A 144,179-nucleotide genomic window follows, 5' to 3' on the forward strand; every position below is an offset into this window, starting at 1 on the left:
GTTGCGTAAAACGAATCGTTAGGGGCAGATGAACATCTATGATGTTGATCTTTCCAGTGGCTCATAGAATGTGCGATGGAAAACTCAGTTACGTATATCCTTAATATTTCGTAGGCGAACGAAGATACTGAGGTAGATTTCTCGTACAGTCTAAATATTCACTAGTAATTTTGATCATTACTTAGATCCATGTACGGCGTTTTCGTCTGACATCAACAGAAAACATACTGCAGTACAAGAAAACATTTGGATATGAAAGATGCAAAGTATCAAGTTCCCTAGGAAACCGTTTCTAGACAATTTTGCGAATACGTAAGTATACGAACAATATAAGTCGCGCTGACACTCATCTCGAAACACAAGGGGCATTTGGCTCGCTGTCAAAAGCACAAAATATTTGAACAAGTTTCAAGCAGGCCACATATTACAAAGCTAAGCTAGAACAGACTGAAATAAACAATACTGGAAGAAGAATGTCACGTACGTGAAAACAACTTACGATAATTGATTGATAATCAAAATTTCGTAGGAAGTAACTGAGTTTCAGATTTCTTACAGATTATAACTATGGGTGAGTTTAGAATTAGAAGCGGAATTTTATCAACTCGTGACGTAACTGTCTGCAACTGAGTCAATCGAAGTAGTTCCATTCTCAGATCTAAAAGTCAGCCCATCGGTAACTTCATTTTACATTCTACGGTTGTTGTTCTGAGAATGACTCTCTACTATTACTCATGGGGAAAAGTACAGGATGGATAACAGCTTTTCATACACAAAGGTTAATTACGGAAAAAAAAGAAAAGAAAACGTAACGCATATATTCTGAAATAAAGTATCTGTACCTTTCAAATGGTTCAAATGGCTCTGAGCACTATGGGACTCAACTGCTGTGGTCATAAGTCCCCTAGAACTTAGAACTACTTAAACCTAACTAACCTAAGGACAGCACACAACACCCAGCCATCACGAGGCAGAGAAAATCCCTGACCCCGCCGGGAATCGAACCCGGGAACCCGGGCGTGGGAAGCGAGAACGCTACCGCACGACCACGAGATGCGGGCATCTGTACCTTTGACTCGCTCAGTTATTGATAATGTAGTTACTGCATCCTTGATTATGTAGTACCACATACAACTTAGTACAATTCACAGTTGACTAACATAATTCTAGGACAAACAGCGTCCCTGATACACATTACTTTAAGGGAATTTGAACCTGATAACACATTCATTAGAGTACTAAAAAGGTCTATTATCTACGACAACAACACTTCTGCCCAAGCAATTACTTTCTTTCTGCATTTTCCTTAGCATATACTGCAAACAAGGGAACCACTTTATTTTATTTTTGGCTTGATGGACGAAAGCCCTTTCTGACACCGTAGTCGTCAATTTAACGTAACGGAGGGAAGTCAGGTATGCCATGTGTCTGTAAATCGTGTAAATGCGGCTCTGTTTTCGTAGTTTTGCTGTTCGTTTATCCTTTCTGTGAGGCAAAATGTGAGGTCAGCATAGCATTTACTTAAACAGGCATAAGGAATAGCCTAAAAATCACAGTCAGGCTTCTTTGTGTGCCAGCCTACAGTCGTTAATCCGCTGCGAGGATTCGGCAACGGACTAGCTCACTCTCATGTCTCGAAAGCTAGCACGCTATGCGTATGCGGTGTGAGCAGGTAACTGTCTATGCATTGATTGCTTAACTCACTATACGAGAGTATAGCGTTTATTACAATTGTTTGATGCAAATCACATGTATCCTAGATAACCGTATAGGTGACTCGCACCAGTGGGCTACGGTGATATATGAAAGTTGTAACTATTCTTCGATCACGAAACTGAGGTATTAGAAAAGAAATCGTACGTAATATATCTGTACGAGTATTTCGTTGATATTTAATATCCAATAAGCATATGGGATGTAATGGGTATAAGCGCAGGTACTTCTATTGACGACGAAGGAAAAGTGTGTCGAAGAATATTACATCACTATTTACATCATTTGCTGACTAATAACTGTACCTATTACATCTCCTATGTTTTTAGGTTGGGTAGTACATCTCAATACATGTGACAAGAGAAATAAATAAATGTTTGTTTGCCCCTGGTAAGTGTTGAAGTGTGGACGCATGGACAGTATATGGTTAGTATATACCGACATGCATAGCCAGTGCAGTAAACATTAGGTCGTAAAGTTTGTGACGTTTTGTCGGAAGACTGTTCTACGCAGGGAAGAGCAACCAACAAACAGATGTGTGTACATGTTAAGGTACTACAAATAAAAATATCTACACTAATATGCGTTACACCTTGTATAATGTATTCGAACTCTTATCACTAGCGGTTGACGCGGTGTCAGTATATGTAGTGCCAGTAAACCTAATGTATGAACAACGTTATTTGGAATTTACACACAGTCAACGACACCCAAACCTTAGCGAAGACGGCTGGAACATTGTTACTTTTCAAAAAATTTTCCAAAACATTCCGGTGTTGGGCCAAATAAACACATGTGCGGGAAGCTGTGTTGTTACTCTGCCCATCACTGCAACTGGTGAACATATGGCTTGCTGCGTCCAGCGGTGCGACCGAGCCATCGCTGTGCCTGCGGCCTATTACTTCGTTAGTCGGACATTCGTTTGTCTTATGAACCAATGTAACAGGTAATATCTTTATTTCCAAACCATGCATTGAGGATTTTCTACAGAAATAAAAAACGTTTAATATCGACCTGCAAGGAATTATGGTGAATGTTTGAGCAACATAAATAAGTTAGTAATTCTATCTGGTAATTTTGTGTGTACTAAGGGAGCGTGGGACATTTCGGTATTCCCAGAACGGACAATGGCGTTCGAGGCAATCCCTGAAATGTGCTCAGTCACGAACGTAAATAGCCCGCATTAGTCATAGCTACTAAATTCCGTCAGTGATTACCTTCTTGATTTTGAAAAAACGACCAGAAAGTGTCAGCGTTCCGTGAGAACCTTCAGGGAATGATACAATATTTGCATATCGGGAAACGGGGCCCAAGTACAATTTCTAGGTGTCTGTGATGGCAACTCATTTAGCTTACAGATCATGATAGAACTGGAAATGTTTGGGTTAAAGCCTTCACAATCCACTATCCGTTCGTCACAGCTTACAGATATGAAAGAGAATTAGGACAACAGTATATTTGAAAAGAAAGTGAGGAAACAGATGAACTTCGGGTATGGTATGCATTGTTAGACGACGATCCAGATACAAGAAAACATAAGAAATAAGCAGTATGAAGACTAGCTGTGTTTAATTATCTCTTGGTTCTAAATTATGTGAATGTTTTGTTGAGCTAAATACGGTACAACGTTTGTGTTATCAAAAATGATCGAAACATTCATTTCTTTACAGATCTCTGATGCAATTTGATTCTTAACCTTATACAAGGTACTGTCTATGATCTGACTTTGCATATGTTTGGAAAAGTGATACACACTGTCTTTGTTTCATCTAACTGGGGAGACACCGATTGGAGCTTAGGCTATCAAATCGGAAAATGATCTAGGTGATAGCGAACGTCCCGTCTCTGAAAAATTGTAAGATTTCGGTATTCTTTGAGTATTCAGCAGAGTTGTTGATTCCGTCAGGAGCTGCCACATGAGTTAGTAATGCACCTGCTGCCAGGACTTGAACCAGACAAGAGTACCGGCAGCGACTACGCATAATGACATGACTTGCAGCACCTGAAGAAAACGACTGGGTCAGTAGTCGAAATAATTTGCGCAAAAGAAAGGAATCAACAACAAAGCACACTGAAAATCAATAACGCGGAAACAATCTTAGAGATTACAAAAGTGCACAAGTCTTCCATCAGAGATCCGTTTGAAAACCGCATTCAGATGTTTAAATATAGGGTGTTGTAGTATCTGAATTTACGAGGGCTGTACTTAAAGTAAGAAACGATAGGTCGCGAACTGAAAACCACAGTGTAGAGTGGTATACCCGTAGATAGCGTCACGTCGCTCTTCACAGTTCTGAGGACACAATAAGCACGTAAAGATGCGTAGGAAATGATGTCTCGCGCCAAGTACAGGTTACCGCCAGGAGACGTCGCCTGATTTCACGCAACCCCACAAAACGTAACTGTGATGCATGTCCTTCTTCAAGGCAGTTCTCGGCTTCCCACTGCAGAGGCAATGAGAACGCTCCTGCAGCGTTTCCGATTAGAAGTGTCTCATCAACCGCCTTACAGCTCGGACTTAGCACCCTCTGAGTTTCATTTCTGCTCAAATTAACCGCTATGTGGACAACATTTTGGCACAGACAACGAGCTTCAGTCCAGCATAGAAAATTGTCCTAAAGCGCAGGAGGTTGCCTTGTAAGACAAGGCTATTGGAAAGTTGGTATAATGCTACGACAGATGTGTAAGTCGGAGCGGCGACTTTGTGGATACACAGCTGTAAGATGTATCTAACTGTTGAAAATAAAAATGTTTTGATTCTCACTGTGGTTTCCATTTCACGATGATCGTTCCTTACTTTTCAAATAGCACTCGTAGATCTTATCGAGACAACCGAGACAGTACATTAATATTGCGTGTGGGTCCAATTATTCTTTTGGCAAATTAATCTGCACATATCGCCACTACGTTGAGTGCCTGGCGCCAACGTAGCAGCCAGCTGCAAGCGGCAGCAATTCGAATGTTGCACAAGGAGTAAAACAAGCTTATACGACGTTTCCATTAAAGTATTTTATTACAAATTAGGGAAAATATTGGATACACGAACAGGACCACAACACTAACGTATTATGGGATCACCACGAAAATTTACTGAAGTATTTGATATAATTTCGTAGACCACCGTGGCCAGAGTCCTTTTGAATAAAACACTACAGCAACTAAATTGCCAACGGTTCGATCGATTTCGCAACTGATTCTTTTTGACAGTTAACCACCCTGAAGAGAACCGCTGCAAAGCCGGTCTAAACGTCTTGCATTTAATTGCTTTATATTTTATAGTAACGTGGCCTAATACCGAAAATTATTTTACTGAAAACAATGCTGAACAATCTGTTACGGAAAAATGTACCTCTTCCCATATCTGGTAGGACTCTCTTTAGATCAGTAGTAGTTCCATCAAAGAGATAGTAATAAATTACCTAAAAAAAGTTACACACATGTTCGCTATAAGAAATGTACGTTTGTACAGAGATAAAATGTATCACCAATGAATGGAAATTTATAATTGAAGTGGTTATGATACGTTAGCAATAATTTGTTCACTGTTTTAGCACTTGAATGCACAGATTCGTCGTTATTACAAGAATTGTTCAATATCTTAGTTGATATTGATGCTCTTAGTGTGTACCTGATGGAGATGTCTACAAGGAAGATGGTCGTATGCCGAAAACACCGAAATCCAGTATAAAACGTATAGTAACAAATTACCTCTCTGATGACACAGTTCGGCATATTACATGTTTCCTGAGTCGTAAACTGTCGCAAGACACACAATCTATGCCAAGAAAAACGATAACCTACCTTCTGAGAACATGCATCCATAAAACCACCAATAGCCCTACTACCCATCCAGACATATTATTTTTTACCATGGTGTTTGCCTTAAACCTCCCCCCCCCCCCCCCCCCCGCCCTCTGCTGTGAAACTGCTATTCTTCAACCACTTTATGTCCACCATCTCTCACATGAGACCGTGTTAGTGGCTCATAAGGAAAAGAAAGAAACGCTGTTACTCTACTTATTTATATTTCTCAGGTTATTATAACATCTGGACATCTGGTTACGGATTTGCCGAGAATGTTTTTGTCAAAACTCACCAGACCCTGACGGTGATGCACTCTGGCATAGAGTTGAAGGAGTATGCAATGACCAACCGACCTGATGTCCAACTGGTATAGTGCAGTTTCTGACAAAAATGACAGATGTGAGTACTGAAGCCCAGTTCCTGAATGGCCATAAATGTCCGAAATCTAATCATATATTCTACCGAATATCTGGCATTTGTACCAGAAATAAAAGCATCATTCTTCACTATAATTAAATAACAGTCAATGTAACTTACGTGCCACTATAAACGAGACCACATGGCAATCGAAAATTTCTAATTTCTTATGTTTATAGTACGTGAAATCTAGAACTGAAATTCCACTCTCCCAATGCAGTTCGATGCAACTCTCAAATTGATTTTTTGTAGACTGTATGACTGACATGTGTAGGACCAGCGTACCATTTCCAACCAGCGATAATATCTGAATAAACATGTACGATCTATGAGTATATCTATGTAGTGACATCCAACGGCCTTTCTGCAATGGTAATATTACTTTCCGCCAAATCACCAAAGTTGAGCTATGTCGGCCATAACTACCACCTTCGATGGGTCACCGTCCGGGTCTGCCGATTACTGTTGGCAAGCGGGCTGCACTCAGCCCTTGTGCGGTTAATTGATGAGCTACTTGACTGTCAAGTATCGAGACCGGTCCCGAAAAGTGACAACAACTGGGTGAGCGGTGTGCTGTTCACATGGCCCTCCGCATCCCCATCCGGTGACGCCTAACGGCTGAGGATGACGCGGTGGCCGATCGGTACCACTGGGCCTTCAAGGCCTGTCCGGAGAGTATTTGTTAGATTTTGTAAAATAGATGAATTTGAAAAACCATTTGTAACACTTGAGCTTGGTAACAGCTGAATTATTGGTTCCAGTTTAGTTTCACTCATTTTTAAGGTCCCGTATATCAGACAGTAACAACGGAACACTTATAGTATCACTTTGCTGGCCGTCTGTCTATATGTCTGTCTGTCCCACTGTTCTAAATCCATTTCTTCAGCAACAGGTAGACGTATCAAATTGATCTAAGATTTACGATACCTTGGCGATGTAAAATGTTGAATCTTCTAAGTCAACGCAATAAAAGGCCATTTATGTCACATAGTTTGAAGCTCGCAAACTGATTCACCAAAACCCATAGGGTATTTCCGTTAACCCGGAATCATAAAATCTGGTAAAAAGCTAGATTGCACACTACATGCACAGAAAGTATCCGAAAACTGTTCATTTTTAATTACTCCACACGAAAAAGAAATTGGTCATTTGTTATCCGACTTCCTGTGTGTCACTCCATCTGTTAACAAACTTTTTAAACGGAGAAAGATCAGAAAATTGCACTGAAGAGCCAAACAAACTGGTAGATATTCCTAATATCGTGTAGGGCCCCCGCAGGCACCGAGAAGTGCCACAACACGACGTCGCATGGAGTCGAATAATGTCTGAAGTAGTGCTGGATGGAATTGACACCGTGAATCCTGCATGGCTGTCCATAAATCCGTAGGAGTACGAGGGAATGGAGATCTCTTCTGCACAGCATGTTGCAAGGCATCCCAGACATGCTCAACGATGTTCATGTCTGGGCAATTTGGTGGCCAGTGGAAGTGTTTAAACTCAGAAAGGTGTTCCCAGAGCCACTTTGTAGCTATTCGGGACGTGGGAGATATCCTATTGTCCTGCTGGAATTGAGCACGTCCGTCGAAATGCACAATCGATTTTAATGGATGCAAGTGGTCGGGCAGAATGCTTACAAACGGGTCATCTGTCAGAATTGTACCTAGACGTAACAGGGGTCCCACATCACTCCAACTGCACACGACGTATACCATTACAGAGTCTCCACCAGCTTGAACATTCCCCTGCCAATGTGTAGGGTCTATGGATTCATGTGGTTGTCTCCATATCTGTACACGTCCATCCACCTGATACATTCTGAAACGAGACTCATCTGACAAAGCAAAATGTTTCTAATCAACAGTCCAATGTCGGTGTTGACGGGCCCAGGCGAGACACGGTGCTTTGTATCTTGTGTTCATTAAGGGTACACGACTGGGCCTTCTGCTCTGAAAGCCCATATTGAAGGTGTTTCGTTGAATGGTTCACATTTGTTGATGGCCCACTATTGGAATCTGCAACAGTTTTCGGAGGGTTGTGCTTCTGCACATTGAACGATTCTCTTCAGTCGTCGATGGTTCTGTTCTTGCAGGATCTTTTTCCGACCGCAACGATGTCGGACATTTGATGTCTAACCGGATTTCTGATATTCACTGTTCACTCGTGGAATAGTCGTACGGGAAAATCCCCACTTCAGCGCCACCTCGGAGATGCTGTGTGCTATCGCCCGCACGCAGACTGTAACACTACGGTCAAACTCACTTAAATCTTGCAACCTGCCATTGTAGCAGCAGTAACGGAACTAACAACTCCGCCAGACACTTGTTTTCTTTTATAGGCGTTGCCGACCGCAGCGCCGTATTCTGCATGTTTGAATACGCATGGCCAGGCAAGATTCTTTGGCGCTTAGGTGTATTAGCTTATAATTATATCGAACAAAAAGTGTATTTCTTTCCTCATTTCTTATCCAACTCGATGTCGTTCGGGGATTAGATTTTAACATCTGATAACTGTTATTCCAGTTACGCAAATGTATAACTGAGATTGTTTTTGGATACGAATGATCTTATACTCGACCAAAATCGATCGTCTCCAATAGAATTCACTGATAAAATTGTGTACTGCATAGTGTAATTCTTACCAGTCTCGACCATCTTGAAATTCCCATAAACGATATCTTGCTAGTTTAATGTCGACAACAGGCAGAAGTTGTCCAGATTTCTGATTCCAGGGATATACGAGTACTAACCGGCTACATACATAACCAGGTTTGTACGGAACCCTCAGAATACGAATCAATGTCGCACCTGGACAAATTTTATTCCGTTCAATTCGAACAGCTAAATCACTTAAATATAAAATTCTTCAAATATATGCAAATTAACACATTCCTAACTGTCATTTTTATGAAAACTGCACATGTTCCTAATTCTAATTACATACTTCACGCAAAAATTCATTTGTCACTGCAAATATGAGGCCTTAATTACAATATATTACGAAACATTATTAACAACGTTTGCTTGAACTAAAAACATTAAAAATTAAGTCCTTTTTCACCTTTATGCGTTTTGCGCCTCATGGTAATGGTCGTAGAATATGCACATTAGTTTAAAAAATTGCATCAGCCAGACACCGAGACAAGACCACTCATATGGCTGGCGAATATTTTACTGAAGACCAACATTCTCTGTCGGAAAATTTACGTTATTTTGGGATATTAAAGACTCTCGGGATACTGTACAATCTTTTTTTCTTTTTTTTTTCGAGAATTCTTGAGCTGCATCGAAATGCTTTGAGGGGATTGATATTTGTGCTCTTCTGAACTTCAAGTACCATAAATTCGAGATGGTGATAAACAGTCTGAAACATTTATGAGGATGTTGCAGGGCAAATTTAACTGAGAAATAATTGTCAAGAAAAATATTATATAGGGATACGGGGAGGTGTTTCCGAGTTAATTAGCATTAACGTTAGTCTGCTCCGGGCGCAAATCAAGTAACCTTCCAGAGACGATGACGCCAAAAGTGTCGTTCGTGCGGAAGGCGAACCCAAGACTGCGATTTATTGGCAGGATGCTTAGAAATGCAACTGATGTACTATTGCTCCGCGGTGTGGGACCCTTACCAAGTAGAATTAACGGGGCACATCGAGAAAGTTCAAAGAATAGCAGCAGGTTTCATACTATCCAGTAACATGGGAGAGTATGTCACGGGTATGATACAGCATTTGGGATGGACAACATTAAAACAAAGGCGTTTGTTGTTGCGGCGGAGTATTCTCACGAAATTTCAGTCATCAGCTATCTCCGCCAAATACGAAAAGGTCTTGTTGACACCGATCTACGTAGGGAGAAAAGATCATAAAGAACAACGGAAATCAGAGCTCGCACAGAAAGATACAGGTGTTCGATTTTTCCGCTCGCTATTCGAAATTGGAATTACTGAGAATTAAGGTGGGGCTGGCTCGACTTGCAGATTATCCATTTATTTATTTATTTCCACGTCTAGTTCCGCAGGACTAAATCCAGGAGGAAATCTCCAAGTCCTGGGAAGCGTCATTACATGAAATTACGACAAAAAGTAGTAACAATTAAAAATAAAATGTTTATGAATCCAAAAAATAAAACCATCAGTTTAAGTAAATGGAATCAAGATTATAACATAGGAATCAGCGCCTCGACAAAATAGAAGGAGTGACCCATGAGGAAACTCTACAGTTTCGATTTGAAAGCGCGTGGATTACTTTTAAGATTTATTAATTCTTGTGAAAGCTCATTGAAAATAGATGCAGGAGTATGCTGAACACCTTCCTGCACAGATGTTAAGGAAGTGCGATCCAAATGCAGATTGGATTTCAGCCTAGTATTATCTGAGTGAAACCTGCTAATTCATAGGAATAAGCTGATATTGTTAACAAGAAATGACAGTAAAGAGCATTTATATCGACAGGCCAGTGTCAGAATACCCAGACCAGCGAACGGGGGTCGAAAAGAGGTTCGTGAACTTATTGCCCGAACAGCCCGTATCTGAGCCATAAATATCCTTTGAGAATGGTAAGAGTTACCCCAGAATGTAATACCATATGATATAAACGAATGAAAATAAGAGAAGTAGACTACTTTTCGTGTCGAACTTCAGATACCCCGAATAGTAAAGTAACAGCATTAAGTATTTGAACAAGATCCTCAGTATGGGATTCCCACGACAATTTATTATCTATTTGAACACCTAGAAATTTTAACTGTTCAGTTTCACTAATCTTATGCCCATTCTGTGAAATTAAAACGTGGAGATTTGTTGAATTGTGTGTTAAAAACTGTAAAAACAGATTCTTACTATGATTTAGCGTTAGTTTACTTTCTAAAAGCCATGAACCTATGTCATGAACTGCACTATTGGAAACAGAGCCAATGTTGCACACAATATCCGTTGCTACCAGGCTAGTGTCATTGGGAAACAGAAATATTTTAGAATTACCAGTAATACTAGAGGTCATATCATTTATATCAATAAGGAACAGGAGTGGACCCAATACTGATCCATCTGGCACACCCTATTTGACTGTGACCCGCTCAGACACCACATCACAGCCATTATCGACACTGAATGATGACCTTTTGCTGTCTGTTGTTAAAGTAATAGGTGTAAAGAGGTGAACTAATTGCGAGCTACACCCCGTATTCCATAATGGTCGAACTTCTGGACTAATGTTTTGTGGTCAACAAAATCAAACGCCTTTATTCAATCAAAAAATATGCCTACCGTTCGAAACCTTTTCCTTAATCCATTCAGTAACTAGCAGAGAAAAGAAAATATAGCATTTTCAGTTGTTAAATTGCTTTTAAAGCCGTACTGTACATCTGATAGCAAATTATGTGATATAAAATGCTCAAATATCATTACATAAGCAGCCTTTTCAATAACCTTAGCAAACACTGATGGCATATAAATAGGTCTAAAATTGTCTAAGTTATGCCTTTCTCCCTTTTTATAAAGCGGCCTTACTACTGAGTAATTTAATCGTTCGGGTAACTGACCATTCTTAAAAGAAGACCTACAAATATGGCTAAGTGCAGGGCTAACATGTACAGCACACGTTCAGGACTAACATGTACAGCACAGTATTTTGATATCCTGCTAGACACTCCATTATATCCGTTAGTGTCCTTAGTCTTCAGTGATTTAATTATTGACTCAATCTCCCTCTTGTCACTATGACAGAGGAGTATTTCAGACATCATTCTCGGAAAAAAATTTTCCAAGAGTTATATGATTCTTTGTAGATAAAAAGTTTCTATTTAATTCGCCAGCAATGCTCAGAAACTGATTTTTAAACACTGTACATACATCTAACTTATTAGTAACAGAAATATTTTTATTACGAACAGACTTTATTTTGTCAACATCGTGCTGTTAAACAGACACATCCTTCACAACTCTCCATATAGTTTTAGTTTTATCCTGTGAATTAGCAATCGTATTTGAGTACAACATTCTCTTTGCCTTCGTAATAACATTTTTAAACACATTACAATACCGTTGGTAACTGGCCACTGTAGCCTGATTGTGACTACTTCTAACACTTCGATATAATTACCGCTTTGTTCTAAATGATATCCTTATCCTACTAGTCAACGACACAGGCTGGCTTTCACTGCTAGTAACCGTTTAGAATGTTCTAAAGGAAAGAAACTCTCAAAGAGAATGGGAAATATGTTAAGGAAAGCATTAAACTTATCATCTAAACCAGTGGCCATTAAAATTGCTACACCACGAAGATGACGCGCTACTGACGCGAAATTTAACCGACAGGAAGAATATGCTGTGATATGCAAATGATTAGCTTTTCAGAGCATTCACACAAGGTTGGCGCCGGTGTTGACACCTACAACGTGCTGACATGAGGAAAGTTTCCAACCGATTTCTCATACACAAACAGCAGTTGGCAAGCGTTGCCTGGTGAAACGTTGTTGTGATGCTTCGTGTAAGGAGGAGAAACGCGTACCATCACGTTTCCGACTTTGATAAGTGTCGGATTGTAGCCTATCGCGATTGCGGTTTATAGTATCGCGACATTGCCGCACGCGTTAGTCGAAATCAAATGACTGTTAGCAGAATATGGTATCGGTGGGTTCAGGAGGGTAATACGGAACACCGTGCTGGATCCCAACGGCCTCGTATCACTAGCAGTCGAGATGACAGGCATCTTATCTCCATAGCTGTAACGGATCGTGCAGCCACGTCTCGATCCCTGAGTCAACAGATTGGGAAGTTTGCAAGACAACAACCATCTGCACGAACAGTTCGACGACGTTCGCAGCAGCATGGACTATCACCTCGGAGACCATGGCTGCGGTTACCCTTGACGCTGCATCACAGACAGGAGCGCCTGCGATGGTGTACTCAACGACGAACCTGGGTGCACGATTGGCAAAACATCATTTTTTCGGATGAATCCAGCTTATGTTTACAGCATCATAATGGTCGCATCCGTGTTTGGCGACATCGCGGTGAACGCATATTGGAAGCGTGTATTCGTCATCGCCATACTGGCGTATCACCGGGCGTGATGGTATGGGGTGCCATTGGTTACACGTCTCAGTCACCTCCTGTTCGCATTGACGGCACTTTGAACAGTGGACGTTACATTTCATATGTGTTACGACCCGTGGCTCTACCCTTCATTCGATCCCTGCGACACCCTACATTTCAGCAGGATAATGCACGACCGCATGTTGCAGGTCCTGTACGAGCCTTCCTGGATACAGGAAATGTTCGTCTGCTGCCCTGGCCAGCACATTCTCCAGATCCCTCACCAACGTCTGGTGAATGGTGGCCGAGCAACTGGCTCGTCACAATACGCCAGTCACTACTCTTCATGAAGTGTGGTATCGTGTTGAAGCTGTATGGGCAGGTGTACCTGTACACGCCATCCAAGCTCTGTTTAACTCAATGCCCAGGCGTATCAAGACCGTTATTACGGCCAGAGGTGGTTGTTCCGGGTACTGATTTCTGAGGATCTATGCACCCAAATTGCGTGAAAATGTAATCACATGTCAATTCTAGTACAATATATTTGTCAAATGAATACCCGTTTACCATTTGCATTTTTTCTTGGTGTAGCAATTTTAATGGCCAGTAATGTATGTTATCGGAACTATAAACAATCTGCCACTTTGTTCCTTAACGAGGTTTAAAGGCCTCTATTGCCATTGGATCAGCTTTCGTACATAGTTTATAATTAAATGTAACATTTGTCCGAGTACAAAAGCCTTTTAGTGTTGAAATTTGTACATTGTGGTCTGAAAGGCCATTCACCCTTTTACTAACAGAATTTCTATCTAGTAATAAAGAATAAAAATGTAGTCTATGGCTCTACTAATGTTCCCCTGGACCCTGGCTCGAAAAATCACAGACTGCATCGGATGATACGTGTTTAGGAGATCTACCAGCATCATCTCTCTTGGACACTCATCAACAAAATTAATATTGAAGTCACAACATATAATTAATTTTCGATACTTCCTATAAAGTGAACAAAGAACCTTCTCCAGCTTGAGCGGAAATGTTCTGAAGTCAGAGTTAGAGGAGCTACAAACAACAACAATTAGAAGTATAGTACGAAAAATGGCTCTGAGCACTATGGGACTTAACATCTGAGGTCATCAGTCCCCTAGAACTTAGAACTACTTAAACCTAACTAACCTACGGACATCACACTCATCCATGCCCGAGGCGGGATTCGAACCTGCAACCGTAGAGGTCGCTCGGTTCCAGATTGAAGCGCCTAGAACCGCTCGGCCAGACAGGCCGGCGTTTAGTTTGAGTAAACCCAACTGCCCCTGTATAACATTTAAATACTCGTTCAGTGCAGTGCCGTGATACATCTGAGGACTCAAATGAAATGCTATCTTTTACGTAAACGTCCTCTCCCACAGTCCACAATGAACTCCTTGGAAAACAGCCAGAGGATCTATATCCCGGTGAAGAAAGACTCTGAATTGTCGAATTACTTTAGTGGTGCTCCGATATACTAATAATGTCATCGTTAAGCAATTCACTAATTTTATCTCTAGTACCCCTTATATTTTGATGAAATATGCTAATTCCTTCTCTACCTGGATACCTGACCACCTCTGAAGATGATTCCTTTGCTAGAGTGACTTTCTTAAAGTACAAATAACTATCATCGGACTTCAGTTTTAAAAAAAAGTGCAACTGTAACACCAACTACTACTGGAGTTTTTCCATGAGGGATACCACCACCGCTCTCTACGCTGTCACCTATAAGCTTTGCCTGCCTCCCCTATTGAGATGCAGGCCATGCCTAGTGAAACCCGATCTACAGATAGACTTTAACTGGTATCACTGCAATGTGAGCCATGCCCCCTGCCATCAGTAGATGTAGATGAAGATGCAGATGCAGATGTATATATAGTACGCCTAGTACCCTAGACAAAGTCAGAGCACTCTCATGCGCTTTCATCTACGATATGAGGAAAGCTGCCACAAATTGTCTCTGGAGGGCACGCAACGGTCCGGCTGTTTAATTTCAATTCGAATTATCTCGGAAACGGCGCAAAATGGAGGAACGTCCTGAATGTTTTTCTTAACAAATATTTCTCAGTGCAACCAATTCTGCCAAACCCTTACAAGTTTTTCAGATTGTTTCTCACCAACCTGTATATAAAAATACAAAAATCCGATAGCGGGAAGTCTCCTGGTGTTGACTGTCCTTCCTCCGATGTTCGTTCCAGGCAGTCGTATAGCAGTAGGACCAGCGCCGCTGTCTCACTGTTTGTGACGGAGCCGGTGCGCGCCCGAGTGGGCACGACCGTAAATGTTAAGCGACGCGTCGCGACGCTGCGGAACCGCGTGTTCCCACCGGCGGCGCCCGCTGGCGGGGTACCGGGCCTCCCGCACCCCCACAGAAGAGAAGAGCCTCCGCTGCAAAAACCAATAAGGCTGCCGCCGCTGTTCTAATGAATACCATTTGCATATCTTGCGCGTTACTTTGTCAACCCCTTGGCGTCGTCTGGCGCCCAAGTGGCTGTGGCGTCGCGACGCGCGTGCACGCAGGGACGCCCGCCAAGTTCACGCGCAGTTGCCTCCCGGGGCCGTTCTCTGTGCGTTACCGCTGTCGCTTCGGAATGTTTACGGCGTGGGTGAAAACTCTCTACACGGCTATAACTAACTGTACTGACTGAAATGGAAGTTACATCGTGAAGTTCCAGTCCGATGTCTGCCGATGGCATGAACACATAATCTGAAGACTAAATTAAGAGATTGCAGAAGGAATTGTTAAAGCGTAAATAGAACAAAAGTCGGTAGCAGATTAATTACGGTAATGAGAAAACGAAAGGCTACCTACATCTCTACTGAATGTGTAGGAACGATATATAGTTATCAATGCCCGTTGCATTGTTAAATTGATTACAGTTTCACGTTCCACGTAGAGCCATAAAACACAGAGTTATAGTCAAGCCTTCTTTTCAAAGGAAATCGCTGTACCAACAAACCAAACATAACGAAAGAGGTTGATATTTGCATTGTAAATACTAAAAAGTAGAGAAAGGTTTGAGCACAAATTTCAGAGGCATGATTTCAGAGCAAACTACTGCAGAATAGGAGAGTAATTGCAATTTATGTAGGCAAAGTTGCACCAAACTCCACCGACGGGCCGAAGTGGCCGAGCGGTTCTAGGCGCTACAGTCTGGAACCATGTGACCGCTACGGTCGCAGGTTCGAATCCTGCCTCGGGCTTGCGTGTGTTTGATGTCCTTAGGTTAGTTAGATTTAAGTAGTTGTAAGTTCTAGGGGACTGATGACCTCAGCAGTTAAGTCACATACTACTCAGAGCCATTTTTTTTTCCACCGACGGTAAACATGCAACACAATTATAAAATGTATGAATAATGTTGTTCTTGTTACAGCTACTATTATTTATACTATTTCTGCCATATGTTGTAAGTGCTAGATATCATACTAGACACACGAACTCGTTCACCGTATGTGTCATTCTGAATATGATGTAAATATGAAGAAAATTTGATTAGACATAAGAGAGAACATTAAGTCTCTAATCTCAACAAGATAATAAAACAACAAACATGTTGAAAGAAAAATACATTTTCGATATGAGTTTTCATGTTACGGTAACGTCAATATTAATAACTATATTTCTGACTTTCGCAGTAATGTGTACGTTTTGTCGTAGTTGTCCTTTGTGGAGCTACCCACACTGAGGACTTACATTACATGCTCTACTTCTGTCAGAGGAAGTTCTCTGCTTGCAAGTTACACCACGGATTCAATATGACCTGAAATTCTGTGGCTAATACAGTTCGTTCTGTACAGCAGTTCCTACACTTGAGTCGCCTTTGTCATCCGTTGTTCGAACTCCATTGCTACGTAAAGAAATCCTTTGCACTATGCAGTTTCAGCTATGTAGCCGCTGTCAAGTGTAAAATATATCCACTTAAACACACATAGCCGGCCGGAGTGGCCGTGCGGTTATAGGCGCTACAGTCTGGAACCGCGTGACCGCTACGGTCGCAGGTTCGAACACTGCCTCGGGCATGGATGTGTGTGATGTCCTTAGGTTAGTTAGGTTTAGGTAGTTCTAAGTTCTAGGGAACTGATGACCACAGTAGTTAAGTCCCATAGTACTCAGAGCCATTTGAACCATTAAACACACATACTTGACTTACAACAACCTACTAATACATTTAATGAGCTGTACTTTACAAATTAGTATGGCCAAACAGTAGGAACCACTTACATTTTTTCTTTGGTGTCTACTGCGTCTTAGATGCAGCTTTATCTGTACTCCAGTTTGGCAGTTTTCATTTTATTGAACTCTGTGGCCGTATGCTCGTCTTGTAGTGGCAGTTATCAGTTACCTAAGGGGAATAAGTCAAATGCTGTGTAGTTTTTATTATGTATGTGGTCGCATTTTAACTCTTTGTGTAACGTGTTGTCCGAGGTGGAAAGTGGGTAGCAGACTAGCATTTGCCTAATCGAGCGTGGGAAGCGACCTAAAAACCCCACCCAGGTTAGCCTCTCCACCGGCCATGGTCGTCAGTCCGTGGCGCGTTTGTCATCTGGGCGTGTCTTACCTTCCTGTCCCGCAATCTAGCCTTCTATGTACAATGGTGTACTGGCATTGCTGATCTACTTAAGAGTTAACTAGAAATTACAGCCAGTACGACAAGTTAATGATATTAAAGTAATTTATCATGTCTGTAGATCCCATTAAAAATAATATTTGATGAAATAAATTTGTGTATTTACGGTGTAGAGTTCCGACAAAAGGGCTAATAGGTTCAGTTTACTGGCTATTTATCTGTCTTGTGACATTTATTTTTGATTACATTACCCTTTCATAGGTTTACTTTTCCGTTTCTTCCCCCTTCTTATTTTTGTTTTCACTAGTTGTATGGCGGTATTGTGGGCACCGAAGACTTCATTGCAGCCAGACTGAGTATATGAGACCGTACTAGCACACATTCCCATTTGACAATGGCCGAGGGGTGCTTAGTCGAAGGAGCCTGATCTTTTAACTACATGACTTAGCAGTAAGACAGAAAGAATTTTATTCCCTCGAAGATGTTATCTGAAATATTAAGTGTAGAAGCTATGAAGTCTTGAGGAGAAATAGAATAGACGGAGGAAAACATTCGGTCATTTGAAATAAGGATGTTTATAGCAGAATATCCCTACCTGTAATAATTCTTTTGTAGCAGTATTTCATCAAACGTGAGCTTTTCTAACCTTATAATCAATGCAGTAGAAACAATACTATGCATCGTGGCTCTGACAACTAGAAATACTGATGACACGTAATCAGTATCAGTTTGGAACCGGACTCCAAATGACGTAAGGAAAGGCTGTGCACCTAGCACAGTGGTTCCCAACCTGAAAGTAATTACCACCTGAGCTGTAAAACAAAATTTTCTGAGTGGTAAAAATAAGGGTTTAAATATTTTGTGCCGCCCTAAGGCATCGGCTGCACACTGACCAGCGCAGAGCCATGAAACGGCATCAAGAAGACGCTGACCCGCCCGTCAATGGAAAGAGCGGACAGCGCCACACCTCCAGAAAGACAAGTTCAGCACCACCTGCCAACGGTGGTTTAGCCTGTAACAGTTGTGACACTAAATGTAACACTTCTGCTACTAAATGTAACTGGGTTTTTCTCTTTTGATGCTGTCAATTGTCAGGATGAGCATTCTAAAGCATTCTGTCAGGGTGAAAATATTAAATAAATAAACTTTTCTCTCTTAACAACATGTGGGCAGGGTGGATTGTTCCTTGGCTCGGGTATGAGGTCGAATGAAACATCATTTTTACATAAGATAACTTTTATTGAAGATTTGTACAACTGTATCTTACGGAATGTTCTGGTTTGGAGAGCGGCAGCTGTGTCGTTTGTGAAGTCTTCTGTTGCGACAGCGGCGGCGGCGGCGGCGTCTGATTACGCGTAGCGGTGTGTATCTCCTGTCGCCGTCTCACCCAGCTGACTGGAGACGCGCAGCGCGAGGTGGCCGGTTTAATTATTGCGAGCAAAGTCGTGCATCGGATGGTGATACCTTGAATGTGGCGTCCCAGTGTTTCTCTTCTCTAAGCGGCCGCGTGTGTTGTGCGTCGGCCAGCGGAGCGGCGCGGCGTGGGAAGGCCAGTGTGCCGGACTCGAACCACGGAGTCCCGCTTGCCAGTCTTCGGCTGTCAGATCTTCATCCCAGCTCACAGGTGACTGCTGATTTGAGGCCGTCTCCTTCCCGTCCTCACGAGTCACCCGGGTACGTAAAAATCAGACTTCAAATACCTTTTAACTTCTGTCTTCTGGCGCCGAGGCTGCTGCTTGCTATTCCATTACAGCAGCGGACTTGGTGCGTCTATGCATGATGCAGTCTCTTCTTGCATGACGGTCTTCAGCAGCGAAACTGACTGAAAACTACTGCTACTCTTCTCTTCTTCCTTCTTTGTCTCTCGTCTCGTCTCCGTCTCCGTCCCCGTCTCCATCTCCGTCTCCGTCCCCGTCTGTCGGGCCCATTGCGTCTCGCGTATTTATTCACTTCAGTTCACTGGAGGTGAACGACTTCACGGCCACTTCCTCTTCTGTCACGTTGAAAAGCTTCTCGAAGAATCTTCTTAACGTCGGTCATTGGCTCTTGGGATGTAGGCGAGGGCCTTTGCTCACATGCGACAACTGAGAAACACGTGAGTCGGCCGGGCGATGCCCTGACGGCTGAATCGACAGCGCCCGCTTATGTGGAACTTGCTGACTTCACGGTCATTGTCTCTTCTGTTCTGCTGTTTTGCCCGCTGTTTGCCAGTATGTAACTCTCTAAACTAAACCAAGTTTTTCATTTATATTCTAATTTCTAGTTCACTTTGATTTCACTAATTTATTTACTTAAGTACCACTCAACAAACCAGCTGCTCAGCGCTGGTGGGCCCAATTAGGTCACAGACTTCGAGAGCATCGGTACTGAGTAATAGGAAGACGTTACTTAGCCTGCGTTCTACGAGTAGTAATAGAGAGTAAAGAGCTTGTGTGTAGGAGGAATAGAAAACACAGAAATTAAGAATTTAAGTTTCTTTACTTCTTAGAAATAAAGTTTTCTATTAATTGGAAAGTTTTGTGTACAGATGATTTCGGATTCCTGCCACAGCAGGTGCTGATTTCCATAGTAGCTAACGCAACATATAAAAATGCCTTCTCTCAGTTGTAGGCAGATCTCGCTGTGGACCAGAAATTACTTCAATATTCACTTCGCTACTGATAGACGAAGAAATTGGCAGCACACTAAAACACTAACTATGTAATGGATACTACGTTTTTGTTGGGCCTACACATTATTATTATTATTGGCTTCAAATGGCTCTGAGCACTATGTGACTTAACGTCTGAGGTCATCAGTCGCCTAGAACTTAGAACTAATTAAACCTAACTAGCCTAAGGACATCACACACATCTATGCCCGAGGCAGGATTCGAACCTGCGACCGTAGTGGTCGCTCGGCTCCAGACTGTAGCGCCTAGAACCGCATGACCACTCTGGCCGGCATTATTATTGTTATTATTATTATTATTATTATGACTGTTAGCAGAAGTAGTAGTAGTAGTAGTAGTAGTAGTAGTAGTGGTGGTAGTTAGACAATGCATTGGCAGTTTGAATTAGTCACGTTTCAGCCAGTTGAGAAATAACAACTCCCGCAGTCAACAGATTTGCAACCTGGAAGCGTAGCGTACTTATTCTAACTTGGTTGATTTTAAATAGGAGGAGGAGCGTGTGGGTGAAGTAAGTGTTGCTAGGAAGAGGATTGAGCAGAGATAGTTAGTTTTGTAACAATTTTCTCCCCTCAATGAGGCTACTTAACATGCTTTTCTGAGAAGTACTTGCAGGCAGCAATGAGAATTACTTCATCATTCTATAAAAGAAATGTTTCTTAGGAGTACCAATAGTCTCATTTATTAAGAATCTGCAGAAACTAAATCCCATTTATCTTTAGTATTTTTAAAAATTCAGGTGAACAAAGGAACTCTTTTTCATTCCCAAATTTTTTTTTGATTTTCGTGTTGATTGTGGTGAGAAACGCGTGGGGGCATGGTGGCCGGTATTTACTAATATCTAGTTGCTCTCAGGGGTACCTGTCAAAAGCGGGCGACCACCTCTCATCTAGAACTTGAGAGGAAGGTGTTTATGAGGAAGTGGCTGCTAGGATGGTTCAAATGGCTCTGAGCACTATGGGACTCAACTGCTGTGGTCATCAGTCCCCTAGAACTTAGAACTACTTAAACCTAACTAACCTAAGGACATCACATACACCCATGCCCGAGGCAGGATTCGAACCTGCGACCGTAGCAACAGCGCGACTCCGGACCGGAGCGCCTAGAACCGCACGGCCACCGCGGCCGGCGCTGCTAGGAAGGAAACTGGTTAAATAGAAATACGTGGAAAATGAGAAGGGAGAAGAAGCGACAGCCGTAAATAACTCCCGTGACTCTTCTTATTGGAGACAACTACGTCGGTCATCGAAATGTGGCGCATAAAATAGAGAGAGCAACTACACTGAAAGAACTCCGTTCTTCAATCACGTCAGCCGGCCGCGGTGGTCTAGCGGTTCTGGCGCTGCAGTCCGGAACCGCGGGACTGCTACGGTCGCAGGTTCGAATCCTGCCTCGGGCATGGGTGTGTGTGACGTCCTTAGGTTAGTTAGGTTTAAGTAGTTCTAAGTTCTAGGGGACTTATGACCTAAGATGTTGAGTCCCATAGTGCTCAGAGCCATTTGAACCATTTTTTCAATCACGTCAAGCAAGTCTGAGAAATAGCACTCTGGATATACCGGTAAGGGTAACCACGAAGTTTATTCACGGTGCTAATACAATATAGTAGGAGGAAAATATGATTTTATTTATAGATATTTTTGGAGTATACAGTGTAAACAATTTAGTACACTCCGCTTCCAGTCCAGCCAGTATGCTAATGATGGCTCTGACACGGCTGGACATGGATTTAAACTGAACTGCGGGTACGTAACTCCACACCGATGCAACTCTACGTGATGGTTCATCAATCGTATGAGCTGGCGTCAGTCCATAGGCAACCAACGACTAAATGTTTTTAACTGGTGAGGATTTGGAAAACGCACTGTCGAGAGAAACAATCGATTCCCTTCGTTTATTATCACGCTAAAATTCACTTAAGTCTTGATAACCTGCCATTGTAGCAGCAGTAAGCGGTCTAACAACTGCGTGAGACACTTGTTGTCTTATAGAGACGTTGCCGACCAGTGTGCCGTATTCTGCTTGTTTACATATTTCTGTATTTGAATACGCATCCCTGCGCCAGTGTTTTTGGCGCTTCAGTTTAGTATGCAAACGTCTTACCGTTCAACAAATTGACTACGACGCAATTGTTATGAGATGTTCTCTAGCACAGATGAATAATTGCAAGGGAAAGTGTAAGTACGACCGCAGCATTAGGATCTGGTGAAGTTGTGATTGCCAAAAAGGGATTTGAACCGTGCGCCTCATGGATTCGTGTTCAGCATCATAGACTGCTTGCTATTTTACTCGCACAAGCTCACCTCAGTAGTGCTGACCAGTAATACTGGAGTTATAGAGATGTGTTGAGTCAGCCAATATGTCAACCCCCCCCCCCCCCCCCCCCCCCAACCCAAAGCGCCACCGGGCGCCGGATTTAAACGCAATCGAGAATCAGTGGGACCAACTCGATCGGGCTGTTCGCGCCGTACGTCCTCAACCGAGTGTAGTTGACCTAGGCACTGGAGTCGTCATGGCTCCATAACCCTGTAGATACCTTCCAGAGCTTCGTTGTGTATCTTCCTAGACGTCTGCGCTTCAAAACGTGGTTATTCAGCCTTTTGACATGTGGTCAAACCAACGTGACAGGACGGTGTAGTTTGAGCACAGTACTGATAATATATGGTCTTTCGTTATTATGTCGAAAATCACTTACGCTCGCTGACACGTCCATCTTATTTGGGACTCGTCTGAAACGATGACAAGGCACCACTTCTGAGTCCAGCGTTGTCGGTGGGCACCCCACTGTTGGTTCGCCTCTCCGAGCTGCCCCGTGAAGATAAACTGGAGCAATGGTCGCAGTCGTGGCAGACGACAGTTCTGTCCGCGTGAATGTTTGTCTTGTTGCAAGGATGTCAATTACCTGTCAAAATGTACGAGCTGTGGCTATGAGGCCCTGAATGACCGAGCGAACAAGAGGTCTGCCCCTCGGGTGCTAGTCGCATGGGACCTTTGACATCCTGCATGGCAGTGAGTACGGACCCCACTGACCCTATCGATTTCATAATGTAATAGCAGTTGTTGTTTCGCGATTAACACGAGCTGCAATATCACGGAACGATACACCTTATTAGCCGTAAGAGACGATCAAGCTGCAGTCGAATCACGACACGAGCTGGTAAACATTTTTCGTTCTTCTACAATCCGTAACACGATATTCTGACTACCAACAGATACTGTAAATCGCTCTTCAACTAGCTTACATCTTTCTTTCACCATCGTCGATCAACTGCTATACAGTCCCACTTGACCCTGTCTGATCTTCATTTGTTTCCAAGACTTAAATCGCACATACGACATGTTTATTTTTGTGGTGTCACCGCCAGACACCACACTTGCTAGGTGGTAGCCTTTAAATCGGCCGCGGTCCGTTAGTATACGTCGGACCCGCGTGTCGCCACTGTCAGTGATTGCAGACCGAGCGCCGCCACACGGCAGGTCTAGAGACACGTTCTAGCTCTCGCCCCAGTTGTACAGCCGACTTAGCCAGAGATGGATCACTGACAACGACGCTCTCGTTTGCCGAGACGATAGTTAGCATAGCCTTCAGCTACGTCATTTGCTACGACCTAGCAATGCGCCATAGCATTTGATATTATTTTATGAAGCATGTACAATCATAAGCGATGTTCTACAATTATGGATCAAAGTTAAGTATTACATCAACTGCGTACTTTACTTGCTACTAAAAATTCCCTTAACTGTTCCAGACCTCACGCCAGCCTGCGTGAGCTTAAGCGCGTGCCTTTCGGCTTCCTCTCATAGTGACTTGGCTGTCTTGCCAAGTCACAACAATTTTGATAGCAACTAAGTGATGCAAGCAGAAGTGAGGTTGTGCCTCCGTTAAAAAAGTAAAACAATCAGAAGTCACGTTATCATCAAACAGGACTCTCGTCGGGAGAAATGTGTTCGTCTTCAGGGTGACTATTGAGAAATTAATAAATACAGACATGAAGAATAAATATGTAAAATGTTAGCAAAGTTTGATTTAAAAAGGGTTTTCACATAAATTCCGTGGCATTACTTCAAAGTATGCCCTCGTATCTACGTGTAACGTTGCAGAGGATGTGAAATGCCGCGAGTACATTGGGCTGGTACTAGGGAATGCGAAAGGTCGACTTCGTTCTGTTGGGGGAATTTTGGGGAAGTGTAGCTCATCTACAAATGAGACGGCGTGTAAAGAGCTGGGACGACACGTTCATGAAAAAAGCTCTAGTATTTTGCCATTCTCTCTATGTCGGATTAAAGGAAGACATCGAAACAATTCAGAGGCGTGCTGCTAGATTTGTTACGGATAGATTCAACCTGCGTGGAAGTATTACAGAGATGCTTCGTGAACTAAACTTTGATTCCTGGAGCATAGAGGACGCATTTCTCGCGAGGTATTATTGCGAAAATACTACAGAACCGGCATTTGAGGCCGACTGTGGAACGATTCTACTTCTGCCATCGTACATTTCGCGTTAGGTCCTGAAAATGAGAGAAATTAGTAAATGTAACTCCATCCTGATTTCAGGAGCGAAATTAGGCTTCCTACGGAGTCTTTTAGATAGTCATTTGTCCCTCGCTCTATAGGCGAGTGCTACAGAAAGGAAATGACTAGTAGCGATATATAATACCTCAACCATGCACAGTGCTGTGACTTGCTGAGTATGCATCTAGATGCAGGTAAATATGTATTACACTTCATACTACTTCGTTCGTTGCGTGTAGCTACTTCGCGTCATAACTTTAATGGCTAGCAGTGGATTTCACTGTGGGAATAACGTTCTCTCTGATATGTGACGTGTCTAGTATGGTCTCGTTAATCCATTAGGTATGCTCCTTTACGATTGAAAACAGTGGTTCGGCCCGCAGTAGGGAACGAGAGGGGAAGCGGACAGAGGTCAATACCCCCAGCGGCTTCTGCCGGCCATCGGGGCCAATCATATCACCTGTAATTAAACGCACCGCTGCCACGCCCAGCCATCGCAACAACATTACGGCCTAACCGTGTTGCCGGCATAATTACCTCAACCCACGTCCAGCACCGATTCGCCATTGTCCCCGGTCGCAGTAGCCGCTGCGATCGCAGCAAGCGCGTACTTCCACGCCAGGCGAGCGCCTAACTCAAACTACACCGTCCTGTCACGTTGGTTTGACCACATGTCAAAAGGCTGAATAACCACGTTTTGAAGCGCAGACGTCTAGGAAGATACACAACGAAGCTCTGGAAGGTATCGACAGGGTTATGGAGCCACGACGACTCCAGTGCCTAGGTCAACTACACTCGGTTGAGGACGTACGGCGCGAACAGCCCGATCGAGTTGGTCCCACGGATTCTCGATTGCGTTTAAATCCGGCGCCGGGAGCGCTTTGGGTTGGAGGGGGGGGGGGGGGGGGGGGTGACATATTGGCTGACTCAACACATCTCTATAACTCCAGTATTACTGGTCAGCACTACTGAGGGGAGCTTGTGCGAGTAAAATAGCACGCAGTCTATGATGCTGAACACGAATCCATGAGGCGCACGGTTCAAATCCCTTTCTGGCAATCACAACTTCACCAGATCCGAATGCTGCGGTCGTACTTACACTTTCCCTTGCAATTATTCATCTGTGCTAGAGAACATCTCATAACAATTGCGTCGTAGTCAATTTGTTGAACGGTAAGACGTTTGCATACTAAACTGAAGCGCCAAAAAAATTGGCGCAGGGATGCGTATCCAAATACAGAAATATGTAAACAAGCAGAATACGGCACAATGGTCGGCAACGTCTCTATAAGACAACAAGTGTCTCGCGCAGTTGTTAGACCGCTTACTGCTGCTACAATGGCAGGTTATCAAGACTTAAGTGAATTTTAGCGTGATAATAAACGAAAGGATAACGTTCTACGAGTCGGGGCGTGGAATGTCAGAAGCTTGAACGTGGTAGGGAAACTAGAAAATCTGAAAAGGGAATTGCAAAGGCTCAATCTAGATATAGTAGGGGTCAGTAAAGTGAAGTGGAAGGAAGACAAGGATTTCTGGTCACATGAGTATCGGGTAATGTCAACAGCAGCAGAAAATGGTATAACAGGTGTAGGACTCGTTATGAATAGGAAGGTAGGGCAAAGGGTGTGTTACTGTGAACAGTTCAACGACCAGGTTGTTCTAATCAGAATCGACAGCAGACCAACACCGACAACGATAGTTCAGGTATACATGCCGACGTCGCAAGCTGAAGATGAACAGATAGAGAAAGTGTATGAGCATATTGAAAGGGCACTGCAGTATGTAAAGGGAGACGAAAATCTAATAGTCATGGGCGACTGGAATGCCGTTGTAGGGGAAGGAGTAGAAGAAAAGGTTACAGGAGAATATGGGCTTGGGACAAGGAACGAAAGAGGAGAAAGACTAACTGAGTTCTGTAACGAGTTTCAGCTAGTAATAGCGAATACCCTGTTCAAGAATCACAACAGGAGGAGGTATACTTGGAAAAGGCCGGGAGATACAGGAAGATTTCAATTAGATTACATCATGGTCAGACAGAGATTCAGAAATCAGATACTGGATTGTAAGGCGTACCCAGGAGCACATATAGACTCAGATCACAATATAGTAGTGATGAAGAGTAGGCTGAAGTTCAAGACATTAGTCAGGAAGAATCAATACGAAAAGAAGTGGGATACGGAAGTACTAAGGAATGACGAGATACGTTTGAAGTTCTCTAACGCTATAGATACAGCAATAAGGAATAGCGCAGTAGGCAGTACAGTTGAAGAGGGATGGACATCTCTAAAAAGGGCCATCACAGAAGTTGGGAAGGAAAACATAGATACAAAGAAGGCAGCTGCGAAGAAACCATGGGTAACAGGAGAAATACTTCAGTTGATTGATGAAAGGAGGAAGTACAAACATGTTCCGGGAAAATCAGGAATACAGAAATACAAGTCATTGAGGATTGAAATAAACAGGAAGTGCAGGGAAGCTAAGACGAAATGGCTGCAGGAAAAATGCGAAGACAACGTAAAATGTATGATTGTCGGAAGAACAGACTCAGCATACAGGAAAGTCAAAACAACCTTTGGTGACATTAAAAGCAACGGTGGTAACATTAAGAGTGCAACGGGAATTCCACTGTTAAATGCAGAGGAGAGAGCAGACAGGTGGAAAGAATACATTGAAAGTCTCTATGACGGTGAAGATTTGATGTGATAGAAGAAGAAACAGGAGTCGATTTAGAAGAGATAGGGGATCCAGTATTAGAATCGGAATTTAAAAGAGCTTTGGAGGACTTACGGTCAAATAAGGCAGAAGGGATAGATAACATTCCATCAGAATTTCTAAAATCATTGGGGGAAGTGGCAACAAAACGACTATTCACGTTGGTGTGTAGAATATATGAGTCTGGCGACGTACCATCTGACTTTCGGAAAAGCATCATCCACACAATTCCGAAGACGGCAAGAGCTAACAAGAGCGAGAATTATCGCACAATCAGCTTAACAACTCATGCATCGAAGCTGCTTACAAAAATAATATACAGAAGAATGGAAAAGAAAATTGAGAATGCGCTAGGTGACGACGATCAGTTTGGCTTTAGGAAAAGTAAAGGGACGAGAGAGGCAATTCTGACGTTACGGATAATAATGGAAGCAAGGCTAAAGAAAAATCAAGACACTTTCGTAGGATTTGTCGACCTGGAAAAAGCTTTCGACAATATAAAATGGTGCAAGCTGTTCGAGATTCTGAAAAAAGTGTAGGTAAGCTATAGGGAGAGACGTATCATATACAATATGTACAACAACCAAGAGGGAATAATAAGAGTGGACGATCAAGAACGAAGTGCTCGTATTAAGAAGGGTGTAAGACAAGGCTGTAGCCTTTCGCCCCTACTCTTCAATCTGTACATCGAGGAAGCAACGATGGAAATAAAAGAAAGGCTCACGAGTGGAATTAAAATACAATGTGAAAGGATATCAATGATACGATTCGCTGATGACATTGCTATCCTGAGTGAAAGTGAAGAAGAATGAAATGATCTGCTGAACGGAATGAACAGTCTAATGAGTACACAGTATGGTTTGAGAGTAAATCGGAGAAAGACGAAGGTAATGAGAAGTAGTAGAAATGAGAACAGCGAGAAACTTAACATCAGGATTGATGGTCACGAAGTCAATGAAGTTTAGGAATTCTGCTACCTAGGCAGTAAAATAACCAATGACGGACGGAGCAAGGAGGACATCAAAAGCAGACGCGCTGTGGCAAAAAAGGCATTTCTCGCCAAGAGAAGTCTACTAATATCAAACACCGGCCTTAATTTGAGGACGAAATTTCTGAGGATGTACGTCTGGAGTACAGCATTGTATGGTAGTGAAACATGGACTGTGGGAAAACCGGAACAGAAGAGAATCGAAGCATTTGAGATGTGGTGCTATAGACGTATGTTGAAAATTAGATGGACTGATAAAGTAAGGAGTGAGGAGGTTCTAAGCAGAATCGGAGAGGAAAGGAATATGTGGAAAACACTGATAAGGAGCCTGACAGGTTGATAGGACATCTGCTAAGACATGAGGGAATGACTTCCATGGTACTAGAGGGAGCTGTAGAGGGCAAAAACTGTATAGGAAGACAGAGATTGGAATACGTCAAGCAAATAATTGAGGACGTAGGTTGCAAGTGCTTCTCTGAGATGAAGAGGTTAGCAAAGGAAAGGAATTCGTGGCGGGCCGCATCAAACCAGTCAGTAGACTGATGACAAAAATAGCGTGATGTTAACAGTCGGCGCACGAAAGATGGCACACAGCATCCCCAAGGTAGCGATGAAGAGGGGATTTTCCCGTACGACCATTTCACAAATGTACAGTGAATATCAGGAATCCAGTAAAACATCAGATCTCCAACACTGCTGCGGCCGGAAAAAGATCCTTCACAAACGAGAGTAACGACGTCTGAAAAGAATCGTTCAACGTGACGGAAATGCAACCCTTCGGCAAATTTCTGCAGATTTCAATGTCGGGCTATCAATTGCCAGCGTGCGAACCATTCAACGAAACATCATCGATATGGGCTTTCGCAGTCGAAGGCTTACTCATGCGTTCTTGATGATAGGACGAAATAAAGCTTTACACCTCGCCTGGGCCCGTCAACGTCGACATTGGGCTGTTGGTGACTGGAAACATGTTGTCTGGTCGGACGAGTCTCGTTTCAAATTGTATCGAGCGTATGGGCGTGTACCGGTACGGAGAAAACCTCTTGAATCCATGTATCCTGCATGTCAGCAAGAGACTGTTCAAGCTAGTGGATTCTCTAAAATGGTGTGGTCATGTGCAGTTGGAGTGATTTGAGATCCCTGATACGTCTAGATACGACTCTGACAGTCGTACGTAAGCATCCTGTCTGATCAGTAGCATTCCGACGGTTCCGACGGACATGGGCAATTCCAGCAGGACAAGGCGACACTACACACTTCCAGAATTACTACAGAGTGGCTCCAGGAACGCTCTTCCTGAGTATAATCACTACCCCTGGCCATCAAACTCCCCAGACACGAACATTATTGAGCATGTCTGGAATGGCTTTCAACGTAGTATTCAGAAGAGATCTCCACCTCTACTTCAGACATTAGTCGATTCCATGTCACGTCGTCTTGCGACACTTCAGAGTGCTCCCGGGAGCTCTATGCAATACTAACAAGGGAACCTCCCCATCGCACCCCCCTCAGATTTAGTTATAAGTTGGCACAGTGGATAGCCCTTGAAATTCTGAACACAGATCAATCGAGAAAACAGGAAGAAGTTGTGTGGAACTATGAAAAAAACAAGCAAAATATACAAACTGAGTAGTCCATGTGCAAGATAAGCAACACGCAGGAGAATATAAGCTCAGGAGCGCCGTGGTACCGTGGTTAGCGTGAGCAACAGCGGAAGGAGAGGTCCTTGGTTCAAGTCTTCCCTCGAGTGAAAAGTTTACTTTCTTTATTTTCACAAAGTTATGATCTGTCCGTTCGTACATTGACGTCTCTGTTCACTGTTATAAGTTTAGTGGCTGTGTTTTGCGACCGCACCGCAAAACCGTGCGATTGTTATTGAAGTCGCGAGCTATATTTGGTGAATTGATGTTGCCCACGGAATACATCTCACGTATTTAATGCACTCTCGTCCGAAGTAGCGACCAGTCAACTGCCAGCCAGGGAGCCTCGTTAGCAGGAATACTCTCTCCTCCGTGCGCTGTAGTCGACTGACGTCGTGTGTTTCGATGTTTGTTTGGGTGTAGCGTCCCAATACTACGGCGCAATTACCTCGCATCGGACGGACGGACAGATAATAGATGTCTGAAAATAAAAAAATTAAACTTTTCACTGGAGGGTGCGATGGGGAGGTTCCCTTGTAAGCAGCTGTACCAGCTTCCCTTGCTCTTTAGTGTAATAAAATCGATTCCCCATAATAAACACGCTGAACTTGAAACACAGCTAAATGGAATATCTTCCGTTTTCCTGAGACGTTTCTGTAAGCAGATTATTGCCTTTTACCATTTTGGAATTCAATTTCGAGCATCACTTACCTAGTTTACCTAAGAATTACTTCATAATCAATGTTTTCACTATTTTCAGTACTGATAAAGTAATTTAGGTCTTGTAAATTCCTGTAGTGGATTTAGTTTCTATGATGAACTTTTATTTTAAAAAAGATATACAAATTTCGTAGTAGTATGTGCCCTAAAATTTCTTCTCCGCTGTTAGAGTTTTGTTGGAAAACTAATGTGTACTGATTATATTTAATTTAAAAATTTCATTGCTTATACGATAACGGGGAGGTGTATTGCCTGAATCCCGCACCTTAGCAAGACATCTTAATAAATATTAATGTGGGGAAACATGAATTACTGAGTGGTACAGTGGAATGAGTATTAATTATGTTACAGTAGCGAAAACAATAGTAACTGCTGTAAATAATATCAGAAATATATCACATATAGAACTAGAAACAAGGCAGGACAGGCTTACTATACAAAGTTGTTAGAAGTGTAACGGAATGTTCGGTTCGTATGTATTTCACGTTCTGGTCTACCTAGTGAAGCACAAATGATCAAGCCATTTTTAAGCATTTATGGGGTCCCTGAAGAGAATTCTGCATAAGATCCACGTAAGAGAAAATTAATATTTTTGTAAAACCTAAGACTGTATAATTGTGTTTCTCTTTACAATACCTTCTATCACAAACTGAGAAATTTTCACAAACATTCCATTCCAGTTGTTTTTAAGAAACTGAACTTCAGACTAATAATGTTCCGCAGAACTATTTGGTAAGATATGTGTCTATTACATAATTGATAGGATTATAACACAAAAACCGGAGTGCTAAGATAGTCTATATAGCAGAAAATTTTTGCGTTTACTAGCTCGCATACATGTACGCGACAATAATCACAATATTGTCTACCAGAAGTCAAGATACTTACTACTTAATGTTACTGAAGTAGCTGTTGTGGTCTCCAGATAGAACGCTTGTTTGAAGCAGGTCTCCACGCTTCTCTATCCTGTGGAATCCTCCTTATACATTAAAGAGTCAAAGAAACTGGTAGACCTACATAATATAGTGTAGGGGGCCCGCGGCCACGCAGAAGTGACGAAACACGATGTGCCATGGACTCGACTAATGCCTGAAGTTGTTCTGGAGGCAACTGGCTGTCCATAAAACCTTAATAGTACGAAGGGGTGAAGATCCTTTCTGAACAGCACGTTGCAAGCCATCCTAGATATGCTCAATAATGACCCTGTCTGGGGAATTCGGTGGCCAGCGGATATGTTTAAACTCAGAAGGGTGTTCCTGGAGCCACTCTGATGCAATTCTGGACGTGTAGAGTGTCGCATTGTCCTGTTGGAATTGCCCATGTCCGTCGGGATGCAGGTGATAAGACAGGATGCTTAGTACGTATCACCTGTCAGAGTCGTATCTAGACGTGTCGAGGGTCTCATATCACTACAATTGCACACGTCCATCCTCTCAGCGCAATTCGAAACGCTTCTGATCCAACCAGGCAACATGTTTCCGCTCATTATCAGTTCAATGTCGGTGCTGACGGGCCCAGGTGAAGTGTAAAGCTTGGTGTCGAGCAGTCACCAGGGTCACACGAGTTGGCCTTCAGCTCCGAAAGCCCATATCGATGATGTTTCGTTGAATGTTTCGTTGAAATCTGCAGCAATCTGCGGCAGCGTTGTGCATCTGCCACGTTGAACGATTCTCTTCAGCCGTCGTTGGTCCTCTTCCTACAGGAGCTTTTTCCGGACGCAGCGATATCGGAGATTTGATGTTTTACCGGATTCCTGATATTCACGGTACACTCCTGAGATGGTTGTACGGGAAAATCATCATTTCATCGCTACCTCGGAGATGCTGTGTCCCATCGCTCATGCGCTAACTATAGCACCACGTTCAAATTTACTTTTGATAACCGCCCACGTAGCAGCAGTAAGCCATCTAACAACTGCGCCGGACACTTGTTGTCTTACATAGGCGTCGCCGACAGCAGCGTCGAATTCTGCCTGTTTACATATATCTGTATTTGAAAACGTATGCCTATAACAGTATCTTTGACGCTTTAGTGTATTTGCATAACCGTTGCAGCTGACATCCAGCTGAACCTGCTTATCGTAGTGGGGCGGTGGCTCGCTTGTTAAAACTTCTTTTCCTCACACTTCCCTCTCTTGCCAAGTTGATAAATCCGTAATGATTTAGGAAGGATACTATCAATCTGGCCGTACATTTAATGTCTCCCATATTCGAATCAATTCTTTTTCGGTAACTTTGACACGCAGACGGAAGGAACGATTGAGAATTTATAACTCGGTCTGGACTCGAACTTGGGTCTCCTGCCCACTAGGCAGATGCGCCACACCTGTCTCAGTAGCTTTCAATAGCTGCACGGACTAAGCCGGCACATCTCCCTCATCTGGCCAGATTCCCATTCATGTCTCGGCCACTTCCTATTAACCCTAAATTCAAACAGCACTGTAGAGGTTTCCGACACACATTAGAATAGCACCTCCCTATCGAATGAAATGACGGATCCTGCCTGTATCCTTGGCATATATGTTTTCATGTGGAACTATATGATTTCAGGGGCCATTTCAAGCCTTTAACACCTACGATGTGTGTAGACAGTCTAGAGCGACGAATGAATATTTGTACCTAGGCTAGGATTCGAGGCGGGTCTACTGCTCCTAGACATAATCCCTCGTTACATTCGATGCTGAGGCCTCTGGAACCATACAGTTTCATTTGACCTCTTCAGCTGTTATCCGATTCAACATTAAAAGCTTCAGTATTTTCTGTAGCACAACCTCTCAAAATTCTCTGTATGTCCATCTTTTTAGCGATGGTTGTGGGACTCGACCTTCGATAGGGGATGTCAGATTAAAAACCTTTCAGCAGTCATTTGTCAGCCTCATTTTATTGGGCAACTACCTCGATTGTGATCAAAACAGGGACCAGTAACATTGGTATTAGTAAGCACTTGTTGCAGTGACCACTTCAGGTATCGGTAGGTGATAGTTGAAGTTGACACTGTAGCAAATATCTACTAATGCCAGTGTTGCTGGCCCCTGTTTTGATCACAAGCGAGGGAGATTATCCGGTCAGGGGCCTGAAGATGGCGTAGTGAAACGCTGAAACTGGTTGTCAAATTAAATTAAAGTTGACAGTTGACGGCTGAAAGGTGTTTAATTTGACATCCTCACCTTCCAAAATGTTCTACTCACTTCCTGTCTATAGTGTTTTTTGCCCAAGTTCAACTTCTATACAAGGCTACATGCCACAAAAGTATTTTGGAAAATGTCTGTCTGGTACATTTAAATATGTTGCCTAATAAATTTAAATCTGATGTCTGCTCTGTTTCACAGACATATAGTATGATACTTCCAGAACTTTAACACTTTTTTTAGATGTTATGAAACATTTATTCCGAATAAATAACACTTTCGCGTGTTACGATCTGTAGACTGCCTCTCAACTTCAGTCCCCTCGCGTAAAAATAAATGTTTACTGTGGGGTTTAAACAGCAGGGCGTGCTCCTATTGCCCGTATACTGGTGAAACGCCCGTGGACCTTCTCCTATAAAGCCGTCTCATGTGCGGACTGCTGTTGCTCCTCCACCCCCTCCTCCGCCTCCTCCTCCGCTCTTTAGCTGAGTTTCACAGCCGCACAGTTTCCACGCAGTCTCGAATTCCTCTGTTTGCGTGGAGACTTAACAAGTCTCTTTTGCAGAGCAGGCGCCCTGCGGCGGATGGGCGTGGGGAGGAAGGGGGGAGTTTTCATCCGCGGGACGCATAACCCCTGGGACTAAAATAACACGGGCGCTGCCGCCATCTTTAGAGACGCAAATGGCTTTTCCACGTGGCTTGTGTGTGTTGATATATGCCCTTTAGTGTTTAGATATCGTCTTGGCTTCCCGGGTCCCCATAAAGGGACGCCATTATGCATATTAGCATTAACCGATCCGCAGAGTGTGACGTCACACTGCACTAGCGCTGCAGCGGCTGCGAAGAGAATTGCTCTCCACTAAGTCGCGACGAAACCAGATGTGGCCCTTATGAAGACTAGAAACTTTTAAATGTATACGACGCTCTTTCATATCTGCGATATTCTGCAGCAGAAATACACCTGACCTACTATTCCTGTTCCGTCTGCGAAGTCGTGCGGCGCATTGCATGAAACGTAAGACTATCTTTAATACCTGACCACTGACGATTCCTTACTTCAATAAAACGAAATGCGTTCGGTGAGATGAACACACATTTTCTTGTAGTTGTAAAGACCAATCAAAAACACCCGCAGGAACCGTGAAGTAACTACGCACAATATGGCCCGTTAGGGACATGGCAGCAAGAGAGGGGAAGAAAACCAATGTGCACTCCGTGTGCATACCGGGGTGAGTCATTCCACATGTGGAAAGGGTCCTTCCGGATGCCATGAAAGGTACAGGGTGCACACATCTGCAGGTGGTCGCTCATGTCGGCACCAATGATGTGTGTCGCTATGGATCGGAGGAAATCCTCTCTGGCTTCCGGCGGCTATCTGATTTGGTGAAGACTGCCAGTCTTGCTAGCGGGATGAAAGCAGAGCTCACCATCTGCAGCATCGTCGACAGGACTGACTGCGGACCTTTGGTACAGAGCCGAGTGGAGGGTCTGAATCAGAGGCTGAGACGGTTCTGCGACCGTGTGGGCTGCAGATTCCTCGACTTGCGCCATAGGGTGGTGGGGTTTCGGGTTCCGCTGGATAGGTCAGGAGTCCAATACACGGAACAAGCGGCTACACGGGTAGCAGGGGTTGTGTGGCATGGGCTGGGCTGTTTTTTAGGTTAGATGGCCTTGGACAAGTACAGAAAGGGCAACAGCCTCAACGGGTGCGGGGCAAAGTCAGGACATGCGGGGACCAAGCAGCAATCGGTATTGTAATTGTAAACTGTGGAAGCTGCGTTGGTAAAGTACCGGAACTTCAAGCACTGATAGAAAGCACCGAAGCTGAAATCGTTTTAGGTACAGAAAGCTGGCTGAAGCCAGAGATAAATTCTGCCGAAATTTTTACAAAGGTACAGACGGTGTTTAGAAAGGATAGATTGCATGCAACCGGTGGTGGAGTGTTCGTCGCTGTTAGTAGTAGTTTATCCTGTAGTGAAGTAGAAGTGGATAGTTCCTGTGAATTATTATGGGTGGAGGTTACACTCAACAACCGAGCAAGGTTAATAATTGGCTCATTTTACCGACCTCCCGACTCAGCAGAATTAGTGGCAGAACAACTGAGAGAAAATTTGGGATACATTTCACATAAATTTTCTCAGCATGTTATAGTCTTAGGTGGAGATTTCAATTTACCATCTATAGACTGGGACACTCAGATGTTTAGGACGGGTGGTAGGGACAGAGCATCGAGTGACATTATACTGAGTGCACTATCCGAAAATTACCTCGAGCAATTAAACAGAGAACCGACTCGTGGAGATAACATCTTGGACCTACTGATAACAAACAGACCCGAACTTTTCGACTCTGTATGTACAGAACAGGGAATCAGTGATCATAAGGCCGTTGCAGCATCCCTGAATATGGAAATTAATAGGAATATAAAAAAAGGGAGGAAGGTTTATCTGTTTAGCAAGAGTAATAGAAGCCAGATTTCAGACTACCTAACAGATCAAAATGAAAATTTCTGTTCCGACACTGACAATGTTGAGTGTTTATGGAAAAGTTCAAGGCAATCGTAAAATGCGTTTTAGACAGGTACGTGCCGAGTAAAACTGTGAGGGACGGGAAAAACCCACCGTGGTACAACAACAAAGTTAGGAATCTACTGCGAAAGCAAAGAGAGCTTCATTCCAAGTTTAAACGCAGCCAAAACCTCTCAGACAAACAGAAGCTAAACGATGTCAAAGTTAGTGTACGGAGGGCTATGCGTGAAGCGTTCAGTGAATTCGAAAGAAAAATTCTATGTACCGACTTGACAGAAAATCCTCGGATGTTCTGGTCTTACGTTAAATCAGTAAGTGGCTTGAAACAGCATATCCAGACACTCCGTGATGATGATGGTATTGAAACAGAGGATGACACGCGTAAAGCTGAAATACTAAACACCTTTTTCCAAAGTTGTTTCACAGAGGAAGACCGCACTACAGTTCCTTCTCTAAATCCTCGCACAAACGAAAAAATGGCTGACATCGAAATAAGTGTCCAAGGAATAGAAAAGCAACTGGAATCACACAACAGAGGAAAGTCCACTGGACCTAACGGGATACCAATTCGATTCTACACACAGTACGCGAAAGAACTTGCCCTCCTTCTAACAGCCGTGTACCGCAAATCTCTAGAGGAACGGAAGGTTCCAAATGATTGGAAAAGAGCACAGGTAGTCCCAGTCTTCAAGAAGGGTCGTCGAGCAGATGCGCAAAACTATAGACCTATATCGCTGACGTCGATCAGTTGTAGAATTTTAGAACATGTTTTTTGCTCGAGTATCATGTCGTTTTTGGAAACCCAGAATCTACTCTGTAGGAATCAACATGGATTCCGGAAACAGCGATCGTGTGAGGCCCAACTCGCTTTATTTGTTCATGAGACCCAGAAAATATTAGATACAGGCTCCCAGGTAGATGCTATTTTTCTTGACTTCCGGAAGGCGTGCGATACAGTTCCGCACTGTCGCCTGATAAACAAAGTAAGAGCCTACGGAATATCAGACCAGCTGTGTGGTTGGGTTGAAGAGTTTTTAGCAAAGAGAACACAGCATGTTGTTATCAATGGAGAGACGTCTCCAGACGTTAAAGTAACTTCTGGCGTACCACAGGGGAGTGTTATGGGACCATTGCTTTTCACAATATATATAAATGACCTAGTAGATAGTGTCGGAAGTTCCATGCGGCTTTTCGCTGATGATGCTGTAGTATACAGAGAAGTTGCAGCATTAGAAAATTGTAGCGAAATGCAGGAAGATCTGCAGCGGATAGGCACTTGGTGCAGCGAGTGGCAACTGACCCTTAACATAGACAAATGTAATGTATTGCGAATACATAGAAAGAAGGATCCTTTATTGTATGATTATATGATAGCGGAACAAACACTGGTAGAAGTTACTTCTGTAAAATATCTGGGAGTATGCGTGCGGAACGATTTGAAGTGAAATGATCATATAAAATTAATTGTTGGTAAGGCGGGTACCAGGTTGAGATTCATTGGGAGAGTCCTTAGAAAATGTAGTCCATCAACAAAAGAGGTGGCTTACAAAACACTCGTTCGACCTATACTTGAGTATTGCTCATCAGTGTGGGATCCGTACCAGATCGGGCTGATGGAGGAGATAGAGAAGATCCAAAGAAGAGCGGCGCGTTTCGTCACAGGGTTATTTGGTAACCGTGATAGCGTTACGGAGATGTTTAACAAACTCAAGTGGCAGACTCTGCAAGAGAAGCACTCTGCATCGCGGTGTAGCCTGCTCGCCAGGTTTCGAGAGGGTGCGTTTCTGGATGAAGTATCGAATATATTGCTTTCCCCTACTTATACCTCCCGAGGAGATCACGAATGTAAAATTAGAGAGATTAGAGCGCGCACGGAGGCTTTCAGACAGTCGTTCTTCCCGCGAACCATACGCGACTGGAACAGGAAAGGGAGGTAATGACAATGGCACGTAAAGTGCCCTCCGCCACGCACCGTTGGGTGGCTTGCGGAGTATAAATGTAGATGTAGATGTAGAAATTAAGTCAGGAAATGTAGTTTATTCATTTTACTGGCTGTTGAGCTCCGTAACTGTGGATTATAGTATTTTAATAAACAGTGCATCCAGCCACTTGTTTATGATTTTTAGTTAAGCAAATATGCGTTTCAGGCTTTCCCTAACTTCGGTTGGCGTAATGTGTAGTTGTCATTCAGTCAGTCCATAGTTGCAACACCGACAACAAATTTGAAGCTACAGCAGCATTTCTACTCTGTTTGTTGTTATTTCTGTTTTCGCGTTTGTGGATGTCGCAGAAATAGTTTTTACTTCTGTTTTGCACAAAAAAGCTATCCAGTGTCCATGCAAACAAAGATGTAAGTCAAGATATTGTTGTTTTTGTGAAAAAATGTGTTTGTGCCATATTAATAAGCCGAAAAAAACAACAACCAGAGGGGAAAGACAGCTGCAGCATCCAGTTTGCTGTCGATGTTGTGATGTTCTGACTGAAGTCTCAAATGGGTATTGCGCTAACTGAAGATGGGCGAGAGCCCGAAACGCATATTAGCTGTAATGAAAATACATAACAAATTGGCTGGTTGCTGTATTTACTGAAGTAACGAGAGAACCTATCCAATTCCCATCTCCTACTGCAAAAATTTCCATAGTTGTAACTGGAATGAAGTGATCTTACGCGAAATTAAATTTTTTGCTGTCACTAAACAGTGCAAACTGAGTAATATAAAAATGCAAGCATCTGAATCTTCTCTTAGGCCAGTGGCAGGTGATAACTGAGATTCGCAACCACAGATACAATGATGTGACTTTACAGATGTATTAATGAAATAGTTGTAACAGAGTCCGAGGTACAGAGTGTTTACAATGGAAAATTTTACATTTCTTAAATTATAAGGTATGTTCTTGTATAAAACTGAAGTAGAAGTTGCGATTGTACTCTCATATTTCCATAACTGAGACTTAATCAACAGATGTAGAAAGAGAAATTTTGTTTGTTTATCCACATCAGCAAACTGCTGAAACGTTCAGCCGGTCACCCAGTAGAGTGGGAGGCTACATTTCTAATAGGTTCCAGGGGGAAAAACAAAAAGAGATTTACTGCCACTAATTATAATTATTGACAGACTTTCTAAATTTAAAATGCTGCCTCATAATCTACCAATGATACATTAAAATTTCATTATAGTAATAGAAGCATTTAAGCTGGCGACCGTTTGTGTATTTTGAAGCAGAATAACTCACAGCACACAAATACCCAGGCTATATTCATCCATTATTTGATCATGAGAGTGCTTAGCGACTTCCGCCTAACTTTATACGTAATTTCGAACCCTTTTGAAGCGATTTATCGCGGACACCACCACACAATATTGAAAGAGGTTATGTGTATAGCTATCCATATTATCGCTGTTCAGGCAGCATAGCATTACAGTCAGATATGACGTTTTAATTTATTGTTGTCTGTAGACCTATCAGCTACAGATTATGCAGACAATACTCAATCATACCATTCAATTTATCTACAAAAATCAATAATATCGTTGCATGGCACGTATTAAGGAATACGTGATGTCGTCAACACTGAGCTTTGTGAAAAACTACAACGTCTTCAACCATAAAGGTTTTACATGCTTAACGTCAAATATTTAATATGTCAAGTCATTTGCAAAATAATCGGACGTTTCAAGCTGTTTTATGAACGGGAGTTTGATTCTTTAAAGAGTCAGTGGGGCTGGGAAGGGGGGGGGGGGGGGGAGGCGTTGTTTGTCTAAAAGTGAAGTGACATTCTGTGTCTAATGTTTATTTTGTTCGAAATATTACCTCATTCCACTTTCATAAATTGAACGTAAAATGTCACAAGCGACATCGTATGGGTGCTATCCTCTTTAAGGATATCTGAACTTGTCTTTTCTCGGCTCCGAAACGTCGCATCTTTGATCAACTGAAGTCCACAACTCTGCATGACTGTGAAAAACATAATTTTTCGCTACACTTGCGGGTGGTTTCCTACGAGAAAGTTTATGCAGAAGGCGTCGTTGACGCTTTACTACGGAGTGATATTTTTGGTATTGTAATACGAAGCTCACTAGTAGCTTCTCGTTCTTGTCAGCTATAACCGTCAATTAAAGCGAAATGTTTGACTGTAATTTGGTGTGGTGCATTACTTTTCATCTTACGGTCACATTCTGTCAATGAGGGAGAATTCAGTTAGACCAAGCGAATGTCATATTCCACAGTACATTAAAGCTCTAAAAATCGGAAATTCATTCGCTTAGTACTATAATTCAGAAAGCTGATTTAATCTTTTAGCCAACACAGGCTTGAATGGACGATATTTAAGTAATTCGTGCATGACTTGTAAATTATCGGGATTTTTTTCTTTTATTTCAGTCGTGTTCAAATATTATGCCTGTGCAATGGATCCTCAGACGTGAATGCAGACGTATAGAATAATTTGTTAAATAAAATCCGGAATTAAGCCATATTCTTAAAGAATAGGCAAATCTACAAAGGCGTTTTCGAGAAGCTCGATTAGTACAATGGGTGAAAACAACAAAGAACAGTTTGAATGCTACAGTGAAGAGAACAGATTTTCGTCTTATGATTGTAAACAGTTGGTGAACATTCGTTTTCTGATGTTTCTTACGATATGAGATAGTAAATTTATAAGGGCCAGTTAAATGAAAACTAGATAGAGGGAAAAAGGTGTATAACTGTTTATTACGAGTGTCATTCAATAATTAAAGAGACAAATTGTCCCAGGGAAAAAACTGTTAGTAGGGACAGTTTGGCACTTTTTTGGTTTTAAGTTGGCATCACTGTGATGAGCCCTTATCAGCTGATGTATCAACACTGTTTTGTTTATAATCTCAAAAATACATTTCAAATTGGACAATCCGCTTGAAACGTCCACATTAGCTGAACAACGTTCTGTTATTCGCTTTTTATTTATTGAAAGAGAGAAACAAGTGAATATATACAGTGTAGAATGTGTAAAGTTTATGGTGAAGACTGTATTAATCGTGCGAGTTCTTACAAGTGGGTAGAACAGTTAAAAATGGTGGCGGCTCAGTGACGGACGAATACCGTTCTGGCCGACCAATAGCAGTTTCAACTCCTTCACTTGAAAGTCGAATTGATGACATTATTCGTGCCGACCGCCATGTGACTGTGGAAACGATAGTTGGTAAGGTTCAGGTTAGTACTGGTACAGTTCATAACGTCATCTGGAAAAGGCTGAAGTACCGAAAAACATGTGCACGATAGTCCCAAAGCAGTTGACGCGGCTACACAGGGAAACAAGGTTGAGTGAGTGCACAGAGCTAAAGGAAACTTATGAAAGAGAAGGTGAGAACTTCCTCAACAAAATTTAAACTCGATATGAAGCGTAGGTTCACTGATATTAGCCAGAACCAAAAAGACAAAGCATGGAGTAGAAGCACATCAAGTCACCTGTCAACAAAAAACTCAAAACCCAAGCATCAGCAGGAAAAGTCACGTTGATGGTGTTTTGGGATGCTGAAGGTCCTGTTTTTTTGTGATTATCGCGAAGAGCAGCGTACAAAAACAGCCAGTACCACTCGGATTTGCGTTGAAACAAGTTGGAGACAGCCATGAGAGAGAGAGAGAGAGAGAGAGAGAGAGAGAGAGAGAGAGAGAGAGAGAGGTCGTTAACCTCAGAGGAGAGGTGTGATTCTCCAGCGTGACAGCGCACATCCTCATATTGGTCAATTAACGCGTGAAAACATCGGCAAAATGGGCTTGGAAGTACTGCCTCAGCCCCCTTATAGTCCTGATTTAGCACCTAGTGATTTCCATTTGTTTGGTACCCTGAAGGAGGCATTACGTGGGTAGAGGTTCGAGGACAGCGATGCCATGAAAATGTTCGTGAGAAATTGGTTCAAACATCAAGATAAAGAATTCTTTGTAGCCGGAATAAAAAGGCTTGTAGCCCGTTGGAACAAGTGCACAAATGTTCAAGGGAATTATGTTGAATACTAGAAAAAGTATTGCTTTGTAAAAATAAACGCTCTTTTCTCCAGACCAATTTGTCAGTTCAATTATTGAATGACCCTCGTATTTCAAAAGTAAGCGCCATAATTGTTATACATTTATCTGCTTTGAGACAAGATGGTCAGTGGCTTCATGGAGACGATTGCCTACAGAATCATTACTCTATCGACGCGTGCACCTCTTCGTCAGAAACATACCGACGGTCACGAACGTCTTTCTTCAAGTCGCCAAAAATCGGAAATACCATAGGGAGATAAATTTGGAAATTTGTGGTAAGTTCTAAGGGACCAAACTACTGAGGTCATCGGTCCCTAAACTTACTAATTTAATCAGACTTAAACTAATCTACGCTAAGGATAACTCTCACACCCATGCTCGAGGGAGTACTCGAAACTCCGACGGGGGGAGCCGCGCGAACCGTGGCCAGGCGCCTTCAAACCACACGGCTACCCCGTGCGGCTCATGGAGAGAGATAGGGACTGTATGGAGGATGTGTAAGGGTTTCCCAGCCAATCTTCTGCAGCCCATTTGAAACAGTCTTGGAAATTACCCCTTTTAAGATATCTTAAAAGAATTTTAGCCTTTAAATAGCTACACAGTTGGCAACAGTATTTACGGATTTTTGAGAGTTTTAATTCATACTTCATTATATGAGGAGAGGGTTTAAGTACAGAAATAGTACAAAAAAAGTACATGATTTATTATTACTTATATATATATTTTTCTCGGCAAATTTAGGACCGTAAAATCGTTTCTTACATCGAGGCATTTTTAGGGTCTTAACAATAAAATTAGCGAATCACACTAGCAGTACATAATAAGAGTAATACAACAATCACTACATATTTAAGTGGTTCGAAGATGCCTCTGCCAGGCACTGAAATGTGAATTACAGAGTGATCACGTCGGTCCTATTAACACCGTTTAAAGTAATGAGATCATAACATAACGTACCAGTCGACTGGGAACAGTGACACAGCAACAGACATACAAGGCAGCAGTAGAATAAATCAAATCTCGGAAAGATGTTGAAGGGTCCGAGAAGGAGAGGTAAAATAGGCTGAAGCTACTAGGATACTCTCGAGATGGAAAGAAAGCACAGAAATAGCTGATCATAACAGTGTGACAGCTTTGACAGTGTTGAAGAAAAGGAAGACAGTTGAGATATGCCATGGGAGAATCTATGCTCATAATAACAGGAAAATAGTGTGTTTCGGTTCAGACGCAGGTTTCTTGGTTATTTCATTTGGGATTCGTGTGGCAGAAGCTGAAAAGAGCTGTGGAAAGATTTACTGTTTGCCATAGTTACAGTCAAGCCGCGAGCGGAGATTTTATGTGGTTGCAGAATTATTTCAAATACTAATGATCACCCTGAGGTCTAGTAACTACAGGCTGACGGAATAAGGATTAAACGAAGTTCGACTTGAAGAATATGCAACGCCAGCCGGAGAGGAAAGCGTAATTAATAGTTCTTGAAGATAGCTTGGATTGTAACAGTCCTCTATAACGTAACTGTCTGTTGATGGAGATAGTCCAGCGAAGTGTAAGATGTAAAACATCTCTATCAAGAAGAAATAATCTCAACTGCTCGCAAAAGTGTTGCAGGGTGGTTGTGCTGAGAAATACCTGTTAAGAGAAAAATTCAGTACGCTGCACCGTGTCCGAGTTTCTTAGCACTGAAGATAGCCAGTGAGGCCGTTTCACGTGCAAAGACAAGGGGCGCGTCAGATACAGTTAGTGACACTTTTTCTCATAACGCAGAGGATAGCTCAAGTGACTGGTCAGCCTTTGGCTGGATTAGATCCTCACTATCAACGCTTTTCCAGTTTTTGTGTCGCAAAAGGAGTACGCGTTTGGCGACACCCGTCTCTGGCGGGCAAGTTGACTTTGTGCTCGGAACGGTCTGACTGGCTGACTCGGAAACGGCGCAACGTATTTTTTTTTTTTTGACAATTGTCTCTCAGTACATCCTACCCTGCAACGCTCTTACAAGCTTTTCGGACTGTTTCTGCACACACTGAACATGTGGTGTAAATCGTTGGACTTTAAAGCAATAAATGTTTGGAATCTAGAACAGTTACTAATATGATTTATCTCAAAACAATAACAACTGTCCCCGTTCCACTCAGTCCTAAGTGACTGAAGAAGATTCTACTCCCTACCACGTTGCAGAGGAGCCAACCCATAACAAATTGTTACTTAAATCGTGTTCGCAACTAACGTAGATGGAAGGGTGTTACATTACACCATGTCATTCGTGTTAAATCTTTTGATATGTCATTCAATAAGCTGCTCGACGGTAGTGCGATAACGTTGGTACCCCCTGTTTCACAGTAGCAACACATTCCGGGGCAGGGTTGTTCGCCACAGTTGGTAGCAGCGAAGTGTCGTCTTAACTTGCAGATACAAACGCACTTCCTAATGGCTTGGCGAGGCCTGCAGATGGCCTCGCTATTAACGCGGAATGTCCGTCCTGCCCCAAGTTAATGGCCAGGGTTGGCGACATAGAGGGGAGGCGGACGAACCAGAGGGTCTGAAGTCCCTTAAGTAAGTCACTGTGTACGTCGCTCCGTGGAAGACATGTCTACAGAAGAGCGAACGGGTCGTTTCACCGCCATGAAGCTATTACGCGCTATTGACCACTTATGTTAATCACTTGTGAGAAATGATTGACAATAACACTACATGAGAAGGAATAACGTCAGATACAGGATATTCTGTGCTGTCGATGCTCTGTGGACTATCGTGCTACGGAAAGAAACGTATTGAGCTATTCCTGTAGTCAGTAAAAACAGGTGATCAACAATTAAAAGAAGCTGTTGATATTATTTTTTGTCACAGAAGAGTGTGCAGAAGTGTGTTGTACACAATGAAGTTATGGCTAGTTGTCATTATAAGAAATTCAAAAATTGCTGCCCAGCTTCCAACATATTTCAGCTTGCCGAAATTAAACGTACTGTGTGTTAGCTTGTATCGACTGAAACGCGTTTGGTGTTAACGAATACCATAAATTGGCTGAGGTAATATAAATACTCTATTAGGAATATCCTTGCGACTTGCAGTGAGCCGATATTCAAAAACTAAAAGAAGTATTAGATAACATCGTAGTATGAGTTGTTATTACTGTTTGAATGGAAGGTTTTGTCTCAGGCTGATCTGCAGCGTAGCGTGAGGTCTACATCTAAAACTGTTTGTTTTTCAACTGATTTTTTATAATAAATAGTTACCCCGATTATTTTAGACTTTTTCGGCAGTCTACAACGAAATAAAAGAAGGATTAAGTTTGTAGGACAGCCACAAGTCACACGCAGTACTTTTTTTTTGGCCAGTTTCGCTCAGTTTAACAAGAGCGTCGTCAGAACCTACAGAATTTACACTGCCGAATTTGCAAAGTCTAGCTATACGCAACATTAATTTGACTAGAAAGAGCATTTGGAGTATGATAACTTCCCTTCAGGTCAGTTGGTTGATTACATTCCATATGTCATAGATTAACTTAGTCGTACACATTTACAACACCATTGATACCAGAGATAACGCAGTATATTTTATGGAGCAACTCAAAATCAGTTTGATTCAGTTACGGCATTGTTATAAAATTATAGTAAATAACTGCATTTGTTATGAAATATTTTTTAAATTGTCATAGAATTACCAATTTTCATTCGAATCTACGCTTTTTCGTATCTGTAGACATGTCATTCGGAATTATACAGAATTCATTATGCTGAAATATCTGTTCAAATACATCTTCATAAAATCCATCTTTTAAACTGTAATCACAATAAACCTTTAACAATAAACGTTTAAAAATTAAACGTTTGATAACACTACGGCTTGTAGTTAAGATTAACTACCTTGGTTGTTTATCTATAGCAGTTAGTCAAACAACTGGAAGAATCCACGTAAACTAAATTCCTGTTGTTCATTTAATAAATTTTGCAGGTTTCTCTTCTTTCCTATGAAAATATAATTCAAAAAATGGTTCAAATGGCTCTGAGCACTGTGGGACTTAACATCTGTGGTCATCAGTCCCCTAGAACTTAGAACTACTTAAACCTAACTAACCTAAGGACATCACACACATCCATGCCCGAGGCAGGATTCGAACCTGCGACAGTAGCAGTCGCGCGGTTCCGGACTGAGCGCCTAGAACCGCTAGACCACCGCGGCCGGCAAAATATAATTCCTCCATTACATCTAAGAAGGGCGTTTATCAGCGGTGCGGATAACTTTCATGCTCGAATTTCGCACAAAGTATGCTTAGATGTCTTCAAATGTTCACCCAATGCCGTACGGTAGGAATTAAAGTTGCAGTGTTCTTTCATAATGTACTTTGAACGGTATTCCGGTTTCGACAAAATACGTGCTCTGACAGTTTTGATAGTTTACTTCGTATACTCCTTAATTACCATATTTGTTTTTATGCACATGTTCATTGTGTCTTAATGAATGTCTAAGAGAACTGTTCGTCTGAAAGGCGACAATAACCTTCTGTCTTGGGAAATATCTCCCAATACGGTCTATTATAGGTCGTTTACTTGTGGAAAAGCGATCAGTAAAAGATATTTAGCCACTTTTTTTCGAACGCGCCATTTCTCTCGATAAAATATTCTAATTCTGAAGTTGCCTACTCTTAATCGTATGAACTATGACTGCAGAACACTCTCTGTCATCTACTAACCGTCTTACAGAACACACACCCACCCACCCCCCCACACACACACACACACACACACACACACACACACACACGCACGCACACAATCCCGTACGCGCTCACGTACCGATATTAGTCGACAGAAGTATTACTTCACCTGGAAACGAGCTTCTCACGAGTGAAAGGGTAATCGGGGTCGCGAAGGGAAAGGACGGTTCAACAACTGTTCTAAATCACACAAGGGGTAAACGCCATGTTCTTCATCTGCTTCAACTGTTTGACTTGCATCTGTTCCAATTTCAACTTCCATTCACTTATATCTCAGGCAGTATTTACAGTCAATTCCTGTTAAGTATTCGCATGTTTTCATCAGTAGTTTAGTGCACGCGTGGCACGTGGTTTCCGTACTGGAGAAGGCTGCGACATACCGATCGGAACTAATCTAGACCTCGGGCTACACTACAGTAGATCAGTCTCACCAGAACCAAGCGGCGCAGTGCTTCGAGGGTTCAATTTTAGGCCGAGGTATATTTGTTTTTATTTGACAATTTTATTCTGCCATATAATACTGTAGTATACGCTGTTTCTGATGCCACATGTAGCCAACATTTACATAGTACAGTGTTTCGTGAACATAACAAAAACGCGGTCAGGCACGCCAGAAATAGGCAGTTGAAACAAATGCCCTGTCATAGTACAGAATAGCTGCAGAAACAGTATCAGTTTTGAGATGCTGAAGACGACTGCACAGTCAAATAATTCAACATCTATTTTCAAGTTATACATCATATAGTCAGATGTAAAACATTAGCAACCAGTGAAAATAATAATTGCCACGTTAATGATAGCATGACGATCACAAAAGAGTACGTTATCCTCCGGGAAGATGCTCAAAGCAACCTCCCTGCACGTCCGAACATTGGCGACCTGCTGGATCATACAGCTCTAGATTCTTCGCAACATGGTTCCATCAAAAGACACAAAACCACCGTGAACGCGCGCTATCAGTTCTTCCACGTGTGTCGGCGGAGTAGAATACGCGTGCTCCTTCAAGTGTCTACACAGAAGGACTCCAAGGAATTTTGGTCAGGTGAAGAACACGGAGGCCGTACAAATGGACTTCCCCCACCCAGCCATTTACCCGGGAAATGTACTATCTAAATACCGTCACAGATTAGTTCCAAAGTGGCGAGGTGCAACATCGTGTTGGCACTATAAACTCTGACGACCATGACGTGGAACATCTTCCAATGCGCCAGGCAAATGGTTTGAGTGGAATGCATGACAGTCTTGTGCACTTCACTGGTCAAGCAACATGTAGGCACCCTAACTCCTCTCTCCAAGTATTTCGGCCCCGACTTTGACGTCAAAGTGAGCCTGTTATCCACGATCGTTTGTGATTTGCGGGTTAACGACACATTCATGGTGGACATTGTGCATATGAAGACATCCTCATGAATGAACGCTGATTCATCCGACCAGATTAGTTTATGAAGACGTCGTTGGCTTCCTGTTGTTCGAACCATTCAAAGGACTGTACCCACAGGGAGCGGTCTGCAGGATGCAGGTGTTGCGTTAAAGAATAATGATAGTGGTGCAGCACATGCTCATGCAGCACGTCAACAATTGCTACGTGTACTTCGCTGGGGTTCTTCATGTATGACCTCCGTAACAGCTTCCTCAGTAGCTGGGGCACGGCGAGGCCGTGGGAGGCCTCTGTTAAACGATGGTGAAAGGAGAGAACTTGTCTCTCGAAGGCTACCCTCCAGACGACGACGCTGATAACCTCGTCTTTGAGCACCCGTAAGCTGTCCCGGACGACGGTACACATTTTTATCTGGATGACTTCGACCTGGATACCTAGCAGCATATTCAAGAGCGGCAGCATGAACCTGGTTATGAGATGAACCAACGACCACGAACATATCCGCAAATTCATCGTTTATATAGGCCACAGAATAACACAAGAAAAGATATATGCGCGAACGTATATTGAATCTGTCAAGGGTGCGTTACTCCACTAGCAACTAGTCTCTGTCTGGTGAACAGCGCATGCAATATAAACACCTCATTAGTCGCAGCGGGCTGTTACAACTAATGAGCATCACCTATCATACATCTTTTGTTCTGTATGGTTCATCCCAGCATTGCTAATTGGAAAATGTTTGTTTCAGAATTAACAGTTATGTACGTGCTGTTTCCACATTTCCATCGATGATAACAACAACAACAACAACAGTAATAATAATAATAATAATAATAATAATAATAATAATAGCCTCGCGGGATTAGCCGAGTGGTCTAGGGCGCTGCAGTCATGGACTGTGCGGCTGGTCCCGGCGGAGGTTCGAGTCCTCCCTCGGGCATAGGTGTGTGTGTGTGTGTGTGTGTGTGTGTGTGTGTGTGTGTGTGTGTGTGTGTGTGTGTGTGTTTGTCCTTAGAATAATTTAGGTTAAGTAGTGTGTAAGCTTAGGGACTGATGAACTTAGCAGTTAGGTCCCATAAAATTTCACAGACATTTTATAAAAAATAAAAAAAAATGAAAAAAAGTGATAATAATAATGACGCATGGAGATAGCCTACTTACTAGTCTGCATACGCTTATCAGACTCAGCGTTGAAAGTCGTAATTAGTGGTTCTATGAAGGTAATACATGCAAATGATGAACAAGTTTGGAAATAATTTGCAAAGCACGTTTCTAGCCCTGCTGGTGACGTAAGGCCGTAACGAAATGCAATGGACTTCAACGTGGCAAAAATACTATTGGATACTAATCGATGGGATCGATGGAGGAGGGTACACATAAAACAAGTTTGGTATCTAACGCAGTGGTGCCAAACTAGTCACGTCCACGACGTACAAACGGCTTGTTTAAAAGCTGACAAATGAAAACCATAGTACTTCCTTTCTGTGTTCGTAATGTGCAAGTGCAAATGTTTTATAGAAGATTCACTGTAATCGCGGCATGACGATTAAGACGCGAGGTAGTCACGCAGGCTACATGTAGCAAATAAAAACATATACGTCTCGTCCCACCCGGGAACCTTCGACCTCCTGCATGCAAACACAAATCGCTATCCACTGCACCAACTGCCAAAATTACACCTACGTGCTGACAGAGATACTTGCCGTGGTATGATTACAGTGTTGCAGGACTGTCAGCCTTTGACGTCCATTTACTGCCGGAAATTTACGCAAAACGTAATTTTGTGACACACGTTTTTGTACTGCTTCTATGTGAGAAATCCCTCTGCGAAGTTCGAGCGTGTGAATTTTTCTTCACTCTTAATAATCTCTAGAAGATTACTACACGAGTGTTTTCCCGAATACTCATGTAGCGTATCCCTTATTAATCTACTAATTGTATGTGACATCAATGAATTTTTAAAAAACATGAGAATATTATTTGAAAGTGTTTTCCGTGAAGTTCCTGTAGTGTATCTTAATTCATAACCAATTACAGCTGCCAGTTTTCGAGAAAGTGATGCATTATGCATGGTTTTCCGCGAAATTACTGCCAACGCGCAATATCTTCAACAATGTTAACGAATTTTCTTTCCCTAGTGAGATGCGCAGGAAGAAATGAGACTGTGGCAAACCTGCCTTCGCACATTATTCGTGGTGTTCGGAATATCTGTGTTTCGAATGTTTCTACCATCCGTATCATACAAAGGAATGCATCAAATTTTCCCGAAGGTTAAAAAAACGAATAAAATGTATGAGTTAAGGTAAGAACTGATATGAGAATGAAATACCAAAATATGAGTATTTTGAAAGATTGTAAGCCCTCTACACACCACAAACACACTTATATAATACATGTATGACCCTTATTGTGGAATCCAGTTGTAATTTTACAGTTAATACTGAACCCTTGTATCATATAACTTTGTAACAGATATTGGTGCAGTAACTTTCTGTGGGAATAGGCAGATAAGAGAAAACAACAAAAATAAAATAATTTTTTTTAAATAAAAACAATAATAATAAATAAAAGCAATAAATGACCGCGCAAACCATTGAGCCACAACTTCGTCTGTGGGTTTCGCGATAACAGTACCTCTAAGATATTGTTCTTCAAGAATCAAGTTTGGCAAGATCGCTAGTAATTCTTTTTATTAGTATTACTGGTTTCGACAGATCTATTCTGTCATCATCGGATCTTGTAACATTGTTAGATATACAAGTTTTCCACTACACAAAGTCACTTAGTGACGTAAAAAGCATGTGTATCTAATAATGTTGAGAAACGGCCTTGTCGCAATGGATACACCGGCTCCCGTGAGATCACCGAAGTTAAGCGCTGTTGGGCGTGGCCGGCACTTGGATGGGTCACCATCCAGCCGCCATGCGCTGTTGCCATTTTTCGGGTTGCACTCTGCCTCGTGGTGCCAATTGAGGAGCTATTCGACCGAATAGTAGCGGCTTCGGTCAAGAATACCATCATAACGACCAGGAGAGTTGTTTGCTGACCCCACGCTCCTCCTAAGAAAAAAAAAAATGGTTCAAATGGCTCTGAGCACTATGGGACTTAACATCCTATCCGCATCCTCAATTAAGGATGACACGGCGGTCGGATGGCCCCGGTAGGCCACTAGTGGCCTGAAGACGGAGTGCTTCGTGGTGCCAATTGAGGAGCTATTCGACCGAATAGTAGCGGCTTCGGTCAAGAATACCATCATAACGACCAGGAGAGTTGTGTGCTGACCCCACGCCCCTCCTAAAAAAAATGGTTCAAATGGCTCTGAGCACTATGGGACTTAACATCTGTGGTCATCAGTCCTCTAGAACTTAGAACTACTTAAACCTATCAAACCTAAGGATATCACACACATCCATGCCCGAGGCAGGATTCGAACCTGCGACGTAGCGGTCGCGCGGTTCTAGGCTGTAGCGCCTAGAATCGCACGGCCATACCGGCCGGCTCCACGCCTCTCCGCATCCTCAATTAGGGATGACACGGCGGTCAGATGGTCCCGGTAGGCCACTCGTGGCCTAAAGACGGAGTGCTATCTAATAATGTTACAAGATATGATGATGACATAGTAGGTCTGTCGAAAACGGTAATAGTAATGAAAGGAATTACTAGCGATCTTGGCAGAACCCGATTCTTCAAAAATAACATAACTTTCAGATCTCCCCCAGCGACTGACGCAATGTCAAACATATACAGCTTTGAAGATTACTCGAAAACTTTGGCCATCGTGTATCTAATAATGTTGGGAAACGGTCGAGTGTCCACGGGTAAGCCGCGAGACTTTTTCGCTTTGTTTGACTCTTTTTCAACTGATCGAAGTTCCTAGGAAATCGGGTTATAGCACTTGTCGTGTTCTCCTCGTAAGAGTTAGAGGTCATAATTTTAAAAAGAAAAGGTTAAATTCTGGCTATTAATATTTAAAACCGTCAGAAGACAGAACGAAGGAATTTAAATTTGCGTGTAACACGACATCAGATGTTGCTAAGGTAGCTCGGTTTTGTTAGTGCACGGAGGTGACGCCAGAGTACGCATGCCGTGAATTGTAAGTAACCTGTCTCCCGGGAGACGAGGAGGAAGCGCGAGGCAGAGATACCTTGCAGAACGTGATCTGATCCAGCTGACCGCATCAGCAGCGAGAACGCAGCCCGTTCCGCCCGCCTTTGAGGCGTCCTCCCTTGCCGCCCCCGCAGGCACGCGCGCTACTGACAGGTGGAAGCGGGGGCGAAGCCAGGGGTTAGCGGCCCCATGTCGGTTGCACTGGCAAAGCGAGTTACGTCAGACATCTGTCAGACCCGTCGAATGTGCAGCTTGCTGACGCCGTACAGAAGTTCCCACTCGATATCTATCTTGTTGCTGGCGTTTAGGACTCGTGAAGGTGTGTGTGTGTGTGTGTGTGTGTGTGTGTGTGTGTGTGTGTGTGTGTGAGAGAGAGAAAGAGAGAAATTGACAAGTCGGATGCTAACTGCATTCAGAGTAGAATATGGACCGGAGATCACCTTTTCATACAGACACAGAAGAAATTGTGTTCCTTTACTGAATATTTAAGTGCAGTATTCATCATTCTTAAGGGACATAGTACTTGTCGAAACTTCAAAAATGCAGACATAGGTACACGTATCAGCTTCGCAGATGTGTCACCAAACCGGAACAAATATTTGCAGAAATTAATTGAGATAACCGACATTTGTGATGCCACAATATTTTCAGTAATTTTTATTCCAATTTTCGGCTACAAAGCAAGAGTTTCAGGAAACTTCCTGGCAGATTAAAACTGTGTGCCTGACCGAGACTCGAACTCGGGACCTTCGGCTTTCGCGGTCTAGTGCTCTACCATCTGAGCTACCGAAGCACGACTCACGGCCGGTCCTCACAGCTTTACTTCTGCCAGTATCTCGTCTCCTACCTTCCAAACTATACAGAAGCTCTCCGCTGCAGAGTGAAAAACCTCATTCTGGAAACATCCCCCCGCCTGTGGCTAAGCCATGTCTCCGCAGTATCCTTTCTGTCAGGAGTGCTAGTTCTGCGAGGTTCGCAGGCGAGCTTCTGTCAAGTTTGGAAGGTAGGAGACGAGATACTGGCAGAAGTAAAGCAGTAAAAGGGCGTGAGTCGTGCTTCGGTAGCTAAGATGGTAGAGCACTTGCCCACGAAAGGCAAAGGTCCCGAGTTCGAGTCTCCGTCCGGCACACGGTTTTACTCTGCCAGGAAGTTTAATATCAGCACACACTCCGCTGCAGAGTGAAAATCTCATTCATGAGTTTCATGTTTCTCACACAATAACTCGACGCGTTTGAACATTTACGAAATTCTATACGTTTTTGTTTCATTCCGTAATACGCGATATTCGAAAATCTGACAAAAATGTGGGTAAGCTATAGGGAGAGACGGGTAGTATACAGTATGTACAAGCGCCAAGAGGGAATAATAAGAGTGGATGACCAAGAACGAAGTGCTCGGACTAAAAGAAGTGTAAAGGGAATGGATAGTCTGATGAGTACAGAATATGGATTGAGAACAAATCGATAAAGGCGAAAGTAATGAGAAGTAGCTGAAACGAGAACAGTTGGAAACCTAACATCTGGATTGATGGTGAAGACGTAGATGAAGCTAAGGAATTCTACTACCTAGGCAGCAAAATAATCAATGATGGACGGTGCAAGGAGGACATCAAAAGCAGACTAGCACTGTTCCTGGACGAGATTTGCTATCTTTTGTGGGACTTTTCCGTAGTATGGCATCGTGATAATTTTCACTTTCTCTCCATCAGGTTTATTCTTTTTGCGCTTATTACTTTTCCGTAACAGTTTTTTAACCATATCTATTCTGTAACCGTTATTCATCACTATTCTCTTAACGGTATTAATTGCAGTCTCCCTATCCTTTTCACTCATAGGTATATTGACTGCCCTATGCACGAGACCACAGAAAGCAGTTTCTTTATAAGCCTGCGGATGGCATGAATCACTCTGGATCACGGCATCAGCCGTAGTTTGTTTTCTATAAACGGAGAACGCATGTTTGTTGCCCTGTTTTACTCTATGGACTTCCCATTTATTTGTGATGATATTTTGTCTTTTTAGTCCGTTTAATTTCATGACATAGACTTTACAACCTGATGATGAGAGCATTGTCTCTTGAAACGCGTTGTTAAAATATGTATAAGAATCGCGGTTGAATGCTAACAGTGATAACCAGTATAACGACAACTGCTACCTCGACTCCATAATGGATTATATTAAAACATAGGCCTTAATTTGAGGAAGAAATTTCTGAGAATGTACGTTTGGAGTACAGCAGTTTGTGGTAGTGAAACGTGGATTGTGGGGAAAACCGGAACAGAAGAGAATCTAAGCATTTGAGATGTGGTGCTACAGGCGAATATCGAAAATTAGGCCAACTGCTAAGGTAAGAAATGAGGAGGTTCTGCGCAGAATCTGAGAGGAAAGGAATATGAGGAAAACACTGACAGAATGTTAGGACATCTATTAAGACATCAGGGAATGTATGGCACGTAGTGGAAGACAGAGGTTGGAATGCATCCAGCAGATAATTGAGGACGTAGGTTGCCAATGCTACTCTGAGATGAAGAGGTTGACGCAGGAGAGGAATCCGGGGTGGGCCGCATCAGACCCGTCAGGACACTGATGACTGAAAAAAAAAAAAAAGTAGCACGTGGTCCAGTTAATACGCCGTCCAGTGAAAATAACATCACCACCGCCTACGCTGAACATCAACGTGGAATAACTGGTCACTGACTGCAGGTGGCACAAACTGTTGCGGAGGGTATATAAAACCAGGCGGGAAGACGCGGGAAATAGTGCAGTCGTTGTCTTTCCGCGGAAACGGATATATCTGACGCTCAAAAGTGCTTGATCATTGACATTCGGGCAAAGTTTGAAGCATTTACGCCGGCCGCGGTGGCCGAGCGGTTCTAGGCGCTCCAGTCCGGAACCGCGCGACTGCTACGGTCGCAGGTTCGAATCCTGCCTTGGGCATGGGTGTGTGTGATGTCCTTAGGTCAGCTAGGTTTACGTAGTTCTATGTTCTAGGGGACTGATGACCTCAGATGTTAAGTCCCATAGTGCTCAGAGCCATTTTTTTTAAGCATTTACGAAGCAGCTAAGTTTGTAGACTGTTCAAGACCCGCCATGTCTACATGGTGAAATGGAGTTATCCAAAATCGACGTCGAGGTAACCGTTGTGAAATGCGAGTAATAGATAAATGAGATGAACAGCGGCTCCGGAGATTTCTACGAACGAACAACTGTGCAGCTGTCGAGCAGCTAACCGCCCAGATCAAACAAACGGCCACCAACAGTGCTTCTTGAACGGCCATACAGCGAACATTGTTGCTTACGGGCCTGCTCAGTAGGCTTTTGATTGAGACACCCAAGCTAACTGCTGTTTATCGGCGATGAGGCTGGAATTACCACAACAGTCCCGCGACTGGACGTCTACTGAGGGCGACAAATGGTCTGTTTAGATGAATCATATTTACTCCACGTCAAAAATGTGGCCGTTGGCATGTACCGTGTGAACCACTGAGAGAAGACACCCCACAACAATGGAGCTAGCGTTATGCCCTACTGAATATTTTCGTGGCATTCCCTGGATAATCACGTCATTATGGAAGGCACAAGTATGCATTTTCCCTTGGGGACCATATTCCCCGCTAAGTGGTTTGGTTTTTCCTGAGCACGATGGCACCTACCAACACTACAGTGCAACGTTTCACACGGCTGGCTTTGTGATTGAGAAAACACCAGGATGAGTTTGCCGAACTCCCCTGGCCACCGAATTCCGGGATTTAAACCCAACCGAAAATCTGTGGGATTACCTCGACCGCGTTCTTCGCGTCATGGACCCTCAACCGAGGAACCTAGCCCGCCTTGCAATTGCACGACTGCACATCCCTGTCAGTTCATTCCGGAACCTCAGAGACTTTTCCTGACGTCTTGCAGCGAAGTACGCTTCAAAAGATGGTCATTCCGACTTATGTCAGATGGTTACATTGATGTGGCTGGACAGCTTCATATTTTTCTGGGTGGCAACGTTATATTACGAAAATTAGTCGTTCAACGAATTCCGCTTTACAATGACGCAGCTTACAAATAGACGATATATTTGTGCAAAACGCAACATGATTTTTTTTCTTAGTATCATTCATAGTATACGCCAGTTGCATATGATTATTTTCCAAATAGCCGCCCCAAGTGGCCGAATGGTTCTAGGCGGTATAGTCTCGAACCGCACGACTGCTACGGTCGCAGGTTTGAATCGTGCCTCGGCCATGGATGTGTGTGATGTCCTTAGGTTAGTTAGGTTTAAGTAGTTCTAAGTTCTAGGGCACTGATGATCTCAGAAGCTAAGTCCCATAGCGCTCAGAGCCATTTGAACCATTTGTGATGTCATGTGATGTGAAACAAAATTTAATTACTTAATAAATAATGATTATAATTTCAAAGGTTGACACTTTGAATATCTTTAGATACTACTTCTCTTTCGCTACTTTATGTCCACTTTTATACCCTAGAGTTTTATCCCCGTTTAAGATTCACGCATCCACTCTGGAATCTTAACATAAGTTTTTTTTATATTAGTGAGTTTTTGCAATTTTAGTTCAAGGATCTTCTCTTGTTAAACACGTAGCATCCCTACCACTATACGTCCTTCCGCCCACCCCGCCCCTCCCTAGCCACAATCCCGCAATCCCTCCTCCATTGCCTTCTTTGCCCGCTCTCAGTGCCCCTTCGCCTCATTTTATGACTACACTATTTTGCGCTTTTTACGTTTCACATATCCATTGTTCTACAATTTTAGTGTTCCAACGAGAATCTTACATAATTGTACAATCTATGTCCTTAGCACGACCTCTTTTGCTAATCTAATGAGATTCCCATCATCCTCTCCCTGCTTTCACCCCCTCTTCCAATCAGCTTCATTCCATTTGCCCTTCCACACTCCTCACTACCGCCAACATATACTTGTTTACAACATTCACTGCAGTTGCAAAACACAGCACTCTGTTACGTGGTTGTGAGAAGTCAAGACGGGTCGTTGACGCAACTACTTAAGTAAATTCTACGTTCATGTAAAATTCATTCCTTTTCTACTTATTGTAAAATATTACATGGCTTATATTTAATTTTACTTTGTTTTAGATCTGAAGATGACCTAGAGTGATCGAAATGTGTTATCTAATTAAAATTTTTTTTAGCTGAGACGGAACAATAAATGAGAGTTACCGCATCTTAAGCAATGTGTCCCACTGTTCTAGTGTGCTAAGGTTACCACCCCAACCCCCTCCCCTCCCTTCCCCTCCCCTCCTCACGACACGAGGTGAGGTCAACGAACCACAGGGACAAATTACTATTGCTCACGTACGCCGAGGTCACTGGGGCAATAGGAACCATGAATCCTCTCCCTTCTTTTGATCAACCTCCCCTCCTCCTTTTTCCATTATCACAACTGAGTGAGTTTCGTCATTAATTAATGCCCTGCACTCCGTAGTGAAGGGGCATGCTTTTGTGCAATGCATTTCTTACAAACAACATCAAATTAAAATCAGGTTTAATATTAACTATAATTTTTCGCAACCTCTCCCCGCCACCTCATCAGTCAAGGTCTATGCACCACGGCTATGCTACTTAGAAATATTACTGAGATAAGCCGTATTATCAGTTCGAAATGCAACAATGTCGCCACAATATTTTCTGCCTTTCCATGGCTATCTGTTATAATTTCCCCAAGTACCCACACCCCATTCTAGGAATGAACGTTTAACCATGACTGTTGCGAATCATTCTAATAAAATACACTGGTAAACAAGAAGCACGTCATAATTACGCACTGCAGATGCGACCACTTAATCATTGTTGAAAGTACATTGCAATCTACAGCTCATTACCATCCCATCCAGCACAGGCTGCATCTTCCAACGGACTGTGAACGAGATACCTCTGCCGTCAGATCGTCATAGTACACGCTATCATAGGAAATATACTTTACAAACTGACATGGCACATTGGGCACACAATAAGGATCAGTAATGACATAGGAGTCGAGTGTCGTGAAGATCATCCGGGGCTACTAAATGGTGTTGGAGATATTTGGCCACATGTTATACATGGACACCCACTGCAGGAGATGCTCCAAGTTTTGTCCAAATGCTTCGAGACACCCCTGACATCGACACTGCATTGAACGGCGCTTCGTCTCAAAGATACCTGGGGTATTTCGATAATACCCTGCTGTCGCAACAGTCCTGCCCACTAAGCCCTTCGGCGATGTGTCAGGTGTTCCATATGCAAGGCCCTTCAGGTAACAGCATAGGAAAAAATCGATTGAGTACACATCGGCTGATTGTGGTGGCCATGCGACTGGCCCAGCCCGGCCAATCCAGCAGCCCGGATAAGTTGTCTGCAGACGTGCCTTCACTTGGCTGCTCTGAAATGTTGGGGTGAGGGGGGGGGGGGGATGGCAGGGGAGCTCAGTCGAACTGAATCGAATGCGGCAACGCACAGGCATGGGAATATAGTGCAGCATGTCTGGCAGGACATCTCGCAGGAATACGAGATACGTACGACATTAAGTCAGTCAAGGAGAATGTACAGCCCATATAAACAGCCTCCCAAGATGCCAGCCCGTAAGTCGAGGGTAAATTTTCGTTGTGAGGCATGCGTACGTGTACCATGTTTGTTCACATCCGCCCACGCATCCACGTTGTAAACGTTCATCACACCATCGAGTAAGGAGAACACTTGCTGTGAAGCTTCGGTCTGCAGTGGATTCCCCCAGAAACCACCGCGTAAATCCCATATGCTTGTTGTCGTCCCCAAGTTGCAATAACTGGACGGTTTGTAAATGAAACGGGTGCAGTCCTTCACCGTGTACGATGCACCGGACGGAGGGTTGATGGACATTAGTGGCACAGGATGCAGCTAGTGTACTTGTTGACGGCGTATGCTGCGCCCTCTAGACAGCGCTTTCTTCCGCCGCTATTGTCCCTGATGTTCGGTGGCGACCCGATTATGTGTTTGCACAGGGAACTAGCCGTTTTCGCACAATGGGTGGTGCAGGGTGGCAGGTAGTGTGTGGCACGGCACCTATCTATCGATATATTTCACACGATACAATCGCACGTCTTCTAGTCCATTGCAGTTGGCCGCATCATAAATCAAATGCATTTCAGCCACTTAGCGGTACTTGTAGCTAGCCACGTAGCTTCCAACGCTTCCACGGCGTGAGTGGTGACGGTCTTCGTGCGCTCCGCCCATATTTGTTTTGCTACGTCGTATCGTGACCGTAGCGCCCTCTCTTGCCGTTTCCATTCCCGGATCCATTTTGATTGCTGATCTCTGTTGTATGCTTGTATTCTCGATGTGCCATGTCAGTTTACAAACTTTTTTTTTAATTGAACTCCTACGCTTTTAAGTAGCGTAATGATTTCCAGTTAAACAATATCAATCTTTTCAGTTTCTTGCCAAGAACATTTAAATTACACATTCCGCGCAAATACTTTGTCGATAAATAATAAGAAGCATTACTACGTTCTTTTTTCTTGACTCGAGGTAGGATAGCCGATGGCACTCAAATTCGTGGACTACCTTCGTCCACTGTTTCATAATGACAGCACATGGCGACCTCCACCAAACTTCAAACACAATAACGGTTTATTGATAATTTTTACTTATGGAGCGTCTGACAGCAAAAACATCTTACAGTCGGCAACAGATACCAAAACATTGCGTCGAAACAAGTGTTCAGTTCATAGTGCTGTGATATGTGGGAAACCGCAAATTGGCATTTATAAGAAGAAGAACCATACCCAAAATTCAACAGGAGCGCAATATTTAAGAAATCGTCCACGCAACCCGCCACTAATGATGCCTTGCAGAAAATAATTGAGAAATGCGTATGGCACAAAAATTGTGTTTTACACAGTTGCTGTCCGACGGTCCGTAAGTAAAAATTATCAGTATACCGTAACGTTACACGCAACTGAGGAAGACAGGACTACAAAAGTTGAAGATGTTCAAGCATAATTGTAAACCTTCCCTAAACTTTTCCTCACTCAAATTCTTGGAGTTAAATAATTGACACATTAACTCATTTGTAAAGTAATCAGACGTTTGAAGCTGTTTTATTCCTGGAAATTCGACACTTAAGAATCGCGAGTTTCCTCGTACTTATCAATACAACGTTTTCTGTTTTGACAAGCAGCCGATAAAATTGCAGGTGTTGATCGTGAAGATAAACATTGCATCGAATTGGGTATCGGGAGGGTAGTACCGGCGCAGTCGGCAGCGCCGCACTGGCTACACGCGCGTTGCGATAGGCAAACAGCGCGTTGATTGGTCCCCAGGCCCCGAGAGCGGCCGCTCGTTTAATGTTTCAGGCAGTCACTGCCGCCAGCCCCGGCGGCTATCATTAAAAGAAATCAATTCCGGACTGACGAGGCAACACGCAGAGTGGCACACTGCCCGGCTTGAGGTCTGGTGGCAGTTGGACACCGGCCGTGAAACCGGCTCGGCGTTCCCCTCTCTCCCTAATCGAATTTTTCTCATTTGCTTAATAATAAGGTTGATACTCGCTGCAGAAGTCGAGCATTTGGACTTGACAGAAACGCAGATAGTTCTGCGCTAGTCTCTCGTGTTCAACATGTAGATTTGCAAAGCAGGGTAAGATTTAAGATGCACCGAGTCACTCAGGTAGACATGAATGCTATGTGTGTCGTGTAGCTTACGTAATTGTAGGTATAAAATGATTGTGCGCTTTAATGAAGCAGAGAAATCACCATGGAAAAAAAAATACATTGGCCGATAGATGACTCTGTAGGCATCGAAATAAGCACACCATCAGAACCGTGGCACATGACTGTTCCTTGTTTTTGGTGATTGCGCGTTGTTGGTAAAGCTCTTTTACAAGAACGGTGGCTGTGGGGCAGCAGCCATGCTGGACTTCCGGACACTCAGCGGTATGAAAAAAAGCCATTGGTCTGATGTCTGCTAAAGGTGTGGAGAGAGTCATTACAAAATTCGGGAAGTGATTTTCTAGTGCATTATGGCAGAGGGTGGAAACCATCTGATCCGAAGTCTTTCGAGGATGCTGCCACAGCATTGCACGTGAGGTCAAGTCGTGGTGTGCAAACTTGCAGTGCATAGGAAATTGTCCGAACGCTACACAGCCTGCGAGCATGGTATATACAACTCTATGAAACAACTTGCACTGTTATAGATACACAACCTCCCATGTCCAGGGGTTGCTCTCTTCTGACCTGGCAGCAAGACAAATGTTCGCTCTGGAATGTCTCGTTCGCATAGGAGCGGACAGTGGATGGCCATGGAACATTCTGTGGACAGATGAAGTCCATTTCCATCTCCAAAGACATGCCAATAAGCAGAACTTCAGGACATGGGCAACGGAAAATCCACAACAATTTCAAACGGAGCCACTTCTTTTTCCAAGGGTGACTGAGTGATGCATCGTTTTACATAGCGTTCCATTTTTTAGAGGAGATAAGTCCTGCGGGTCCTGTTACATTTACCACTAGTGATAAACGCAATGAGGCTCTCTGCGCACCAAGATGTGTGTGTGTGTGTGTGTGTGTGTGTGTGTGTGTGTGTGTGTGTGTGTGTGTGTGTGTGGTTAGGATCGCTTTTATATAAGATGGTACTTCTCCGCACATTGCACAACATGTCGACCGACTGCTGCAGAAGCATTTCGGGAATGCTAGAATTATCAGTTTTCATTTCCCTACAGCCTGACTGTCCAAGACCTCCTGATGGTTCTGAACGTGACCACAGATTTGTTGTGAAACGTGATGTTTCTCGACTTCAACCTGTGACAGGAAAAGGTGGACAGCATATTGAATATGTCAAGCACCAGGCTGACGACAATCAAAAACAGATGTCACTTTGCTTTCAATGCACTTTATGGCCTCAGGACACTTAAAATCCAGTTTTTCACATCGGACATGATACGACCTTGCCGTGGTGGATGGGCTTACCTAACTGACAGTGCCACAACTGTTGACTGCTGAACTTGTGCAGTCATGCACACTGAACAGTTCAGATGGTGTAAAGTGCAACTCAAACCATAGCTGTCGTATGATTTATCTGTCATTTGTAGGAGATCCCGTTTTCTTGAAGACGCTTACATCACCCTCCGTGGTAAAATTTTCCTTACATTTTTTTTTGTTCCATGTTGTTTCCCCCTGCGTGAATAGTATGCATATCATCTTTGACGTCATTCACAGCAATGTTTTTGAATCTAGGACTCTAATTATTGACTCAGTGTATGTATGTATTTATCTAGATACGTTCCACATCTCCTCCTAAATCATTGGACGATTTAACTTAAATTTAGTAGACGTATCACTTACTGACTGGAAATATTCGCGATTGTGGTAAGAATCATCTACCTGCCAAAGGGGTGCGGTTGGAGGAGAAATAGAAGTGTAGCCTATGAAACTCTAATACCCATGGTTTATTCATCCAGTATTTCATAATGAGAGCACTTAATGACTTGTAACACACTTCACACAAAATTACAAAACGATTTTCGTTGGCAACCCCCAAGAAATAACGAAGACAACCAGTTGATCGTTTACTACATTTTTGCTGTTCATGCAGTGAGTACCGCCGCATATAGCATTGCATTTCAATCCATTATTTCTTTCTTACCAACTGTATTCGCAGCAGATTTGTAGACAGTAGTAACAAGCGCGACAGAACGTATCTACAACCCATATTTCAGGAGTATGACATCATAAACATTGAGCTGCATGGAAACGACACTAGAGAACGTAATTCGCAAAATACATAGGTGAACTACGCATCCAAATCTGTGTGTATATGTGAAATATATGGCATGTGAATATACGGGCAAAGCCACGAGTAAAAAGCTCGTTCTAAAGCCCTGGATCGATTCCTATCAGACTTGTTAATACCTATAACTTACTATGAAGAAAGAAATAGTGTGGGGATAGGGAACAGCAACTGGGATAGGGGAGACAACATGGACACAGAATGAGTAGGAGGAGGAGATGAAAAGTCAGAGGGGGAATGAGGAGATGGACACAAACAGGCCCGAAGAGCATGGAGAACAGAAATGAAAGAGGAGTAGATGGTCAGAGACAGCACAGAGGGGATTGACATAAAAAGGAAAGATGAGGTGATGGACGGAGAGAGAGGGGGAGAGAGAGAGAGAGAGAGAGAGAGAGAGAGAGAGAGAGAGAGAGAGAGAGGCGGAAGAGGTGGACAGAGAGAGGGGGAAGAGGAGGAGGTGGAAAGTAAAGTGAGAAGGAAGATACTGATAGAAAGGGAAGAGAAGGAGATGGTTAGGGAGAGTGGTGATGTACAAAGAGAAATGGGAAGAGTAAATGGACAAAGAGAGAGAGGAAGAGGAGGTCAGAGAATTGGACAGAGAGCAAGACTTTTCTTAGGGGAGGAGGAGATGGAAAAAGCGGGAAGGAGGATTTTGACAAAACTGCTGAGATCTGAGGAAAGTGGAGGTAGAGAGGCGAGGAGATGGAGAGAGAGGGGGGAGGAGGAAACAGAGAGAGGTGAGATGAGGAGGTGGACACAGAGAGTGGGGCGAAAGGAAGGACAAATGCGGGGGAGGAGGGAGGAGATGGGCAGACAGATAGGAGAGAGTGACGGGTGTAGGAAATGGATAGTGAGATGCCGTAGATAGTGAAGTGAATGAGATGAGCAGAGATAGCTGGAGGAGGAAATGGACAGAAATTGGGAGTAGGAAATAGAGAGGGAGGACAGCGCGAGGGGGCGCTGGGAAGCAGATGGACTCAGAGAGGAGGGTATAGAGCAGGTGGACCAATAGAAGATGATTATACACCTCGGTAACACCGTGTACTCAGCTAGTCTGGAAATAAAAACAAGCCAGCTATAGTAAAATAAATTATTTACATGAGGGGAAATGCTTTCCTGGTTCGTTAAATACACAACTACGAAAAATATTAGTGATACGTTCCGTACAGGATCTCGTGCTCTATGGTGTGGAATCATGCACACGACAAAGGAGAGGACTGAGGCTGTTACGATGTAGATATGGAGAAGTTATGAAATGAGAAGATAAACCTTGAATGATGTGCTTTTGCACAGAGCGAGTAAACAAGACGAATACTGGATAGATTTAAGAGGACAAAAAGCAATTGCCTTGGACTCCCGATAAGCACAGACTTCAAAACAAAGAATGCTATTTAAGTGATGGTGATTGGAAATAAGGTCAAGCGAAGAATAAAGTAAATGCATTAAACAAAATCACGAAAAGAATGGCGGGCATCCGAGAAGACCGAGGAATGTTTATTTTGCAATGACAAACATGCCTAATGGGTGGAACACATCAAGATCAGCAGAATTTTGGCTCTGAATTATTTGTGATACGGATTATACCGTAAATCAACGGAAGAGCTTTAGGTTTCGCGCAGCTGTGTAATTATTCCGGCTCGTCGCCAGCCGCTTGTCACAAGTACGCAAGAAACCCATAACCGGTGTCCTCTGTTCACAGGCCGCTAACTTTCGGATGAGAACACGAAGCCAGTATAGCAGCTGCGGTGGATATCCACCTTTTATTTTGGTCCGCTGTCTTTCGATATTGGCAGGCGGAACCACGGCGAGTGGCAGTAAACGTACTCGAGCCGACAACTTCGCAACACAAACAGCCGCAGCCGAGCAGAGCAAGTTACGGTCCAGCGACGCTGCGGGTGGGCCGGCGTTGTTCCCGCTGCAGAATTAATAAACTGTCCGGTGCAAGTTTTGCGTCCGTGAGCCAGGCGAGCAGCTCTCGGCAGTTCTGCTAAAGAAGCACGCCACGCAGCCAGCCGCTTTGTGACATGGAATGACTTTTAACTCGGCTACTCAAGCAATTTAAAACTTAAATCACATTTCGTACGGAAGCGCATTTCCAGCCAACTGGAGAGTGGTAGTGCAGCCACATAATTACTCACGAAAGCAGTTTACAACCGAAAAAAGTTTGTTCGAATGACCAAGATCTATTTCAGTGAAGCGTTTCGTCAAGAAAAATCACGTTTTTTTGTCTGTGTTTCTCTTATCCTCCGCCTCCAACCCGACCAACCGCTCTCCACTCTCTCTCTCTCTCTCTCTCTCTCTCTCTCTCTCTCTCTCTCACACACACACACACACACACACACACACACACACACACACACACACACACACACACATTACACTGGGGGACAATGTGTTAAGGAGCTTAAGTGATGTACAAGGAAATAAATTAAAAGTATCAAAATATTTCCCGGGGAACGTTGTGCAGAAGTGAGAAACAAATGACATCAGTATACTCTCCTATTTCACTGAAAATCTAATTTTTGTTTACCTTCCATTGTATATATTGTGTAACATAATTAACGGTGTAAACGCATACAGTTGAAAGCGTACGATACCACAGGTAAAAATATCTCGGTAAACAGGGGCTCCAAAACGCATGCCGGAAGAGCTATAACCTCTTCTCTATCTGCGATACTGTGAAACAGATGTCTTCTGCTAGAAGCATTATGCTTTCGCCATTTTGTCGGCCGGTGTGGCCGAGCGGCTCTAAGCACGTCAGTCTGGAACCGCGCGACCGCTACGGTCGCAGGTTCGAGTCCTGCCTCGGTCATGGATGTGTGTGATGTCCTTAGGTTAGTTAGGTTTAAGTAGTTCTAAGTTCTAGGGGACTGATGACCTCAGATGATAAGTCCCATAGTGCTCAGAGCCATTTCTTTTTCGCCATTTTGGGAGGTCGTAGTATGCGCCCAAACAAGCGTACTATGTCCAGTAAACATGCCTTTTAAAGTACGTACCTTAACAGCTGTGAGCGCATCTTGCTCTTCGTTACTGTGAAACACATGTCTTCTTCTGAACCAGTGCTCGTAGTTCATAAGCCATGCACGTTTGAGCCCAAGTCTCTTGCCCATTTTTATCGTGTTTTGGTCCATACCACCTCCTCCCAAAATATGCAAAGAAAGAACTTGCAGTACAAGAGATTTATTTCAGAGTATCTAAGATGGAGATGTGGTGATAGCTCTGTAGGACAATGTTATATAGTCGAATTTAATAAGACTTTTTTGCTTGTAATACCGTGTACTTTCAACTGTACCTCTGTCTCTGTCTGTCTCTCTCTCTCTCTCTCTCTCTCTCTCTCTCTCTCTCTCTGTCTCTCTCTTCTCCGTCCAAGCAGGCCTTGAAGTCACAACAGTGCCGTTCGACCGCCGTGTCATCCTCGGTCCATAGGCGTCACTGGACGCGGATATGGAGGGGTGTGTAGTCAGCGCACCGCTCTCGCGGTCTTTGTCAGTTTTCGTGTTCGGAGCCGCTACTTCTCAGTCAAGTTACTCTTCATTTGGCCTCACAAGGGCTTAGTGCACACTGCCTGCCAACAGCCCTCGGCAGATCCAGATCCAAATGGTCACCTATCCCAGTGGTAGCCAAACCCAATGGGTCTTAACTTCGCTGATCCGACGAAAATCAGTGTTACCACTGCGACAATGCAGTTGGCGCTATACTATGAAAAGTTGTAAATTATAAGTAAAATATACGAATGTCAGAGGGAGAAGGAGACTTTTATTAACTTATTTCGAGCATACGCTTTTCTATCGTAAATAATAATTTATGGATTATGCTTCATGTATATAACAATAAGCTTATTCCACACAAGGAAGCATTCAATTTTTGAATAGATACGACTGGGTCTTTAAACTACTATTACTTCTATTAAATGTTACAAGTTGAGGAGCTGTGATTGATGAAGATAGCCACAAAGTAATGTTTCAACCTCCTCATACACACTCTGCAAACCAGTTCCAGTTCAATTTGCAAATAGATTGACGTATAAATAATTGTCTATATGCCTCCGCAAGAGCTCTGATTTCTCTTATATTGTCTCCGTGATCCTTATGCGAGATGTATGGTGTTATCAGTAGCAACAATACGTAGTCTCTTACAATGCCGGTTTTCTAAACATTATCAAGTTTTTTTTCCGAAAGGTCAATTCCTTCACTCGATAAATTCTCATTTCATTTCATTGCTTGTTCGGTAATACTCACCTGCTGATCGAACCTATCGGTAACAAACCTATTAGCACGCCTCTGAAATACTTCAATGTCGTAATTTAATGGACGCCACAAATACTCGAGCAATACTCAAGTGTCGCTGAAGTGTTCTGTACGCTTTCCCCTTCATACACAAGCTACACTTCCCTAGAACTCTCCCAATATGCTAAAATCGATCATTCGCCATCCCTGCAACCAACTTTACATATTCCCTCCACTAGATGTCGCTTTGCAAATCTAAGCCCGAATATTTAATGGGGTGTCAAGCAGCGCACCAGTAATACTGCATTCGAAAATAACCTGACTGATTATCCTAATCATCAGCATTAACTTACATTTTTCCACTTTCATCACACCTAACGAAACTTATGTAACCTCCTACAGTCACTCAACAATTACTTCGTTCCGTACACTAAAGCGTTATCAGTACACAGTAGCACATTGCTGCTCCCCCCCCCCCCCCCCCCCCCCTCCTAATCACAACGCCGTTTATGTGATGTTACATTACTGTCACATTTTGCTGTGTGACATTAATGCATTTTCTAGCCCTATTTGACTGTTATCTTAGTGAGAATACTGTAGTAGTTTGTATGGGAAGGCTCTCCACACCGAGTATGTGTGTCGCCGGAAACATCTCTTATGATTGTTTCATCAGCAGAAGCCATTCTGTGTATGTCATTAGGACAAGAGGGCTTCCTCTGTGGATAAAGTCAATTTGGCGGACGTTGGGAACCGACCCGCTATTGAATCCACGACGTATGTCTGCACCCACTTGGAACAGTAAACGCCACAGCCACCTCACATCACCCAGATGCCTTTCTGTGAGTGTATCAAAGAGCCATACGCCATGGCACCATCGGTCCAGCATGGGAGACACAGTTTGTGTTCTCTCTCCAAGCTTTGTCTCAGGGAATGGTATTGTTTTGTTCTGGACTGAGTTCTTTGTCGCAAGGTTGACCAATAAGGAAGAAACTGCCACGGGCCAGTACCAAGTTCAAAATGGCTCTGAGCACTATGGGACTTAACTTCTGAGGTCATCAGTCCCCTAGGACGTAGAAATACCTAGACATAACTAAACTAAGGACATCACACACATCCATGCCCGAGGCAGGATTCGAACCTGCGACCGTAGCGGTCGCGCGGTTCCAGACTGTAGCACCTAGAACCGCTCAGCCACCCCGGCAGGCATACCAAGGTCGTGTTTAAAAATGAGACTCTTGTATGCAGGAGAGGGCAAGTTATGTGCGTTTTCTCCGGTTTTTTCATACATTTAGTTACAATTTTCTTAGGTAACATTGGAAGTGCAGTATGGATATCAAGGGGTCAGACGAGAAACCAGTCCTAAGCACAGAAGGGAAACTGAAAGTGGAAGGTCGTTCAATGCACGGAGATAAACCGGAACGCAATAATATTGAAATGGAAGACGACGCAGATAAGATGAGATGGGAGATACGATATTGCGAGAAGAATCTGGCAAAGCACTGACAGACCTAAGTCAAAACAAAGCCCCTGAATCAGACGATATTACTCCAGAATTGCTTTGGGAGATTTAGTAATAACAAAACATTCTATCTGTTGTGTAAGATGTATGAGACAGGTAAAGTACTCTCAGAATTCACGAAGAATGTAACAAATGCAGTTCAAAAGAAATTGGGTGCTGACATTTGTGAATACTGGCGAACTACGAGGGTTGCCCAGAAAGTAACACATCGCAATTTTTTCTTCAACAATTCTTTATTGATCATTATGAGAATTACGCACAAGAAAGAAAGATATTTTATCTACACACCCTCTTCTTCCACGTAATCGCCATCCATTTCTATGTCGTTCCTCCAGCGCGAAACAAGAGCGCGTGCGCTCCGTCGATACTAATCCTTGTCCTGGTGGCGGAGCCAGTGCTTCACTGTGAGACCCATCTCTTCAACGTCCTGAAAATGTCTTCCACGAACGGCATCCTTTAATGGCCCAAACAAGTGGAAGTCCGAGGTGCTAGGTCAGGTGTGTCAGCCGTGGATGGTCTCCCGGACGGCTGCAAATCGTAGAGCTCCACCGAACCGCATTCTGATGGCCTCACACTCTGTGCCCAGCAACCAACTGTACTTCTGTCGACAGCAGGTGCTCCACAGACTTTGCATAAGCATTTGTGAATATTACCCACAGTTTATTTCTCTGTCTACAGACGCCATCTTCAGACTGTCCTGCAGCTATGCTATCTGTCGGAAGTGACGGAATCTTGGCGGGCTCACTCAGAAGACTTCATATAATACATAAGTAACGTTTCACATTCATTGCATTATTTTCGACTGAGATAAAAATGCAACACATCACTTTCTGGGTAATGCTCGTATCAGTTTAATAAGTCATTGTAGCAAAATACTAACACAAATGGAAGAACTGGTAGAAGCAGACGTCAGGGAAGATCAGCCTGGATTTCGGAGAAATTTAGGGACACGTGAAGTGATACTGACCTTATGACTTCTCTTAGAAGAAATACAGTGAGCTTAAGTCTATATGCAAGTTGTATAGAAACCAGACGGTAGTTATAAGAGTCGGGGGGCTTCAGGGGGAAGCAGTGATTGAGAAGGGCGTGAGGACAGAACTGTAGTCTCTCAAACTGTACACTGACCGAGCAGTATAGGAAACCAATGAAAAATTTGTAATATGAATTAAAGTTCAGAGAGTAAAACTTTGAAGTTTTCTGATAAATCAGCTGACGCTGACGCAATTAGATTACAGAACGAGACACTTGGAGTGCAAGTGAAACTGAAGTAGTAAATTACTAAGAGAGAAGGATATCGGTGACTTCCAGCCGAGAGTACTAAACCAAAAGAGTAAATTACTAGAGGAGTACATTTTTCATTTACTTCTGAACTAAATTTATTTACTACATAAGTGATGGAGAGCATCATCAAAGAGTACTTTACTATGTTGGTAACTTAAGGAGGAAATAAGGACAAACTTTATTCCTAAGCAGTAGTAGCAGTAATGTTAGAGAGTAAGGCGTGTTATTTGGTTTCTGCACCTTAAATATCGGATTATATGGATTACGCAGACCACGAAAAATATTTGGAGATGGAGGAAGAGAAATACATCCCAAGAATACTTGGGTTTTAATGGAGAGAAGAGACCCATTTGCAATGTATAGCACAATGATTTCAGAGAGCGATTTGAGTCGCTGCTTGGTATGCATAAAGTTTTCTCATTTAGGCAGAAAAATGACTGATGCTGAACTAGAGAGAATATAAAATGTAGACTAGCATCGGCAAGAAAAGCGTTTTTGAGGAAGAGAAGAGAAATTTTTTACCATCGAATATACATTTAAGTGTTAGGAAGGCTTCCCTGAAAGTGTCTGTATGTAGTGTAGCCATATGTGGAAGTGAAATATGGACGATAAATACTTCAGATGAGAAGAGAGTAAAGAATTTTGAAATGAGGTGCTACAGAAGAATGCTGAAGATTACCTGGGTAGATCACGTAACTAATAAGGATCTACTGAACAGGACTGGGAGAAAAGAAATTTCTAACACAAACTGACTAGAGGAAGGGGTGTTGTTAGGACACATTCTGAGACATCAGAGGATTACCAACCTAGAACTGAAGGGAGGTGTGCGGCTAAATATATTGTAGAGGGAGACCAGTAGATGAGTAGGTAAACAGATTCAAAAGAATGAAGGGTGCAGTAATTATTCGGAGACGAAGAGGCTTGCGCAGGACAGAATAGCATTTAGAGATGCATCAAACCAGTCTTCGGACTGAAGAGCGCAACAACAACACCATCAACAACACCAACAAGTTGGCAACAGCATGGAGTAGTCCCTTCCATGTAATTTTTTTTGAAAGCAGAGAGTGGACCCAGCTAGACTCTGGGTATTCGCAGAAGGAGGGCCTTATGCGGGCGCCGTGTAATCAGTGCACACTAGCTGTTTAGGAGAGAATGTAAGTTCCACGTAGCCTGTAGCGTGATCCACATTCAGTGAAGCTTATTACTTACTTACATTGCCCCTCAGCTTGTGTTCCTTAGTTTGTTTGTAATTCGTGCTTTCCCAAGACGCCCGGATAAACAGATCTTGTTGCAGTTACTCCATGGAGTAACACCCAGTGTTAGTATCATATTGTAGTTTGAATTGAGTTGTACACAAATTTGTTCTCTGTTAATTTCATCATTAGACCAATGTGTAAGTGATGAATACTGTCTTCACTTTGATTAGAGATCCTTCACCTCGCTCTAAAACTTGCCATGTTTAGGAAACAGACTCATTAAAAATAATGATAATGTGTTGGTTACACAGCTGGTTTACTACGCTGTGTCCGCGTAGACCTTGTGCACTGTGGTCAACTACAAGGATAATTTGATTATTATTTTGTGAAAGCAGTGAGCACTGCACTCGCTCATCTTGCATCAGTACGATTGGATTTACGTGTTACCTTGTCACTGCAATGAGCATTGCACTTTCTGGTTTAATTAACAAAGGGGTGACAACTTTCATTATATAGGGCACAGCAGCAGTCCTGCCTGAAGTTGATCTTGTGTCTAGTGAACACTCGCCGTCCACGGCAGTGTATTCGCTTCTTTGAGTGGTCCACTGATAGTGACCGGACAAAATATCTCATGAAACTACAAAGAACGAAACTCGTCTAGCTTGAAGGGGGAAACCAGATGGCGCTATGGTTGGCACGCTAGATGGAGCAGCAATAGGTCAAACGGATATCAACTGCGTTTTTCTTTTAATAGGAAACCCCATTTTTATTACATATTCGTGTAGTACGTAAAGAAATATGAATGTTGTAGTTGGACCACTTTTTTCGCTATGTGTTAGATGGCGCTGTAATAGTCGCAAACGTATAAGTACGTGGTATAACGCAACATTCTGATAGTGCGGACGGTATTTGCTTCGTGATACATTACCCGTGTTAAAATGGACCGTTTACCAATTGCGGGAAAGGCCGATATCGTGTTGATCTATGGCTGTTGTGATCAAAATGCCCAACGGGCGTGTGCTATGTATGCTGCTCGGTATCCTGGACGACATCTTCCAAGTGTCCAGACCGTTCGCTGCACAGTTACGTTATTTAAGGAAACAGGAAGTGTCCAGCCACGTGTGAAACGTCAGCCACGACCTGCAACAAATGATGATGCCCAAGTAGGTGTTTCAGCTGCTGTCGCGGCTAATCCGCACATCAGTAGCAGACAAATTGCACGAGAATCGGGAATCTCAAAAATGTCGGTGTTAAGAATGCTACATCAACATCAATTGCACCCGTACCATATTTCTACGCACCAGGAATTGCATGGCAACGACTTTGAACGTCGTGTACAGTTCTGCCACTGGGAACAAGAGAAATTATAGGAGGATGACAAATTTTCTGCATGCGTTCTATTTAGCGACGAAGCTTCATTCACCAACAGCGGTAATGTAAGCCGGCATAATATCCACTATTGGGCAACGGAAAATCCACGATGGCTGCAAGAAGTGGAACATCAGTGACCTTGGCGGGTTAATGTATGGTGCGGCATTACGGAAGGAAGGATTATTGGCCCCCATTTTATCGATGGCAATCTAAATGGTGCAATGTATGCTGAGTTCCTACGTAATGTTCTACCTATTTAACTACAAGATGTTTCACTGCATGACAGAACGGCGATGTACTTCCAACATGATGGATGTCCGGAACATAGCTCGCGTGCGGTTGAAGCGGTATTGAATACCATATTTCATGACAGGCGGATTGGTCGTCGAAGTACCATACCATTGCCCGCACATTCACCGGATCTGACGTCCCCGGATTTATTTCTGTAGGGAAAGTTGAAGGATATTTGCTATCGTGATCCACCGACAACACCTGACAACATGCGTCAGCGCATTGTCAATGCATGTGCGAACATTACGGAAGGCGAACTACTCGCTGTAGAGAGGGATGTCGTTACACGTATTGCCAAATGCATTGGGGTTGACGGACATAATATTGCATTAATGTGGTATTTACAGGTGATCACGCTGTAAAAGCATGCGTTCTCAGAAATGATAAGTTCATAAAGGTACATGAATCACGTTGGAACAACCGAAATAAAATGTTCAAACGTGCCTACGTTTTGTATTTTAATTTAAAATACCTACCTGTTACCAACTGTTCGTCTAAAATTGTGAGCCATATGTGTGTGACTACTACAGCGCCATCTATCACAAACCGAAAAAAGTGGTCCTACTAAAACATTCATATTTCTTTACGTACTACACGAATATGTAATAAAAATGGGGGTTCCTATTTAAAAAAACACAGTTGATGTCCGTTTGACAGATGGCAGCGCCATCTAGCGGGCCAACCATAGCGCCATCTGGTTTCCCTCTTCAATCTAGACTAGTTTCGTTCTTTGTAGTTTTTTTTCGTTTGACACTTATTTCGTGAGATATTTTGCCCGGTCGCGATCAATGGACCACCCTGTATACTTTAAAAGTCTTGGAGCTCCTCACATGCCTGAGAACTTATTCCGTATTCTCGGACTTGCGTTACCAGTATGCAGTGTGGCACTGTGTCATAAGCTTTCAGGAAATTTAGGAATACGGGACCAAACCACTGCCCTTCATCCACGATCCTTTCCGTATCGTGCAAGAAAAAAGAAACCTGAGTCTCGCTTCATCTCTTTGAAGAAAGCATATGATACTGGACTCATAATAGGCGCTCAAGAGATCGTCCCTTTCTGGGGGAGTCAACTTCCTAGATAAAACAGTGGCAACTAGCAACGCACCGAACAAAACACACAGATCTTTCTCCAGTCCATGGCGGTGTGGTCGGCAACCAGTGATAGCAATATGAAAGAATAAGCTGTCTTGGTTGCAAAACTGGATTTTTTATTATATTTACCGTTCAAGGGCGCGTTTCGCCTTATGCAAGGCATCTTCATCTTGGCCTATTGGCCTTATAGAAGGCATCGTCAGACTAACCAGTTTTCCAGTCTGAAGATGCCTTGTATAATGCGAAATTGGAGAATAAATCAAATAAAAAAACTGCTTTTACAGCCATGATTGTTTGTTATCCCGTACTGTAACCACTGGCTGGCCTACTGGCTAATCTGAAGAGTTCTTGTATACGGCGAAAGGCGTACTTGGAGCATAATTTTAAAAAATCCAATTTAGTAACGAAGGCTGTTTATTATGCATAGAGACACAGCTCGGTAAGTTGAACAGCACATCAGACATGAAAGTCTTCTATATTTTAGTGCAGTGGTACGTGAAACTATCAGTCCTAATTACTATGCCTTGATTACTAACAATAACGAATCTGCCGAGATGAGAAGGACTAAAATCGTGTCGGACGACGTAAGATCTTGCTGCTCGAAGTGGAATTATTCCAGAGGACGGATTGTAAAGCTGATATACTAAATGAAATAAAATTCATGAGTTTAGGATCTCGTTTTACACAGCGTTTGACCATTTCTGACGGGATTACTATTGTTAGAAGCAGACTGGTGGACGAAGCGGCCACTGCAGCGGACGGATAGAGCCCCGAGGAAGCAAGTAAGCCGCACAAAGGCCAATTACCAGGATGAGTCGCGCCGGCAGCGCCTCCCTTGGAAATGCTGGTGAATTGCCCCGCGGCGGAATCGGGGACTGGCGGATGAAATGCAAATTTGTTGCCTCCAAGTGTCTGGTCTGAAGGATCAGCGTCTGCGTGCCTTGTTCGACAACTACCTCAACTGGAGGAACAGTTCGCGTTAGCCTAAGCCGACAAAGCGAACGGTGTCTGAGTCGGTGAGTTCCACAGCCCCATTCTCCTCCTCCAAGTCTCGGTAGTTGCAAACTTTCATAGAATCTCTGAGGGGCAACTGTTCAGAGTGATGCTACATCGTAAAGTAAGGAGTGAATAATCTCACGCATGTCTAGGTAATAGCGCACGATGTGAGAACATCTACCGGTATGTTGCACACATTGAGTAGAACATCAGCGTAAATTTCAATAATGGCATTATTTATAATCGTGTAAGCAGATAAGGACACATTTACAAAGGAAAATTAAGCTGAATCACGAAAACTGCTTTCTGCCAGGGAGCAAAATCGTACAGTTATTGTCTAGGGATATCAAGGAAAAAACTATAGTCAAGATATTCATAAACTCAGTGAAACTCTTACTCTTAACTACTCCGTACTACACAGTGAAGGATTATATAGAAAATATGAAGAGAACATTAATATAAATTGAATATAAGCATCACTATGATTCTACAATATACTAAGAACATGTAGAGCACCTACTGTAAAATTAACATGTCTAAGATCAGTGTTGGAAATTTACTGACCGCCTTCCATTTCACGGAGTCCAACAACTCGCTCACATAGGTAGAAAGAGTCGTTTTTCAAAAAATACGAAGAACACAATACAAAGACTGAAATATGGTCAATATAGATATCTAAAGCGGCGCTCGCAGAAGGGGAACGGGAAACGAACCGAAGCTTCATAGACAGAGACGATGTTTGATGTCACTTCAGGTAATACAAATTGAGTCAAATTTGCAAAGAAATAAGGAGTATGAGCGCCACATACGTACGGCCGGGACATGTGCAGCTGTTTGTTTGGGATGGGTGTCATAAACCCGTTGTATTTTCTCCTGAGGCACGTTGGCCGAAAACTGTTGTAACTGGTACCTAATAGCGTGGGTACACAACGGGGACGGAATTCTCGTCCAATGAACCCATATATGTAACACTCGGGGCCAGCCCTGGAGATTTTGCTGCCTTATGAGTACCTCAACACCATGCGGACAGTTCATAGACGAGCGATGTTAAGCTGAAAAATGACATCCCAATACTGTTGCATGAGAAGTAATGGAGGACGCAGAATGCCCATTCATGACGTATCACACTCAGTGAGAAGCTAACTGATTTGAGACCCAATGTTCACCCCCCAAAAATCTGCCCCCCCCAAACACACGAAGAGCGAAGAGCCTTGCTTCGTTTACAACACTGCTGTGTCTGTCCGCAACGTTGGAACAATGGAGCCTCCCAACCACCATATGTATAATATGACGGTGGTTTTCTGTCGTTAGGTGTGATCGCTTCAGAGATATGAAGCTCAACTCTTTTTTTTTTTAATGGGATGCTATAGTTTGATACTTATTTTCTGATAGCGGCTATCGAGACGAATCCAGTGATTTGTAACAGTAAGGTCATTGAAGGTCAAAACGGTGTCAAAAATGTCCATTTAAAGAAGGTGTTCGAAGTGATGACCATTGGTATCAATGCATTGCTGCAATCTTCTTATCATGGACTGAGTGGAGTTCTTTACCACTTCGGCACTTATCAAAGCACGTTTTCTGACAATCCTCTCTGTTGTAGTTGGAACGTCTTTATAAACAATGTCTTTTACGACCACAAGAGAAATCCAGAGGCGTTACGTCTGGCGACCGAGCCCTCCACGACACATCTCCTCCGTGTCCAATCCTACAATTTGGGAATTGTCTCGGCAACTCATTTCTAGCCATCAGCGAAAAATGTACCGGAGACCCATCTTGTTGATACCACATTCTGTTCCTTGTTCCTGAAGGTATAATGTTTCTTGTAGGAATGTGGTATAAGTTACTTCCTACCATTAAGTTCTCCTTATACGAAATAGGAGCCTATAACTCTGTCCTCCAGAATCCCACGCAATACATTCACCGACCACTGTTTTTTGGGTGTAGCTAGCCACAGCCAACGTGGATTTTCATTTGCCCAATAATTCATGTTGTCCAAGTTAATATTTCCATGGTTCGTGAATGTAGCCTCGTCAGTAAATTAAATCAAGTTAATGAATTCGTCTTACCTCTCAAGCTGAAGTTGAGCCCATCGGCAGAATTCAATGCTACGCATACCATCCGTACCAGTTAATTCTTGGTGAATATTGATATGATAAACATGATATTGATGGCGATGCCGAACACGAATAACACTACTCTGGCTCATGCCAGATTCCCTTGCGGTTTGACGCGTACTAACACAAGGCTCTTGAACCACAGTGGCAAGAGTACCAATTTCCGTTTCGTCGTTAGTAACTTTCTTCGTCAGATGTGGTTCCGTATAGTTAAGGATCCAGTTGTTCTCAATTTGTCACACACATATTTAAATATACGACGTGTAGGGTGAGTACGTTGCGGGTATCTTTCAGCGTATAAGTCCCTAGCTCTCACTGAATTTCATTGGCATTCTGCGCAGATGAGAAGCAATTCGACTTGTTCTTCGAAGAATACATAATTCACATTCGCTTGATTCGATAATACTAGTCGTACCGTTCCTATTAGTGTTGTGTTACGAAACTGTCGAAAGATGTTTCCATGTCAATGGTACGTTAGATGGATACGACGTATACTGCGAATATTTACTATAGGACTTAACATCTGAGGTCATCAGTCCCATAGACCTAGAACTACCTAAACCTAACTAACCTAAGGTCATCCCACACATCCATGCCCGAGGCAGGATTCGAACCTGCGACCGTAGCAGCAACGCGGTTCCAGACTGCAGCGCCTAGAACCGTTCGGCCACAGAGGTTGGTGAAGTGATATGGAATATCACTGAATCCATCATAAGAAGATTGCAGCACTGCATTAATACCAATGGTCATCACTTCGAGCACCTTCTTCAAATGGACGTTCATGCCCCCTTTGTGACCTCCTTTGACCTTCAAAGACCTTACCTTACCTTTAGATATCACTAATAGCCGCTATTAGAACATAAGTAAAAAACTATAGCAACCCATTGAAAAAAAGAAGTTGATCTTCATATTTCTGACGCGAACACACCTAGCAACAGAAAACCACCGTCATATTATGATATAAAAAATTCCGAACCAGGTGGTGCACTGGACTAGCATTCGTGAGGACGACGGTTCAAACTTGCGTCCAGCCATCTTCATTTATGTTTTCCTTGTTTTCATTAAATCTCTTGAGCCAAATGCCGGGATGGATCCTTTGAAAAGGTACGATCGACTTCCTTTCCCATCCATTCCTGATCCGATGGGACCGATGATCTAGCTGTTTGTTCCTCTCCACCAAATCGACCAATATGCAAAATCAGTAAAAGCACAAGTTATTAGTGTCTATTACATTAAGAGTTTAGAAAAAGCAAACAGACATTATAAGCGAAATACAAAGTACGTCTCTTTCTGCTGCTCGTGTAAAAATTACACGAGTCTAAGTTGACATGCATGCTTCAACCAGTATAGAAGTAGAGTAAGTAAAATGAGGTAAATTTAGGCTTTAAAACAATTTTCAGTTGATGTAAAGAATCAAAAATATATTATATTTAGCCATATAATATAAATTATCACTCTACTGACAAAGTAAACATGATCAGCATTCAACGAATGTTGACAAACAAAACTTGTTTACAGAAATCATACTAAAATCAAATATGTTGAGATGACTCTAAAACACTTACTTGTAAGTGAAGCAGATCGAACAAATTACATTGTGGTTGGAACAGCACGTAATAAAAATGAAAATGGACAGCAAATTTGGAGCGACATAAAAATGTAAGTTACAGTTAAGTTTCAATAAAATAAATGAAAGGCAGCATAATTTACGGTGAGAAAGTAGTGAAATGTAGCGGTAGTCGCTAGGTGCCAATGGTTGACTCGTGTTATTTTCACTACGCTATGACTTATATATGTGAGATTTATATCGCGGTTATTTTATAAGTACTGACAAACCCGGCATTGTTGGGTATTCATTTTGGTAGCTTTGTATTGGAAACGTAAACGAAAAAGAAACTGTTTTGGTGCAACACCGAAAAAATGTCATTGCCGCGTTTTCATGAAAACATCTTTGAAATCATGAAACATTTCTATAAATAAACGTTCGTAATATGCAAATGCGTAAGTACAGTGCTTCGCGCGTCTACAACGCGGTTTTGCAAACGTCTCTATGGCAGCGCCTCTTCATAGTCCTGTTGACAGCTGCAGTTCTCCCCTACCGCCGCTTGCGCTGGCCAGTTGAAAACTGTCGATAGCGCTGCCAGATGTCACGAGTGTTTTAGAAGCAAAGAATAAATGTATTCAAACTTCATACATTATGGAGCATTTTTTCACTCATCTCCGTATTTATAATTTCATATCTCTCGAACCGTGTGTGCCGGCCGAAGTGGCCGTGCGGTTAAAGGCGCTGCAGTCTGGAACCGCAAGACCACTACGGTCGCAGGTTCGAATCCTGCCTCGGGCATGGATGTTTGTGATGTCCTTAGGTTAGTTAGGTTTAACTAGTTCTAAGTTCTAGGGGACTAATGACCTCAGCAGTTGAGTCCCATAGTGCTCAGAGCCATTTGAACCATTTTTTGAACCATGTGTCGTAAACACATGTATTTGCGTAGGTATATTCAGTGGCATATGTGGATACTGTCTGCGAAAAATGTTCCGAGAAGAGTTATTAGCAATGAAGTAGTAATAAATTGAAACAACATTCATGATGGGACAAATTTTCACACATCTCAGTATGTATGACTTTGTATCTCCTGGTCCATGTGTCATTTTATGACATAAATTTGCATGTACCTTCAGCGGCATACTGTCATAGAAATTTATTCCGAATAGCTTCAGTAGCACAGAAATAATAAATTTAAGCACTGTGCTTGATGCGATAGTTTTTCGCTCACTACGACGTCTGTCTCCTGAACTACGATCGGTCGGTAGTTCTTAGCCCCTGAGCGATTGCTGCATGACAGTAAGTGATAGGTGTGACAATTTGACTGAAATCAGTCCTGTGGTTTAGGAGGAGATGTGGAACACACTCACTCCACACACATCTAGTTTCATAAAGTGTATGGATAGCTGTTATGTTTCTTCTCTTAATGTAGTAGACAGTAAAGGTTTTGTCTTTCAGTTTTCCCTTTGCTTCTGAAGATGGCTATTGCATAACCGAAACCGCTAATTCTGTTCAAATAATTTTGCGATCAAGAGAATTAAATAAAAAAATTATGTGCTTCATATAACCGCTCTCCAGGTGGTTGTTTTACTTCAGATTCTACTCCATGTATTTTTTTTACTTGATTTAGAAGTGAAGCAAAATAATTGCTGCCTTCCCATGGATGCAACAGCGGCCTAGCATCAGTGACAGCGCTGTGATTGCGGGCGCAACAGCTCAGGGTCGGCTGTCTGGTTAGGAGGTTGGGGCCACCCCAGCCTAACCCCGCACCGGCGCCGTGGCCTGAGATAGGCGCAGCATGCGGGCGGTGGCGGCGGCCTGCGTCACGTGATTAACACACGCAAATGAGAGGGAAAGATCCCCATCGCAGTTGACTGCCATCCGGCGCGTCTCATCTCGCTTCCTTATCTCGGCCCACAATAGTTGCATCTGCGCACAAAAGCCCGGGCAATTCCGCGGAGGGGAGCCTTCTCTCTCGCTCTCTCTCCCTACCTCTCTGCCCTCTCCCCACCTGGTATCTGGCCTGCTCTGGCTGTAGGCTGGCCTTTATCTGCTTGCCGGCGGCAGTATAACAGTCGGCACGGGAACGCTTCTGCTTTTTGTCTCCTCCAGAAATTTACTGCCGCCTCGCTCTCTGATAAAGGGTCCTCCGTCTGAGACGAGTGACCGACTTCCTCGCTTCCAAGGGTTTGCGGTCTCCCTCAAGGAAATAGAGAAAACAAAATTGTAGTGTGTGGGATGAAACGAATTTATATTTCATTGTGGACTATTTATTTTAGTTGATCTACTCAATTTCCTTTAAGGCAAACCCTCTTTCTCTGTTTTATAACTATGCTCAACAACAAATTCTATGAGACGAGGGTAACACATGGGATGTCATTTTCTCTATGGAACCATATTTTCATTCCGCCCAAGAGTGCAGATAATGGATTGTGCTGTACAACAGAACGTAACCAGCAGCAGTCGATGCACTGGCGTACACCATGTTGGTCCGTCTAATTAGTGTCGTGTGGGACCCAAAAACATTCCTAATTACCTATGTTACATCTCCCCTCCCATACCCCCATCCACTCCCACCCCCCCCCCCCACCCCCCACCCACCCGAAGATCAGGAGCTGGGATGTCCTCCTTCCTGTCTCCAGCACGTTTAATGTGTTAAAACAGCGCAATTGGCCTACTGAAATAGTGCCAACTCATGCATGTCAGTCTGATGAGTATCCAGTAGCGCACTTGGACTAGAGAAGGCGTAGAAGATTATAGGTTGGATTCTCGTCTTTTTTTTATTATTTCGTCTGTTTTCCCCGAACTTCGGTATGGTGGGTTTATCGATTTGAATGTGTTTACCTTTTTTTAATACTTAAATATATATAAATCTTATTTCAATTTCAGATATAACAGATGAACAAATTCACATGCACACACTCAAACAAACACACACACACACACACACACACACACACACACACACACACGTTTAATTTGTTGAAATGTCCAAATTACGCTGGCCGCTCACGACACGATCGTGGATCTCAGATTATAAAACTTCACAGTAGTATGTAAAATTAAGAAACGTGCGGTGTTGCGTACAAAACAGGTGAAAACACAGCTGTGTTGCTGCTGTAAAATTTTACGAAGTGAGGTGAAATGGAAAAAGAACGTCAGTTTGGCGTAAGAAAATATGGTTTGAAGGAAAGCGAATAGTTTTCAGGAGTGACTACAAAACCAGGTTTCTTTCGAACTCAATCTCTGCTAATAAAGAAGTAAAAAGTAATCGTTTGCATAATATGTAAAGAAGAGGCAATAACAGCAGTGGCATAAAAGTGAAAAGTCGGAAGATCGTCGTAGCTGATCGAAATTAGTTACTTGGTAAGTAAATGTTCATCATTTTGTTTTGCAGCTCCTTGTACGGGCCGTGTTTTCAGTTAAAATTGTTGGATGTGAAGTCCACCAGTTATGCAAAACACAGTCTTTTCTCAGTACCGAAATATATTTCGGCACCACTGTGCCATCGTGCCATCATCAGTGGGTTTTCGTTTTTATTTAGTCTGCAATGTGAGCATTTTTGTTAAATGTTTATAAAATTATGTGCATCTTTAGTTCAAACAACAGAGCGTTTCTTTTTGTAAATACCCTTACATTTGGTGTGCATGAATTTTCTGGATCAATTGTGTGTTAATTACTACAGGTAGCTTGTCATCTGCTACCAAACTATGTTGATGAGAAAGTTTTTTGCTGGGAGTTAACCTATCTTCTAGAGTGTAGTTTAGTTTGTCGCGATGTTTTCACGCCTTTATTCGTTTTTACTTACGTTTTCTTGTGGCAAGCACTCCCATTCTCCCCACCATGCTGAGGTGTTGCAATGCACACGTACCTATAACAAGTATTTTCCACAAATAATGTAGTAAAACACTTCTCACTTCACCAAAACACAGTGTGATTGTGGTTTGTTGTGCGTCCCAGCCCAGTCAGTAATCATTTGTTCAGTGTTCATGATGTAAACTTGCTAGATGCGGAAATTTTAGGTATGAAGATTGACAGTACTATGAATAGTGTAATACAAAAACGTATTAACAACGTTTATGAACGAAAAGTCAGGACCATCAGTGTTAGTGTAACATTTAAAAATAATGTTGGGTCTATCAGCACAGTAGCAACAGGTACTTAGGTCATGTCTAGGTATCTCTGAGAGTCTGTAATTTATCATTAGAAGCGCCGCTCGAAAAATCAAAGTATGCGTATGTGGCCGGCATCAGGAACCAAGTGTGCTCAGAAAACTTTTGACATGGCAAACTCAATCGCAGTAAAACAGATACTTGTACTATGGGTACAAAAGGGCTTGGAAGGGGGAGGAATGAGGAAGTTGCAGAATCCATCTTCGCCCAACAAAAGAACAGAAGGAGAGCATTAATTTATAAAACAAGTAACTTAACCAAAAAAATATGTGTCACTGATAAGACCTGATGATGAGGAACGCCAGGACGCGTCCATGAATGTGGAAGATGATGTGTAGGTGACAGAAACCGTTGGTGACTGCAAAGAACATTGTAAAAACAGTGAAACTAAGTATGCAGATTACACAGAAAACACTATGACGTTCTACGAAGTGCTCTTCTGAAATGCACAAAACAACAACAGTACTTTGTTCAAAACAAATATGGCAACTAGCCAAGAAGCCGAGAAGAGAAATCGAAACTCCAGTATCTAATACCAGGAAACATGAAAGGGAAAAGGACGACAATTCCATTGCGCCAACCTTTGTATTGATGCCCGCGAATATCATGAACTGTACGAAGAAGAAACTGGCGAGCAAAATATTGTAGCCTGGGCAGAACCACCGGACCGGTGAAGCCTCACTTCGACTGTGGAAGAGAAAGTAGTGGTACTCTGACATAGAATGATATGGATGATATTACAACAGTTTGTGTTATGCACCGAGAGAAGTGGACCTCAAGTGATTATGTGAAATACAGGCAACTTTTTTTCATTTAATGTTTCTCCATTGGTGAGTAAAAGTGTAGGTAAACAAGTGTCGTCGAAATATCATACTGAATTTAAGGAGAATTTTTTCTGATCGAGCGTATTCTTGTTGTGAAGTTTTTGACTGCTAAAACTGATTTCTTTTTTAGCTGCACTTTTATTTTACATTTAAAGTGTCTATTATGCTTGTAGCGGCGTACAACCAACGGATGCACCACTATTTAAATGACCTTAGAGATAATGGCACGAACATTTAAAGACTAGGTTACGCCATTATTAATTTCCCTTGAAATAAATGTACTTCTTTAGCGCTCAAATAGACATAATACAAGAAGGTGAAGTGTTTCCTCGTTGACCTATGCAAAACTTTTTTTGTCTGATTCCATATGAGGCTTAAACGTGAGCACTTGACGCGTCTCTTTACGGTTTTCTTTTGTCTGTAAACGTTGTACGCAGCAATAACTGTATGTCTATCCTAAAACGTAAAAATAGTTTTAATAGTAAAAAAGAAGAAATATTGTATGTATGATAGCTCAATGGAATTGTAATTCTCACTGAAAGGAGTGGATCGTGAGTGAACGTGTGAAATACAGGAACACTTTTTCTATTTCTATTCAGCATCGAATGCAAATGTTAGGTAATGAAATGTTTTAAGTATATTACATTGCTTGTGATGATTCCCTTTGTTATTGAGTGGAAGAACCATTTGTTCTGTTGTTTCTGACTATTGATCAGCTTTTCTCCCTTTTCTTGCATAATCGTGTACAACCCAAGGATGCCAGTTTGTTCAGGCGTACTTACAAATAATGGGATTAACGTTTGTAGTATTAAGATATGCCATTAATCGCCTTTCAAAAAACGACTTATTATCTTCGTCAACAAGAAGATGTGTATCCTGGGGCTCAGATCTTTGATGACACACCTTTAGGTAAATCTTTTGTAGTCTTGTTTACAAAAGTCGCATGTGGCTGTATGGCTTTCTTATATCGGTAAAAGTCGTGTGAAATGCCATCTGTTTCTACATCCGATAACGTAAATTATTATTTGTAATAAAATAAAAAAATGTTGTAGAGTGCCCGCTCGCTGTGTCAGGGGCTAGGGTTTGATTTCAGGTGGACTCAAATGCTGAAGCAAAAGTGCATGTCTACGAGAATTTCCGTGAAGTGTGGAGTGAATAAAACGCACGAGACTGGTAATCGCTAGATCGAGTCTCGTTTTGGTCACTGTTTCGTGTTATTCCGTTCAGTTAGAATACCTATTTGATTTAAATATAAAATTCTTCAAAAATCTGCGAATTAACACATGCGTCATTTTTGTGAAATACGAAAGACCGCGTATTTCTAGTTATACAACGCACACTAGCAAATAGTAGTGATAAGCGATCTTTTGTGGCGGATTCAATTAAGATTTTACAATTAAAAGATAAGTTAGAAATTAAAATTTTTCGTATCATTTTGTCTCCTTCGTTTCACGGAAATGCTCCTTTGTTTAAGAGTTTGATTCGCGAGGAAGGCAGCCTGCAAACACAGGCCCTGTTTGTTGAAAAACCCAACCTTCGTTTAGCATACGAGAAATAGTGGAAAACTTGAAATTCAATTTCCTTGCTTATTTTTCACAGTTGTATCTAACTGCATTGGGAGAGATACACTTGGGTTCTGAACTACAGGTATCATAAATGTAAAACAAAATCACAAAAAATCGACTGTGGTGTAGTCCCTTTGAGAGAAGAGTCGTAAATATGCATACGCCCACGTTTGGAGTGTGAATATCAGCTGGTGAGCTATTGTATGACGTAAAGCGGATGTGTAACAAACTTTATCAAGTGCGCCCTCTTTGGAGCATAACTTTAACGAAGTAGCACCTGAGCTGTAGGCTGCTTGGTGCTCTTCTGTGTGGACTGCGATCTCTATTTTCTGGAGAACACAGCATGCGAGTTTTGAAAATATCAGTAGATACGGAGCACGGCTTTCAAACGTACTGAAAGGCAACTATATTGAAGCGAAAAACCTTCAGTAGCTAAGATCGCACAACAACATGTTTCGGTAGATAAAACTTGTTACAAAACTTTCATTATGGGTTAAAACTACATGCCGTCATGTAATAGTGGTGGACACAATACAGCACGTTCTATTAGGCTGGCGCATAAGTTTCTCGAGTTTTTCCGTAAGTTTATTAAACACAACAGGTATACGTAGCAGGAACTTTAGTCATCCATAATAATGTCTCTTTGACTATTTACAACAGTCTGCCAACGCTGCAGTAGCTTTTCGATTCCACAAATATAGAAATCATGCGGTTTTGAGGCTAAGAACTTGTCGAGCCATGTTCGGGGCGCATTTTCATCCGTAAATGAATTTTCTGGAATGTTGTCCGATAGAGAGTGGAAAAGGTTAAAAATGAGGGCGTAAGATTAATTGAATGAGGTGGATGCGGAATAACTCCGCAATCCAATTCCTGTGTAGGGTTTTTTGTCAATACAGCAGAATGCGAGCGGGCATCACCGCGGGGTACCATCACTTCACGCAGTCTTACTGGTTGTAGTTCTCTGGCTCAGTCAGCAAGACTTCTCAGTTGTTGACAGTAAATGTCAGCTTTGATAGTTACGCGTCAGGGAAGCAATCCGTAGCATACCACACCGTATATGTTCCTTCAGATGCATGACATTAACTTTTGGGGATGCGAGCAGGTCTTTGTTCGGGGAGTTGCCACTTTGTTTGGGCTCAACCACTGCTTTCTTTTCCTTATGTTAGCATAAAGACGCCATTTCTCGGCACCAGTAATGATGCAGAATAGGTATGATTGGTTGTTTTTCATGAGCCAATTGATGACAATCAGTCAGAGATGAAAATATTGTCACCCACTAATTTTTGTTCAAAATATTTCAAACGGCTCTGAGCACTATGGGACTTAACTTCTGAGGTCATCAGTCCCCTAGAACTTAGAACTACTTAAACCTAACTAACCTAAGGGCATCACACACATCCATGCCCGGGGCGGGATTCGAACCTGCGACCGTAGCGGTCGCGCGGCTCCAGACTGTAGCGCCTAGAACCGCTCGGCCACTCTGGCCGGCGTGGGAAATCACTAATGTCAAAACGAATCCCCTTAAAACGAGAAAACCATTTTCTTGTGGTGCTACTCCCAATGTCATTATTCCCACTAGCAGCGCAAGTGTTTCTGGCTTCCTTCGCTGCTGCCAACTACAAAGATTTATCAGAAAAAAGGAACATTTATACTCAGAAACCACTTTGTGGACGTACAAATGTCCCTTATCGTAGCTCTCATAGACGTTTGTTAGTTCTAAGAAATCACAATATACATTAAAATGCACATTTGCAAATTTGTTTTACTGGATATTGTGAATCATAAGTTTTAACAAGCATCTGTGAGCGATACATATATGGCCACGGCTATGTTTTCTGACGAACCATTCTATGTGCTACGTCTTATCCACCATAACGACTACATTACGTGACATTCTCATTCAGAATGAGAACGCTTTTCAACCAAAAATTGTAGCTGTCGAAACTGGTTGACAAAAATAAAGGCGAATTATGCGCTCTTGCCTATCGAAAGGTTTTTACCAAATAAAACACACATCGCTCCTTCTAATTTCTCACCCTAAAAGGATTTTATTGTGCGACTGACTGTAAGTAATTATGGTAGCTAATAAGAGCGACTCCGTGCCAACTTCAAAGGTACTGTCTACGGCGGCCAGCAGAAGACTGGCTTAGCGTCGTCAACGGTGGAGATACACGGCCTACCACGCCCCTAATCGGTGTTCGGAGGAGAGACTTGGCAAACAGCCCCGGGCGGCGCAGGTATCTGTGGGTCCGTGAGTGTACACACGGCAGGCGGCCAGGACCTCTATCGCGGCACTGTCAGCCAATGGGGAGGCAAACCGAGGCCGAACTAGTGCGGCAGAGGACCACCTAGTGCAACGTTCCTATTGTATCTCCTCCGATTTAATTAACCGGCTGCCAATGCTACAGCAGTGTATTTCAGACCTTAGAGCTGGAGAGGATAAGCGTCAAGTTTCCTTTTTTACGAAAAATGTTGGCTCATATTAGCACAGAGTATCAGAATTACTTTTACAATCTTTGGAGGTGAATTCATCATACCGCAACCAGGAAAGAGTTCTTACACGTACAGGATATAACGTGTCTTAGTGGAGGTACCTTTTTAAGTGATACCTTAATACGTATATACACCAGTGCTTTGGTTGTCTTTTTTTTCCTGCGTCACAAACGTTACGGCCTGAGACTTTCTGCAGTGTCGTAATTGCAGCGCTAAGTGGACTTTGCCTGTAAGTAGAGGCTAATCGTTTTGTGTGCACACATCCAAACTTTAACACTTGACCTGCTTCCCAAAGTAACCCCGTATTACCGACTTGCTCTACCCACATGTACCTGGAAGCACAATAGTTGTCATAGCTATAATTATTAGTCAGAAAATGACGTAAATTGTAATTTTGGTCGACAAACTGTCCTCAGCCACCAACAGAAATTCTACAACTCTTAACTAAATTTTTTGTTGTTATTTGGTGAGACATGGAATACTTTCCTCCAGTCTCACAGGATCCAGAGGAGATTTTATGTGTGATGTTAATGTTGCACGCATTTGCAATGTCTGATGTATACTGAGCAAAAACTCCTTTTATACGGTAGCGCCCTGCAGATTTGCATGGAATTATTTGCCAGGCTTTCTTCGTGTTTCTTTAATTCCGGCTTGTTTTTATGTTTAACGGAGATTTCTTTCCTGCGTGGTACCTCGCTGTGCATTTTTGGACAGTGTGTGATATTTCATAAATCTAATAGAGCAAGTCTGTGTGTGTGTGTGTGTGTGTGTGTGTGTGTGTGTGTGTGCGAGCGCGCGCGTGCGTGTGTGTGTGTCGCAAACGGAGAGTATATTCTAATAACGGGTTATGAATTTCCTACTTGAAGACATTGTAAAATGTCAGAAGGATTGTTGAATAAGTAAGGCAACACTTTTTTTTAGCACGTTGATTTTACTAGAATTCCAACATACCATATTATTCCTTAGGTTAGAAAACCCTGTTTTTCAACATAATCTCTGTCCAATAAGACGGCCGTACGCCAGCTTATTGGGAAGGCCTGTACGCCCGCCTGCAACCACTCTACCGATCGTCTTACTGCATCAGTAACCATCATCCATGTACTGCTTCTTGTGGGGTGAACCCTTCATTGGCCGAGTAAATAGAAGTCGGAAGATGCAAGATCTCGGTTGAGAAAGAAGAGTCCAATAACGTTTCATCGCTTGTGACGATGTTCAACAGAAAATTATCACGATAGGCCTCGTAACGCGCAAACAATTCCTCACAAATGGTCGTTCATTGATCTTTATGGTCCTCTGTTATGTGGCGGGGAACCCAGCTGGCACACGTCTTGGAGGACGAGTGTGTCAGCACTACCATCAGCGACGTCCAGTTTGGTTGTGAGGAGTTTGACTGTGATTCGTTGCTCATTTCGAATGAGAGTGTCAACACGTTCCAGCATCGAAGGAATCGCAGCTGTGTGCGGCAAGAGGGATATCGGACAGATCAGCGTAATCTTGTTGCGGTAATGGCAAACGCCCCGCCCGAAACACACACCGTGTGAACGTCCACTGCCTGGTCTCCGTAGACAGCCTGCAAGTGCCGATGAATATCTGCCATTCTCTCGTTTTCCGCCAAACGAAACTCAGTGACAACTCTCTGCTTGTGATGCATCTCCGTTACTATTGTTGAGTAATACTTAAGATAGGTAAATAAATTAGTGAAATCAATGTCAAGTGAAACAGAAATTAGAAAATAATTAAAAAACTTAGTTTAGTTTAGAAGAATTACATACTGCCAAACAGCGGGCAGAGCAGCAGTGACAGAAGAGCCAATGACCATGAAGTCAGCACGTCAGGAGAAGCCATCGCCCTCCCCACGTAAGCGGAAGCTGTCGATTAAGCCGTCAGGGCACCGCCCAACCGGCTGACGTGTTTCTCAATTGTCACATGTGATCAAAGGCCCTCGCCTACATCCCTAGAGCCAATGACCGACGTTAAGAAGATTCTCCGAGAAGCTTTTCAACGTGACAGAAGAGGCAATGGCCGTGAAGTCGTTCACCTCCAGTAAACTGAAGTGAATAAATGCGCGGGACGCAGTGGGCCCGACAAGAGTAGTTTTCAGTTAGTTCCGGTGCTGAAGACCGTCATGCACGAAGAGACTACATCGTACACAGAAGCACCAAGTCCGCCGCTGTGATAGAATAGCAAGCAGCAGCCTCGCCGCCAGAAGACAGAAGGTATTTGAAGACTAATTGTTATGAACCCGGGTGACTCGCGAGGACGGGTAGGAGACGGCCTCACTTCAGCTGTCACCTGTGAGCTGGGATGAAGATCTAACAGCCGAAGACTGGCAAGCTGGAGTCCGTTGTTCGAGTCCGGGACGCTGGCCTTCCTCCACAGCGCCGTTCCGCTGGCCGACGCACAACACTGTCACACGCGGCCTCATAGATTGAAACGTCCCCTTTGAACAATTGTACACGACTGTGCTTAAACTGACACACAATATTTTTAGCGCAACGCAATCTGACTTTCAAAAATCCCTACAAAAGAATGGCCCTGACTAACATTAACCTATACCTTTCACAAATCACTTACCTCACCAAAAATCTTCGTTACTCGAACTACTGCAATACAGCGAGCGCCACTACTGCCAGCTAAATAAAAGATTCAAACTACTGAAGGCACTAACTACTGATAGGCATAGTTAGCAAATGAAAGATTTTGATAGAGAACAAACAATGTATTTACCTTAATAGTGTTGAAAAATCATAATATACATAGCAGTTCATGACATCCAGTCTTACAAATTTCAAAACTCCGCCATCTCTCTCCCCACATCCACCACTGCTGGCGGCTCACCTCCAACTGCGCAACGCTACGCGCTGTTCACATCCAGCTGCCGCTGCCCAACACTACAATGGCAGACAACAATGCAAACTAGCCACAGACTGCACACAGCACAGCCAGTGATTTTCATACAGAGCGCTACGTAACGTTGCCAATAAGAAAACTTAAACAGCATACTTACAAGATAAGAGAAACACTGGGAAGCCACATCCAAGGTATCACCATCCGATTCACGACTTCGTTCTCAATAATTAAACGGGCCACAGCACGATGCGCGTCTCCAGTCAACTGGGCGAGACGGCGACGCGAGATACGCACCGCCACGCGTAATCAGACGCCACCGCTGCCGCAGCAGAAGGCTTCGCAAACGACACAGCTGCCGCTCTCCCAGCCAGAACATCCAGTAAGGAAACAGTTCTACAAAACTTTCAATAAAAGTTATCTTATGTAAAAATGCTGTTTCATTCTACCTCATACCCGAGCCAAGGAAGAACCCACCCTGCCCACATGTTGTTAAGAGAGAAAAAGTAATTTATTTAGTGTTCTTCACCCTGACATAATGCTTTAGAATCAAATGCCCTTTGCAGTACTGCACATCCTGACAATTGACTAGCGTTAAAAGAGGAAGCCCAGTTACATTTAGTGTCAGAAGTGATACGCTATCTATCAGACGTTATACAAGTATTGGAGCTGAATCGCAAGTATTGGACGATGTCAACTGCTAATTGTTGGATGTTTCCATTTTATGCTATGTCACCCGATCACTCACCCGCTCACTCACTCACTCACTCACACCCACCCACCCACCCACCCACCCACCCACCCACCCACACACACACACACACACACACACACACACACACACACACACACACACACACACACACACACAAGCGCGCGCCGGGTAGCCACGCGCTCTAGGGCGTCTTGTCAAGGTCCGAGGCCTCTTCTCACGGCCGGCCGCGGTGGTCTAGCGGTTCTAGGCGCTCAGTCCGGAACCGCGTGACTGCTACGGTCGCAGGTTCGAATCCTGCCTCGGGCATGGATGTGTGTGATGTCCTTAGGTTAGTTAGGTTTAAGTAGTTCTAAGTTCTAGCGGAGTGATGACCACAGATGTTAAGTCCCATAGTGCTCAGAGCCATTTGAACCATTTGAACCTCTTCTCACGGTCCGCATGGCTCTCCCCCCCCCCCCCCCCCCCACCCTCGTCGCAGGTTAGAGTCCTCCCTCGGGCATGGTTGTGTGTGTCGTCCTTAGCGTAAATTAGTTTGTTAGATTACATAGTGTGTAAGCTTAGGAACCATTGACCTCAGTAGTTTAATCCCGTAAGACCTTAGCACAAATTTCCAATTTCCAACTTGTATAGCACACACATGCAGTACACTTATAATGTGTTATGAATGTCAGAGCAAAAAACGGAAATAAAACGAACCTCCAGCGTACTGGAGTAGCTTGTGTCTGGAACTTCTTTTAATCAGTAGAGCGAAAAACCAATCCATGTCGCAAATTATTACTTTTTATTCATTCGATGACTAGTTTCGAGCCAAGACTCTTTACTAACAACCGTTTTTTAACAAATTATATTGTGAAGATTACTATTGACAGGAGTACCAACAGCTTATTATTTGGGTTTTTTACCTGAAGAAAAAGGCCGAAGCTGTACAAATTGATCTAGGTGCGCAGTCCGGAACCGCGCGACTGCTACGGTCGCAGGTTCGAATCCTGCCTCGGGCATGGATGTGTGTGATGTCCTTAGGTTAGTTAGGTTTAACTAGTTCTAAGTTCTAGGGGACTGATGACCTAAGATGTTAAGTCCCATAGTGCTCAGACCATTTGAACCATTTTTGTCCAAATTGATGGTTTAAATATATTTGAGAATATGTGCAATGCGAATATCGTTAGTATATGCAACCTGGTAGAGAGATCCGGGTTAGAAAATGGTAATAATAATGAGTCTAAAATTATGAAGTATCGAGCTGAGACCAGAGACATAAGTAAAACGGGGATAACTGAACACGTTACTATGAATGTCATGAGGTAATCTATGATTGTGTTCCACATTGTAAATATGCCCTTATTTCCAGCATGTAACAGCTAGAAGTGGCAGATTTAGCACCGATACTGTAAAGTAGCCTAGAGGATCGTCATAACTACACTGAGCATGCCTGGTAGGACAGACATTTACATTAGCGATGTCTGGTGGTAGGGGCACAATCACTTCGTGTGAAATGAACGTATGGGGAAGAGTCTAGTGCAACGCCGCGGTACGTAATGGTCAGCACAGTTCGTGACTCCATCTCTTAGAGCTGAAGAAAAACCAAGGAACATGCAGCAGGAACAACCAGTTGATCGATCATTCCCGGTTAATACGAAATTGGACTGTCTATTAACTGTTCGTGCTTCTGGCAGAAGATTGAAAATTATTTTTAAGGTATCTTAGGTTATGTCTAGAAACCGGTCTCTACTGAAATACTCTTCTCGTTTAGTACTGGTTGTGGTTGACTGACATGAAAAACTTCAAGTCCATCTCTGAAAGACAGAAAGTTGTTACTCTCCGCTCTCAAACGCTGTCCCAGAGCCCTAGCGTTGCTGGGATATGAATACTCCCTATATCCTGTGAACAAATTCCTCCCCTTCCGATCAATGTAAAAATTTCCACAATCACTCTACCGTATCTTACAGACGTCATGTTTACTAAAAATACTTCGAGTTTGGTCCTACATCATGCGTTAATGACATGTGTAAGTTTATGCAAGACTTTTAAAGTTTTATCAATATGGGGGCCGTTGTATGTTAGACTAACAAATCTACCCTCACTTTCCTCTTTTTAACCATTTTACTGTAATCTTTTAGTAACCTGAATTTCTACACCGCGTTACGTACAGTAATGATATTCTCACTTCCACTATTTTCTAATACATACACTACACACAATTTGTACATTACTGACCCTTCTTTTTTTTTTTTTTTTTTTTTAAAAAAAAAAACGTACTGAGCTGTCGTTACTACTGCTTGTACTAACTTTCCCATTATTGTTTATTAAGAAACGGCAGTAGTAACTGCCTGTGATACCCTATTCACGTTTTAAGATTAAAATGGGAATAGTAAGATTTTATATTTATTCACTAGTGCCAAGACGTACAATTCATTCATGAAAAAAAGTAAAAATAGAAAACACCCTTGATGCTGTTGATAGATACAGGGTTATTACAAATGATTGAAGTGATTTCACAGCTCTACAATAACTTTATTATTTGAGACATTTTCACAATGCTTTGCACACACATACAAAAACTCAAAAAGTTTTTTTAGGCATTCACAAATGTTCGAGATGTGCCCCTTTAGTGATTCGGCAGACATCAAGCCGATAATCAAGTTCCTCCCACACTCGGCGCAGCATGTCCACATCAATGAGTTCGAAAGCATCGTTGATACGAGCTCGCAGTTCTGGCAAGTTTCTTGGTAGAGGAGGTTTAAACACTGAATCTTTCACATAACCCTACAGAAAGAAATCGCATGGGGTTAAGTCGGGAGAGCATGGAGGCCATGACATGAATTGCTGATCATGATCTCCACCACGACCAATCCATCGGTTTTCCAATCTCCTGTTTAAGAAATGCCGAACATCATGATGGAAGTGCGGTGGAGCACCATCCTGTTGAAAGATGAAGTCGGCGCTGTCGGTCTCCAGTTGTGGCATGAGCCAATTTTCCAGCATGTCCAGATACACGTGTCCTGTATCGTTTTTTTCGCAGAAGAAAAAGAGGCCGTAAACTTTAAACCATGAGATTGCACAAAACACGTTAACTTTTGGTGAATTGCGAATTTGCTGCACGAATGCGTGAGGATTCTCTACCGCCCAGATTCGCACATTGTGTCTGTTTACTTCACCATTAAGAAAAAATGTTGTTTCACCACTGAAAACAAGTTTCGCACCGAACGCATCCTCTTCCATGAGCTGTTGCAACCGCGCCGAAAATTAAAAGCGTTTGACTTTGTCATCGGGTGTCAGGGCTTGTAGCAATTGTAAACGGTAAGGCTTCTGCTTTAGCCTTTTCCGTAAGATTTTCCAAACCGTCGGCTGTGGTACGTTTAGATCCCTGCTTGCTTTATTCGTCGACTTCCGCGGGCTACACGTGAAACTTGCCCGCACGCGTTCAACCGTTTCTTCGCTCACTGCAGGCCGACCCGTTTGTTTCCCCTTACAGAGGCATCCAGAAGCTTTAAACTGCGCATACCATCGCCGAATGGAGTTAGCAGTTGGTGGATCTTTGTTGAACTTCGTCCTGAAGTGTCGTTGCACTGTTATGACTGACTGATGTGAGTGCATTTGAAGCACGACATACGCTTTCTCGGCTCCTGTCGCCATTTTGACTAACTGCGCTCTCGAGCGCTCTGGCGGCAGAAACCTGAAGTCGAACAAAACTTTATGAGCTTTCTACGTATCTGTAGTGTGTCGCGACCATATGTCAATGAATGGAGCTACAGTGAATTTATGAAATCGCTTCAATCATTTGTAATAGCCCTGTAGAATCTAATACTATTGTCTCTGATGTTACGTCACATGTATTATATTTCATCGCATACGTTTTATAACTTCATGTATTATTATACTTATGGGTATAGCAACACGTGCTATAACTGGCATCCCATGTACACGAAGCTCATGTAGTTGAATAGTTTCCACCTGCTGTGTTACTGTTATACTTCGATGTACATTTTATTGTCATTTAACTTTAAACTGTGTCCTTGTTTTATATCGGTAAACATTTTGTCATTTTAGTTGTAGCCAACGACGGCATTTAAAGTATCTTCTTCCATGAAAGTTCTTATGTCGTTTTGCAGAGAAAGAAATCCTAAATGTATTTATTCGTCGATGTGAATAGTCTGCACTTAATGATTACGACATCTGTTGTTTACTGCTTTCACCATTTAATAAGCTATAGCCAGTTTAACACTCGCATTCACTGAGCTGACAACTATATTACCACATGGCGTATTTATGAAATAAAAATTCTGTTATTATATACAGTCAATTTTCTCAGATTGTTGAGTCTAAAACTAAAAGTAGATGTAGGAATTAAAATAATAGCGCATACAGGGTTTGTCCTAATCGTGTATTACATTTTTATGTGTTATTTACTTTCATAAACTCTGTACATTATCCCATAACTTATGTCTGACGATGTTTCGAAACGTGTAGCATTTAATAATGAACTGTGCTACCAAGACTGTTCCACAATTGAAATGTGTCAAATCTAAATTGTCGTTCACATCTGCTGCGGAAGATTACTTGGATAAAGCTATGGAAATTTCAATGTAAGTCGAAGCAGCAAACGGCGTTAATGATTTTTCAGCCCTGTTGTTTCGTGCGTTCCTGTAGCTTGATCAGGGGGAAGTATGGGGTGACATTTACATGTGCATGAATAAAACAGCCCCCCCCCCCCCCCCCAAGACTGGCCAGTTAGGCCAAACCCTCGTTGCCTCCTGTGCACCTTTGTTGAGCACTTTAGAAATTTGACTTTACAGATACTTCTACACCTATTTAGTTGAGTGAAGCTCCACTGCAACTTTAGCGCCTGAGGGCAGGCAATTTGTTTTGACACCACGTAACTCTACATGCCCACAAGAAGGTTTTTGAAAAAAGTAGCCCTTTAATAGTATTGTGCTGTGCACGACCAGCCTCACATTTTGTGCCTGAGGAATGAAGTCTTTCGGTTTTTGAAATCGATGGCAAATAGTGGATAAAGATGAACACAACTTTTCTTACAATACAATGCTATAATAACAATGGGATTTAATCTCTGTATGTCCATCTTTTTAGAGATCGTTGCGGGACTCGTCTGTTCGATACAGAATGTTATATCAAACACATTTCAGTCGTCTAGTCTCCAAACTTATTTTATTTGGCTACCAGTTTCGGCCATTTGCTACGCCATCTTCAGGCCTGACTTACAGGAAAATTTCGGTTCTGGTCAAAACAGGGGCCAGCATTCGAATACTGGTACCTGTAGATTTCTGGTTGCTGTAGCTATTACTTTAACCATCATCTGCTCATCAAATGTCTTAGTTCTTATTCTCCAAGTTCTTATTCTTCAAGCATCTCCATTGCTTCCATCGCTACAGAAGCAACACCATTATTACCTGTTGAATATCTCGAGTATTTCATACAAAGCTGTAACTACATATTTCCATTTGTGCCTACACAATCTACTGGCGAGGTTGTTTTCCTCCACATGTCTTTATGTCACCTCTCCTGATACACATTGACGTACAGAGTAAACGGAAATTATTGTATAAATCGAAACTGGTTAGAGAGTGTTGCAACAGTATTACTAAATCTAAGTGTGCTTTTTGTAGTTCACTCGTACTTTCATGCTAATAGAGAAGAGATGTGTATAAATCTGCCAATATCTACTTAATCGTCTACTACTCCATGTTATTCCTAGTGCCTTGTCTGGTCTTACCATCTCTTCTACACTCTTTACACACTTCCCTTGCCCTGTAGTTTATATTCTATTGCTAGCTTAGGAAGTCTCTGTGGTACCATATGATGTACATGATCGTGCTATTTGTCTATACAGTGGACTACCTTTCCTGTTACTGGTTGCTTCCATAACTCTTCCTTTATTACATTTTTTGTCGTCCCTTGCGCCGCCATTCTCATATATTAGATGTTTCATTCTTAGTTATTGTAAATCACTGTTCTACAGCGACCAAATTTCAGCCCAATGTAATGTATTGGGGACTGCCATGCTTTTATAAAATTTAAGTGGTTACCTTTTTCTTCTGTTACTCTTAAGTGTTCTGCTAATTGTTCCACACGCACGCTGGTACGTATTTTTTCTGTATATCTATATATTTATATGATTTGTCGCAACCTAAATACTGGGAACTGCCTACCTGTTCCATCGGTGTATTACAGAGGACTGATTTTGGTCATACTGGGTGAATATCTAAAAATGACACTCGTTACAGATATATTTATACTGCAGGTGGCGCTTATTTCATTTAGTTTATGTAACGTCATTGCCGGCCAGTCTGGCGGAGCGGTTCTAGGCGCTTCAGTTCGGAACCGCGCGACCGCTACAGTGGCAGGTTCAAATCCTGCCTCGGACATGGATGTGTGTGCTGTCCTTAGGTTAGTTAGGTTTAAGTATTCCTAAGTTCTAGGGGACTGATGACCTCAGATGTTGAGTCCCACAGTGCTCAGACCCATTAGAATTTGTAACGTCATTTGTGATTTAATCTTCGCTGCCTTGTATAATAACTTCGTCATCAGTGAATAACATCGTGTTGGTATGTGTACTCCTCCTGGTATTTATACCTGATGGTGTTCTATCTCTTTTCCATTTACTGATCATGTCATCTACACTGTACACTCTCATTAACAAGACCATCTGTCAAACGCCCAGATTACCACATTTTGCAGCGCAGACCGTTACAAGACGTGTAGAAAGGAGGTCAGTGAAGTTCTGGAAGGTACCGACAGGAATGTGGGGCCATGTCGAACCCACCTACATCTACATATACGTGATTACTCCGCTATTCACAATACACTGCCTGGCAGAGGGTGCCGTGACCAGCTGCGCTAGGTTTCTCTGTTGTGGATCTATGACGCAAACAGCCAGATGGAGGTGATCACACAAATTCACGATTTCTGTTGGTCCATAATGGCCAGGGGACATGGGCTGGTTAAGTGATTGTAAATGTCAATAAAATTCACGACCAGCAGTGTGCTTTAAGGTGTTGTGATATTTTATTTTATTTTATCCTGAAGGCAACGAGTTTCAGCATTTAATTATGCCATCTTCAGGCCCCATACGCTTCGTTTATTTAGTTAGAAGAGTATGGGGCCTGAAGAGTACTACTGCGCAAACACCAACACTGTAGACCGATAACACTATATACACGCCCAATACGTTTCCGAGAGAAAGTCAGATACCTTGGTGTCTGGCTGGACCGGAAACTTACATGGGGGGACCACATCGAATACGTTGCCAACCGAGCGCACGCGAGGCTCAAACAGCTCTACCCAATGCTCAATGGGGCAAGCACACTGAATAGGTGGGTGTCGAGGTCCTTATACATGACACTGATTAGACCTCTGATGACGTACGCAGCTCCCGTCTGGGGATATGCAGCTCCCACACGACTGCGCCGCCTGCAGATCATACAGAACAAGGTGCTACGAATCATCAGCAATGCTCCACGCTACACACGCACCGTGGATCTTCACCATGAATACCGCCTTGATACCCTCAAGGAAGTATTCAAGAAACACGCCACACGACTATACAGGAACTCGAGACACTCGAACAATCCTTTCATCCTCACTCTGGGAAACTACGATCACAACCACAGGTGGAAACACAAGCGGTCAAAGACACTGCTAGCTAGGGCATAACCACCTATGGTAAACTAACATACGCAAACAGCGACAAACGCCGGTAAGCCCCTGCATATCAGCAACACTGACTGGCAACTACCAGCTGCTATTAGAGCCAACCAACAGGCCACAGCAGGGACACCGACGAGCTCGCCCACAGACGCACGAACAATCTGCCAACACTCCCTCACACTGTGCCTCCGGTATATGACCTATCGGACACAAGACCGATAACAAACCTAACTGTTGCAGGTTGCAGGACGCTGAACCAGCACCCAGCGCCAGCCGCCGAGCAGCACAAACGCACAACGTCAAGGTATCGACATGCATGATACCCACTACTAACAAAGCCTATCCTTACACAACCTATCGCAGGCAGCAAGACAACAGCTACTGCCCTTGCCGCCCGACCTAACTTTCGCAGAGGTTTTTTTCCCTTGGCTCTTGCTTTGGCACTTTTTTTCCTCTGCCCTTCAAACCGCTACCCTTCGTCAGATTTCGACCAATCTATCTCCAGATGAGCGCGTATTAATGGTTAATCCTAACCAGACGTACGCAGACATCGCAGTACCCACATCCTGCGACACCTCACTTTAGTGAATACTAACCCTTATGCAGAGATGGCAGTAGACCTTTTGTGTTGGCCATCATGCCGGTGTGGGCGTGGAGGGGCTCCACTTCTTTTTTAAAAAAAAGGGGCCTGAAGATGGCATAATTAATTGCCGAGACTGGCTGCTTTCAGAATAAAATAAAATAATATGTTAAAGTACACGGCCGATGGTGAATTTTATTGACACTGAGAATTCTCGATTTGGTTTAAACTGGGTATGTTTGGTGGCCAGGGGAGTACGATAAATTTCTCCTGTTGCTCTTCGAACTACGGACGTATAGTGAGAGCTGTGAGACTCGTTACATAGGGCTGCTGGTAGATACCATCGTGACGAGTAAGAAACAAATGCATAGAGAGATGCCGGCCAGGGTGGCGGAGCGTTTCTAGGCGCTGCAGTCTGGAACCGCAAGACCGCTGCGGTCGCAGATTCGAATCCTACCTCGGGCATGGATGTCTGTGATGTCCTTAGGTTAGTTAGGTTTAAGTAGTTCTAAGCTCTAATGGACTGATGACCTCAGATGTTAAGTCCCATAGCGCTCAGAGCCATTTGAACCATAGAGAGATGGACATTGCCCCAAGAATAGATTCATTCACGTGTTGATCCATTGTGCCATACAGTACGATCAGATCATATGAGGAATGCCAAAGAAACATTTCCCAGATCATGACGCTCCCTCCTCCCGTCTGGACCTTTACGAAGATTCTTGCAGGGCCATACACGCCAAGGGCTATCAGTTTGATGGAGTATATAACGTGATTCGACTGAAATGGTCACCAGTCGCTAATCAGGTGACGTCGAGTTGCGGTACTGGAGTGAAAATTCTAGTAACCGTTGCCGATGAAAAGCATTCGGCATGGTTGCATGATCCTGAGGCTGCAGCAAAAGGTCGTTGAGGTCTGGTAGCCCCTTGGTTCATCTCGGCGGCCAGTTGCTCTACAGCTTCACCCGCACAAATCTCCGTAGCTGTCGTTCTCCGTTGCAATTTATGGCGGTTTGTCAACCACAGCTGCTTCCGCACCCGTCTTGTATAGTGCCATTTTGCAATGCACGACATACTTTAACCACTGCGGCTGCAACCTGTTTACAAACTTATCTGTATCGGAAACGCTTCCATGCTTTCATTCTTTCACGTTGGTGAAAAGCAGAAATTTTTTCCCTCCTTGTTTGGATGTCTTTCAGGTGTTATCTCCTTACCCGCGTCAAACATATTTCTGGTGATCATATACGGACATTTTACCATGGAGCCGACTTTAAGGAGTTCCTCCATGATTTACGTTAGCTTCCCACTGTGAATTCTATCAAATACTTTTTCATAAGCCGCACATGCCAGGTGGGATTCCAGATTGATTTCTCTTCTCCATTGTGTTATCTCTTTCAGTGGAGAAACATCGTACTTGCATGACCTTTCCTTTGAGAAACAGCTTATTCCTCCATTTCGAAGTCTTTCATCTGTTATTTTTCTGTTGGTTTGTAACCTGTACTCATAATACTGATAGTCATGTAGTTAAATGTATTAATTGTTTCGCCTCTCTCATTCACTGACGGAAAAAGTCGCAAAACTAAAAGGTAATTAATGTAGAGCTATGAAATTTCAGGAATACGTTTGTCTAGGTAACACATTTCAGTGATTACATTGCAATACCACAGGTTAATGTAAGCGCTATATAAGCCATTGTAACTGTGAAGTTCTGGTACATTAATAAGCGGTGTAACCGCCAGAATGTTGAATGCAAGCATGCAAATATGCATGCATTCTGTTGTACAAATGCCGGATGTCTGTTTGTGGATGAAATTCCATCCCCGTGGCACTTGGTCGGTCAATAGACGGAGAGTTAAAGTTGATGGTGGATGAAACTCAAGTTGTCTTCCGATGAAGCCCCAATTGTGTTCGACTGGAGACAGATCTGGTGATGGGGGTTAGACCAAGGCAATGTCAATACCCTGTAGAGCATTTTGGATTACAGCAACGGTAGTCGGGTGGGCGTTATCTTGTCGGGAAACACCCCTGGAATTGCATTCATGCATGGCAGCGCAACAGGTCGGATTACCAGACTGACGTACAAATTAGCAACCATTGTGCATTGGATAACCATGATAGTGCTCCTGCTGTCATATGAAATCTCATCCAAGACCATAACTCCAGGTGTAGGTTCATGTGTCTAGTAAGCAGACAGATTGCTTGCAAGTCCTCAGCTGGCCTCACTAGTACGACCTAGAACCAAGTTTCATCGTAAAACACAACAGATCTCAAGTTAGCTCTCTCTTGTCACCAGTGAAGTGGCAAAGAGGGGGTGATGGTGTTAGGGTCAGTGGAATGGACACCACAGGGCATCTGTTCGATGATGTCCTTGAGGTAGCCGAATTGTTCCAGTTTGTTGTGTCACTGTGGTGCCAACAGCTGCTCAAATTTCCGCTGTAGATAAAGTTCGGTGCGACAGAGCCATACGCCGAAAACGGTGATCTTTTCTTTCAGTAGTGCCACGTGGCTGTTCGGAGCACGGTCTTCTTGGAGCCGTACAATCTCGCACCGCTGCCAACAATCATGTAGTGTAGCTCCATCACCGCCAAGTATTTCCGCAACGTAGCAGAAGGAACCTGCAGTTTCTCGTAGCCCTATTACACGACCTCGTTCAAACCCATTAAGATGTTGATGATGGAGTCTTTGTCGCCTTAAAGGCATTCTTGGCTAACATTATCTCACCACGTTCAGTCTCAACGGTAACTAACGCTCACGATCATTACAGCGTATATTTGAAGGAAAGCTGATTTTCATTCTGATAGTGGCGCTACTACCGCCACTGTTGTGCAACTGGCACGAAATCTTAACAGCCGTCATCGTTGTGATGTAGAAACACGGCTACGGAGTTTAGTTTATGTTGCACAACTCCATCCTGGTGTTGCGATTTTATTTCCCGTCAGAGTATATTGAAATGACCCGTTCACTGGTATCTCACGTTTTACCGAAAACCTGTTGAAGAAATGCAGCATTTTCAATTCTAAGAAAATTCCTCCTTGTTTAATCACTTTGGAATTTTTTGCTTCTAGTTCTGGTGATTGTCGGTTTGGTATTTATTCAGAATTACCATCAGTTCCATCGTGTGTATACAGTCTATTCCTTGCAGATATTCCTTCTTATCTGCTTGATCTCTGGATGGATTAGCTAATATTTAATTGAAAATCAGCGTAAATACAGTACTGTGCTGTAATGTGTGACCATGTATGTCGTCGGATTTGGAAGCTGTGGTGCAATGTGCACAGCGTAATTGGCCACAGTAACGAGCATTCGTAAAATTGTTGCTGTGAGTGGGACATGTGACAGATTTCAGTACAATCATAGCCATAGTTATTATATTTCAGTGCATTCTGGCAGACCCACGAAATTTCGCAAATTTGGCAAAATCCGTGCTTGACCAGAGATATTGCCGCTCGAAGGTAATGTGGTTGCAGAAAAAAATACGTTTCTGACGTAATTGGCAGTTGTCATTTGACAGGGCTTGTTTATGTCGAAAGTTGACGAAAGAGCAACCAGAATATTTATTGCTAGGGCTTCCAAAAAAAATGGCTCTGAGCACTATGGGACTTAACATCTATGGCCATCAGTCCCCTAGAACTTAGAACTACTTAAACCTAACTAACCTAAGGACAGCACACAACACCCAGCCATCACGAGGCAGAGAAAATCCCTGACCCCGCCGGGAATCGAACCCGGGAACCCGGGCGAGGGAAGCGAGAACGCTAGGGCTTCCAGTTTACTTCTTGTTTACTGGGTTTTTGATTCTATGACGAATTCCGAAGACAGTGTCCCAGATTGACAGAAAGAGTGGACAGCGTAATAATAGAGAAGAAATTGTTGGGCGAAGATCACGCCAACCACGTTAGCAGAGATGTTTCCACCTAATGGATTGTAAGTGACTGCAGGAAAACACTGTTCCATTCATTCCGCATCTTCACCAGTAAGTATTTCCTTCTGCCGATCTTGACAGAAATGGATGTGTGACCCTTTATCTACTCCATTTGGTTGAAGGTTGCTTTCAGTCGACAACAGCTGTTCAAAGAGAGCAGTTTCTTCGAAATTTTATACAGTGAATTTTAAAACGTTCAGACCTCATATTTAGCTGATCTTACTGCGGTTGATAATGTGGAACACCGAAGACAGCGGAAAACACAGCAAGGAGAGGGAGCAAGTGGATATGGTTAGGTGTGAGTTGACTCTAGGGTACCACCCCCCTCCCCCCCCTCTAGAAACAATACCTCCTTTTTATGATGAAGTACAAGTGACTGCTGAAGTTTCGGCAGTAGAGCAACCTGCCGTCAGTTCAGCATTCGAGAGTTTGGCTACGCGCTGTACACCAATGTTAAAACTCTAACAACAGTTCTCCAAAGAATATGAGAGAGACGCAAACAACATGCCTCCTGTACTTCCTTGGTCACTCAGATGTCTTACAGAACGTATCACTAATCTTCATATTGTGGTATACAGCCTGAAACTGTTGACCCCTTTCCTATGAGATGTCATTCTGATTCCAAAATATCTGAATTTCTTATCAATTTCACGTTAGAAAAAGAATGAAGTTATTGATCTACCAAGTGGAAAATTAAGCTTATAGTCTTTAATATATAAGCATACCATGATAGAATCAAAGTAAAACAAGAGCAGCTATCGTGTTATTCCTTTCTACTTCCACCATCATGTTGTGGAAAAAAAAACGTGCAAGTTAATTTACTGTGAAAACCATTTACTCGTGGGCTGTTTGGAAGAAATAATAAGAATCCGTTAGGAATGCCTAGGAAGCAATATAAAAGAAAATATTATTAATAAGTAAAACATACACAACGATATATAGTGTCTTATCGCTCTCCTGGAGATGTAATATTACCAAAAAACGCGTGAGAAATGAAAGACATAATTATCGATTGCTTTGAAGTAATATCTCGTTCATTTCAAAGCTGCGCTATATATACGCAAAGCCCATGACAAAATTCACAACAGTAATCAGCATGCGCAAAACTGTTGCTGTGAATGGAACATGTGACAGAGTATGCAGTACTCTCATGGTCTCGGGCTGATGATTAAACCTGTAATTGATGTTTCCATTACGTACTAATTAGCATCTCGTAATATAAAAGCGGGATTGTGAATCTGTCATCTCGTTCACCAAAAGCACTGATCATGTAATACAGTTAGCGCTAACCATAACGTGCACATTTCAATTACAACTCCTGTGTATGAAGCTCGCATTCATCATTCATTCGGTCCTAATTACACAGAGCGAACACATGAAAAATAAGTGTTGGTGACGAAAGATTTTATCCTGTTTTGAACTGTTCAATTAAATATTAACAGCCCCAAATGAAAATACACAGGACACTGAGATCGTACGCAGTCACGGGTGAACATGGTAGCTAACGTAAAATGTAACTACGACGACGTTTGTATCTTCGTGTTCTATTGCACCATATGGTGTGCGCAGGACCCGAAGTTATTTACGTCATATTGCATTTGTTGTACAGTGAAGAATCTACGTATTTAATTTGGTTCATTTTTAAATCTGCTTTGTCGCAATATAAACCAAATAAAACTTGTTGGTAGATAACGGTAACACTTTTTATTGCGGAAATTAAAAAAAATGGATCCAAACCTTCCATATTATCGTAACAGGTGAAACCAGAGAAAATTAGGTAACATTTGGCTTGAAAACTGTGTATCATTATATGAGATGAGATCTTATATTCGCTTTTCTCGTGTATGCCTCGGTGAAACGAAAAGGATCCGTTGTTGTCACGTAAATTTATGAGAGTCCTCGACATCAATTTCACACACACGTGGTTATAGAGGGAGAACTAAATGGATACCATTTCAGAGATACTTCCGTGAAGCATGAAGATAATCGTTCGTCTAGAAAAACAACGTTATGGAGCGGTTAAAGGTGACGATCTCTGAATTCCATGCTCACACTGACAGTGCTATTTCCTACGCTGCCATTTACAATGCGCCTCAAGTACTCTTTCTGTCCACTAAGACTGAAATAGTTGACGTAAGCGGTTAATACAGTGTAACTTTTCTTGCTGAGTTCCATTGATCGAGTGGGTAAAGTTTTCTTCAGGTAATATTTTCTGAGTAAAATTTGCATTACTTTTATTTAGATTTACTATTACTGCGAAGTAGTTTAATTTGTTTCATTTAAGTCATGTTTGACATGACGTTGGAAAGAGACCCATGGTAAGTTATGAAGTTCTTGATATTAATTTTAACCGTGTTTGCTAAGAAAATATGATTTCTATGATTTTGTGTTGTGGAAAATACGAAATTACTTTGTTTGCATAGTGATTGACACCACTTCAGCTATTAAAAATGCCTCTTTAATATTCCGTCAAGTGTAACATGTTTCAGGTGTGACGCCCATTTTTATGATTATTCAATGAAACAAGAGCCTAAGCTAACGTGACTATAAGAACTAGTATATACAACATGACAGAAGGAATTGGTGTATGAGTATCTCACTTGACGGTAACAACGAATTTCGGCACAGTCAAATGAAATGTCAATTATATCCTAACAATATACAACAAATTGTCAGTTACATTGTCATACAGCATGCGTCAGACATGGTTTCGATCAAACTTGTCAGCATTAATGCTCCAAAAAGTGGACATAAAGGAAACTGTACGTTCGGACCCTCCAACTGCAGCGAGTATTGTCTGTAGATAAATGATTAGGTCCCTGCGACATAGAACTGTTGACACAATACAGACAGTCAGCCCAGGAAATGTATGGACCATCGCTGATTTGCTGTCAGCCAGCTAATGATATCTCTCCTTTTTTTACTCAGATATGTTTCGACTATTATTAAATCATTTGTTTCTCCAAATATACTGCGCTTGTTTCAGTTTGCTATGCTATTATTCTAGGCTTAAAGCTGATATTTGGGTCTATTTGTGTTGCGATTCCATCACTTTTTGTATCTCATGTAAGTATACGGCTTGACAGCTCTTTGTTGCCTCACGACATTATTCGAAGCGGCGAGAAACGCCCATCTTCTACCACAATAATTTCCTTCACCTATAGTAGAAATAAATTATTTCATTGCATTAATACTCTGATCTTACACTGTTGCCCTCGATGAACTGTACTTCAGTATTTATAATTTCCAATTTGGCTTCATTTCATTCCAGAAACCAAATGCTGCGAGATCATCAAAAGATGACGGTAAAATCCATTGAGACATCAGGCTGCCTCATACACCTTTTCATCGTTTTCCAATGCTCGACGATTCTATCCGTTTGCTGGCATCTTCTAAAGTACTCAAAAGATTTTAGCATGAATGACAACGGTCACGAAAGCCTGCGGATTTTTGTCGCCAAATGATGCTGTAAAGTACACTAACGCATCTCTATAATAAAAAAGAACAGTTTTATTTTAAGAGGAAAACATTGTTGAGCAGGCATTCGATGCTTGCGCGCACATTAAGAGACAACAATGTTCCGACCTAGATTGTAAATCAATTTTTCGTAGATCAACGACGCAGAAAAATTTGTCTGATACATTGTAATATGTAAGTGATGTACTGAGATAGGCTTATTTCTTTTCGATAAGTAACATTTTCCATTTATTGATCTGAGCAAACAAAAATTTATAGTAATGTTAAAATAAGTAGTGAACACTACTACTGAATGAATACCGTTGACAGTTTATAACGGTTTCTCGAACCAGAGCTCGAACCTGCAATCCCTGTCATTTATGTGCAGTGTGTTAGCGCTTGCGTCATCTGCAGATGCTCCACTGATTAACTCAAAGTCTTCAATAATCATTACATGCTCTCAAAACTGTCTCCAGTTACTGGTCAGACCCATCACAAGCCAACATAGAATCTGTTAAAAAGAAAACGTTAACATCATGGTAATCTGCAAAGATGTGAAGTAAGCATCACGAATAATATTTGGTTACACTGGAAGATTTAACTGTCTGACACCTCATAGTTACTCAACGTATAGTGTGCTTCTGTTTTTTTTTTTCAGTCCTTCATCTTATTTGTTAGTAACTTACATGGGCAGTGGATTAATTGCTCGACATTTATCGAAACAATCTGGAATGAATAATTATGTATAGGTTTTTATTTTTGTGGGAGCCATAGTCATGGAAAAATTTTAAAATGAATCGCCACGATTTGACTGTAATTATTTGTATTTTATTGCTATAAGATCGAGATTTTGGCTGTTTTTAAGTACACATAAATAAGTTTTTGCACTAGAACATGGCCTAAGGCAGCATTCTTGATCGAATAACAATAAAATAAACGTTATTACAGTAAAATGACTGCAGCATTGTTGAAAAAACTGCGCAGTCTATGTATAGATCATTTCCTTCAGATTTTATACTGGTCGTTTACACAGTGTCTTAAACCTGATAATGATGAACATGTTGCACCGTAACACAACGAATTCAATTACAAAATTCGCCTGTAGAATAGAGAGACTTGCCCAGAAGAAATGATTTAATATTAGAGTTAAGAACTGCTTTGCTATGAATCAAACATTTTTTGTTTTTGGGTAGATGGTATAAATATTTTATGACCGCATATTCTGTTTGGTTAGGAGCCTGTGACAGCTTTAGCAATGGACAGTAACAGCCACTGTTTTCTCTAGTGCTGCAGCTCCAGAGAATTTCATCAGTGTCTCTGCAATACAGTTAAGTATACAGAATGCAGATTATTATCATTTGTCGCTTTCATGCAATTAGCACATTTTATGTGATGAGTAAACACAGAAATGTGTTAATTAATATGCCAACCTTGCTGATTTATTTATTTGTAAAGCTAGCAATAATAAGAAGAGCAGAATATCCGAAATAAGTAACATTTTCTTAAAGTTCAATGTACAGCCACAAATTTGGAAAATTCTACCCTAGTGACTCACTTATACTCATATGGTACATTAATTGCTGAAGATATTCTACTTCTTCTACACGCCTGTACATAATGTGTTTAATCAAAGTTAAGGGAGAGTCCACTTTCAGTGAAATTATAGTTCTTGAAGGAACAGATTTCTCCACTAAGTGTTCATCACAGCGAAGTGAGTAGATACGAAACTATTACAGATGTGGAGTCCAACAGGTAAAATGCAAAAGAAATACAACTCGCATTCAGGTTTTGTTCACCATATCACCATGCACAGCACATTTGAATAGATTAATATGTCTCGTATACAGAGAAAACAAATGGTGTGGTCAACAAATTACAATAACAAAATGACTTTGCTGTTTACATCATGGCATAGTGTAAGCATAATATAAATTTTGTGTGATGTGCGAAAGGTAGACATGAAGTCTTATCACATATAAAAAAAAGCAGCTACCATATTAATTTTTTGTTTGTTTCTAGGTACGAATACGTACCTTCAGTCCTGCAAGACACTGAAATCCCCATGCTACATTAACATAGCACTGCTACAAACCTCAAATCAAAATGCAGGAGTTCATGTCACTTCATCAATATCCAAAGCCCAAGGGGGCGAAATTAGCTACAGTGCGACCCAAAATGTTGGAATTTGACAACGATTGGTGAGGACTCGCCAAGAATACATCAATCACGGCTTGGCATCATGTAGAGCTGGAAAGACTACAAATTCAGTAAAGTCATGTTGGTAACAATTTTATTCCTTTAAGGTACGAATCATGATCAGGAGTCTTCGATTAATTGTGATGAATGAGCAGAGCATCCAGAAAAGTGCAAAGAAATCTATTTTGCGTTATCCTTTCATTATGTGTACTTATTGGTTGTTTATATGAATCAAAGCGTTAAAGTGTGTCGACGTATGTAAAGACACTGACAAAACTATACTAGCAGTATTTATTTCACGTATGCATCACATCCTGCTGTAGCAGGTAAAAGAAAGGAAACGGCGGAAAAATACTCATGTCAGAGCACAGAAAAGGCGAATATATTCTACTTCAAAACACTCTGGCATGTGAATGGGGAACCAGTGGCCTCAATCCTCATTCCACCTTCCTCACCAAAGATCTTGGCATGCGAACATATTCGCACTTTCAGTGCTGAAAGAGAGTAGCAGGGAGAGACAGTGATGGTGGAACACATGGGGAAAGTGCCAGTGACAGAGAATGAGACAGTAATGGTGGGAGATACAAAGTCGTAGTGGAGTAGAAAAATGGATAGATGAAGGCAATAGCAGTGGAAATCAAAGAGAGAGGAGACAGCTATGGTCGGTGACAGACAGTGTAGTAAAACAAAACGAGGGATGAATAGAGTAAGTATCAGTGAGATCTAAGTGTGAGTAGACTGTGGAAATGAAAAAGAGACATAGGTAGATACCTCGTAGCGGACAATTAGGTAGACCCCCAGAGTTTTGGAATTGCTGAGGAATCGTGCACGCATTGGGAAAGATGACAAAAGAAGACATTTTAATTGAGAGAGGAGGTAGTGGCAGGGGAATGCTGTTAATACAGGAGACAATGTAAATGAGATGTAGGAGACAGTGGTAGGAGACAGCGGCCATTGGAGAGGAAAGCAGGAGGGCCAACGAAAGTGAGGGAGGAGATGGCGTCAAATGCGGTGAAAGAAACAATGGCAGACAGTGGCAGCGAAATATTTGGTGTGTGTGGTCGCCTTTTGCCCATTGTTCCCATCGTCCTATTCCCAAGCGTTAAAAACTTTTTCCAATTTCGCAAAACTCCTATACTGACATTTTGAAGTTTCCCATTTAGGGGAGTGTGAAGGCTTAACTGCGAAGAGAGATTTGAGAAAAGAATTTAAACATTCTGTGAAAAGTGAACTCGAAAATGTTTGCATTTCAAAACGTTTGGTGAGGAATATAGGAAGAGGATTGCGGCAGCTACTTGCACACTTATCTGTCCGAGTGGCTCAGAAAGAGGCATATGCGACTCTTTCATCATCCAACAGAAGAATGTAACTCATGGTACAATAATCACATTACCTGTTAAATAAAGCTTTGTTATTACATTACATTTCTCTGTTACTCTTCCTTTGTTATGTGAGAAATTAATTTTTGTAGCTCTTGTTTTGTTAGGTTTCACTACTGTTTGTTTCTGTTTACTGCATATGGGCCACCCTGGAGTTTTACTTACGGTTTACATACCCAGAATGTTCGATTTTTTGAGTTTTACAGACACATTTCTACTTGCGATTCTTGAAGTTTTCCCGGCGGTTAAGTATCACGTGACTCTCCGTATAAATAGGCACGCGCAAACACTATGAACTCAGTCTCCAACTCGCCTAGAAGATGGCTGGGAGGTCTCTAGCCGAAATATCGCAAGAAGAATTGTCGCTGTCCCGAGTGCACGCCCGAAAGATGATGGAACACATTTCTACTTAACACAAAACTTCACCTGTTCACTGTACTTTGCGAAACTTTCACTTACAAAGAGCCTTGCAATGAACAAGAAAAAAAAATAAACGACCGCATCAGTATAAGAAAAAACTCACTGATTAAGTTAGTCATTAAAACAATACCGAACAGAGATGTAGATCATACCAAGACCATGTATATATATATAATAGTTACAGACATCACAACACAAACAATAGATGAGTGGGAAACACAGAGCGACAGTTGGCAACACTAAGTACAGTAAAAAAAGAAACAAATTCAGTGAACCATAAATGTGAGATGTTAAGCCGAAATGTGTTGATATAACGCTAAAAATCGGACGTCTTGGGTTGGCAAACAACCTCAATACAAGTCCAGGAGGGCAAACAGGCGCTACTAAGCTCATAAATAGCAAGTAGAAACAAATAACACTTAAACCTTAAAAAAGTTGTGCTACAAAATGTTGTTTCTAACAGCAAAAGGATAATAAGAAGCCTGTAATGTAAGGACAAATCTGTCATTATTATATGAAAGTTTTATGTGCATAACAACTTGCATTACAGGCCATTGATGATCCTTCGTGTAAAAAAAAAAAAAAAGGGCGAAGTGCATATGACAACAAAATTACTCCTGTTTTTAACATTAGACAAATCATATCCCAAGAACATAGAAGCAACCACGAAATGACGAAAAGCATCACAAAAAATATTGACATTTGAGTTGTACCAGGTATCTCCTGAGTCTCCAGAATACTGCAGAAATACCCAGCACATCAGAGGAGTAACCAGGACATCAGACTGAATCAAATGTGCAAAACAAATAATAAATCCCATGTTATATTCACATGCAGGTCGGAAACGACTCATTGGTACCACAAAAATCGAAATCTTTTGCAGAAAAGGAGACTTGGCTGAAAATTAAAATGAAGAGCCCCTTTCTTCAAGAAACCCATGCTTAGCCGAAATATGTATGACGAACATCTCGAGTAATCTGCATTAATTGACAACCAACAGCGGAGATTTTTATGTTTCAGAAAACTGAACACATCTCAACATGAACACTGCAGTTTACACAGAACAAATGCACATACAAAATTAAAACACTTGCTAATAAACAGGAGCTGCAATATAATCACAACGAAGTACAACACATACATCACCACACCTTTCACCCGAAGGTAGCAGACCTCTCAGGTACAGAAGTAACAGGGAAATAAACATGACTGTTTGAGAAAGGGGTGAAACACGGTATCAGTATCAAGACAAGACGGTACCGTAGGAAATCTGTTTATACAAACATTAAGCATCCTACTAGAGGAAGAGAAACAAGATGATGACATTGTAAATATAGGGCCAAAAGGGTATTGATGATAAATCAAATAATAAACTTAATAAACCTCTAAAGAAAGTGTATAATAAGTTGCCTCACTGCAATAAGGCGCTTCACCATAAGAAGAGTAAAAGAAAAATTACACTCCACGCACTTCTGTCACCAGAGTCGATAAACAGAACGTTAAAGCGCTGATCAATAAAAACTATCAAAAATCAAGGAATTCTTCTCCTCCAACATAAAAAAATTAAATCTGACTTAATGGCACGTTTCCAGACAAACATAAAAGTACTTCATGGACATCAAACGTACATTCACAGGCAAACAGGAACAACACGTAACACAAAAGCTCAGCAGCTAGTCCAAAATTCATGAACTTAATATTCCTTTTGACGAGTCATGAGTTTTATGCTCACACGCCATACTATGTGGCAAAACACAGGTGAAAACCTGAATGATCGTGTAGCAAAAATAAAAACCTATACATTGCAACACAGTTTCACACATTTTTAACGTGGACAATGTGTGCACTTCAGTACCAACTGTAGATGCAATAAAACTAATCGCATAAAACCTGCACACATACAAAAAACATCCACTGGTAATATAAGAGAAATAATAAAAGACAAAATAATCACACGTAAAAATAGTTTTCAGCTTGCAAACGATAAGTACTTACAATAATATGGCTTATCAGTATGATCCCAAAACATCAGTACGACTGGCAAACATATTTATAAATCACATAGAAAATGCAGTCTTTTATACCATAATCCCAAAGATAGCATAGAAAATTGTTAATTGTTAAACATTTGTGGATAATATAATCTAAATGTTAGATAAACCAATAGCGAAATGAAATCAACTGCATGCAGTTGTAAACAGTATGTACAAAGATATTCACATCACCTACAAAAGAAAACATAAAAACAAATATTTCTTGGATATAAAAATAGAGACGAAAATGAGCAAGAATCAGATACTTACAGAAAGGCAACAGCAGCAATCACACTTATCAGTGCCTCTTCAAACCAACTACAACATTCCAACACATGATACACAGACTGTACAAAATCCCGGTCAACAAAGGAAACTATAAAAAGAATTAGAAACAATACCGCTCATAGCAAAATTAATGGAAAAACTATCATATAAAACGATGACTCCACCAGAATATCAAAACAAAAGAAAATTAAAAGCGAACACACATGCTGTACAAAACAAGGCAGACGCTGTAGTATACACGCATAAACACATAGAAAAGTAATACATGCGACATGATTCACAACAAAAAAGGGTGCACTATAACACACAAATTCAAACCAACCTATAGAATGGTAAATACGTAGTCTACAGAACCAGAAACGCACTCAACTCACATTTAGGAACACCAAAAGAAAATTCAGATAATTAGCAAAGAACTGCTGCATAACTGTTAGACTGTGAGAACTGCAAATATAACTTAAAACTAGTTATAGAGAACACACGAAAAGCCTGAAACAGCCAATCTACCGTTGCTGAACACCTGATAAAATTTGGACATGAAGCATTTAACATGGAACAAGATAAAAAGTAATTTTTAGGATGACCAGATTAATCTTTTGATTAATCTTTAGATTAAAAGAAAACTTTCACACATGAAAATCCTACGCAATGAAAAAGAAAGAGATAAACGATCAAATCAATACAAGTAACAACTCACTGATCATGTTGGACAGTAAAACATTAACAAACTGAAGTGTAGAACATAATCACATCAAATATTAACTGATTATAAAACACACACACACACACACACACACACACACATATATATATATATATATATATATATATATATATATATATATATATATCGACATAACACAAGTAAGAGAAGAAGGAAAAACATAGTGCGACAGTTGGCAACACAACATATAATAAACAAAACAAATAAGAACACACTTAACACAACTAAATTAAGTGTTATGTCGAATATCGAATATACTGTGTATACAAATTTACTAAGTGCAGCTCCAAAACGGCACATATACACTAAAAAGATCACATATTGTAAGCCGAAACAAATACTAATTAAACCTCACATAATCTATGCAACACGTTGTTTCTCGCCGAAAAACAAAAGAATAATAAAAAACCCTAATGTAGTAATTGTAACTGTTACGTAACTCAGTTGTTATATACAAAACCAAACTTGTGTTAGAGGCCACTGAAAAAACTTAACTTGTAAAAAGAAGAGAAATTCGTATGGCATAGCACAATCAGCCTTCCAGATAACTGTATTAGATGAACCACATCCCAAGAATACAGAAGCAATTAACAACCGATGGCGAACAGAGGAAATAAGGAGCTCTCAAACAGTTTGTCATGCAGGGAAACTTCCTCTGTTTCAAAAATATTAACACAGCTCTGGCCTTAATTTACATTATGAACCGACTGTTTGACATTCTTGGAGAAACCGTGGACATATATGTACCAAGCATGGACATTAAAGATAATTTACGTGGTTATCACAGGAGGTGGAGATGATTTTCTATCCGGGTGGAGAGTGGAGGACTGCAATTACTGCCCCCAAAACATTAACTATCTGTCATGGTAACTACACAACTTCCGACCTTACTCATCAGATGCCAACTAATTTAAATTCGACTATAGTTACTAATAATGGAATAATTGTAGCACTTGAAAAAAGTTTGCTTTAAAGACATTTACAGTGCCTGTGCATCCAAGCCCAAGAAAACGATTACTTAATAACTCCTCGAAAACTGAAAATATTGCTCCCAAAAAGTCACTGCTCAACATTATACCTAGTGTCCAGGACACTAGGAGGGATCACATGCGAAGACAGGATTCTAACATCAGGTAATAATAGGGTGTCACATAAATGGAGAAGATAAAAGACAATAATGCTGCCATATTAAAATCCTTATGGAGAAATCTGTTGCACACCATAAAAAAGAACAAAAACAAATCTGTTTACCAAAAAACTTCCGTGGTTGCACGACATCTGTCGAGTCCTGTCAGGGATGTTAATAAACAGAGAGTACTCTTCTTGTCTGACATTCTATGCATGCGTACTCCAAGGAACAAACTGGTACAATATCTAATAGGTAGCATTGTATCAAGGACGTATCACATAAGTCATACGGACTACGGAGTGCCTGTATATGGTTCCTCCTTGGTAACACTTTCCTTTCACTGAAACCATGAGGTGATATTCAGATATGCAATAACTGATTAAAAAATTCTACCTCCGTAAACCAGATAGGAAAGTAACTTACTACTGCAGTGCTACATTTATAAGTGTAATTACGAAAATGAACAGATTAGATTATGAGGCAACTTTTATTATGTCTGTTATATCATTATGAATTATGTCTTAGGTATCTCTATACAGCGTGGAGAGAAACTGCCTTGAAATTTTATCGCTGCAAAGCTGATGCCACTAGTAACCGAACTTACTAATGTTGTGTAGGTCGACATTGCACCATTTTTAAACTACGGAAACTGGGCGCCACGCGCTCCGATTGACCGTGTGATTGCCCCGTTGCAGTTCCTCGGCTGACGATTCACACATGCAAACGTCCCTTGCCCTTCACTGACCCAACGTGATACGCATACGTGTCGAATAGGCCTTACCGTTTGTCCCCAACTCACGTCAGAGGTATTCACGCGTAAACTTCGCTTCGGAGCACACACACGTCACCAGCGATTTAGTCACACAGTAAGCTTGGCGGCAGAGTTTTAGTTTAAAGAACAACGAGATATGCGTTTTGTTTTTGGACTAGCCGACGGTAACACACAAGAAGCTCGACGATGTATGAGGAACGGTACCCAGCAAGACGCCACCCGCACCAAAAAACATTTACAGCAATTCACCGGCAACTTGGCGAAACAGGTTCGTTAGCGGGATATCATGGTGATGCTGGAAGACGTCGAACACGACGGGATGCTGCATTAGAAGACACTGTTCTCGAGTGCTTCGAGGAAGCACCTCCTACAAACACTCGAGCTGTTGGAGACAACATGGGGGTCACTCATCGGTTGGTCTGGGAGGTTTTGAAGGATGACGGCCAGCATCCATTTAGTTTCCACCCTGTGCAAGACCTAAATTCTGTGGTGGACTAAGAACACAGGCTAGGGTTCTGTCGTAGGTTTCTGTGACGTGTCGCACAAGATCCCGAATTCCCCGCAATAGTGTTCTTTGCCGATGAGTGCACCTTCCATCAGCATGGCCTGTACAACACTCGAAACGTTCATTACTGGGCAAGGGGAATTCCTCACGTCACGTACGTCCACGAGCACCAGGAACGAGTTTCGCTCAACATTTGGGCAGGCATCGTGGGTGACCATCTTATTGGGCCGGTCCGTCTACCTCCTCGTCCTAACGGCGCAAATTACCTTCACTTTTTGCAAGAAACTCTACCCGGCCTGCTGGAAGATTTTCCCCCGGACATACGGCTACGCATGTCGTTGCAGCATGATGGAGTGCTGTGCGTGGATATTTATATGAACTCTTCGACGGCCGGGTAATTGGTAGAGGTGTTCGAAGGACATGTCTCCCGCGATCACCAGACCTCACGACACAGGACTTCCTTCTGTGGGGAATCTTCAAGGTTCTAGTTCACCCACCCAGACACGAACCACCAAGGAAACGAAGAGGAATTAATGGATCACATTCATCATGCCGCCGATCACATCAGGGGAATGCCAGTTATCTTTGAAAGAGTTCGGCAGAACACCGTTCGTCATTACCAAGCTTGTAATGAGTCGGTGGGTCGCCAGTTCGAACACCTGCTGTAAGTAAACGATGTCCCAGCTACAAAAAAGGATCTTTTCAGGGCTGCCATAATTTGTAAAAGACTTTCTGTAAGTGAACTAACAGCTGTTGAAGTGTTTGTTTCCTTACATCTTATCATAAAACTAAAACGGATGTGTCCGGGCCCCAGCGGATTCGCCCCCAGAGTGGAAGGCTGGCTCGCTACAACCGAGTGTGCGGGCTGCCTTGAATACATCGCGATCTCCGGCAGGCAAAGCATCCCCTGAAATTCTACTTTAGGATTCCTCTGAGAAATCAGTATTTCAAATGTTGAATCCAGTTCAATACATAACCTGATATTTTGATACCATGAACTGACAATGAATAACTAAGGAAGCTTTTGTGAAAATGAATTTCTATTTGATGTTTTGAAAAGTATAAATTATAACGTTAAATTTTCCATTACTCTGTAAATGTTGCAGACTCTAACTAACAGCAGGTTGCAATTAGAACGCTAATACTTTTACGATGAGACACTTTACAGATCGAAACTTTCTGGCAGATTAAAACTGTGTACGGGACCGAGACTCGAACTCCGGACCACGACCGAGTTCGAGCCTGGGTCCGGCACACAGTTTTAATCTGCCAGAAAGTTTCATATCACCGCACACTACGCTGCAGAGTGAAAATCTCATTCTGGACTCTACAAATCATTTCCAAGTCGTTAAATATGGAGCGAAAAACTCAATTTAATACCGGTATCAAATCAACGCAATTCTTCACACAGCTTATTTCTATTATTCAGATCTCATTTTATGATCAAACATCCACTAAACCTGTAAATTGGAAATTCGTGGTAAGTTCCTATGGGACCAAACTGCTGAGGACATCGGTCCCTATGCCTATACGCTTCTTAATCATATACTGACGTATGCAAGGACAACACACGCGGCTACCCCGCGCGGCCCTTAAACCTGTGATACCGATATATCAGTATAGATTTTAGCGGACGTCAATATCACTTTAAAGTGAATTAGTGCCATAGCAGATCATGTAGGCATGCAATAAATTTAGTTTTTATAAATGCCGTCCAGATTTAGGTCGCCAACAATCTAAAACATGTCTGATATCGGTTGTGAATTTGAGGTTCTTTTGTTTTCTGTATACAAAATAACAATTATCTGCAAAAAATTATTTTGATTTATCGATATTTACGTTACAACTAGTTAGGAAAACCTTATAGAACAACCAACTTTTGGACCAGAGACCTAAAAGTGACGGCAGCCGCAAAATTCATGGCACGTCATTGATGAAATCCACATATTGGATTTGTCTCATTATTGAGTGGTCGAATTGGACTTTAATTTTATTGAACATAAGCACGTAAGGAAGTAACGATTACTGGAAGTTACTCTTCCGTCGACAGTATGGTTTTTAGGGACGGAGCCCAGTCTCCGATTACGAAAAAGTGTGGAATGATATCGGCCCGGCCCTTTCAAAACAACCATCCCCACATTTGCCTGGATCACTTTAGGGACATCACAGAAAATCTAAATCTGAATGGCCGGACAAGGATTTGAACCATCGTCCTCCCGAACAGGTGTCCAGTGTGCTGAGCTCTCCGCCACCTCGGTCGGTCCTAAGCAGTGGTAGCAACCAGAAAGTGTTACAGGGAACTATATACAGTTGCAATATCCTACTACACATCACGAAATAGGTCGGTAATATGGTATTTCAGAAAGAAAGAACGGATTTCATATGTTTATTTCAGACAAACTGTAAGGGAAACATATTGCGCATGTCACTGGATAGAGAAATATATACTGCGTTGTTTGTAGTAACGTGGTGACTTCGACACAAGAAATATTATTGTGTGTGTTAGAATTTGCGTGAATGTTGCGTTTCACTTCTCGAATACTAGTAGAGGAGAGTTTTTCCGAACGGCTCATGTTTTAGGATCGTTCGATATTTCGTCTGTTGGGCAAAGTAAGGCGCTATAATTCAAGAACATGGGGCTCGCAAAATACCGGGATCGTCATCGAACGTGAAAGAGACTTACCGAAAATGAATGTGTTTCTGTCGTTTATGTTCCCGAAGTTTATGGACCTTTATTCTTTGCGGACGAAAATGTGACAGGAATGTCGTAACTGGACATACTGCAAAATTGGTTGCTTTCTCAACTTCACGAAGGTTCAAAGGATTTCATTTTTAAGCATGACGGCGTGCGGCCCCACTTTCACCTTGAGGTGCGGTGTTACGTTCACCATCTCACAACGGTGGATTGGAAGAAGTGGACAGCAAGATCTTGTTCATTACTTTTAGTCTCCCAGGTAGCCAGACCTCACAAAGTCTAACATTTTTTCTGTAAGGATACACACAAAACTGTGTCACTGTCCTACCTATGGTAGCTAATCTTCAAGAGCTTAGAAACTGAGGCGTTAAAACTGTCGTTCCAGTAAACATGGTGAAACACGTATGTTGTGTGGCGGCGATGGCGAGGCATTGCAGAGTCTCTGACCAGAGAGCTATTTGTCGTTCCTAGTCTGCGCTTGACCGCGCGAGTTTTCAGTTGCGAGTTAGCAGTTCGAGAGTTGTAGCGCATGCGAGATGACGTAGTCTGTGGTAGTAGCGCACGAGAGATAGTCGCAGTTGTGTGTGAGGAGTCGGCGGGCGTCGACATGGCACTCTGGTCAAGATTCAGGACGAGGTATATTTTTAAATAAGGTAATGAAGCAGCATTCCGCACATTTGATAATGTAATGTAAATTAACTGTAACTAATTTGTTCAAGAATCGCCCCAATAATAATTTTGTTTTTAAACCAACCATTTTTAACAAAGAATCCTTTTTTGAAAGAATATTTGCCTTACATTTCCATAAAGAAAAGTTCCCTTTAACTTCAAATATATATATATATATATATATATATATATATATATATATATTTTTTTTTTTTTTTGTGATGCATTTCCTCCAAGCTACGGCGAAAAATAAGAGCAGATGCAGTTTTACTGAGGTAAGAATTTGAATTTAATCAGGGCCTAAGATCGACATTTCGGTCTATTTGCGTTTTCGTTGTCACTGAGATTTCATTTTTTTATTGAATTGACTTACATTTTTGTGGGCAGTTTATACCTGGGTCAGATTGCTAATTTTTATTTAATTGTCATTGTCATTAAATTTATTTGCTGGGAGGTTACATTAGGTTGTATTCTTGTTGACATTCAATTATTGTGTTTAAAATTTCTCTGGGGAGGTTACACTAGCTCTGTGTCCATTTACATTTGAATAACATCCTTCATTTTTTTGCGGGGAGGTTACAATGGACACGTTGATTCGTGTGTGGAATGAAACTGACTACCGTCTCGACGCTACCCGAGCAGCGCAAGTTGTTCATTCTGAGTGTCTGAGTGAACAAAAAACTTTGTACCTCGTTCTGTCTAGTGACATGCGCGGTGTGTTTATGTCTTTCATAGTTTGTTACAAATACCTGAAACCTGCTCGATCCTTCTGAATCATCATGTATATTATGCTGAAATTATGTGAAAACAGAAACTGCAGTACAAACTTTTCTAAGAGTAATTTTTATCGTTATAGCTAGCACTGTTCTCTATTGTCACAGACGGAAAACGTGACCTGTAATGGCAAATAAATAAATGATAAAAAGTGTACCTAGCTCCAGTTAACTAATCGGTGTGGTACAACAAAGGGGAAACAGAAAAACTGCTGAGTGCTACACTCACACAGAAAGAACTCCATCGGATCGAGGGAAGCGCAGTGACATAGAAGGGGAGAGGTTGGAGTGAGTCTTTGTTTAAAAACGGCGGCCCGGTATCGCTCGGGGCCAATCTAATTTCTCCCGGAACATCCCCCTGCTCTTCTGCACTCGCGTACGAAGGGTTGCAACCACACCGAGCCAGCAGTCGCCGGCGGCAATCCGCGCCCCAGAACGAAGCTCCGGACATTAGCCGTCGTCATTTAAACCCTGGTGCCCGACGAGACAGGTGTACTCTTTAACTTTAATTTCCCCCGTGCCAAGTTTTGCAAATTGCAGTAATACTCGGGGCCTCTCTGGCTACCTGGCCCGGAATGCCGTGGCGCCCCTAGCGGTCATCCCCGGCGGTACGCAACACCCCGCACTCCCACCCACCCCTCCGACCCTTCGCCGCGACCGGCTCTACCCTCGAGCGGCGCGTGGTCGTCCGTGAAAAATGAAACGAGTCTCGCCGTAGGCCGGCAGTTTTTATAGAGGCCGTGTTTTCGGCGGAGTGCGGAATATCGCGGAGAGGTTCGCCGCAGCCGTGGCGCCCGCACTCGATGGATGAACGCCCGTGCGTGGGCGGCCGGCCACTGGGCGCAGGCGACGGGGTCGGGGGCGGTTTCCCCGGGGTTGGGGTGGGTATTAGCCCGTTCAATCTCGACCCCGGATTAGGGTGACACACCCCCGCAGCCAGCGCACGGCATTCCAGAGCCGCTGCGAGCACACGGTGGATATTTCCTCCTCGCTACCCGTGTTCAGCCGGCGCGCTGTTATATTAAAACCGCCGACTCTACTGATTCCCACTCCGTCATGCCAGCACCACGGAATAACTCCCTCCCCTTCTCTCTCTCTCTCTCTCTCTCTCTCTCTATCTCTCTCTCTCTCTCTCTCTCTTGCCCTTCCCCCAATCCTCCAATTCCTTCCCATTCTCATCACGGATGTATACATGGCTACAGATCCACACCTTCAACATTTACTGATTCAAAGAAGGTCTTAATTAACGGACAAGACTGACGTCCTACATTTAAGATGCTGTGGATGATTTTGTTTAGGAGCCTAAAGTGTGATAAGATTATGTGGGCAGCAGTTCGTACCAGCTGTAAAGCATATGTAAATAGGCTATTTAGGTTTTTATGTTGGTAACGCCATGTAGCGATCTGTATGAAAATCACTGACTGTGCTGTGTGCAGTCTGTGGCTGGTTTGGGTTGTTGAAATATTTGCTATTCTAGTGTTGGGCAGTTGGATGTGAACAGCGCGTAGCGTTGCGCAGTTGGAGGTGAGCCGCCAGCAGTAGTGGATGAGGGGAGAGAGATGGCAGAATTTTGAGAGCGGACGATCTGGACGTGTGTCCATCAGAGAGAGTAAATTTGTAATACTGGATATCATGAACTGATATATACAGGTTGGTCAGAAAATGTGTGAAATGCTTATCGTGATGTTGTAGGGCAGATTGTACTGGGACATAAATGTTAAAGAAAAAAATGCGATACGTTGCGCCGTTTCCGAGTTGTTTAGCATTGAAGTTAGCCAATCGGGGCGTCGCGCGCTCACATTCAAGCGGCCTGCCAGGGGCGGTGTTGCCCAACGAGTGCTTTGTCTCGTTAGCTGAAACTTGAATTTACGCGCGCGACGATCTGATTGGCTAACTGCAATGTTAAATAACTCGGAAAAGGGGCAACGTATCGAATTTTTTTCGTATCATTTATGTCTCAGTACAACTTTCCCTACAACATCACTACAAGCGTTTCAGACATTTGCTGAGCACCCTGCATATAATGACTTTTGGATAGTATTAAGGTAAAAACATCGTTTGTCCTCTATCAAAATCTTTCATTTGCTAACTATGGCTATCAGTAGTTAGTGCCTTCAGTAGTTAGAATATTTTATTTAGCTGGCAGTATTGGCGCTCGCTGTATTGCAATAGTTCGAGTAACGAAGGTTTTTGTAAGTTAAGTTCATCATGAAAGGTATAGGTCATTCATATAACGTAGGGGTATAAGTTATTGTTAGTCAGGGCCATTCTTTTATAGGGATTATTGAAAGTCAGATTGCGTTGCGCTAAAAATATTGTGTCAGTTTAGTGATGATCAGAATAAGTAAAGTGAGAAATGTCTGAGTACTTTCAGTTGCTGCTCAGCTGTTTAAAAATCAAATAACGCAAGAGGTTTATCAGCACAGAAATTCATTAATTTTTCTAATGGGATCTTTCAATTTGTTAAAGTTTAAATGGGAGTCAACAATCAAGATCTTGCAGAACTGATTTATATCTGTGACTGGAATTTTGTGTCAATGTTCCTGTGCTATCGCATTTGGTATGAAAGTATTGTGATGTATGCATTGTGTTTATTTTTAACTGCTACTTCTCTATCCACACCTTGAAAACAAATCAATTTATAATATTGTGGCCGCAAACTGGTAGAAAGTGTTATGTATTTGCCTGCTGCATATAGTACATGAGTCACAAAAGGGAGTTCATTTACAGCATGTGATAATTTCTTATTATTTCTCTTGTACAGGAGTTTCAGTGTCCATCAAGCTCTGAGAAGAAAACTACATCGTCGACGCCAGCAGTCAGCTTTCACTAACACCCCCCCCCCCCCCCCCCCCCTCCGCCCAACCCAACCCGCTAATCTTCTGACGATGTGACTGATGGGGATTCAGGCAATGAAAATAATACAAATTTGGATAATTTAACAGTAAGTCAACTGAGAACTGAAACAGAAATGGATCTTGAAAGTAAAAATACAGGCGGGGCAGGAGATAGAGGAGAAGTGGCTGGCCTAGAGAAGGGCAGGATGAAAATATTGATATCTGTGGTGTCAGCGCCAGACACCACACTTGCTAGATGGTAGCCTTTAAATCGGCCGCGGTCCGTTAGTATACGTCGGACTCGCGTGTCGCCACTGTCAGTGATTACAGACCGAGCGCTGCCACACGGCAAATATAGTCTAGAGACACTCCCTAGCACTCGCCCAGTTGTACAGCCGACTTTTCTAGCGATGGGTCACTGACTACAAACGCTCTCATTTGCAGAGACGACAGTTTAGCATAGCCTTCAGCTACGTTATTTGCTACGACCTATCAAGGCGCCATATTCAGTTACTATTGATAATAATATTGTGAATCATGTACTGTCAAGAGCGACGTTCATCATTAATGGATTAAAGTTAAGTATCAATCTACCTACGTCCGCTTTCTGAGTTCTAATTCCTTGTCATGTTCCAGAAATCACGTCAGTATAGTTCTTCCCTCTTCACGCCAGCCTGCGTGAGCTAAAACACGTGCATTTCGGCTTCTTCTAGTAACACGGTGTTGGCTCTTCTGCCAACACAACAATATCAACACTATTTTACGCCAATAATGTAAAACCGGGGCAAATTCGAAGTAGCAGAGTGCAATACTGAATGCTCTCAACAATATTACATTCCCAACAATCGAAATTCTTCGTAAATATTTTATTCATTCTCTGATGATAATTTTGATATCATTGTTACATTCAGAAATTAATACGCAGCAAAACATATTAGGCTGTGTGATCTGACTTCAACTGAGATTAGATCATTTGTTGAATTACTTTTACTTAGCGGTTACACTGAAGTACATAGGTGGGGCATATACTGAGAAACAAGATCAGATTTCCATAACGATCTTGTTTCTGTGTCTCTTGCCAGCGATAGACGAACATTCATAATATCCAGCTTACAATTAATGTGGTTCAAATGGTTCAAATGGCTCTGAGCACTATGCGACTTAACTTCTGAGGTCATCAGTCGCCTAGAACTTAGAACTAATTAAACGTAACTAACCTAAGGACATCACACACATCCATACCCGAGGCAGGATTTGAACCTGCGACCGTAGTGGTCACGCGGTTCCAGACTGAAGCGCCTAGAAGCGCACGGCCACACTGGCCGGCTAATTAATGTGAAAATGAATTAATATCCAGCTTACATTTATGTGACAATGCGAGGTTCGCTAAGGTGAGACAGTTACCTGACATGCTCAACACAAGATTCGAGGAAAATGCAGACCATGGACGAAAATACAACGTTGATGAAACGGATTACAGAATTTTGACTGGAACTACAAGGACTAGGTGCAATGTACAGATGGATCGTTATCAAGTTTTGAGCACTACTCTACCGGAGGGTTACAGAATGGTTTATGAGTAAGTCTCTTTCTTCAGTAAGCTGATGTGTTACTGAGTTTGTCGAAACACTCTTACCACCTGGTTTTGACAAGTGCTTTACTCAGTTAACGTTCCTTAATGAATTATATGACAAAGGAATCCGAAGTACAGGGACAATTAGAGAAAACCGGATCTCAGAATTCCCCCTACTTTACAGTAAGAAGATGATGAAATCGTCTAGGGGCACCATTTATTTCGAAAGTGACAAATCTAGCAAAACAATAGTTGCAAGATGGCACGACGGCAGTACCTCACAACTTCCCACTCTGTGCCTGTAAGGTCATCATACTCATTCAAACGATTTTCGCAGAGTGAGTAGAAATGAATAACTATCATACACTTTCAGGTGATACATCTTTACAATAAAATCATGGGTGGAGTTGATAGGGCAGTGTAAGCGTAGGCTTCCGCGGCCGTTGTCTTCTTCAATAAAATTCTTCAGGGTATCAGACCGCATCGTCATAATTAACGTAAGGCCCTGATGAAGGCTAGCTGCAACGCTGGCCGAAACGTTGACGCATTTTAAATTATGACGATGCGGTCTGATACCCTGAAGAATTTTATTGAAGTTGATAGGGCAGATCAAAACACAGCCCATCAAGGCTATCCATTAGAGGGGCATAATGGTTTTTCAGTTAGATAGCGTACGGCATTGGTGAAGCCTGACAAATGACATGGTAGTAACATTCCGTAAAAGTAATGAAAAACTGTAATATCTTTAATTTCGCCTCTGCATACTAACTTACATCCTGAGTATGCAAGTCGAATGGGAGGCCATTAAAGACAAAACTTAAGAAATGCAGGTAATTATTTCCTATCGCGACGCACCAATGTAAGTTTGACATTTGGCTCAAAGGTGCCTACAACCTTCTCCTGTAGTAATAGGATAGCTTGGCGCCCTGCGACATCATCCTTCTGCTCGGCCTCAAACAGCAAGTTCCCAACACGTCAGGAAAAAAAAAAAAACAGAAAACGTCAGAGCACGGATTTCATGTGAGCTGTGCGGTGCGTTCTTATGTGACAAATTTCTCAATTCTGCACAATGCCACCCTGTACGTTTCAAGTAATGTGGAGGTTGTCGCACTCCCTCTTACTCACATTTCATCCCTTCTTTCGATGCCAGCGCGATGGCGGCTAGAACTACAACACACAGTACTGAATTCATGACTTTTTATTATATGTCACCGAGGGAAAGAGATACCAACACTCAGAATCGGAATGAAAAGGCCTCATCAAATCACCCATTCCGTTGAAGCTTTGATTACCACACATTCTGCGGTTCGAAAATGACAGTTTGCGGTGTGATGAGCAACAAGATGACATTTCTGACAATCTCTGACACTGCAGGCTCCTCACGGACGCTTAAACCGTTCTGTAAGATCACTATGGCCTAACAACCCCAGTGAACGTGAGCGCACCACTTGGTGGAGTGTAACGGCAGCTTTTGCTCTGGTCTACAGTGTATAACCTCAAGGGAACTTTCAAAACAAATCGACGAAATAGGCACGTGATGCGAAGCTGCAAAGGGAGTTTTTGCTTTTGCTACCTTTCTGTTTTGCGTCCTCCTGTGGCGTGATCGCCTAGGTACGTGACAATGAGAAAGTATCCCTCTGAGACTCCCCCCCCCCTCCCTCACCCTCCCCACACTTCGGAAATATAGTGCTATATAACCACGAGTTTTGTGCTCAATAGTAATGAACATGCACACACACACACACACACACACACACACACACACACACACACACATACCAGTGGTGATCCCTTGCCACCTATTAGTAAGCTTGCCGGAATGGTGTCAAGTAGTCACCAGCAGACACCTAGGACCCTTATCACGGGTTTACTCCGCAGAGATACAGTTTGAAAGTGCTCAACAAACGTAGGCGCGTGGCCTTGAGGTTGTTGCCAAAGTGGGAGATTGCTTTTGCTACCTTTTTCACGTTTGTGTAAATGTCGTACACCTCCGTGTTCACGCAACAGCAGGGCGCAAAAAAGGGTGGCTGCTTTTTAACGGTCACCTGTGGTTCCACACTGTACGCCAGAGCAAAAAATGTGGTTGCACTGTATTCCAAAAGGGTGCGATATCGTTCAGTGTGGTTGATGGCCGACGGTTTCTTTACAAGAAGGTTGAAGATTCCGTAAGGTGTAAGCAAGGCGTCAAAGATTGCAAAGATCACCGTTCTGTTGCTCGTTGCACTGTGAAGTGTCGTTTTCGAACGCAAAATGTGTGAGAATCAGCACCTAAAGGGAGGGGGTGGCTTCAACGACACCTTTTATATTACCCCGTGAAGCCTTTTAGAGTCGATTCTCAGGGGCAGGGTGTGCGAAATTTTTCTTTTTTGGCTGCAAATAAGGTGGCTCTAGCCTTCAACACAGAGGCATTAAAAGAAGGGGTGAAATGTGGGTAAGAGGATTCCTGACAACCTACACATAGTGTGACAGATCCACGGTAGCGTTTGGCAGAATTGTGTCGAAATTTTGTGCGTATGTGATATCATTAATCCACCTTACACCACACGTGAACTTCTGAGCTGCGGTCTCTTTTCACATGCGTAGACACCTTGACGTTTGAAGCATCTTCAGTGCCCGACGGTGAGGCCGCAGGGTGCCAGGATTTCGCACCATTACAGAGAAATGATCAGCGCACCTTCGAACCGAATTTCAGTCTGACACGTCGCAATTGTAAATAACTATGGGACTTCAAAAACCTGATCATTTAATTCTGTTCCGCAGTGTAGATAGACGTTTTCCACTGGCTCCATTTGCGATGCAACGGAGGGGCAATGACTAATAGCGGAGCAAGGTGCCCACCGACATGCACTGTATCGTCCCTTTCGATGAATGCATACAGATTTTGGTGTAATAGTCATACATACCTCAACTGCCCCTTCTAAAAATCAAATGTGATGCTCTAAATTGGTATATAAACATGTGTATGAGTTTCTTCATACCCGTGAAACCGAACGTGTAATTACGGATTAAAGGACTATAATCATAGGTTTAAGACTTCCCGAAATTATTAAGTTCACCATATTGTACACTATCCACTCAACAGATAATAATAATAATAATAATAATAATAATAAACCCCGTGGAGGCTCGGGAAAAGAATAGGCCTTCAGTATGTTATGCCAGTCGTAATAGGCGGCGAAAAGAACAAACCACTAATAGGGCTAACCCCCCTTTTAGTGTGATTAGTAGGTTCAGGAGAGAACTAATGAAGCCTCGGACAAGCGCTGTCATGGTCAGGGACGACGCTTGAACCCTGTGCCCGTCCACAATAGTAACGACACTGCTAGCCACACGGAAAGCGATTTAAATCCAAATAGAGGTGTTTTTCAGGACATGTTTCCTGCAACCACTCTAGAAGGAAAACAAAGACAGAGGATGAGATGGTCAGATGAAGTTAACCGACACCTCATGTTCTGTTATTACCAAGCAACAAACTTAGGAACCAACACAACTGGATGCAGATCACAAGTATACACAACATTTATTACCAGATAGCCAGAATTAAAATTTTTAACAGAACAACGACTAGCTGATCAGATTCGTGTAATAATCAAAAATAACAGGATACCCCAGTCAGAATTAGAAAACATCAAACAACAAGTACAACAAATACTAGAACAAAATGATGTGCAATCAGAAGAAGAAGAAAATACAGTAATGGAAAACATCCCAGAGCAAACAAACAAATAACACCACGCATCAATTAAACAATCAGAGGAAAACGAAATCTTAAGACAAGCACCAGAACAAGCACAAATAGAACACGAAGTGACACACATGTTAGATATAGGAGAAAAATTTAGGCTGACATATATACAATACAAAGACACAAATACAGACGTAAGACCATTCTTGCATAGACCACCAAATAACCCACAAGTTTAAACAACAATAAAAACTATCAACACAATCATACACAACAAAATAAATGAAAATACAACTATGGAAGAGTTACAACTACTGATTTATATAGGAGCACTCACTACACTAAATATACACACTAGGCAGAGATCAGACCCAACCAACACACAGAAGAAACCCACAAAACCAGCGTGGCAACACAGGCTACAGATCAGAATAGAAAAACTGAGAAACGATGTTGGACAGCTAACACAATTTATAAGAAATGAAATATCAGACAAAAAACGAAAAAGGTTAGGTAAGATCTCACAACAAGAAGCGATAGAGCAATTAGATGAAAGGAAGCAAAAATTACAAGCATTGGCCAAACGACTTAGAAGATACAATAAAAGTGAAAACAAAAGGAAACAAAACCAAACATTCAACACAAACCAAAAGAAATATTACCAGACAATAGATAACACACACATTAAAATAGACAATCTACCAAACATATAAGACATGGAACACTTCTGGAGCAACGTATGGTCAAACCCGGTACAACACAACAGACACGCACGGTGGATACAAGCAGAAGCAGACTCATACAAGATGATACCACAAATGCCTGAAGTGATAATTTTGCTACATGAAGTCACCCGAGCAATTAATTCTACGCACAATTGGAAAGCCCCTGGAAATGATAAAATAGCAAATTTCTGGCTAAAGAAGTTCACCTCAACACATTCACACCTAACTAAATTATTTAACAATTACATTGCAGACCCATACACATTCCCTGATACACTTACACAAGGAATAACTTATCTGAAACCTAAAGATCAAGCAGACACATCAAACCCAGCAAAATATCGCCCCATAACATGCCTGCCAACAATATACAAAATATTAACTTCAGTCATTAAACAGCAATTAATGACACATACAACACAGAACAAAATTATAAATGAAGAACAAAAAGGCTGCTGCAAAGGAGCACGAGGACGTAAAGAGCAACTGATAATAGATGCAGAGGTGACATATCAAGCTAAAACTAAACAAAGGTCGCTGCACTACGCATACATTGATTACCAAAAAGCTTTTGATAGTGTACCCCACTCATGGTTACTACAGATATTGGAAATATACAAAGTAGATCCTAAATTAATACAGTTCCTAAACATAGTAATGAAAAATTGGAAAACCGCGCTTAATATCCCAACTAATTCAAATAATATCACATCACAGCCAATACAGATTAAGCGTGGAATATAGCAAGGAGACTCATTAAGCCCTTTCTGGTTTTGCCTTATTCTGAACCCAACCCCAACATGCTAAATAATACAAATTATGGATACAATATTACTGGAACATACCAACACAAAATCACACATGATCTAAAACTACTGGCAGCAACAACTCAACCAATTACTAAAGATAACAGAAATATTCAGCAATTATATAAAAATGGCTTTTGGAACAGACAAATGTAAGAAAAATAGCATAGTCAAGGGAAAACACACTAAACAAGAAGATTACGTACTTGATAACCACAGCGACTGCATAGAAGCGATGGAAAAAACAGATGCCTATAAATATCTTGGATACAGACAAAAAATAGGGATAGATAATACAAATATTAAAGAAGAACTAAAAGAAAAATATAGACAAAGACTTACAAAAATACTGAAAACAGAATTGACAGCAAGAAACAAGACAAAAGCTATAAATACTTATGCAATACCAATACTGACCTACTCATTTGGAGTAGTGAAATGGTGTAACACAGACCTAGGAGCACTCAATACACTTACACGATCACAATGCCACAAATATAGAATACATCACATACATTCAGCAACAGAAAGATTCACATTAAGCAGAAAGGAAGGTGGAAGGGGATTTATTGATATAAAAAATCTACATTATGGACAGGTAGACAATTTAAGAAAATTCTTTCTAGAACGAGCAGAAACTAGCAAAATACACAAAGCAATCACTCATATAAATACATCGGCTACACCATTGCAATTTCATAACCACTTCTACAACCCTTTAGATCACATAACATCAACAGATACGAAGAAAGTAAATTGGAAAAAGAAAACACTACATGGCAAGCACCCATATCATCTAACACAGCCACACACCGATCAAGACGCATCCAACACATGGCTAAGAAAAGGCAATATATACTGTGAGATGGAAGGATTCATGATTGCAATACAGGATCAAACAATAAACACCAGATATTACAGCAAGCATATTATTAAAGATCCCAATACCACAACAGATAAATGCAGACTTTGCAAACAAGAAATAGAAGCAGTAGATCACATCACAAGCAGATGTACAATACTAGCAAATACAGAATACCCCAGAAGACATGACAATGTAGCAAAAATAATACATCAGCAACTTGCCATACAACATAAACTAGTAAAACAACACGTTCCCACATACAAGTATGCACCACAAAATGTACTGGAGAATGATGAATACAAATTATACTGGAACAGAACCATTATAACAGATAAAACGACACCACATAACAAACCTGACATCATACTTACCAATAAAAAGAAGAAATTAACACAACCAATCGAAATATCCATACCCAATACAGCAAATATACAGAAGAAATCAGGTGAAAAAATTGAAAAATACATCCAACTGGCTGAGGAAGTCAAGGACATGTGGCATCAAGATAAAGTCGACATTATACCAATTATACTATCAACTACAGGAGTCATACCACACAATATCCACCAGTACATCAACGCAATACAGCTACATCCAAACGTATATATACAACTACAGAAATCTGTAATTATTGATAGATGTTCAATTACCCGAAAGTTCCAAAATGCAATGTTATATATACCGTACAGTTAAAAGGAAGTCACGCTTGATCAAGGTCTGCGTCGCTTTTATTTTTGACCAGACATAATGTCTGAGAAAAGAAAGAATAATAATAATAATAAATAAATAAAGAAACTGTCGTGGTATTTACCTTAAGCGATTTGGGGAAAGCACCAACTAGGTATTTTAACTGTAGTCCACTCAATTTCGAGTCCATAGTGCAAATCACAGGACAACCTCGATATGTCGACGAAAATGGTTGTAACTAGCACTTACTTTGAGAGTTCCTTTGACAGAAATTGTATAGAGAGCACTTCTGCAACAATTTTATAGCGGTTAATAACGCCCATCTTCAGACGCTATGCGTGGAGCTTACAGGAAACTTATTCATTAATGTTTGCCAAGAAAAGATAAATAATAGTAAACAAGAACAACAATGCTCCCAAAATTAATGATTGCGCAGTTTAAATTTTAATTTCTGGACGTACGTTCACTGAGCCATCTTCAGCCCGAAAATATACTAAGCATTAAAATGTTTCAAATTTTTTTTTATCAGTAGTGTCCCTCAAATAAATGTTGCAAGAGACTGGGTGTGAGAATTCAACAAGTGTGTAAGAAATGATTTAAGTGGTGTATTGGGGGGGGGGGGGGGGGAGGTTAGGGCAGGTCTCTGAAACCATGATTCTAATTACAGCTGTTACTTATGAGTACGATCGTGTGATATTTACCACGGTCTTTACCATCGGTTAAAGAACGAATCAGTGTCTTAAGAAATTAGCAAACTTTGGAGGTTAGCTCGTATGTCTACCATTAGGAAAAGAATTTGCGTCGAACCTGAAAGTCGCTTACGTATGTACCATAAAGGAACGTATTTTGTAAGTACAAAAAGAAACTGTTCCTCGGAATGAAGACTGGAACAACAATAACACTGTTGTTGTCACGTTAAGAAATTTATATAAGATCGGGAAAGATCTAACAACATATGTACCAAAAACACGATGACGACAATTACTAATCTTGGTTCACCATTTCCGTCGCTATCAGTTCAGTTACGAAATTGTTGCTCATCATTTCACACCTGAGCAGTAATGGGGCAAGCTTCTATCACTGTACCCGAGGCACTTAATGATAAAAGTTTATCTGAAGAATCATCGCAGGAGCAAGTGACTGGCGCACAACTGTGAACTTTTTTGACATTGACTCGGCACAGTGCCAAGTGTTAGCTATCTCTTTTTGCAGCACACGTGCTTCACAAGACGGTGACATCGTTAAATTAATCCTTGAGCCTCAAGATAGTGCACACTCTAGTACCTTTCTGGCTACTTAGTCTTGTTTCATTTTTCAGTCACAAACATAATGAATATTATGAGCTCCTTCACTGCTTATTATAGTCACAGTAACATCAGCAACTGTTCAGACAGGAAATCCAGTTTATAGCTGTAGTAATGGCCAATGAACAGAAATAAATAGATACCGACGTATACTGACTGTCCCGTGACCTCCTGCGATGTTCTTGCTTTCGCGGTAGTTTTTTTCTCTCTAAAAAAATGGTACAAATGGCTCTGAGCACTATGGGACTTAACATCTTAGGTCATCAGTCCCCTAGAACTTAGAACTACTTAAACTTAACTAACCCAAAGACATCACACACATCCATGCCCGAAGCAGGATTCGAACCTGCGACCGTAGCAGTCCCGCGGTTCCGGACTGCAGCGCCTAGAACAGCACGGCCACCACGGCCGGCTTTTCTCTCTAAACGATGGGCTTTGCGGAGTGCTGGTTGTCAAGCGCCCCCTTGATATGCGGGGCCTGCCACTCTGCAGGAGGGAGGAGTACGAAACTAGTCTGTGAGGAAGCATCGCAGGCGATCAGCTGGCGCGTGGTGTACTGCTGTGTCGGACTGGTGTTGTCTTTGCGGCGCCTACGGCTATTGGACAGCAGAACTTGAGTTACGATGCAGTGAATGATATACAAAGGCCCTGTTCAAGAGTCGTTCCTTCTTTGCGCTGTGACAAGACACCCGGAGATTGGCCTAGCTTGTACATTTACACAAGCAACGTGGATTACTTTTCAGATGTTGAGCTATCAGTCTGTTGGATCGTTTCCAGACTGTAACTGCTCATTGTAACCACCGCGTTGGTTCGAGAGGTGTTCTTTTAAATTACTCGAGTGTTTGCGTCATTGATAATGGCGAGTGGAATTAACAACTTGTTTCCTGGGTCATCTTGCTATTGGTTCTTGATTGTTACCAATTGTGGTCGATATTCGGCGAATTTGTGTCTTATTGGAGTGAACTGATACCTTCACGATATGTCAATGATTTCGTTGCCTGTGTACTAAACGTTAACCTTCAACTTAAGTTGGATTTTGCTGTGTCACTTTCTGCCTGTGGGCGGTTTCAATTTGAAAACTTCGTGCTGTTAAAGGGAGGTATTCTTAGTAGTTAAAACTGTCTACAGGTTACCGTTCTTTGTAAGGTCAACGTCGTGATTGGCTCTGCAGATTATCTTTTATGAGTGTTCATTTGATTCAGGCTGTCTGAACGGCATAATTAACATCAACTATTGCTGCAGGTCATCACCCAATACCGAATTTAAGAAACTTTGAGCAGAAACTTATCTCCATTTGTTTTCTGCCTTGATGATCCGTTGTGATGTTTTTGGATGAACGTTTTCTGTGTGTTATAGAGGCCGTTGTCAGTGTACAGCCCGTGATGGTTGTAGTCTCCGGTCGGGTGTCTCGTACGATGTTCAGACACGGGTTCGAAGTTGTGCGCCAACCGTCAAAAGCGTGCGAATCTGTGTTTTGTCTACTGAGCCTACTGAGTTATGTAATCGTCACCCGACATTTCTTGGTATGCATATGTCTACAAGATGCAGATTTTGTGGCTACTAATCAGGTGCTCAATTGTAACACAAACCTTTGCAGTGAAGATAATTTGCATTTGAATAGTTCAAAACTTTCTAACCTGCTATAATCTGTGCTATCATACGGAAATTCCTAAGGCATTATCATGTTACCTGGGTCAGAATTCGTTCATTCAGCATACATCAGTAGTTAGGTGAACTTAATTACATGTAGTCGTAACATAGTTTTTATTAAAGTTTTGGACCGTAAGACTATTTTGCACACCTTCAAGATGCACCAGCACACACCATTAGGGATCTATTTTTGTGACTTGTTAGTGCATTGTTTTTACGATCTTGAGCTGTGTCTTTACACTACAACAATCTTCATAAATTACCAGCAAATCAGTTGCCCCTTAAGAACTGTTTACTATTTATGCATTATTGCATTAAACTGGTGAAATGTATGTAACTATCTGACACAGCAAAACGTATCCCATATTGCAATGATGTAGTTAGTACAGGGTGACCTACACGTCTAATCTCGTTCCACTATGAATTTTCTATCATGCTATACACACAAAATTATTTAGTGCTTGTTCTGTTTTCGACAGTATAGACATTATCAATAGTTCATAAATATTGCTCCTCGAGCAGGAACCAAAATGAAATGTTGACTCCCAGCATGTTCTGACGTAACCATCGGTCAAGCAATATTTGTGGGCTATTCATATTGACTATGTAGTTAAATCCGGTATGCCCACTAAATAATTTTGTGAAAACAGAAATAAATTTGTACGCTCTGATGCTTTCAGCCAATAACACGGCAAATATGTAGATTTAGTTTTTTGTGCTGCGGAAAATATTTGTAAACCCCCGTGTACTGTAGTTACTATCTAGCAGTACCCTAGATTACATCTTCATTGCTTTTTATCATAATTCTCACAGCGTAGGAAAAACATGACCGCGCAATGATAAGCATTTATGTCTCCTAGTAATGTTTGCTTTTTTTGCGTAGTACCGATGGTTTCACGTCTCTAACTGGAACATTGCACAAATAGTGTTGTGTTTAAAAAGAGGAGGATTTATATTCACTTACATCGAGGAAAATCATTTTTGAATGTGATCTGACAGAATGATAGTCCATAACGTTTAGTTCCTCGTCTTTGTAGTTTATTACTACTGACAAAAACATGGGAAAGGCTTACAGTTACTATAGCCAAATTTTAACAAATTTATATTCCTTACATCTGTAAAGAAATGAATGTTCACTACAGGAAAACAAGTTTTTCTCGTTGTAGTTATCAACTGTGATGGTTAGTTAAATATGTGCAGCCACATACCGAAGGAAGGTCACCTCCTTTTCCTCTGCACACCAACTCTTCAGAGCCCACTATGCATGTTGCTTGGAGATATCCTTACCTGTAAGCAAAAAGAATATTCATTAAATTCCATACGTTTAGCTTCTTTCCTTCAGTATGAGAGTTATGCTTCGTGCGTGTGTGTGTGTGTGTGTGTGTGTTGTCTATAGCGTAAGTTAGTTTAAGTTAGATTAAGTAGTGTGTACGCCTAGGGACCGATGACCTCAGCAGTTTGGTCCCATCAGACCTTACCACAATGCCAATAACAACTGTCCTATTTTCCTTTCCTTCTTACCTTTTTTTGTAATTTTATGAACAATGTATGGTCGCAAATTTCTTAATGACAATTACTGGGTTCGGATGAATTATGTCGTCTTCACTTGTAAAATACGGAATGGATGAGAGCCATCTCTAGCACGAAGCAGTGTGTCGCTAGTACTGAAAAGTCTTGAAACAAGTTTAATCTTTTTGGTTGTTAGCTTACTGGAGATACACGAATATTCTGGTAAAAATTTCAGCAGAAAGGTCCGAACGCGAATTCTGAACAAGGAATTTGAAGAGAAACATGACGCGGCATAACAGCCTAGGAAGCCAGCACACACTCATAAATCATAAAGAGGTGAGCGATTACACATGGTTGTTTGTAGGAATTGGGTTGGTGCATAAGTTCGTAGCATTTTCGTTTTGCTTGTGGTGTTAAGGTTCTATGCGTTTGGTTACCGATTGTCATTTTTCGTTTGTAGTTCACTGCCGCTATTTAACGGTTTGTCATATGGACATAGTGAGTGGAACTGTGAACGCCAGAAAATGGTGTGCTAATTGCAGAATTCGGAATACTTCCGACACAGGCTTTTGTTTGAGCCCAGCAGAGGATTGACAACGCCGTATAAGGGGATAATGTCACTGGGCAGAGCAAGCAAGGAAAATGGTACTCTAGTTGGTCCTTTTGGCTCGCCACGCTCAGGAAGACATACGGAGTTTGATGAAGATCGTTTTAACCAAATAATTCACAATTATCAACGCCAATTTACTCGACAACTGACACATTTGATGAACTGCGAACATTTCACCGTCTTACGAAATATCCATACAATGGGGAAGGTTCAAAATAAGGTTTAGCATTGCCGCATGTTCTAAACCGAAGCCACAAGAATCATAGAGTGATCATATGTGCATCTCTGCTTCCCAGTCATCAACCGTCTATTGAACAACACCGACCATCCCTATCCTATACCGTTAATGGCGTCTTTATGTTAATATAAGGAAAAGAAAGAAACAGTCGAGCCCAAACAAAGCACCAATATCATGTACAAAGACCTCCACGCATCTACAAAATAATCTCATATATCTGGTGGAAGAGTGACGGTGTGGCCTAATACGAATCGCTTTCCCGAGATGTAAGCTTAATTGCTGATACTTCTTGTCATAAACTGAGACATTGCTGACGCAATCCAAGAACAAGACCAGTAAGACTTCGTGAAGTGAGGCTACGCCACAACAACTCCCGACCGCTTTCTGTTAGACTGACAAAAAGAACAATATAGGAGTAGTGCTGGGTAGTAAATACGCACCCACCTTATTCACCTGACCTTGTGCCATCAAATTTTCACCTTTTTCCGCTCTCTACCGAACACAGTATATGAGGATATTGAACGAACAATTCAGTACGTAGATGAATATCTAATAGTCACGCGAGATTGGAAGGCGGTTCTAGCGGAAGGAGTATAAGATGGTTTTACGGGAAAATATAGACTTGGGAAAAGAAATGAGAGGGGGGAAAGACTGAAAAAAGAGTCGAAAGACTGTGTTCAAGAATCACAAGAGAAATACATGGAAAAGGCTGGATATAGTCTAAGGGACGCTTTCAGTTACAATACTTCATGGTCAGGCAGAGAGTCCGAAATCAGATATCAGACTGTAAGGCCTTCCTCACGACCTGTCCTCACAATTTTACTTCCACCAGTACCACGTCTCCTACCTTCCAAACTTCACAGAAGTTCTCCTGCGAAACTTGTGAGGACGGGTCGTGAGCCGTGCTTGGGTAGTTCAGTTGGTAGAGCACTTGCCCACGAAAGGCAAAGGCCTAGAGTTCGAGTCTCGGTCCGGCACACAGTTTTAATGTGCCAGGAAGTTTCAAAATCAGCGCACACTCCGCTGCAGAGTGAAAATGTCATTCTGATCCACATTTCTTATCTTTTCAGCCCTATGTAATTTCAGAATTTTTCTGTAACACTACATCTCAAACACTTTGCTTTTCTCCTTCAGTTTTTCTCAGCTCGGGATTAATTTCTGTATACGGTTCTGCTCCAGATGTCTTAAATTACGGATTATGATACTAACAAACTTCTTTAGCGAGAATTGCTATCTTTGGTAGCTCAAGAACACTACTTATTCCACGCACTTCTTGCCTTGTCCTATTAGACCGATTTTGCTTATGACGACATAAAAATCCTGCAGATCGTATACAGCTTGGGCACAAAATAATGTTTCGTTCGCCACTAATCTCATTTCCGTTATTTCTAAACACAATTCTCTTTCTCTGCTTTACTCTCCACTCATTTTGTCTGCTTAGTAACCTGTTCATAACATTCAACAGTTCTCTGAATTCCTTGACAATTCACTGACAACTAAAATTTCATCAGCGATTATCGTCAATGATGAAATTTCCTGCTTAGGCAGCTCAGATGGCAGAGCATTTGAACGCGAAAGACAAAGGTCCCAAGTTTGAGTCTCGGTCCAGCAAACAGTTTCTACACTACTGGCCATTAAGAAGAAATACAGATGATAAACGGGCATTCATTGGACAAATATATTATACTACAACTGACATGTGATTACTTTTCACGCAATTTGGGTGCATAGATCCTGAGAAATCAGTACACAGAACAACCATCTCTGCCCGTAATAACGCCTGGGCATTCAGTCAAACAGAGCTTGGATGGCGTGTACAAGTACAGCTGCCCATGCAGCTTCAACACGATAATACAATTCATTAACAGTAGTGACTGGCGTATTGTGATGAGCCAGTTGCTCGGCCACCATTGACCAGACGTTTTCAATTGGTGAGAAATCTGGAGAATGTGCTGGCTAGGGCAGCAGTCGAACATTTTCTGTATCCAGAAAGGCCCGTACAGGACCTGCAACATGCGGTCGTGCACTAGCCTGCTGAAATGTAGGTTTTCGCAGGGATCGAATGAAGGGTAGAGCTACGGGTCGTAACACATCTGAAATGTAACGCCCACTCTTCAATGTGCCGTCAATGCGAACAAGAGGTGACCGAGACGTGTAACCAATGGCACCCCACACCATCACGTCGGGTGATACGCCAGTATGGCGATGACGAATACACGCTTCCAATGTGCGTTCACCGCGATGTCGCCAAACACGGATGCTACCATCATGATGCTGTAAACAGAAACTGGATTCATCCGAAAGAGGACGTTTTTCCATTCGTGCGCCCAGGTTCGTCGTTGAGTACACCATTGCAGGCGCTCCTGTCTGTGACGTAGCATCAAGGGTAACCGCAGCCATGGTCTCCCAGCTGATAGTCCATGCTGCTGCAAACGTCGTCTAATTGTTCGTGCAGATGGTTGTTGTCTTGCAAACGTCCCCATCTGTTGACTCAGGGATCGAGACTTGGCTGCACGATCAGTTACAGCCATGCGGTTAAGATGCTAGTGATACGAGGCCGTTGGGATCCAGCACGGCGTTCCGTATTACCCTCCTGAACCCACCGATTCCATATTCTGCTAACAGTTATTGGATCTCGAGCAACGCGAGCAGCAGTGTCACGATACGATAAACCGCAAGCGCGATAGGCTACAATCCGACCTTTATCAAAGTCGGAAACGTGATGGTACGCATTTCTCCCCCTTACACGAGATATCACAACAACGTTTCACCAGGCAACGCCGGTAAACTGCTGTTTGTGTATGAGAAACCGATTGGAAACTTTCCTCATGTCAGCACGTCGTAGGTGTCGCCACCGGCGCCAACCTTGTGTGATTGCTCTGAAAATGGTTCAAATGGCTCTGAGCACTATGGGACTTTACATCTATGGTCATCAGTCCCCTAGAACTTAGAACTACTTAAACCTAACTAATCTAAGGACAATCACACACATCCATGCCCGAGGCAGGATTCGAACCTGCGACTGTAGCGGTCACGCGGTTCCAGACTGTAGCGCCTGGAACCGCTCGGCCACTCCAGCCGGCATGAGACAGTTGTTTTCTTTTTTTACTGATCCGCAACTAATATCGACCGAGCCGGCTATGTCGAAAGTGGTTGCAGAGAGTAAGAGAAACACGTAAAAGCTTGATTTTGTTATTTTACAAGAAAATGTATTTTACAAAGCCCACTGTGGCTGACGGATGACCTTAGTAAACTGTCACATAATTCGGCATCTTATGGGCTGCAAAGTGGTACGACAATCGTATTTGGTGCAAAATGAGAAATCAGATAGTCAGTGAGGTATCGAGTGATCAAATGTAGAGCTGTAGAAATATGTATCAGCCATATTAGTTGTTGACGCTTTGCTCTGTTCTTCTGTGGATTTCTATGAGGGTATCCAAAGGAGTACCGAATCGGACAGTTCCCTAGTGCAGTCCGCTATAACATTTCGATAAAACTAAATGCTAGTGTTTCGAATAAAATGTCGAAAACAGTATATTATCTGTGATTCTTGAGTTTCTCCCGGCGTGCCGGTCGGGGTGGCCGAGCGGTTCTAGGCGCTACAGTCTGGAACCGCTGACCGCTACGGTCGCAGGTTCGAATCCTGCCTCGGGCATGGGTGTGTGTGATGTCCTTAGGTTAGTTAGGTTTAAGTAGTTCTAAGTTCTAGGGGACTTATGACCTCAGCAGTTGAGTCCCATAGTGCTCAGAGCCATTTGAACCATTTGAACCAAACAATTGTATTATCGCGTCCTGTTTCAAGATTACAAACTTACTCATTCCTTTCTCAGATTTCTCCTATCTTAAAATATTCATACAGCACGCATACTATAGTAAGAGATCCTCATTTATACTGACAGATATAGAATAGTAATAGATAGCACTGAAAGCAGAACATGGAAACAAGGCTACTAACAGCTGCGGACCTGGGTTTTCCAGACCCATAATACCCACAGATCGGATATTCCCCTGAGTTTTGCATTAATTCAACATAGATCTTGCTTCTCTCAGGAGCGACTCTTTTCAATTTACACAAAAAAACCATAAACAGCATTTCACTCGTTCACAAAGAAACCGTTTATCTTCACATTTGAACCAACCTAAATCCTAATTGCACAAGTAAAGAAAAAAAACTACAAACATCACTTCAATCAATCACATAGAAACATCTTTATCATTATTTTTATCCACATATTATTCAAAATGCATATGTTACAAATGTAAACTAATCAATTCATTCTCCTTTCTATACGCCCTATGTACTCATTTGCCATATCACTCATTTGTTCCGATTGGGCGCCTTCTGCGCTGATCATCTGTCATTGCCGGTTTTGTTCATTTCCATTTGCTGGATTATGTCTAGGGTTGGCCGGCCGAATTTCAACGTCATGTGGTGCTCCGCCTACATTCCTATTCCCACCGTGTTCATAGTAGTATCGATTCTGGTTGCCGTACCTGTTGCGTTCACGATCCTGTCCACGTCCTCGATCATTTCCATTGTTCCACCTGTGTTCGCGACAGTTACCCCAGTTTCTATACGGCCGGTCCCGATTATTGTTCCGTTCGCGTCGCGTCGCGACCAGTCACGCCGTTGATTAGTACTACGGCCACGACTGCGATCGCGCTGCTGTGCCCCGTAATAACTTTGTGCCTGATTAGGCGGGCATTCTCCTGTATTGCATTCAAATTCTTGCACAAGTGTCGTAAACGTTTCCACGTCCTCTTTGCATCGTCCCGCAAGAATGACGTGCCGCAAGTGCATCGGCAATTTGGTGATGCATATCCTAATTAGTTCTGCAGGCCCGTATGGGTCATATAGAAATTGATTTGCCTGTGGCATGTGGTCGAATAGGCGTGCTGGGCTGCCGAAACCAGACTGGTTCAAATTTGGCTGCATAATTATGCCATGCTTGACCCTATCTTGTGCCTCTTCCGAGTGGAGTTGCAGTGACGCGCTGCCGACCTCATGCGAATCGCCCGTTCGCCTTCCAAATAGCCACACATATATTCTATCTTATGTGAACTTGCCTAGTCGGGGGGCAGACACAACTCAAATTGCTCGAGCCATGCTCGTGGATGTATTCCTTTTTGCGAATTTCGAAATATCTCAAACTTTCTCGCCGTAAGGAAATGTTTGAAATCAAATCCCCGCATTCCCTCCCGGCAAGGCCCTTGAATGTTTCTATTTTTCTCATGTCTGCCCCTCAAAATACATTCTTCCCTGTCATCAAAATCTCCCTCGTGGCTGGAGTCCCTCTCTGCACTGTTCGTACAGCTATTTTTGGTGCTATTGGCGAGTTCGGAATCATACCCCATGTGGCTTTCCAGATGCGCCACGCGTTCTTGTAATTCGCCTGTTACAGCTTTGTGCTGCCTGTTCACTTCGAACTGTCCCTTCTGAAATCTAAGAAGCGAACGCACTTCATCGGTCTCTACGACCGCTACCGGTGTAGTGTTGTTATCGCTCTCTGTCACCTTCATCATGCCTATGATGTCCGCTAATGCCGCAATCTTATCATGTTTTTGTCTGTTGTCCTCTGACCCAGTCTGCTTCAATTGTTCTACTTGCTGTTCGAGTGCGTGAATCGCTTGACTGTTGTCCGCTACTGTGTTGCTAACGGACGCGGGACAATGCGTTTCCGCCTCCTGGGCTCTGGCGAGTACCTGCTGGTATTCCCTTTGGAATTCTTCTCTCAGAGCTTGGAAATTCCTAAGTAGCTGTTCCTCGCTCTCTTTCGATTCCGCATCACGAATCCGCTTGCCCTGTTCTAAGGCTTGCAGACGATCATCGATTTGTTCAAATGTATGGCCTAATTCTGTCATAAAATCACTTTTTATTTCACTTGCCAGATAGTTTATTCTTTGTGAGATATCATCGGACACTCTCTGCATCGACTTGTCGACTTTATTTGTCTGCTGGATTAGTTTTTCGTCTATTTGTTCGCCTAGCTCGCGGATCGATTTTTCAGATTTCTGCGTCATTTGTTCACCTAGCTCTCGGATCGATTTTTCAGATTTCTGCGTCATTTTTTCGCCTAGCTCTCGGATCAATTTTTCAGATATCTGCATCATTTGTTCGCCTAGCTCTCGGATCGATTTTTCAGATTTTTGCGTCATTTGATCGCCTAGCTCTCGGATCGATTTTTCAGATTTCTCTGCGTTTTCTTTATTTTATTGCAATAAGGCTTTCATGAGTTCTCCCAAATCAATTTGGTTAGAAGGAGGCAAATTACTTTCAGGCTCTGATGTGAGCCCATTCGTCCTGTTTTGCATTTCCTCTGAAGTATTCCCCAATGCATTTTCGGAACCGTCCGACGCTTCAATATTCGAAATCAAATTATCCCCGTGGTCCATGTCGCTTAAGTTGTTGGACCGCCTACTTTTAGCTTGGTTATGTGTCTGCATTAGTTCAATTTATACCCGGTACACAACACAGTAATCGAAATAAATGTATCCCCCAAAAATTACGACAGTCACACGAAAGGTACCCAACCTAGTACGCACTTTTTCACACGCAAAACAAATTTATATCTTTGACCGAAGTCAGTGCAATTTACAAGCGAGAAAAAGAAACACATACATATAAAACACACAAATATAGAAAACAAAACAAGACAAACAACACAACACCGCTCAACAACGCAGTGAATCTTTTGAAAGTCTGCTCAGAAACAACGCAGAAGTTGTTTGAGCGCTGCAGGGAAAAAAATTAAGATTATACAACCGTCACAATCTAACGTTTCAGAGATTCCAGAGTCTAGCGGAATCGCAGAACAGGGTC

Source organism: Schistocerca americana, chromosome 4, assembly GCF_021461395.2.
Source record: "Schistocerca americana isolate TAMUIC-IGC-003095 chromosome 4, iqSchAmer2.1, whole genome shotgun sequence".
In the NCBI taxonomy this organism is placed as follows: Eukaryota; Metazoa; Arthropoda; class Insecta; order Orthoptera; family Acrididae; genus Schistocerca; species Schistocerca americana.